Source organism: Chlorocebus sabaeus, chromosome X (assembly GCF_047675955.1).
Source record: "Chlorocebus sabaeus isolate Y175 chromosome X, mChlSab1.0.hap1, whole genome shotgun sequence".
NCBI lineage: Eukaryota > Metazoa > Chordata > Mammalia > Primates > Cercopithecidae > Chlorocebus > Chlorocebus sabaeus.
This window is the reverse complement of record NC_132933.1, coordinates 52,158,243-52,293,486: the sequence shown is the minus strand read 5'-3', so window position 1 is coordinate 52,293,486 and position 135,244 is coordinate 52,158,243. Positions and strand designations below refer to the sequence as shown.

At 43.0% G+C, this 135,244-nt stretch overlaps 2 protein-coding genes and 2 pseudogenes across 3 annotated transcripts; 2 read left to right on the top strand and 2 right to left on the bottom strand.

Annotated features, from left to right (window-relative positions):
- Positions 1-28,272: 28,272 nt before the first annotated feature.
- On the top strand, positions 28,273-28,929 carry LOC103232875 (chondroitin sulfate N-acetylgalactosaminyltransferase 2 pseudogene; annotated as a pseudogene).
- Positions 28,930-39,520: 10,591 nt separating this feature from the next.
- Positions 39,521-83,869, bottom strand: LOC119620917 (phosducin-like protein 3 pseudogene; annotated as a pseudogene).
- On the top strand, positions 44,286-59,931 carry ARL13A (ARF like GTPase 13A). Its single transcript, XM_007992264.3, has 7 exons — positions 44,286-44,954; positions 45,331-45,401; positions 57,094-57,343; positions 58,230-58,335; positions 58,810-58,976; positions 59,609-59,699; positions 59,799-59,931. Exons 1-7 carry the CDS (start codon positions 44,896-44,898, stop codon positions 59,925-59,927), a joined length of 873 nt encoding a protein of 290 aa, XP_007990455.3. The 5' UTR covers positions 44,286-44,895; the 3' UTR covers positions 59,928-59,931.
- TRMT2B (tRNA methyltransferase 2 homolog B) lies at positions 82,503-121,243 on the bottom strand. Of its 2 annotated transcripts, XM_007992262.3 has the most exons (13): positions 120,916-121,243; positions 112,435-112,705; positions 111,710-111,764; positions 107,951-108,085; positions 107,024-107,123; positions 105,645-105,715; positions 91,064-91,210; positions 89,579-89,673; positions 88,706-88,920; positions 88,097-88,198; positions 86,899-87,018; positions 86,586-86,685; positions 82,503-83,869 (listed from the first exon to the last, which is right to left on the bottom strand). In XM_007992262.3, exons 2-13 carry the CDS (start codon positions 112,680-112,682, stop codon positions 83,743-83,745), a joined length of 1,515 nt encoding a protein of 504 aa, XP_007990453.1. In that variant the 5' UTR covers positions 112,683-112,705; positions 120,916-121,243; the 3' UTR covers positions 82,503-83,742. The 2 variants fall into 2 exon arrangements, with proteins under 2 accessions (XP_007990453.1, XP_037844870.1); XM_037988942.2 differs by lacking the exon at positions 107,951-108,085 and having other exon boundaries at positions 83,421-83,869; positions 120,916-121,236.
- Positions 121,244-135,244: the final 14,001 nt, after the last annotated feature.

Sequence of the window (135,244 nt, the reverse complement as noted above, 5' to 3'; positions counted from 1 at the left end):
GACTCCGCATCTTGGTCTGCACCTATGCCAGCATCTAGGCTAGGAGGCTGCTCCTTTCTCCTTTCCATTTCATGAAGGAGGTCAACACTATTGAGAACAACTTCAGAGAGTGTTCTTTATCTTATTAGTTGGGACATTCCAACTGGGACAAGGTTCTCCAGCACCAGTATATGGTGCAGAACCTCTTGGGGCTGCTCTAGTTACCTGTTCACAAGGTGAATCTCAGGCAAGGTGACCAATTAATCCCATTTCACTGGGATAGGGGGAGTTGGTCCCCCTAACATGGGAGAGTCAGCTGGGCGCGGTGGCTCACACCTGTAATCCCAGCATTTTGGGAAGCCAAGGCGGGTGAATCGCCTGAGGTCAGGAGTTTGAGACCAGCCTGACCAACATGGTGAAATCCCGTCTCTACTAAAAATTCAAAAGTAGCTGGGCATGGTGGTGGGCATCTGTAATCCCAGCTACTCGGGAGGCTGAGGCAGGAGAACCCCTTGAACCCAGGAGGCAGAGGTTGCAGTGAGCTAAGATAGCACCACTGCACTCCAGCCTGGGTGACAAGAGTGAAAACTCCATCTCAAAAAAATAAAAATTTAAAATTAAAAAAAAAAAAAAAACAAACAAAACATGGGAGAGTAAAGCTACGAAGAAGAATGTAGAATCCCAACATTTACCTTTTAGCCTTTCCTCCTTCTTCTCCATGCCCTCTGTCTCCCCAAATACAAAAATTTACAATGCCTTCCTACTTTGTTCCAAAATGACTCCTTCTGTCTGTCATTCAAGGCTCTGTATAATCATCACACTACTTCCCTCTCGGATTTTATTGCCCACCCTACCCCTACCACAAGGCCAGCTGGTTTTCTCACTACTCCTATTTGCCTTGCTCACTCCCACCTCTCTGCCTTGTTGATGTGATTTACAACCCCCTTCACCCTTTTCTCCATTAGTCCAAACCATAACTTTCTTTCAAGGGTCAGCCCAAGTGCTCCCTCCTCCAAGAAGCCTTCTGTCACCTCCCCAACTCTTACTTTTCTCTATCTTTGTGCTACTAGCACATGCTCTTTCGTACTAGTCCTTCAACTCTTTCTGTGTTTGTCCTGCCTCCCCCCAAAAAGTGTAAAGTTAGTGAGGGAAGGATGCTCAATGACTTTATTGTGGCACTTGTTGATGACAATGGTGACTGACAAATGGTGTTGATGATGAAGCTTCCTCCCCCATACTTCCTCCATGAAACCATGCAAGACTCAGACACACTCATCTCTAAAAGCTGTGGCCACTGTAGCTGGGGCATAAACTCCTCTGGCTGAATGAGCATTGTCTCATTCAGCCATCAGACAGAGGTTCCCAGACCACATGATCTGTCCCTTCTCAAGAATTTCTACAGCATTCTTTTGTTTATACCAGAGTGTAGCACCAAAATTATTTCAAGTGTATTAATTTTTATTCCCCAACTAAATTATCACAGGCTCCTTGAGGGCAGAGCCCCATTACGGTACTTTTGTTAGACTCCCCCATGACTGGTATAGACCTGTAAAGTTCCTGTCATCTGATTCCCCTCACCCACCGACTTCTCTATTTTCAGCCCTAGGACTCTCTGGCACTTTAGGTCACTAAATCCTCTGGTCTCTTATTTCCCTGTTCCTTTGCCTTGCTGGGAGTAGCTAAGTGAGAATTTGCCATTTCTATCCAAACATTCCTTGCTCTCTCAGGCCATCTCTAGATTCAAGCTCTTTACTCTTCTTGGGACTAAAGATGCTGGAAATGTTGGCAGTCATAAGGCTGCTGAGGCTCTAGGAACCCCTGTCCCATTAAGAGCACTGATCTCCCACAGACTAGTCATCTGGGATGACACCTAGGCTGCCCCCGAATGCCAGGTAGTGTTCAAGCATAAATTTCTCCTCCTGAGAAGCACTAGAATTCTGCAAGAAAGGGGAAGACCAAGATCTGACTCCTTACTACTCTACTTCCAACCACTGACTCAATGGGAACAAAGAGTGCATCTAAAAGCCACGTGGTCTAAAAGTTCTTGGCATCTTTATCAGCATTCAGAATCCCTCTGTAAGGCTCAGGGATGGGGTTGAGCTTTCCAAGCCTCTGCAGCCTGAAGACTGCTCAAAAGTCTCCAAGGAATTGATCTTGAAGTCCATGGCATCCATGAGAAAAGAGGAGAGGAAGGACAGAGATCTGCAGCAAATGACTGACAGTCCAGTCACAGAACACTCATTGGTGGGAGGTGATGGGCAAAGCCCAGAGAATCAATAGCCAGAATGGAAGATGGCTTCCTTCTACAGAATGCTCAGTTTGGGCTGTTAGAATGCTTAAAAGGTATCTAGAGGCCAGGCATGGTGGCTCACATCTGTAATCCCAGCGCTTTGGGAGGCCGAGGTGGGAGGATTGCTTGAGCCCAGGAGTTTGAGACCAGCCTGAGAAACAAAGTGAGACCCTGTCTCTACAAAAAAAATAAAAACAAAATTAGCTGGGCATGGTGACACACACCTGTAGTCCTAGCTACTCTAGAGGCTGAAGTGGGGAGGATCACTTGAGCCCGGGAAGTTGAAGCTGCAGTGGGTTGTGATTGCGCCGCTGCACTCCAACCTGGGCGACAGAGCGACTCTGTCTCAAAATAAAAAAAGAAAGAAAACAAAAAAAGCCAGGTGCAGTGGTTCACACCTGTTAATCCCAGCACTTTAGGAGGCCGAGATAGGTAGATCACCTGAGGTCAGGAGTTTAAGACCAGATTGGGCAACATCGTGAAACCCCATTTCTACTAAAAATACAAAAATTAGCCAGGAGTGGTGGCACACATCTGTAATCCCAGCAACTCGGGAGGCTGAGGCATGAGAATCGCTTGAACCCAGGAGGTGGAGGTTGCAGTGAGCCGAGACTGTGCCATTGCACTCCAGCCTGGGTGACACTGAGACTCCGTCTAAAAGAAAACAAAAAACAAAAAACAAACAAAAAAAAATGAATGCAAAATCAGTCATATCATCTAGGTCTTATTTGTCTTTTCGCTATAAACTCCCTGAGAACAAAGACCTTTGCCTGTTAGTTCTGAGCTACTCCCTCATCAGTATCATCCATAGCTGTGATTTGGGCCTGGAGTTAAAACAGAAGTAACTTCCCTGCAGCCCTCACCCCTAGCATTTTTCTTCAACAAATCTGGTTAGAAATGACATCTAAATTAGTCTTGAAGGGAAAGAAGTGCTGCCACATAATGCAGCATGGCATTTGGGATGTTGGGTGTTGCCAGGCAGCTGGTGAGCTCTATTTACGTTGCCTGGTGGAAGAGAAGGGTCAGAGAGGGGAATATAATGATATTATTTATTTTTAAAATAATACCCTTTATTTAGAAATAACTCATATGCCATACAATTCACCCATTTAAAGTGTACAATTTAGTAGTTTTAGTACAAAGTCTGCAGCCATTACCACGACCTAGTGCCGGAACATTTCATCACCCCAAGAAACCCATGCCCATTAAGCACTCAGTCCCCATTCCCCACTCCCCGCAGCACTAGGCAACCACGAATCCACTTTCCATCTCAATAGATTTGTCTATTCTGGATGGAATCATACCATATATGATCACATATGACCTTTTGTATCTGGCTTCTTTCACTTAGTATGATGTTTTCAAGGTTCATCCATGTTGTGGCATGTATCAGTACTTCATTTCTTTTTATGGTAATAGTACACTGTATGGATCTATCACAGAGAAACAGAACCAATTGGCACAAGGGGATAGCTGGAGATATATTTTAAGAAATTAGCATATGCAATTTGGGGGACTGGCAGGTCTGAAATTTGGGGCAGACTGGCAGGCTGGAAATTCAGAAAAGAGCTGGTGTTGGGCCGGGCGCGGTGGCTCAAGCCTGTAATCCCAGCACTTTGGGAGGCCGAGATGGGCGGATCACGAGGTCAGGAGATTGAGACCATCCTGGCTAACACGAAGAAACCCTGTCTCTACTAAAAAAAAATACAAAAAAACTAGCCAGGCGAGGTGGCAGGCGCCTGTAGTCCCAGCTACTCGGGAGGCTGAGGCAGGAGAATGGCATAAACCCGGGAGGCAGAGCTTGCAGTGAGCTGAGATCCGGCCACTGCACTCCAGCCTGGGCGACAGAGCGAGACTTCGTCTCAAAAAAAAAAAAAAAAAAAAAAAAAAAAAAAGAGATGGTGTTGCAGTCTTGGATCCAAAGGCTTGAAATGCAGGCAGAATTTCTGTATTGCAGCCTGGAGGCAGAATTCCTTCTTCTTCAGGAGACCTCGGCCTTTGCTCTTATTGCCTTCAACTGATTGGATGAAGCTCACTGACATTATGGAGGGTAATCTGTCTATTGATTTTGTTAATCCCCTCTGAAAAATACCTTCACTACAATATCTAGACTGGTGTGTGACCAAACAACTGGGCACAATAGCCTAGCTAGTTGACACATAATATTAACCACAACAGGATTGTTGACACTTTTTGGCTCTTATGTGGATGATTTGAATACAAGTTTTTGCATGAATATGTGTTTTCAGTTCACTTGGGTACATACTTAGGAGTAAAATGCTAGATCATATGGTAACTATGTTTTGAGGGTTGCCAGACTCTTCTAAAGTGGCTGCACCATTTTACATTTCCATCAGCAGTGTATGATGGTTCCAATTTCTCCGCATACTTGACAACAATTTTTATATGTCTTTTTAAGTATAGTCATCCTAGTGGATTTGGTTTGCATTTCCCTGAGAGCTAAATTGATTGACTGAGAGAGAGTGTGTGTGAGAGAGACAGAGAGAGAGAGAGAGAGAGAGAGAGTATGTAAGGGCATTTGAACACCAGCTGGTTACATTCATTCAGTTATTTCACTTTTCTTCTTTTTTTCTTAGTCAGATATAGCATTGTGGGGCACTCAGTTACTTCAATAAACATTCATTTGTAAATATTTATAATTGCAATCAGCAAGACAAAGATCTCTGCTCTTAAGGAGGTCACACAGTATAGTGGACATTTGTCCTTTGTAGGGGTTGCTGTCCAGCATATGAACCCCTTTATTTGGGAGAGAGGGCTTAGGAATCTTGGTGGGAAGTAGGTCCCCCTTGCAGTCAGAACACAGGCACATGACCTTGGCTCACCCAATCCAAAGATCCATCCCTTGGACTGGGAGCCAGCGACCCAAAGCAGTGGAAAATCTCTGATTGAGACAGCTATGAAAATGTGCCTTTCAGTTCTCCCAGCATGGGGAATGTAAATGACCTTGGCCCTAGCTGCTAGGTTCTAAATTCACCCCAATATTTGCAGCTTTTCTTTGAGGCCACATTGCTTCCAGCCAATGACTGAGCACAGCAGTGATACTAAGTCCATTTCTGGAAGACAGAACTATTCCAATAGGCAGCTTTGGCTACAGGACTCCCATCAGCTAGGGCAAATTTTATTAGAACTGCTCTTCAGGCCAAGACTCTTCCTTCCCAACCTTCTTCTTGCCTTCTCTTATCCATAAAGGTCAGATTTACATTGCAGTCTGACAGCTTTTCCAGCCTCTTCCAGTTCTTGCCCTTTCTGTCATGGGCATTTCTCCCAATCAATCTCTTGCATATCTAATTCCATCTTAGTATCTGCTCCTTGGAGAATCTGAGCTAACCCTGATGGCAGTTAGAGTGGTGGTGGTAGGCACTCACTAGTGCTAGGGAGGTTATCTGGTAATGGCCCAAGATTCATGATCTTTCCTGTTGCTTTCTATTCTTAGCTTGTCCATTGAGTCATCATGTAGTCTAGGGAGAGTCCCTTTCTCCTCTTGGTGGTAGTAGCAGTGGCAGCTGTGATGTTGGCTATATAGGCCTGAGTCTAGTTCTCCAGTCCAGCTGGTGATTTTGTGAGCTATTCAATATGCTTTCAATATATACGTTTTCTGCCTAAATTAGCCAGTCAATTTCTGTTGCTCACAACTGAAAACCCTCTGGATTATACAGGAAAGTGACAAAAACATTCAATCACAATACAGCATGATAAAGGTTGTGTATTAGTTCATTCTCACACTGCTATAAAGAAATACCCATGGCCAGGCATGGTGGCTCACACCTGTAATCCCAGCACTTTGGGAGGCTGAGGTGGGCGGATCACTTGAGGCCAGGAGTATGAGACTAGCCTGGCCAAAATGGTGAAACCCCATCTCTACTAAAAATACAAAAATTAGCCAGGCATGGTGGCACGCACCTGTGGTCCCAGCTACTTGGGAGGCTGAGGCAGGAGAATCAGTTGAACCCAGGAGGCAGAGGCTGCAGTGAACCGAGATCACACCACTGCACTCCAGCCTGGGCAACAGTGTGAGACTCTGTCTCAAAAAAAAAAAAAAAAAAAAAGAAAAAGAAAAAGAAGGAAGGAAGGAAGGAAGGCCCAAGACTGAGTGATTTATAAAGGAAAGAGGTTTAATCGACTCACAGTTCCACACGGCTGGGGAGGCCTCAGGAAACTTACAATCATGGCAGAAGGGGAAGCAGGCACCTTCATCACGAGGCAGCAGGAAAGAGTGAGTGCAGGAATGAGGAAGTGCCACACTTTAAAACCATCAGCTCTTATGAGAACTCACGATCACAAGAACAGCATGGGGAACTCACTATCACAAGAACACCCCCATGAACACCCCCATGATCCAATTCCCTCTCACCTGGTGCCCCCACCCCCCCCAACACGTGGAAATTACAATTCAAGATAAGATTTGGGTGGAGACAAAGAGCCAAACCATGTCAGGTTGTAACAGAAGCACAGGGTCTGTAGGAGCACATGGGGCACCTAACACAGCCTTTTCCTTTTTTTTTTTTTTTTTTTTTTTTTGAGACAGGGTCTCACTCTCTTGCCCAGAATGGAGTGCAGTGGCGAGATCTCTGCTCACCGCAGCCTCTGCCTTCCAGGGTCAAGCGATTCTCTGCCTCAGCCTCCTGAGCAGCTGGGATTACGGGCACGTGTCACCATGTCCAGCTAATTTTCGTATTTTTAGTAGAGATGGGGTTTCACCATGTTGGCCAGGCTGGTCTTGAACTCCTGACCTCAAATGATCCACCAGCCTTGGCCTCCCGAAGTTCTGGGATTACAGGCATAAGCCACCGCACCCAGCCACCTAACATAGTATTTACATCTCCCCAAATGACATTAACTGTACACAACCTGGAGTTGCTAGTCACCTCTTATCACTAATTTTATAAGCTGCTTCAAATTGAAAGACTCATCACCATCTCCCCAGTTTACCATTTCTTAGGCAGTAGTTTTCATAGTTCAGTTCATTTAAGAATCACTGGAGGGCAGAGAAGGGCTACTTGCAGACTCCAGGGTGCCAACTTTTGAACAATGCAGGTGGTCAGAGAACTGACTATACTTCGAGAAAAACTGTCCTAGGGATAGCTCTACAGTCTATTCCTAGTACAGTTTCATCCATTATACTAGTATTGATTTCAAAAAGGTTTGTAGCAGTTTACACCTCTGTGGCATGGGCCAGAGTTAAGCTTAACTTCAGAGTCATTTGCACACAAGGATCTGTCTGTGACACCAAGGCTCTTGATTTCCTTGGGCTGCAAACAAAGAATATTACTTCCCTAATATAATTCAGTAATAATGGAACTATGTGCACACATTTTCATATTCTTCCTTATTGGGTACATTAAGCACTTGTTGGACCTTAAGGTGCTCAATCTTATGGTCAAGAAGAGGAGATACTCCAGCAGTGCCAAGAGGAGAAAAGGATTCTCCCTAGACTACATCATGATGACTCAATGGACGAGTTAAGAGTAGAAAGCAATGGGAAAGATCATGAATCTGGGCCATTACCAGATCACCTCCCTAGCACTCCTGCCTCACTGATTTGCCTTTAACTACTAAAGAAAGGATCTCGAAACCATAAAGGAGTTTGGTTTTAATTTTAAAAGAAAAAAGTAGTTATTATTAGAGCAGTTATTAGTAGTGTCCAGAGCAGCAGAGAAAGTAGGGAAAGTCAGGCTGACAGAGTCAGACCCTAGAAAGAGAAATCAGGTAGACCAGAAAGTGACATCGCAGTGGGCCGGAAAATGCACAGTCCTGCTTGTTGGGACAGAAATCAGGCCATGCCCTATCTCTCTCACAAACAGCAGTGTGGTATAATACAAAGAGCTACATTATGGACTGGAGTAAAACACTGTGGGATTGGCCGGGCGCGGTGGCTCATGCCTGTAATCCCAGCACTTTGGGAGGCTGAGGCGGGCGGATCACCTGAGGTCAGGAGTTGAGACCAGCCTGGCCAACATGGTGAAATCCCGTCTCTACTAAAAATGTAAAAATTAGCTGGGCGTGGTGGCATGCTCCTGCAATCCCAGTTACTCAGGAGGCCGAGGCAGGAGAATCGCTTGAACCCAGGAGGCAGAGGTTGCAGTGAGCTGAGATCATGCCACTGCACTCCAACCTGGGCAACAGAGCAAGACTCTGTCTCAAAAAGAAAAAAAGCAAACAAACTGTGGGATTTAGTCTTGAATCTGCCTTTAACTCTTCATGTAATCTTGGGTTTCTCTGGAATCTCTAAGATCTCTTCTAGCTCTAACATCCTGTGACTCCCTATTTAAGCATGGCAAATTGATTCTACACACAGCACTGTGGTTATACAGCCACTTGAACAGGTCAATCGCCAAAGTGTCCTAACCAATTTCTCGTAAAGATATACTCTCACATGTGAAATATGTATACTCATGTTGATAATCACCAAAGTTGAGATGCAATGCAAATACCCATCAATAAAGAACTGCTAAAACACATTCTGGTACATCTGCAGTAATTATGAAATACTTAGATTCCACACAGTGCTGCCCTACAGCCATAAAGAAGCTCTGTATGTGCTGATATGAAATGGTCTCCAGTATGTATTAAAGGAAAAAAGCAAGGTGCAGGATATCATTTATGGTATGCTACTATTTGTATAAAACTTAAGGATATAAAGAAAAAAATATCAGGTTATACATATACATACATGTACAGAAGATCTCTGAAAGGATACACAAGAAACTGGTAACTGATTGCCTCCAGGGAAGGGAAATGGACAAGTAGGGAGATGGCAGGGAATATATGTATTAATCTTGTCAAAATATTAAAATAAGAATCTTAACCAACTGTGTCACAGACCTCTCTTTTTCAACTATCTAACAGAACTTAAGAGATCAAAGTTAGGAGTGACTTTGTTTCTGAAAACAGAAAGATTTTGAGGCAACGTGTTGGCTCAGCCTGGCTCAGAAGTGTGTAGATAGCTATCATGGGTCTTAGCTGTTTCCTTCCCTCCCCGCCCTTGACTTGCAGGTGCATCTTGAGAGTTGCTTCAGGCAGCTGACAATACAAAGGAAACTGGAGAGGCTAGAAGCCTCTGTGTCAGTGAGGCCTGGAAGAAGAGTGAAGCAGCAACCAGAAGTTCACATATTTCCAAGTAAGGCACCTGAAAAGACTTTCTCACTCCTTCAGAAACCTGTTGCCGCACCTCCAGGGTAAGTCACGGGATCAGCTGACACCAAGCCACATGCCCAGATAACAAATCAAATTTTATTTCCACTATCAGTCCCCCTGAAGAGCAAAAGAGTGTCTGTTCTTTTCTTCAGAAATAAATATGACAAATAGCATCCACTGAAAGCTAGTAGCAATCTAAAAAGGACAAAGTTTAAAAAGATATATCATTCATAGCCAAGCACTAATCACAGATTAACACAATTAGTGGGAAAAACAATTCATCCTGTTTAGACTTATTTTATGAAGGATAATCATATATAAAATTAACTGAAGCATTATGCTTTGAAATACAACTCATTCAGCAAAAAGTCTAGAACTCAGTTTTAACATACCAAATGGACACATTTAACATATTTTTGTGTGTGTGAAAGGTAATTGACTGGTTTTAACTATTATACAAACTGTAATGAACTAAAGGGCTCTTTAGTTTAAATAATATTAATACCAACATTTATTGAGTGCTTACTATGTGCCAAGTACTGTTGTGAGCCCTTTATGATCTAATTTAACACCTGCAATGCCCTTATGAGATAGGAGCTATAATCATCTCCAGTTTATAGAAAAGGAAGTTGAAACACAGAAAAGTTATGAAAACTTGTCTAAGCTAAAGTCACTTAAGTAGTAGAGCTTGGATTTGAACCAAGGAAGTCAGGCTTTGGACCCTGGGCCCTAGTCATTTAAAACAGCAAACAAATTATGTTGAAAATTAAAATATGGCCTGCAGGGAAATTTTAGGGAGTCAGTTTGACAATTCCAGGGGTACCAGCCAGAAAGAAAATCTGAATTTGTGAAGTTCATATCTGAACTACTTTAACAGTCACCTAACTGGTTTCCTTACTCTAGATTCTATGTCCTACACTGTCCCACCCTATTGAGCTTCCTAAGATACCGCTATTATCACATCACTCCCTTCACTTACTTAATAAGACTCTCTTCATCAAAAGCTCCCATGGGCTCCTTTCTGTTTATCTAATAGATCTCAAACTTGAATGTGCATCATCAACATCTGGGGAGCTTGCTCAAAATACTTATTTCTTAGGCTCCAACCCAAAAAAATTTGATGTAGTAGGTCAAGGTGGGGACTGAGAATCTATGTTTTAAGCAAGCCTGGAAAAACATTGGCCTATGTAGACAGCCCAGACTCTGTGTGCTAGCATTCAAGACTGTCCATGACCTGGCCCAAACACGACTAACTCCCAATATGAGTGCTCTATTTTAGAATAGTCATTGTCCTCAAACTTCTCATGTAGGAGATATTTTTTAACTGCAAACATTTGCCCATACCCTCCAACCCATCAGAATAATCTCTTGCCTTCTTTCCTCCTAGCCACTGTACATCCTTCTAGCTTAAGCCCAAGTTTCACTTACTTTATAAGACTCTCTTTAAATTTTCTGGCCCAGTGGATATCATTTGTTTTCTGAATAATTAAGTCTCTACTGTCTGACCCTAATTATTTTGGTATTTAACTGGTCTCATGAGTATATGCCTTGCTCCCCTAATAACAATGATGGTTTTTTCAGGGCAGCTAGAGCTATCCATTAGGGTAGCCACAAGCTACATATGGCTGTTTAAACTTAAGCTAATTAAGATTAAATACAATTAAAATTTCAGGCCTGGCGTGGTGGCTCACGCCTGTAATCCTAACACTTTGGGAAGCCAAGGCGGGTGATCACCTGAGGTCAAGAGTTCGAGACCAGCCTGGCCAACATATAGTGAAACCCCATCTCTACTAAAAATACAAAAATTAGCTAGGCATGATGGTGCACGCCTATAATCCCAGCTACTTGGGAGGCTGAGGCAGCAGAATTGCTTGAACCCAGGAGGCAGAGGTTGCAGTGAGCCGAGATTGCGCCATTGCACTCTAGCCTGGGCAACAGAGCCAGACTCTGTCTCAAAAAAAAAAAAAAAAAATTAAAATTTCATTTCCTCAGTCACACTAGAGCACTAGCATATTTCAAGTGCTCAATAGCCACACGTGTATGGATAGCACAGATATAGAAGATGTCCACATCACAGAAAGTTTTAATGGACAAGCATAAAGAGTCTGTTGTGGCTGTTACAGCTGCAGCTACCTTCTTACATATTCTCCCAATAAACATTGCTTCCTGTGAACTTAACTAAATATGTATCCTGAGAACAAAAAGTGATGGGATTTCTTTTTAAACTCTGATTCCCATTTCCAGTAAAAAATAAGGAGCTCAGAAGATATGTTTCAAATGTAAATATCATTCATCATTTCTTTTCTTTCTTTCTTTTTTTTTTTTTGAGACGTGGTCTTGGCTCACTGCAACCTCCGCCTCCTGGGTTCAAGCGATTCTCCTGCCTCAGCCTCCCGAGTAGCTGGGATTACAGGCACATGCCACCATGCCTGGCAAATTTTTGTATTTTTAGTAGAGACGGGGTTTCACTATGTTGGCCAGGCTGTTCTTGAACTTCTGACCTCAGGTGATCTACCCACCTCGGCCTCCCAAAGTGCTGGGATTGCAGGCATTAGTCACTGCACCCGGCCTATCACTCAGCATTTCTAATCAAGCCTCAGAACCCTCGCCTTCTCTCAATTCTCATCCTTCTGGACGTCTCTGCTGCATTTGGCATTCTGTAGATCAGACTTCCCTCTCCTGCTCAAAATGCTCTCCTGCTTTGCTTCTCTGATACTGTAACAACAAGAAGAAAGATCATCACTAATTTATTAATTATTTACTTACCTTGTGCCAGGCACCATGCCAAGCACTTTACATACCTTAACAACCATATTAGGTAAATACTATTATTATCTCCATTTTACAGATGAGGTATATGAAGTTCAAAGAGGTTAATTGATCTGCTCAAGGTCACTGCAATAGAGGTATTAGGACTAGAACCCAAACATCTTCCGAGGCTCTCCTCATGAGTCATTACTAGATCAAATGCATTAAAAAAAAAGCAGGTCAGATCATCAAAGAACAGAAACAATCCATTCAAGAGAGTCTCTTCTTTTATTTTCCCCTTTTTGTCTGCCCTTCTAAAACTCTCTTTCTTACTCTATCTCACATACCCCTCTGGTAGATTTTTGAGGTCTTAACAGCCTGGGGAATTTAAAGGCAATTATTAGATAACTGACAAAAAAGTAACCACAGTCGATCCGGGACAGCAGGGGCCATATACTGCCTTTCATTTTCCAGAATTTTGTCTTATCCTATACCCTGTAGACCCTGTACATGAAAACCTATGTTGTTCAGAAGTTAGAATTTTGATCCAACTACCATGCCAATAGTCCATTTTAATCACACTGGAGGCCATTTATAGCTTTTTGGTTCTCTGGGTTTGCCTCTGTGTCCAGCAGCTTCTGCCAGAGCTAGTCAAACACGACTGAGAAGTGCTAGAGGAGTTCAGCTTTAGGCTGGAACAGTCACCAGCTTACTAGTGTTTCACATTACCTTGTTTACTGATACCCTTAATCAGGTCAAATTCAGCATTCCTGGCCAATAGACAGGGGTTGAGAATGTGGGGGAAAAAAAAAGTTTATAGCAACCTTGCCCCCTGCCTTCATGTAAAAGAGATACTAACTCCACTCCCCCAAAACTCGCCAGGCTCCCATAACATGTTCTGAGCTATACAAAGCCTAGCTACAGGAGACAAGAAGCCAAGTTAATGACCATGCAGACCATTTAGATTTTGAAGCCTCTATTACTTAGGCTAAGGAAGAATAAGCAAAACTGGCTTCTCATCCTAGTTATGCAACTAACTGACTGTGTGTGTGTGTGTGTGTGTGTGTATTTAGTGAGAGCTCTTTTCCTTTTACTCTCTATGCACATACCATAAACACTAAATCTATACATGTACTAGAAACATAAATATTTTTCTTAACTTTCCCTTTACTATATATTCATGTACCACAAATAATATAACCTATAACACAATAGGATATTGTTTTATGTTTTTATACTTTACATTAATACTATTACACAGAATTTTCTATAACTTTTTAACCTTTTTTCCTCAACTGTATGTTTCTGTGTCTTTGTGTGTTTTGTTTTGTTTTGTTTGTTTTGTTTTGTTTGAGATGGAGTTTTGCTCTTGTCTCCCAGGCTAGAGTGCAATGGCACAATCTCGGCTCACTACAACCTCCGCCTCCTGGGTTCAAGCGATTCCCCTGCCTCAGCCACCTGAGTAGCTGGGATTACAGGTGCCTGCCACCATGCCCAGCTAATTTTTGTATTTTTAGTAGAGACAGGGTTTCACCATGTTGGCCAGGCTGGTCTTGAACTCCTGACCTCAGGTGATCCTCCCACCTTGGCCTCCCAAAGTGCTGGGATTACAAGCGTGAGCCACTGCGCCTGGCCAACAGTATGGTTTTCATATATTTTGCTGTAGCTCTGTGTTGCTACATATAGTTATAATTCATTCATTTTAACTGCTGTATGGAATCCCATCAGATGAATATATCATAGTTGATGTGTTCCTTCTGTTGATGATCATTTAGGTTGCTTTTCATTTCTTACTGTCTCAAACAAAATATTTCAATGGACATCTACATATATATGTGTATCCTTATGTACATGTGGGAGATTTTCTCTTGGTTAAATATCTAGGAGTGGTATTACTTGGCCATTGGGGTATGCCTAAGTTCAGCTTTGGTAGACACTGCCAAATAGCCTTTCAGAGTAGTTGTACCAATTTATATAATCACCAATAGTGTACAAAAGTTCCAATAAATCCTCATCTTCGCCAATACATGGTAATGTCAGTCTTTTTTCATTTGAGCTCTTCTGATAGGTGTGCAGTAGTAACTCATTGTGGTTTTAGTTTGAATTTCCCTCATTAATAGTGAGATAGAGCACTTTTCATAGATTTACCACCTGATATGCTTTCTTAAAGCAGATATCAACAGAAACAAGAAAAGGGTGGCATGATGGACATGGAGGAGAGGTAGTGACTATGAAATGAGGGTGGGAAGTGAACACTATAGAGAGTCTAAGGACACTAAATCAAACTTTTTGTTTTGTTTTGTTTTTTGAGACTGAGTTTCACTCTTGTCACCCAGGCTGGAGTACAATGGCGCAATCTCAGCTCACCGCAACCTCTGCCTCCTGGGTTCAAGCGATTCTCCTGCCTCAGCCTCCCAAGTGGCTGGAATTACAGACACCTGCCACTACACCCAGCTAATAATTGTATTTTTAGTCGAGATGGGGTTTCACCATGTTGGCCAGGCTGGTCTCGAACTCCTGACCTCAGGTGATCCACCTACCTCAGCCTCCCAAAGTGCTGGGATTACAGGTGTGAGCCTCCATGCCCAGCCAAATCAAACTTTTTGAATGCACCAGTTTTTCTGAGAACTAGCCAAGTATACACGAATTTGGGAGTTTCTAAGCACAGTAGTTAATGGTGCATCCTTGAACTCCAACCACGAAAAATTCCTGGCAGTGACCTGAGGCCAAGTTCTCCTTTCCACAACAGCAGCAGTTCATGCTGTTTCCTGGCGTCTCTCACCAAGTTATTTTCCCGACTGAATCTCAATGTCCTTGTCTCAAAAATGGCAGCATTGGCTTGTCAGATTCCAGCTAGAAGGCTATATGACAACAGTGTTAAAGAGCACAGAAGGTTAAATGCTCTTTGTACCCCACATCAATCAAACAGAACTTTCTATAGCAGTCTGTAATAGGCAGACTGTAATAGCAACATGGTTTATAGTATTGCTTCCCAAATTTTCTTTTGTTTTTCTTTCTTTTTTTTTTTTTTTAAGACAAGGTCTTGCTCTGTCACCTAGACTGGAGTGCAGTGGTGTGAATTGGGCTCACTGCAGCCTCGACCTTCCTGGGCTCAGGTGATCCTCCTGCCTCAGCCTCCCGAGTAGCTAGGACTGCAGGTTATGCACCACCACGCCTGGGTGATAAATATATATATATATTTGTAGAGACAGGGTTTTGTCATTTTGCCCAGGCTGGTCTCAAACTCCCGAACTCAAGTGATCTGCCTGCCTTGGCCTCCCCAAGTGCTGGGATTACAGGCATGAGCTACCGTGCCCAGCCCTGCTTCTCAAACTTTAATATGAATGTGAATCACCTGGGATCTTTCTAAAATGCAGATTCTAATTTAGTAGGTATGAGGTAAAGCCTGAGAGTTTACATTTCTAAGAAGCTCTCCAATGCTGCTAATCTGAAGACGACATATTTATCTTAGAACATGAGCTATGGAGTCAGGCAGACCTGAATTTCAATCCCAGTTCCACTATTTTTAGCTATGAAATCTCGGTAGGCTATTTAATCTCTCTGAGCCTTAGTTTCCTCGCCCATGAAAAGGAGATAAACTGGGAGGCTGAGGCAGGAGAATTGCTTGAACCCAGGAGGCAGAGGTTGCAGTGAGCCAAGATCGGGCCACTGCACTCCAGCCTGGCAACAGAGCGAGATTCTGTCTCAAAAAGAGAGAGAGGTTGTTTGTTTTTTTCTTGTAAATTTGTTTGAGTTCTTTGTAGGTTCTGGATATTAGCCCTTTGTCAGATGAGTAGATTGCAAAAATTTTCTCCCATTCTGTAGGTTGCCTGTTCACTCTGATGGTAGTTTCTTTTGCTGTGCAGAAGCTCTTTAGTTTAATTAGATCCCATTTGTCAATTTTGGCTTTTGCTGCCGTTGCTTTTGGTGTTTTAGACATGAAGTCTTTGCCCATGCCTATGTCCTGAATGGTACTACCTAGGTTTTCCTCTAGGGTTTTTATGGTATTAGGTCTAACATTTAAGTCTCTAATCCATCTTGAATTAATTTTCGTATAAGGAGTACAAGAAAAAAACAAACAACCCCATCAAAAAGTGGGCAAAGTATATGAACAGACATTTCTCAAAAGAAGACATTCATACAGCCAACAGACACATGAAAAAATGCTCATCATCACTGGCCATCAGAGAAATGCAAATCAAAACCACAATGAGATACCATCTCACACCAGTTAGAATGGCGATCATTAAAAAGTCAGGAAACAACAGGTGCTGGAGAGGATGTGGAGAAATAGGAACACTTTTACACTGTTGGTGGGATTGTAAACTAGTTCAACCACCATGGAAAACAGTATGGCGACTCCTCAAGGATCTAGAAGTAGATGTACCATATGACCCAGCCATCCCATTACTGGGTATATACCCAAAGGATTATAAATCATGCTGCTATAAAGACACATGCACACGTATGTTTATTGCGGCACTATTCACAATAGCAAAGACTTGGAATCAACCCAAATGTCCATCAGTGACAGACTGGATTAAGAAAATGTGGCACATATACACCATGGAATACTATGCAGCCATAAAAAAGGATGAGTTTGTGTCCTTTGTAGGGACATGGATGCAGCTGGAAACCATCATTCTTAGCAAACTATCACAAGAACAGAAAACCAAACACTGCATGTTCTCACTCATAGGTGGGAACTGAACAATGAGATCACTTGGACTTGGGAAGGGGGACATCACACACCGGGGCCTATCATGGGGAGGGGTGGGGAGGGATTGCATTGGGAGTTATACCTGATGTAAATGACGAGTTGATGGGTGCTGACGAGTTGATGGGTGCAGCACACCAACATGGCACAAGTATACATATGTAACAAACCTGCACGTTATGCACGTGTACCCTAGAACTTAAAGTATAATAATAATAATAAATAAATAAATAAATAAATAAATAAATAAATAAATAAAAGAGAGAGAGAGAGAAACAAAATTACCTACTTCTAGGGTTGCTGTGGAGATTAAGTGAAACGATGCACATAGAAACATGCCTAGCAGCCAGGCACAGTGGCTCACACCTGTAATCCCAGCACTTTGGGAGGCCGAGGCAGATGAATCACCTGAAGTCAGGAGTTCAAGACCAGCCTGGCCAACATGGTGAAACCCTGTCTCTACTAAAAATATGAAAAATTAGCTGGGCATGGTGGCGGGCGCCTATAATCCCAGCTACTCGAGAGGCTGAGGCAGGAGAATTGCTTGAACCCGGGAGACAGAGGTTGCAGTGAGCCGAGTTGGCGCCATGCACTCCAGCCCGGGCGACAGTGTGAGACTCCGTCTAAAAAGAAAAAAAAAAAAGAAAAGCCTAGCATGGTGCATGGAAAGAGTAAGTAATTAATAAATGCCAGTTATTATTAATATTCCATGAACTGTCACTCTCAACACATCTATACGCTAAAGATTGCAGTTCAGAATAATTATCTGAAATCTCTGCAAGAGCCTACATTAATCAGAGAGAGAGACAGATTGAACATATTTAGTCATATTTTGTTAGGCTTATTTCATTGGATTCTAATTCTTTGACAATTAAGACCTCATCTGTATCAGTTAGGGTCCTAGCAGGAAACAGATGGCACATTCAAATTAGCATAATTGGTGGAAAGTTTAACAAAAAGACTATCTACAAAGGTGTGGGCAGGGTATAGGAAAACCAACAGGGGGAGAGAATGCATAACTTGGGGCCATTACTACCCTATGCACAAGAGGATGAGGGAAGAAACACATAGAAGAAAAAAGAAGAATGTGATACAGAGAGTCCCCATGAGAGAGCAGTGACCTTTAGTTAAGGGACAGTAGCTAGCCTGAGGCAATCTTCCAAGGAGGAAGCCAGAAATACACACCCTGACCTCAATTTCTTCCCTTCCTGTGATGTCCTGCCAGGGATCTCCACTGCTCAAACCCTACCAGAAACCAAAATGGGAAAGGAACTCACTGATGTAATCCACATAGTTTGTCCTCCGGGAGCACAGAGCAGGGTATAAAAGGGTGAAGAGCAGATCAGGAGGGTTAAGTAGAAGATACCTGGTACACCACCTGTGACACATATATTCAACTAAAATACATCCAAACCAGAACACTATATTCCTCTGACCAAGCCAAGAGAGAACAGACTACTGTTTCGGACAAGGTTAAGTTCAACTAATTTATCAAGAAATGGGGATCAATAATTTCCAGAGTATCTCCCCATTACATGTCCTATATCATCTAAAACCCAACACAGCTAAAACTGAATTCATCTTCCACTACCAACCTAATTTAGCTTTCCCATTTCCCTACCATGGTAGCCTTTGGATACACCAGTTTCTCAGCCAGCAACATCCTTTCATTTCCTCTGTGCATATTTACATCTTACTTACCCTTTAAGGTCCAACTCAAATACTTCTCCCTCCTCCAACAGGTCTTTCCCCCAATTACTTTAGCCGCCACTGATTTTCCTTGTGTATGAACTCCCGTGGTAATTTAGTCACTATTGTCAAGTACTGCTATTTAACTGCTTTGTGTATACATATCATCATGCTAATTAAATATTACACTTCTGAAGGGCAGGAACTATGTATTAACTTTCTTTTTCTCCTCATCAAAGGAAAGCAACTTAGACTTATTGCATATAATGAGTATACAATAAACACCTGAAGAATAAAGACAGGGAAAAAAAATAGCAGGGAACCAAATTTCCAATTTCGTTTTTACATGACAGCTTTTCAGAAAAACCCTAGCTCTCTGAGGGCCTGCCTGGCCTTATGTGGAAATCTACAGGCACAAAGGGCAGCTCTGCTTATCATCTATCCACTTGGCATTTTAAAAACAGTCTTCTAAATAACCCTTGAGTTAAACAGAGAATCAAAACAGAAATTACAAACTGTAAAAATAATCAGCAGGAAAATCAGAACCCATCAAAACCTATACTATGCAGCTAAAGTAGTACTCATAAGAAAGTTGCAGCATTACAATCACTTATTTATTCCAATATATTCAAATGTATTTCAACTGATAATACATGAATTTTTTTTTTTTTTTTTGAGACAGGGTCTGGCTCTGTTGCCCAGGCTGGAGTGCAGTGGCATGATCTTGGCTCAATGCAACCTCCACCTCCCGGGCTCAATCCATCCTCTTACCTCAGCCTCCCAAGTAGCTGGGACTACAAGCACAAGCCACCACGCCCAGCTAATTTTTATATTTTTTTTGGAGGGACAGGGTTTCACCATGTTGCCCAGGCTGGTCTTCAACTCCTGAACTCAAGTGATCCACCCGCCTCAGCCTACCAAAGTGATGGGATTACAGACGTGAGCGACCATGACCGGCCAATACATGAATTATTTTGATGGACAATAAATGTACTAAACAGTCACCTCAAGAATACAGATAAGTAACAAAATAGCATACCCAAAGAAAGTAGAAAGAAAGAATTAAGTATTTTTTTAAAAAAATCAATGACCCATTTCTCACTACTCCTCCCTCTTACAATAAAACAGAGAACCTTGATGTAAAAACAATCAAGCATGGGAAGACTTTGAAAGGTGGAAAGGACAAGGTGGATTGCCTAGAGACCTTAGGACCTAAAGAACACTACAGTAGTGAGCTGTCTTCCATAAATCCCAGATGGGGCACTGGAGAAGCCTGCAACCTGAAACTGCCAATAGGCCTAGACCCAAAAAAGAGCCCCTAGAAAAGACTGTTCCCTTTAGTTAAATGACTAGGAAAAGGGTGGCCTAGCAGAAGAGAAAATCTTTTTGATAATATCCACTCTACAATAATCAAACATCAAAGGAAAATTTCCCCCTTCCCTGTGGTGTCAGCTGTGCCAAACAGAGATACCCATGTCTGCCTCCATATGGCAGCAGTTAGGCAGGGCAACTAGGCCCTGTGCCTCCCCCACAAGGGTGGTATCAGCAGGACCAAACAGGAGTGAACTTCCACCCTATCTCCCCAGTAGCAAAGAGGTGGAACCCAGGCTATGAGAAGTGGTGCTAGATGGCCCTCCACTTTCCCCACTGGGGTAGTATCAGTGGGGCCATCCCTACCTGACAGCAATAAGTTGGTGCGAGTCATCCCTCCATTCCCCATTCCCCCACCTGGAAGGGGCCCAAAAGTGAGCTGAACTTCCACCCTTCCCCACAGTGCCAACAAGGTAGAACAAAACAGTGTGGCAGTATTCTGCTTCTCCCTAATCCCTGTGTCAACAAGGCCCGACAGGGAGCAGAACTTACAGTCTCACCCAGCAGCAACAAAGTGATGTGAGTCAGTTCTATGCTTTTGCCAGGGAGGTATCTGCAAGGCTGACTGGGGAACTAAACTTTCACTTCCTTCCATTGGCAACAAGATGCGGCGAGGTGCCTCACTTTTGCCAGCGTCATTGGGGTCCAGCAGAGAGTTGTATAGCCACTCCAACACAGACCTGTACACCACATTTAACCCAGGGTGACTGCCTGCAAAAAAGGAAAAAGAAACAGGATGTTTTTGTTTTTGTTTTGTTTGTTTGTTTGTTTTTTGTTTTGTTTTGTTTTAGAGACGGAGTCTCGCTCTGTCACCCAGGCTGGAGTAGAGTGGTGCGATCTCAGCTCACTGCAACCTCTGCCTCCCTGGTTCAAGTGATTCTCCTGCCTCAGTTTCCCAAGTAGCCGGGACTATAAGGCGTGTGCCACCACGTCCAACTAATTTTTGTATTTTTAGTAGAGACGGGGTTTCACTATATGTTGGCTAGGCTGGTCTCAAACTCCTGACCTCAGGTGATCCGCCCACCTCGGCCTCCCTAAGTGCTGGGATTACAGACGTGAGCCACCACGCCCAGCCAGAAATAGGATGTTTAGTCTCACAACATAATACCTAAAATGTCAAAAATACAATAGAAAATCACTTATACCAAGAATCAGGAAAATCTCAACATGAATGACAAAATAAAATCCACAGACTCCAGTGCTGAGCTGACACAGATGTTGGAATTATCTGAAAAGGATTTTAAAGGAATCATTATAAAAATGCTTCAACAAGCAATTTAAAGTATGCTTGAAACAAATGAAAAGAAGTCTTAGCAAAGAAACAGAACATATAAAAAAGAACCAAATGAAAATTTTAGAATTAAAAAATAAAACAATAAAAATTTTAACACTCACTGGATGGGCTATAGCCAAATGAATATGACAGAAGAAAAAATCAGTGAACTTGAATATGGAACAACAAAAATTACCCAATCTGAACAAGAGAGAAAATGGACTAATGAACAGAGCCTCAGGGTCCTAAAGGACAATGAAGAAAAACAGAACATCCATATCACTGGAGTTCCAGCAGAAAAAAGACTAGGGGGCTGAAAAAGTTCTGAAAAAATAATAGCTGAAAACTTTTCAAAGGTTAAAATGTTGACACTAGAAGACTGTGGTAAATTACTTATGTATAATGCAATAATTAGAATAACCACTTAAATATTCATATAAAATATATATTCATAACCTATATAAATAAATGAAAATGGAATTATATGCACCAAACAACAGAGCTGCAAAATACATGAAGCAAAAACTAATAGGAAAGTGCAAATACCTAAGTCCACAATTGTACTTAAAACTTGTAACATTTCTCTCTCAATAAATAATGGATCAAAATCAAAAAGGAGACAGAAGGACTGAACACCACCATCAACCATCAAGGTCTAATTGACATTTACAGAATATTTCACCCACCAACAGCAGAGCAGACATTCTTTTAAAGAGCACATGGAATCTTCACCAAAACAGATCATATCCTGCGTCATAAAATAAGCCTAAACAAAAGGACTGAAACCATGTTAAAAAAACTGAAACCACAGAGTATATTTTCTGAGCACAAGTTAAACTAGAAATTAATAACTAAAAGACAATGGGAAAATCTCCAAACATTTGAAAATTAAGCAACACACATAAATATACCATAGGTCAAAGAAGTCTTAAGGGAAATTTTAAAAGTTTCATTTATAAAACTGAATGAAAATAAAAATACAATATATCAAAATGTATGGAATGCAGCTAAAGCAGTGGTGACAACAAAATTTATAGGACTAAACACATGAGAAAAAAGAGGACAGGGCTGAGTGAGGGGGCTCACGCCTGTAATCCCACCACTTTGGGAGGCCGAGGCGGGCAGATCACCTGAGGTCAGGAGTTCGAGAGCAGCCTGACCAACATAGTGAAACCCCATCTCTACTAAATATACAAAAAATTAGCCAGGCGTGGTGGCGGGTGCCTGTAATCCCAGCTATTAGGGAGGCTAGGGCAGGAGAATCGCTTGAACTCTGGAGGTGGAGGTTGCAGTGAGCCAAGATCGCATCATTGCACTCCAGCTTGGGTGACAAGAGCGAGACTCCGTCTCAAAAAAAAAAAAAAAAAAAGAAAAGAAAAAAAAAGAAAGAGAAAAGGAGAACAGAGGGAGGGAGGGGGACAAAGGTTGAAAAACTACCTGTTAGGTACTACATTTGCCACTTGGGCAACAGAATCATTAGAAGCCCAAACCTCAGCATCATGCAATATACCTATGTGACAAACCTGTACATGAACCCCCGATTCTAAAATAAAAAATTAAATTAAATTAAAGAGAATCCCCCAGGGGAAAAAAAAGAAAAACAAAAGAAGGAAAACACTCAAACAAATAATCTAAGTACCCATCCCACCTGAAGAAACTAGAACAACAATAGCAAGGCAAATAGAAGAAAGGAAGTAACAATGTTAAGAGCATAAATCAAGGAAGTTGAAAACAGAAAAATCATACAGATGATGACTGAAACTAACAGGTGATTCTTTGAGGAAAAAAATCAATGAAATTGATAAACCTCTAGAAAGACTGACAAAAAATAGAGAAGACACAATTCACCAATATCAGGAATAAAAGAGGATAATAAGAGAATACTATGAACAACTCTGCATGGATAGATTTGATAACTTAGATTAAATAGACCAATTTCTCAAAAAGCACAAACTACCACAACTCATCCAATGCAAAATAGATAATTTGTGAATAGCTTTATAACCATTAAAGAAGTTAAACTTAGAGTTTAAAAATTCTTAAAAGAAAAATATCCAGGCCCAGATGGTTTCACTAAGAATTATAGCAAACATTTAAAGAATTAACACAAATTCTTCACAATTTTTGCCAGAAAAAGGGAGTGAATTCCAACTGATTTTATGAGGCCAGTATTACCCTGAGACCAAAATCAGACAAAGACAGTACAAATAATAATAATTAAAATTATACCTCACAACTAATTGTGGTTTATTCTAGGTATACAAGTCTGGTTCAATATTTGAAAATCAATGTAATCCACCTATCAACAGGCTTAAAAATAAAAACCACATGATCATATCAAACAATGTAGAAAAAGCATTTGACTAAATTCAACATCCATTCATGATAAAAGCTCTTAGCAAACTAGGAATACAAGGTAACTTCATTAACCTAGTAAAGAATATCCACCGAAAAACTAGAGCTAACATCATACTTAAGGTTAGGGGTGGCAGTGGCAGTGGCATGGGGGCCGCTGTCCTCCACTAAAAAAAAAAAAAAAAAAAAAAAAAAAAAAAAAAAAAAAAGTTGAAGGACAATGCTTTCTCCTTAAGATCAGAAAAAAGGCAAGGGTGTGTGCTTCTCACCACTGTGATTCAACATAGTACTGGAAGTTCTAACTTGCTCAATAAGGCAAGAAAAATGACATAAAGGAATAAATATTGGAAAGGAAGAAATAAAATCGTCCCTATCCTCAGACGACATGACTGTTTATGTAGAAACTCTCAACGAATCAACACACATTAAAAAACAAAACAAAAAAAACCCCTACTGATACACAGAACAAACTAGACGGATCTAAAGGGAATTATGTTGAGTGGAAAAGCCAATCTCAAAATACTCCATTTATATAACATCCTTAATGATGAAATTACAGAGATGGAGAACAGATTAATGGTTGCCAAGTTTAGGGACATGGGAGGAGAAGAGGTGAGTGTGACTACAGAGGTAGGAGGATCTTTGTGGTTACAAAAAGTCCTATATCTTTATTTTGTTGGTGGTTACACAAATCTATGCACATGTTAAAATTGCACAGAATTTTGGGACAACTGGATATCCACCTACAAAAGAATTAAGTTGGACTCCTACTTCACATCACATACAAAAATTAATTGAAAATGGATGACAGGGCTGGGCACGGAGTCTCACACCTGTAATCTCAGCACTTTGGGAGGCCAAGGGGAGGATCACTTGAGGCCAGCTGGGCAACATCGTGAGATCCTGTCTCTACAAAGAGTGTTTTAAAAAGCAGCCGGGTATAGTGGCACATGCTTGTAGTCCCGTTACTCTGGAGGCTGAGGTCAGGGGATCACTTGAGCCCAGGAGTTCAAGGCTGCAGTGAGCTATGAGTGCACGCACTCCAGCCTGTGCGACAAAGTGGGACACTATCTAAAAAAACAAAAACAAAACAAAACAAACAAACAAAAAACACTAAACTAAACTAAAATGGATAAAACACTCAAGTGTAAGAGATAAAATTTTAAGACTCTAAGAAGAAACAGGCATAACTCTTCATGAACTTGAATTAAGCAGTGGTTCCTTAGGTATGAGACCAAAGACAAGCAAAGAAAAAAAAAAAAAAGATAAATTGGACTTAATCAAAATCAAAAACTTTTGTGCTGCAAATAATACTATCAAGAAAGTGAAAATACAACCCACATAATGGGAGAAAAGTTTTGCAAATCATATATCTGATAAGGGACTTGAATAGAGAATAAATAAATACTTCTTAAGGCCAGGCGTGGTGGCTTATGCCTGTAATCCCAGCACTTTGGGAGGCTGAGGCAGGTGGATCACCTGAGGTCAGGAGTTCAAGAACAGTCTGGCCAACATGGCAAAGCCCTGTCTCACTAAAAATAGAAAAATTAGCTAGGCATGGTGGCATGCACCTGTAATCCCAGCTACTTGGGAGGCTGAGGCAGGAGAATCACTTGAACCCGGGAGGCAGAGGTTGCAGTGAGCCAAGATCGTGCCACTGCACTCCAGCCTGGGCAACAGAGTAAGACTCTATCTTTAAAAAAAAAAAAAAAAAAAAAAAAAAAAAAACCTCTTAAAATTCAAAAATAAAAAGACAAATTACCAAATTTCAAATGAACAAAAGGCTGAAATAGATATTTCTCCAAAGAAGATATACAAATGGCCAATAAACACATGAAAAGATGTATAATATCATATTAAACATCAGAAACATGCAAATCAAAACCACAGTTAGATGTCACTTCATACCCATTAGGAGTGCTAAAATCAAAATGACAGATAGCTAGGTGCAGTGGCTCATGCCTGTAATCCCAGCACTTTGGGAAGTCAAGGTGGGTGGACCACCTGAGGTCAGGAGTTTGAGACCAGCCTGGCCAACATGGTGAAACCCCATCTCTACTAAAATTACAAAAATTAGCCAGGCGTGGTGGCAGGCGCCTGTAATCCCAGCTACTTGGGAGTCTGAGGCAGGAGAATCACTTGAACCTGGGAGGCAGAGGTTGCAGTGAGCCAAGATTGTGCACTGCACTCCAGCCTGGGCAACAGAGTGAGACTCTGCCTCAAAAAAAAAAAAAAAAAAAAAAAATCAAAGATGTGGCAAAATTGGAACCTACATACATTGCTGGTGGGATTGTAAAATAATACAGCTGCTTTGAAACTGATCTGGCAGTTCCTCAAAAGGTTAAGTATGGAGTTAACATATGACCTAGCAATTCCACTCCTAGGTATATAATAAAGAGAAATGAAAATATATGCCCACAAAAAACTTGTACATGGATATTTATCACAGCATTATTCATAATAGCCAAAAAATGGAAGCAGCCCAAATGTCCATCAACTAATAAATGAATAAACATAATGTGGTATATCTATACAATGGAACATTATTCAGCAGTAAAAAATAAATTACTGAAACATGCCACAACATGGATGGATTTTCAAAACAGTTAAGTGAAAGGTGCCTGTCACAAAAGATTACATATTGTATGATTCCACTTATATGATATGTCCAAAATAGGCAATCCATTGAAACAGAAAGTAGATTAGTGTTGTCTATGGCGAGGGTAGGGAAAAAAGGCTAGTGGCTGTTAAGTGATACAGAGTTTGTGGCAGTGGGGGAGTGATAAAATGTTTTTAAATTAATGGCAGCGATAGAGGCAAAACTCTTTAATATACTAAAGAACACTGAACTGCACATTTTAAATGGGAGAATCATATGATATGTGAATTATGTCTCAATAAAACTGTCATTTTAAAAAATGTGGCCTGTGTCCTGGCTACTGGTGCGGGCATGGACAGGAAAAGAAAAAAATTGTTTTAAAATATGCATAGGCCTATAGACACACAAATGAGTACATGTAAAACTGGTGAAATCTGAATACAGTTTGTACATTTTATCAATGCCAATTTCATAGTTCTGATATCATACTATAGTTACACAAGTGATTACCATTAGCTAAAACTGGGTGAAAGGTACATAGGACTTCCTTGTACTATTTTTACAACTTTCTGTGAATCTATAATTATTTGAAAATAAAGAGTGGCCGGGTTCAGTGGCTCATGCCTGTACTCCCAGCACTTTGGGAGGCTGAGGCAGGCGGATCATCTAAGGCCAGGAGTTCAAGACCATCCTGGCCAACATGATGAAACCCTGTCTCTACTAAAAATATAAAAATTAGCCAGGCACGGTGGTGGGCACCTATAATCCCAGCTACTTAGAAGGCTGAGGCAGGAGAATAGCTTGAACCTGGGAGGCAGAGGTTGCAGGGAGCTGAGATCATGCCACTGCACACCAGCCTGGGTGACAGAGCAAGACTCTGTCTCAAAAATTAATAAATAAAGAGTTTTTTTAAAAAAAGCAAAAACAAAAATCCTCGATATGAATGTTTATAGCAGCTCTATTTATAATTGCCGAACATTGGAAACAATCCAAATGCCCTTCAAAGAACAGAATAAACTGTGGGTATATCCATACAATGGAATACAGTTCAGCAATAAAAACAAACCAACTATTTACACACACAATAGCTTGGATGAATTTCAAAGGCATTATGATGAATGAAAAAAAGCCAGCTTCAAAAGTGATTGCACCAAGTCATGGAATCAACCTAACTGCCCATCAATAATAGACTAGACAAAGAAAATGTGGTACATATACACCATGGAATACCATGCAGCCATAAAAAGGAATGAGATCATGTCCTTTGCAAGGACATGGATGGAGTTGGAAGGCATTATTCTCAGCAAACTAATGTAGGAACAGAAAACCAAATACCACATGTTCTCACTTATAAATGGGAACTAAATGATGAGAGATGGACTCATGGTAAGAACAACATACACTGGGCACATGTTGGAGGAGGTGTGGGGAGGAGTTGCATCAGGAAGAATAGCTAATGCATGCTGGGCTTAATACCTAGGTGATGGGATGATCTGTGCAGCAAATCACCACAGCACATGTTTACCTATATAACAAATCTGCACATCCTGCATGTATACCCCTGTACTTAACATAAAAGTTTTAGAAATTTGTAAAAAAATTTTTTTAAGTTATTGCACTACTACACTCCAGCCTGTGCAACAGAGTGAGACCCTGTCTCTAAAGCAAAAACCAAACCAAACCAAAACTAAACTAAAATGGATATTTCCATTTATATGACAGTCTTGAAATGACAATACTGTCATTAGAGAACAGATTATTGGTTGTCAGAAGTTAGAGGTGAGGGAAGTGGATAAGAGGGTTAGACTGGAGATAAGGGCATGCAGTATGAACTCTTTTTTAAGAAAGCAGACCTTATGGAATATAGACATGTGACCCTCTTCCACCCTTTTGGACCTCTCATGAAAGTGAAGAGCGAGATTATTGACATCATTAGATCAGTTATTAATATCATTACACCACTTGCTGAAAGAACTGAAGCATTTGTACAGTTTTTGCAGAATTTCAGGGAGGTTTGTATTCATCAAGACAAGATTCATCTCACAGTGGTGTATTTTGGTAATGAAGGACTGTCTAAAGTCAGGTCTAGCCTAGAATCTGTCACAAGTGAGTCTAATTTTCACAATTACACCTTGATCTCATTGAATGAAGAATTTAATCGTGGATGAGGAGTAAATGTGGGTGCCCGAGCTTGGGACAAGGGAGAGGTCTTGATGTTTTTCTGTGATGTTGATATCTATTTCTCAGCCGAATTCCTTAACAGCTGCCAGTTAAATGCTGAGTCAGGTAAGAAGGTGTTTTACCCTGTGGTGTTCAGTCTTTACAATCCTGCCATTGTTTATGTCAAACAGGAAGTGCCACCATCTGTGGAGCAGCAGCTGGTTCACAAAAAGGATTCTGGCTTTTGGAGAGATTGGCTTTGGAATGACTTGTCAGTATCGATCAGATTTCCCGACCATTGGTGGATTTGACATGGAAGTGAAAGGTTGGGGTGGAGAAGATGTTCATCTTTATAAAAAATTCTTATATGGTGACCTCATTGTGATTTGGACTCCATTTCCTGGTCTTTCCCACCTGTGGCATGAAAAGCGCTGTGCTGATGGGCTGACCCCTGAGTAGTACCACATGTGCATCCAGTCTAAAGCCATGAATGAGGCCTCTCACTCCCACATGGGAATGCCAGTCTTCGGGGGGAAACAGAGACGCAGTTTCATAAACAGGCGTACAGGATAAACAGCAAAGCTGTTGGTTGAAATCATAATGCGTTACTGTGTGAACTGCAAACTAGCACTATTTATTTAGCCTTAATTCCACTTCCGGATGCAGTGCTTCTTTTGGAGAAGACATGTTTATTTTTCATGTTCTTTCTGACATTACTTTAGCAGTTCAACTTGATGTGAGAAGAAAAAACAAATGTTTCAACATAAAGTCTCTGTTTTGTGAGAATACTGCACTATGGAATAATTGACAAATTGAAATCTGGTATTTGTCCCAAAAGTTGTTTTGAGTTAGTTCTACCTGGTACCCATGTTCTGATTGCGTGTGGGATTGCATGGTGTCCTGATTGTATCTGGGTGAAGAGGATGGCATGTGCTGGGTTGCTGGTGGGTGGAGAGCAGCACATTCTTACAGAGGAGATGGGGTGTTATGGGCACAGTGTGTGGACAGGTATCTTCACCTGCCCACCCCTGAGTCAGCCTGCTTGATTTGATAGCTTGAAGAATCCTTTTCCACTGAAGTAGAGGATGATTATTTGACACATCTGAAATCCTCAATCAATCAATCAAGAGAAAGGCAGGAATAAAAACTCCTTAACTTACTGATGCTTAGCCTCCTGAAAGTCTATTTTTAAGCAAATGGGTAATAGTAGAAAATAGGTTAGAATCTATGGCTTGATTAAAAACATAATGTTATGGCCGGGCGCGGTGGCTCACGCTTGTAATCCCAGCACTTTGGGAGGCCGAGGCTGGCGGATCACGAGGTCAGGAGATCGACATCATCCTGGCTAACACGGTGAAACCCCGTCTCTACCAAAAACACAAAAGATTAGCTGGGCGTGGTGGCGGGCGCCTGTAGTCCCAGCTACTCCGGAGGCTGAGGCAGGAGAATGGCTGAACCCGGGAGGCAGAGCTTGCAGTGAGCCGAGATTGCATCACTGCACTCCAGCCTGGGCGACAGAGCGAGACTCCGTCTCAAAAAACAAAACAAAACAAAAAAAAGTGTGTGTATATATATATATATATATATAATGTTATTACATTATCATCATGTTCAGGATTAGTAGTCAGAGTTGCTGTAGACTATTTTGCACAAACAGAAAAGAACACAGAAACCTTTTTAACAGAGCATTTAGTTATGTTGGAGTACAGGATCCTAGCTGTGTCTGGGAACATTAGTTTATGTGCGCCAGCTACTTCAGGGTCTTCCCATGGTGGTTCAGAATAAATGAGCATAGCATGATTTTGTTTTTGCTTTCGATTTTCTCATTTGGCATGGACCCATATGTATTAGCTATCCTTTTTTCTCATATATTAATAAATGCTACATTTGTATTTGCATTACTATAATACTTTGAGTTGAAAAAGAGTTTCATTGTGGGGAGAAAAAGCAAATGGTATACCGCAAGATCACTCTGATTTGAGAAAAGGAAGGAGGAGAGGAAGATAGTCTAAATGGAAATCTGAAATATGGAATGTTTTAGAGAAATATATTACTTGCATATAGAATGTTTTAATTGAGGTATAAATTAGTGAGACAAAGTGAAGAAGAAGTTATATTCAGATAGGACTGCACCACATTATTTGTCACTCATGGATCTGTTACCATCAGGTCAATTCCTAGCATGCATAAATTTTTTAACCTTCGGCTTTTAAAATAGATCTATGTTGAATTTTATCAGTACCTAAACCCCTGAAAATTGACTGAAGAAAAATCATTACTCTTTTTCTCAGTAAATCATATCATCTGAAATATTACAAATTTCAAATTTCTAGGTGCTATATTAATTCAATATTATAATAACTCTTACCTAATTATTCTTACAAGTTTTAAGTTGTGGTAGTGTTTAGGGATTTTTTTTAAAGATGTGTGAAATGTTCTCTGCAAAATCAGGCCACTTTCTCCTTTTATATATTAATACAATTATGTATTATGAAGACCAGTGAATTATAGTATTTAAAGTGAGATAACATAAGTATTTGCAAAGGTAAGTTACAGCTTGTTTTTTGAGAGAATCAAATGAGTTTACTTTTCCTCCTGTTGTTTTTAAACTAGCTTTTAAAGATGGAACCTAACCAATGGAAATGTTACTATGTTTCTGACATTTATTAAACAGTACCAATAAAGTATTTTATTACCAGAAAAAATAAATTTTTAAAAAATGGTATAGATGTGTTTTTAAAAAGTCAATTTTAATATGTGATAATTTTTACAGAGAAAGAAAAAAGAGACAGAGAGGAAACCAGATTAAGAGAGAGATTGAAATATCAAATTTTTTTAAAATGAGCAATACTATAATATATAGGGGAATGATATCAGCAAAATGGTAGATTAGGTAGCTCTAAACTCCTATTCCTCCACAGAAACATAGAAAAACAAACAGAAACCGTCAAAGCCAACTTTTTCAGGACTTTGAAAAACAGTCAAAGGTTTACAGCAACCAAGTGAACACTGAAACAACAACAAAAAAAGAAACTAAAATGGCAGGAGAGCTTTGTGGCATTTTTACTCATCCTTGCCCCACTCCTCTGGCTTGGTGGTGGTTTAGAAGATGGCAGCCTGCATTCCCAGTTTAAGACCCTGTTCTCTGGTTCCAGAGACAACAGAGCAAATCTTATTCACAAATTATTGTGTAGGTCTGTGTATTAGTCCATTCTCACACTGCTATTAATATAAAGAAATGACTGAGACTTGGTAATTTATAAAGAAAAGAGGTTTTTAGGCCAGGCACGGTGGCTCATGCCTGTAATCCCAGCACTTTGGGAGGCTGAGGCGGGCAGATCTCTTGAGGTCAGGAGTTCAAGACCAGCCTGGCCAATATGGTGAAACTCCAGCTCTACGAAAAACACAAAAATTAGCCAGGCATAGTGGCACAGGCCTATAATCCCAGCTACCTGAGAGGCTGAGGCAGGAGAATCACTTGAACCTGGGAGGCAGAGGTTGCAGTGAGCCAAGATCGTGCCAGTGCACTCCAGCCTGGGCGACACAGCAAGACTCCGTCTCAAAAAAATAAATAAATAAAAATAAAATAAGAATAAAAATAAAATAAACTGCTTCAAAAGAGGCTGAGCATAGTGGTGGTCACCTGTAATCCCAGGCTGAGGTGGGTGGATTGCTTGAGCTCAGGAGTTCAAAACCAGCCTGGGCAACATGGCAAAACCCTGTCTCTATTAAAAAATAAATACTAAAGTGATGAAAGAAAACAAAATATCAACAAAAGATTCTATATCCAACAAAACTGCCCTTCAAAAATGGAGTAATAAAACATTCCCAGGCAAACAAAAGTTAGGGGAGGTTGTTACCAGTAGACCTGCCCTGTGAGAAATGCTAAAGGGTAGCCTTCAAATTGAAACAAAAGGACACTAGACAGTAATTTGAAGCCATATGAAGAAATGAAGATCTCCGGTAAAAGTAACTGCGTACAAATAAAAGCCAGTAATACTGCAAGTCTGGTTTGTAACTCCATTTTATTTCCCACATGATTCAAAGAGCAAATGTGTAAAAATAATTTTAAATTTATATTACTGGGCATACAATGTACAAAAATGTAAACTGTGACAACAAAGTGGGGTGGAGCTACAAAGGAACAGAATTTTTATATGCTATTAAAACTATGCTGGTATCAATTTAAACTAGAGGGTTATAAATTCAAGATGTTGACTGTAGTCCCCATAGTAACCACTAAGAAAATACATTTTTAAAAATCCTATACCGTCTAGAAATGCATACATAGATGATAAAAACCATAAATAAACACAAGGAAATAATTAGAAAAAAAAAAAAAGTCAGAATCATGGCTACTTTTGCAGGGAAGGAGGGAGCTGTGATTTGAATGTGGCGAATGGAAGAGCCTCTGGGATGGCTCACAACATTCTATTTCTTGACCTGAGTGGTGGTTACAAGGGTGTTCACTTTAAAATAACTCCTTAACCTTTGTTTTGTGTAGTTTTCTCTAACTGTGCTTTATTTTATATTTAAAAACTTGTTAAAAATAGCAGAGATAAAAAGGGGAGATGGAAACAAGATGAGTCAGGGAAGGCTTTTTTGAGGAAGTAACATTTAAGCACTGAAAGATAAGAAAGGGCTACTAAAGTAAAGGGTGGGGCCAGGCACAGTGGCTCACACCTGTAATCCCAGCACTTTAGGAGGCTGAGGCAGGTGGATCACCTGAGGTCAGGAGTTCAAGACCAGCCTGGCCAACATGGTAAAGCCTTGTCTCTACTAATAATAAAAAAATTAGCTGGGCATGGTGGCGCACGCCTATAATCCCAGCTACTCTGGAGGCTGAGGCAGGAGAATCCCTTGAACCCTGGAGATGGAGGTTGCAGTGAACCAAGATCGTGCCATGGCACTCTAGCCTGGGCAATAAGAGTGAAACTCCGTCTCAAAAAAAAAATTTTTTTTAAATAAAGGGTGGGAAGATAGTATCTGAGGCAGAGAACAGGTGGCAGAATATAAGGGGTAGGATATAAGGAGGCCCTGAGGCAAGATTATGTAGTTGTTCCTACTCCAGTAGCTAACAGTTGGGGCTGGAGTCCAGTGGGCATGGGGAAAGCTGGAACAAAGAGGAGGAATTTCAGAGGTGGGTAGGTGTAGATTGCTCAGGGCATTTTAGCATGAGAAAGGAAGTTTGAAATGTATTCAAAGTATAAGGAAAGGCATTGAAGGTATTTATTTATTTATTTATTTGAGACAGAGTCTCACTCAGTCACCCATCCTGGAGTGCAGTGGCAGAATCTCAGCTCACTGCAACCTCCACCTCCTGGGTTCAAGCAAGCACGTCCAGCTAATTTTTGTATTTTTAGTAGAGACAGGGTTTCACCATGTTGGCCAGACTGGTCTCAAACTCCTGACCTCAAATGATCCACCTACTTCGGCCTCCCAAAGTGCTGGGATTACGGGCATGAGCCACCATATCCAGCCACTGAAGGTTTTTAACCAAGAGAGTGCCATGTTCTCATTTAGGTTTCCAAAGAATTATCTTGCCTATTAGATGGGAAGCTACTTGGAAAAGGGCAAAAATAGAAATGCAATGAGGCTATCGCAGAAGTGCAGGGAAGAGGTGATAGGAACTTGCAGGCAGATGTGAGTCATAGATCTGAGAGATATGGGTAGTTTCTAAATTCTCTTTTTTATAATATTACACAACAATCCACAGTTATCAACTCTTCAAAATAACCATTAGAACAAAACAAAGAAAATAATAATAATCTTCCTCACTATTCCACTTTGCTTTCCCACCTCTGCCCCTCCAAGGTAACAAATGTTGTTCTGATGTTGTTAAATCATTTCTCCACACTCATACAGATACAAACAAATCTATATACATGTTCATAGATTGGAAGGGTTAATTATGTGTTTTGCAGAAATGTAACTATCCTATAAAAATAAAATAGCCAAGCGTGGTGGTGCATGCCTGTAGTCGCAGCTACTCAGGAGGCTGAGGTGGAAGGATCACTTTGAGCCCAGGAGTATGAGGCCAACCAGTGCAACATAGCAAGACCCCATTTCTAAATAAATAAATAAAAGAATATTACAAAAACAAAATAAATTATGAAATAGAAAATAAATTATCAAAAAATCCCAGCAGAATTGATCAATAAAACTAAAAGACCAATAAATCAGAGACCTAGAGATACTGTGACAGGTAGTGCTACTAGGTTGGTGGTAAATATAAGACAATAAAATAAAAACATTTGAAAAAAGTACAAAAGAAAAATAGCTGGGCTGGGTGCGGTGGCTCACGCCTGTAATCCCAGCACTTTGGGAGGCGGAGGCAGGCGGATCACGAGGTCAAGAGATGGAGACCATCCTGGCTAACACGGTGAAACCCTGTCTCTACTAATAATACAAACAAACAAAAAAAATTAGCCAGGCGTGGTGGTGGGCACCTGTAGTCCCAGCTACTCGGGAGGCTGAGGCAGGAGAATGGCATGAATTCATGGGACGGAGCTTGCAGTGAGCTGAGATAGCGCCACTGCACTCCAGCCTGGGTGACAGAGTAAGATTCTGTCTCAAAAAAAAAAAAAAAAAAAAGGAAAAGAAAAAAAAAATAGCTTTGTTTTCCGAGTCATGAAAGAGCCCTAATAGGCAACTCAGGTTGGGTTGAAAGGGAAGTGTCATACCAGGGTCACATCAGTAGAATCCCACAACCAACAAAACTATACCCACTAGGGGAACTGCCAATGACATTTACTTATGCCCCTCTAATATTTCAGTTTAAAAGCTATAATTTATTCCTGATGACACATAACACTAGGCAATTCTGTTCACTCTTCACTGATTCTATCTCTACTAATTGTCAAGATAATATTAAATAATACCATATATGCTGGTCTTCTTAGATCCAATCTCATCATAAGCCTGCTCTTCACCAATCCTCATGCTAACCGATCTAATGTTAGTCAATTAGTAACAAGAAAATGATCCTGATCCTAGTTATTACTAATATTTTACCTTGCATGAGGTCTCATATGGTTTGGAAGTTATCCCCTCTAAATCGCATGTTGACATATAATCGCCAATGTTGAAGGTGGGGCCTGGCATGAGGTGTTTGGGTCATAGGGGTGGATCCCTCATGGTTTGGTGCTGTCCTTGCAACACTGAGTGAGTTCTCGTGAGATATGGTTGTTTAAAAGTGTGTGGCATCTCCCTCCCTACTCTGTTTCTCACTCTCACCATGTGATGTGCAAGCTCCCATGAGCAAAAGCTCCCGGAGGCCTCTCCCAGAGCCAAACAGATGTTGGTGTCATGCCTCCTGTACAGCTGGTAGAACCGTGAGCCAATTAAAACTCTTCTTTATACATTACCCAGTCTTGAGTATTCCTTTATAGCAACACGAGAATGGCCTAACACAAAAAATTGGTACCAGATGTGGGGCATTGCTATAAAGAAAACGTGGAAACAACTTTGAAACTGGGTAATGGGTAGAGTTTGGAAGAGTTCAGAGGGCTCAGAAAAAGACAGGAAAATGAAGGAAAGTTTGGAACTTCTTAGAGACCAGTTAAATTCTTGTGACTAAATTGTTGATAGTGATACGGACAGTGAAGTACAGGCTGCCAAGATTTCAGATGGAAATGAAGAACTTGTTGGGAACTGGACAAAGGTCACCCTTGTTATGCCTTAGCAAAGAACTTGGCTGTATTGTGTTCATGCCCTAGGGATCTGTTTCGGAAGTTTGAACTTAAGAGTGATGACTTAGGGTATTTGGCAGAAGAAATTTTTCTAAGCAGCAAAGCATTTAAGATGTGATCTGGCTGTTTCTAATAACTTACGCTCAGAGGCAGGAGCAAATAAATAACTTACAGTTGGAATTTATAATTAAAAGGGAAGCAGAGTGTAAACATTTGGAAAATTTGCAGCCTGGCCACCTGCAAAGAAAGAAAAAGCTTTTTCTGAGGAAGGATCCAAGCAGGTGGCAGAGCAACCACTTGTTACAGAGCTCTGCATGACTAAAAATGAGCCAGGTACTGATAGCCAAGACAATGGGAAAAAGACTTTGAAGGCATTTCAGAAATATTTGAGGCAGCCCTTCCCATCACAGGCCCAGAGGCCTAAGAGAAAATAATGGTTCCCTGGGCCAGCCCAGGGCCCTGCTGCCCTGCACAGTCTCGGGACACTGCTCCCTGCATCCAGGCTGCTCCAGCTCCAGCCTTGACTCAAAGGGCCCCAGATACAGTGTGAGCCACCACTCTGGAAGGTGCAAGCCATAAGCCTTGGTGGCTTCCATATGGTGTTAAGCCTGTGGGCATATAGAATGCAAGAGATTTCAGAAGATATATGAGAAAGCCTGGGTGCCTAAGTAGAAGCCTGCTGCAGGGGTAGAGCCCTCAGACAACCTGTACTAGGGCAGTGCAGAGCGGAAATGTGGGGTGGGAGGGCCCATACAGAGTCCCCAGTGGGGTACTGCCTAGTGGAACTTTGGGAAGGTGGTCACCATCCTCCAGATCCTGGCATGGTAGATCCATCAGCAACTTGGACCCTGAGCCTGGAAAAGCTACAGGTACTCAACTTCAACCTGTGAGAGCAGCCACAGAGGCTGTCCATGGGTATGGATTGCCCAAGGCCTTGGGAGCCCACTCTTCATACCAGTGTGCCCTGGATGTGGGCCATGGAGTCAAAGGAGACTATTTTGGAGCTTTAATATTTAATGACTACCCTGCTGGGTTTTGGACTTGCTTAGGGCCTGTAGCCCCTTTCTTTTGGCTGATTTCTTCCTTTTGGAACAGGAATGTTTAGCCAATGCCTGTACCTCCACTGTATCTTGGAAGTAAATAACTGGTTTTAATTTTATAGGCTCATTGGTGGAAGAAACTTATCTCCAGATGAGGCTTTGGACTTGAAATTGAGACTTTTGAGTTAATACTGGGATGAGTTAAGACTTTGCAGGAATACTGAGTAGGAATGGCTGTATTTTGAAATGGGAGAAGAACATAAGAATTGAGGGGGCAGGGCAGAATTATATGGTTTGGATATTCATACCCTCAAATCTCATGTTGAAATGTAATCCCTGGCTGGGCGCGGTGGCTCATGCCTGTAATCCCAGCACTTTAGGAGGCCAAGGCGGGTGGATCACCTAAGGTCAGGAGTTTGAGACCAGCCTGGCCAACATGGTGAAACCCCGTCTCTACTAAAAATACAAAAATTAGCTGGGCATGGTGGTGGGTGCCTGTAATCCCAGCTACTTGGGAGGCTGAGGAGGGAGAATTGCTTGAACCCAGGAGGTCGAGGTTTCAGTGAGCTAAGATTACGCCACTGCATTCCAGCCTGGGTGACAAGAGTGAAGCTCCTTCTCAAAAAAAAAAAAAAAGAAAGAAAAAAAAAAGAAATGTAATCCCTAATGTTGGAGGTGGGCCTGGTGGGAGGCGTCTGGGTCATGGGGGTGGATCCCTCATGGTTTGTCCTCATGATAGTGAGTGAATTCTCCTAAGATCTGGTTGTTTAAAATTGTGTGGCACCTCCCCCCAACTCTCTTGCTCTTGCTTTCACCATGTGATGTGCCTGCTCCAGCTTCATCTTCTGCCACGAGTAAAAGCTCCCTGAGGCCTCCCCAAAAGCTGGGCAGATGTTGTTGCCATGCTTCCTGTACAGCCACTAGAACTGACAGCCAATTAAAACTCTTTTCAGGTCTCAGGTATTCCTTTATAGCAGTGTGAGAATGGCCTAATACAAGGTCTAATCAGAATTCAGCTTGTCTCAGTCATGTTTCCTGTCTCAGTCACATTTCCATTCACCTTCTTCAGTCAAAACTTTTCCTCCATACTTCTAAGCAAGTACCAAAGAAAATAACATGAATTCACAGTCATCTATAAAATAAGAAAACAACTAAATCAAGATGGGAGAAAGGTACAGTAAATTATTTCTCTACCTAACACATTTCCGGGCATGATGGAAAAACAATGGTATCAAGTGGGTTACTTCCCTTGAGGGTTAGCACAAGATCTCAGCTATAGACAGCTCCCCTTGGATGGCAAGTATGGAGAAAAGAAGGGGAAAATGCAACCTCCAGTTGGCCAAAAATCAATCTACATATTTAGAAAAGCCTTCGGCTGAGAACTTTCAAAGGGCTGTAAAGTGCCTCATTCAGATAAAGATAAGTGTTCATACAGAATATCATCCAAGCCTGGACACTTTTGTGAATGAAAGGAGGCACTATTAGTAATGATTCTGGGATGGAAGTTGACAAATTTTTCCTAAAAATGGCCAGATAGTAAATATTTTAGGTTTTAGAGGCCACAAACAGTCTCTGTCATATATTCTTTTTCTTTTTAACGTTTTAAGAATGTAAAAACCATTCTTAGCCCAGACACCATAAGAAAACAGGCCAGGAGGCCGGGCGCAGTGGCTCACGCCTGTAATCTCAGTACTTCGGGAGGCCAAGGGGGGAGCAGATCACCTGAGGTCAGGAGTTCAAGATCAGCCTGGTCAACATGGCGAAACCCCATTTCTACTAAAAATACAAAAAAAAAAAAAAAAAAAAAAATTAGCCAGGCGTGGTGGCACATGCCTGTAATCCCAGCTACTCAGAAGGCTGAAGCAGGAGAATCGCTTGAACCTGGGAGGCAGAGGTTGCAGCGAGCCGAGATCGCACCGTTGCACTTCAGCCTGGGTGACAAGAGCAAAACTTGATCTTAAAAAAAAAAAAGCAAGCAAGAAAGAAAACAGGTTAGGATACAAGTTTGGCCATGGGCTTGGGGGAAAACACACGTCAAGTCTGTTCTGGTCAAATAGGTACATAAGTCATCCTAGCTGAAGGCCTGGTCTGTGATCCAATTCAAAATTTAGAATTAAGAGTAAGTATGTGGGTTGGGTGCGGTGGCTAACACCTGTAATCTGAGCACTTTGGGAGGCCAAGGCGGGTGGATCACCTGAGGTCAGGAGTTCGAGACCAGCCTGGCCATCACGGTGAAACCCTATCTCTACTAAAAATACAATAATTAGCCAGGCATGGTGGTGTGTGCCTGTAGTCCCAGCTACTCGGGAGGCTGAGACAGTAGAATTACCTGAACCCGGGAGGCGGAGGTTGCAGTGGTCTGAGATCGCGCCACTGCACTCCAGCCTGGGCGACAGAGCAAGACTCCGTCTCAAAAAAAATAATAAAAATTTTAAAAAACCTACAATGATGAAAGTATGTCAGAGGGAGGAATCAACTGAAAGAGCTCCCCAGGCCAAAGTTGGAACAATTTGAACAAGAAAATAAAGTGGTATGGATTATAATCAGAGTATAAAATAAATATATGTGAGCCCATACTGTACAAACAAATGATTTAATAAACAAATGCATAAGAATAGACAGACCCCCTCCCCCATACAGAAGAATTCCAAGCAACTTTTGTAGATACTCCACCTCAAGGAGGTGGAGGATAAATCCCCATTCTATAAGTGTGGCTAATGCATACTGATTTCCTTCTAAAGAGTACAGGATAGAAAGTAGGGGGAGTATCTTTATAGTGGAGAAATCCGACAAACACTGCCTCGGCCAGGTAATCAAGGTTAACATCATCAGTGATAAGTCATGTTGACAGCATGTATCCTTGATATGATGTGATGAGGATGGCATGTTACCTCTGTGACCTTCCTCCCAAGAACGCGTAACTTCAGTCTAATCATGAGAAAAACATCAGATAAACACTAAGTTAGGGGTATTCTACAAAACACCTGATGAACACTCCTGTCAAGGTCATCAAAGACAAATATAGTGGCTGGATGTGGTATCTCATGCCTATAATTCCACCCCCTTGGGAGGCCACGGTGGGAGGATCACTTGAGGCCAGGAGTTTGAGACCAGCCTGGGCAATACAGCAAGACCCTTCTCTAAAAAGAACAAAAAATAAATTAGCCAAGCATGGTGGTGTATGCCTGCAGTCCTAGGTACTTGGGCAGCTGAAGCAGGAGGATTGCTTGAGTCCAGGAGTTTGAGGCTGCAGTTAGCTATGATCACACTACTGCACTCTAGCCTGGGCCACAGAGCCAGACCTTGTCTCTAAAAAACAAAACAAAACAAAATCTGAGAAGCTTAAGTTAAAAACTAAGGCAATCTGAATAAAGTATGGACTTTAGTCAATAACAATGTATTAATACTGGCTCATTAATTATAACAAATGCAGTATCATAAGATGTTAACAATGAGGGAAACTGGGTGTTGGGGATGGTTACTCACTGTACTGTCTTAGCAATTTTTCTGTATGCCTAAAACCATTCTGAAAAATAAAGTGTTTTTTTTGTTTGTTTGTTTGATTGAGATACAGTTTATTTGTATATACTTATATATTTCCAAAAATTAATTCAATGTCCTCTTACAAATCAAAATTAGTTAACAGGGCAGGCACGGTGGTTCACACCTGTAATCCCAACACTTTGGGAAGCCGAGTTTGGCGTTAGGAGTTTGAGAACAGCCCGGCCAACATGATGAAACTCTACTGAAAGTACAAAATCAGCCAGGCATGGTGGTGCACGTCTGTAATCCCAGCTCCTCAGTAGGCTGAGGCAGGAAAATTGCTTGAATCCAGGAGGCGCAGGTTGCAGTGAGCTGAGATTGTGCCACTGCACTCCAGCCTCAGCAACACAGCAAAGCTCTATCTCAAAAAAAAATTAGTTAACAGTCTGAGATGAACTATTTTAGCAAGGAAACACATTTAACCAAATATGGCAGTAAACTGGAACTTTTCAGTTATTGCTTCGATACAGGAATGTTTCACAAAAATTGTCTGTTTCTTCAATAAATACTAAGATTCTTTTGTCCTAGAGAGCATTCCTGTATTCTGAGTTAATAATCTCATTGCTCTCTTTATAAAATAAAAATAAACAATGTATCTATAAGGCTTAGTTTGCAATTTTCCACTGCATAATTTATTCACATTTAAAACTATATTTTTTATAGTTATATGTCAAAAAATAGTGACTAGGTTTTATGGCTTAAAATATAAATGAGGAAAACAGACATTTGCCATACAAATGGCTTGTTTTAATTTTTTTAGAGGAAATACTCTAATTAAAAAAAAAGAGCTCCAAAATATTTAACAGCAATGATTTAACAGCAATCCAGCAATGATTATTTCTAAAATGTAAAGATTTGAAACATAATTTATACAAAACTAAAAAACAGAAGGATTCATTCTTGCTTTTTCCTTTTTTAAAAAATTCAGACAATTTGTCACAAGAAAGTTCGGCATGTTGATAGCAGCTGTAGCCTCAGTCACCCTCGGAACTGCTGCCCCTCCTCATGAAGACAGAGCGCCGCACTGAGGACAGCAACACGTCTTCAATCGGCTTCCTGGGGTTTTCCTCCAGGTCCGTCATAATTGCTCCAGATTCAGACAGTTTCCATTCCAATTCATATCTTGTCAGGTTCATGCCGCCAAACACCAGAGGACCAATAAACTGAGCCTTGATATCTCCTTCCAGGTAAACAAATATCGTGGGCAGATTCCTATCCGGATAATTGGGTATGCAGGTTGTTGAAATGGCTTTGATAAATTTGACATCAGGAAACTTCCTGGCAAGTCCACTGAGGTGCTGATTTATTAGGGCACACAGGGGAATTCCTTGTTTGTAAAGGTGCAAGACGACCCACATGCCCTCGCCAGCTTTGGTAACTTCTGGAACATAATCCTTCCCTGAGATCTCTAAAACTTCCCCAAATTTATTCTTCAGTTTAGTTGCTTTCCACTCAGCCAGTCTCTGCCATCTGTACATTTCAATAGCACGTTCATCCTCCTCATTAAACTCATCTTCATGATCCTCCAGCTCTTCCAAAGTCATATCTTCATATGTTTTCACCACTGACTGCTGGAGGATGTGCTGCTCCTCATCTGACTCCTCTTCCAGTTCTTTCAGACTTTTCTTGGGGGGTAAGATACCCTTTTTGCGTAAGATGTCATTCCACTCAGTGTCTGCGTTGGGGTCCTGCATCTTGTTTCCAGGTGCTCAAGCCAGCTGTGCCCAAAATAAAGTGTTTTATAAAAAGTTCACTAAGTATGATACAGTTTGGCTAGAAGAGATACCCAGAGCAGAGGCAGTTTCTCTGGTACCTGAGGTCTGCAAGACCTTTGACCTAATACCACTCTGAAGCCAGAATGCCTAGGTTTGAATTCTGGCTTTACCATTTATTAGCTAGGTAACCTTTGGCAAGTTATGTAGCCCCTTTGTGAACAACTTCATCTCCGAAAAGTAGGAATGATAGCCCCTACTTTGTCATGTTGCAGTAAGGATTAAATGAATTAATGTGTATAAAGTGCTTTAATGAGCCCTGGCACACAGTAAATTCTATATAAATATTTTGTAAAATGAATAAAAACTATGATGACTAAAAGTTCCTTTAGTAATTATCTAAAATCATACAAGGTAAGGAGATATAAGTTTGGTTGCTATGAACCAGGTAGTTGTTGCCATAGACATGTCAGTACCTTGACAACCATTATTAGGACATTGCCATAGCTTTTATAAGTGGACAACCTGAGCTGTGTTAATCTGACAAGAAGGCTAGAAAGCTCAATGCATCTTCCTATTACTCTGCATATCTTATGTCTTCCATCCAAAAAGAATCAACTTATCAGATAAATAACCACCTCATGGTAAGCAAAATATGTCACTATCTTCATTTTACAGATAAGAAAAGAAATTCGGAAATGATAGGTTTAGTTGAGATGATTTCACTTCAGGTTACCCAGAAGAGGCACTAGAAATAAAGGATCAGACCAGTCATCCCTAATTCAATCATTTTCCCAGTTGGGTTATCCTACCTACCCTTCCTTATAAAGGAAGAACTTGTGTGATGCCAATTTGACACTTCTTGGTGGCACTGACAAACACAGAGAGCCTGACATCAAGTTAGAAGGCTCTGCCAATTATTAGGAAACAGACATGAAGCAGTTACTGGCCTCTTCTCCAAGGGAGATGGCTATCATGGAACCCAGACAATTAGGCTCTGATGTTTCAGGCTCCTGGTCATATCAGCTTCATGTGCAAAACTGGAGTAAGGCTGGTTTTGATCACAGGCCATATATAAGGTTTCTCTTTTGTCTGGCATAAGCCAGAGCCATTATCCAGGACGTCTTTATGGGAAACCTAATGATCTCCTAGGGCGTGAGCTGTGCTATAAGAAATGCTATGAAATGTGAGTATTTTGGAATGGCAACTCTCCAGACCAGTAAATGACTGGATGACTCTGCAGAACCCTGATAAATTATCCCTTAATAAGCTAGCACATAAACTGTGCTCATCAGATAGCTAAGCAAGGCCCATCTAAGCATCAATTGAAGTACTTTGCTAACCCAGCCAGGGCTTCCTCCAATTCTGGGCTTCAACATATAGTTGTCTCTCAGTAAACTTGGGGGAAATGGGCTCCTGGACCCCCTCATATACCAAAATCTGTGCATTCTCAAATCCTGCAGTTGGCACTATGAAACCCATATATATGAAAAGTTAGCCCTGCATATACATGGTTTCACATTCACAAATATCCTCATTCGGTTGAAAAAAAAAAAAAAGCCTGGTATAAGTAGACCCATGCAGTTCAAACCCATGTTGTTCAACTGTCAACTGTAATTAGTCACTAGGGAAATATAAATAAAAACCTACCTCACACCCACTAGGATAGCTGTAAACAAAAACAAGCATTACTGGTGGGAATGTAAGATGTTGTAGCCATTTTGCAAAACAGTCTGGCAGTTCCTCAAGAGGTTAAATATAGATTTATTACATAACCCAGCAGTAATATTCCTAGGTATATACCCAAGAGAAAACATATCCATACAAAACCTTATATACAAATGTTTATAGCAGCATTATTCATAAGAGCCAAAAAGTGGAAACAATCCGCTTTCCATGGATGAACCTTGAAGTGATTGCCTAAATTATCCTTTTTACTTAGGCATTCACTTCTAAATCCAGCTGTGCATTGACATCACCTGGGATGCTTATGCAGCTCCCTGGCAATCTTTGAGGATGGGACACCTGGATTAATGTTTGAAATCCATTAGAATAGATTATCTCTAAGGTCCCTGATAGCTCCAAAAATTGTAAAAAAAATCTCTAATAGTGGGTCACCAATGCCCACATCTTTGAAGAAGAGACATTATTGGTACTTGGAACAGGTCTCCCAATAGTTCCTTCTGGAAGCCTAAGTTGGTTCTTCTCTTAGGCATCATCCCAACCTCCACAAGGTTGAATAAAGATATTCTTAACAAGGATGAACGATGGCTGAAGGGATAGGCCACATCTGATTATGTCTGTGTAGGCTGCTATACTAAGAAATCACCCCATTTTGAAGAAAGCTACTCATTAGCACAGAACTTGTCACTGCAGTTGAGAATAACCAGTCCCTCCTTCTATGACATTTATAGACACAGTTGGATAGAATAAAGTAATAGACTTCTAACAATCCCAGGCTTTCTGTTTATCAGCACCTGTTTAGTCATAAGCTGACTAAAGGCTCAGTGTTTATAATGGAACTTATTTCTTATTTTCTTTCTTCTCTTAATATTTAAGAACTAAGATGAATCATGTTCCGGCTTTTGACCTCCTGCTGCTCTTGGCTAAAGACAACAGAAGAGACACGAAGGTAATATTACAATTATTTCCCTAGGCCTATTCCACTATTTCCTCCCACAAATCTGCCCATAGTCCCTCAAGGTACAAATCTTCATAATATATATTGTTAGTTGAAGTGATTAGGCAGTTGTTTGTAAGATTGGGAGCAGGGTTGAGGAGGGATGGCCAATTGTACAAGGTTAAGCGAATCAGGGAAGAAAAGCATCCTTGGGGGCTTTGGTGAGGGACTCCCATACCACCTTCTACTGCTTTGGCTGGGCCTTTTATGGTACATGCATTGAGATTACTGCAGGCAGAATCCCAAACACTAAGGAAGAGTATAACTCTGTTTAGCCTAAAACCTAACTCTTTTAAGACTTTGGCTCATTTTTCTTTTTCATTTCTAGGAATGTGACCATCCCTATCATTGGCTTGAACAACTCAGACAAAACTGTTCTTGTGGAGGCATTCCAACAATGTAAGGAACTGAGAGCATTAGATACTGGTGTGGGTCTCCCATGGACCCCAGAATCCAGTGAAATAATCATTCCTTCCTAGCATTACTTCATGGCCCTCAGTTTCCCTTTTTTATTTGCGCATAAACACCTTCCAACACACACTGTCTCTCTCCCTCCCTCCCTCCCTTCCCCACATTACATAAACAGCCTGTTTATGTAATGTCTGTCACCTGCTCCCTTTACAAGCTATCCTAATTGAAAGTCCTTTCATAGGGTCAGTATGCATAAGTTCAAACTATGTAAATCATTGCAGTTAATTATGAAGGATAGCATGTTTGAAATGATGTCTAGTTTCAGGGCTCAATTAAAGTGGAATTTGGTCTAGATAAGAGAGACAAGTGTGGGATGATAAAGAAGTTTAATAACATGAAATTCTGTGACAGCTAATATAGAGAGTTGGAGCTTGAGAAATGTTGTCAGTTCCGATATGTGCAAGTTTAATACCAGGTCTCTAGTTCAGTATCTTGACATTTCAAGAAGCAGTTACACAGAATTTCAGAAAGGTACTATACTACTTATTAAGGACCAATCAAAGAAGCCAGCACTGTCTGTCACAGGATGCCCTCCATCCATGTTTACTGAATAAATGAAGTAGTATGATGACGTGGTTGAGTTTTATCTAACCTGGCATCCCTGATGCCAAAAAAGGCTAACCTGACTCCTCTGCCACTGACCTACCTGAAGTGCTCATCAATTTCCTTGAACTACAGCAGGAGCCTTCTGGCTGATCTTGTCATCTCCAGTTGTTCTCCCAGTATTCAATCCACATAGCTACCAGAAGGACTTAATACAAAAGTCTGATCATGGCACTTCCCTGCTCAAAACTGTTCAATGCCATTATCTTCAAGATAAAACTCAAGTTTCTTAGCAGCACACAAAGCCTTCTATGAGTTGGTCCCTGAGTCCTCCTCCAACTTCATTTCCCATGCTCTCTGCACATGCCCTCTGATACAGCCACAACAAATGACTTGCCATCCCCCTTTTCTAGTTCTGTACATGTTATCCCACTACCTAGCATTTTACCTCTGCCATTATCTACCTGCTAAATCAAAAGCCTCAAGTCACAGCCCAGCTTGACCTCAGGAAAGCCTTCCCTATCAGTGCCCTCCTGCCTCAGCTCCCACTCTTCCATGCATCGCTCTGGCATGCACTTATTACATCACCAGGCAATTGTAAGTCCATCCCCTAAATTGTGAGCCTCTTGAGAGAAATAATGGATTTTTTCCTATCTGTATCTTTAGCCTGTGGTCTTTTAGCATTTTCAGGTAGGTATTCAATAAATATTCATGGAATGGATGTTCTCCCCCCTTCCACCATTCACCTAAGACAACATGTTGCCATTTTCTTTGTTTTTTTTTTTTTTCTCCGAGACGGAGTCTCACTCTGTCGCCCAGGCTGGAGCGCAGTGGTGCAATCTCAGTTCACTGCAACCTCCGCCTCCCAGGTTCAAGCGATTCACATGCCTCAACCTCCCGAGTAGCTGGGATTACAGGTATGCACCACCACACCTGGCTAATTTTTTTTTGGATTTTAGTAGAGATGGGGTTTCACCATGTTGGCCAGGCTGGTCTGGAACTCCTGGCCTCAAGCAATCCTCCTGCCTCAGCCTCCCGAAGTGCTGGAATTATAGGTGTGAGCCACTGTGCCCGATGACATGTTGCCATTTTCTGTAACAACTTCCTCTGTCCCATTAGCAGCTCCAAGCCTCACATTTTAGCCAATGGGTTCAGCTTTGTATCCCCCCTTGTAGGAAACAAACTTAACTCCTTGCTTCTCCCAATTCTCTGATAGGCAGAAATGTTTAAGAAGGTAAATAGCAGCAGGAAAAATCCAGGAGCCAGCAAAAATCACAAGATTATTGAAAAAAGTGGGGATAATTTTCTAGAGCCCCAACTCAACCTCATCCCTGGATTCCCTTTTGTCTGGGTGGGCCCTAGGAATCCATATTTTAAGAACTCCTCAGGGGTTTCTGATGGCCAGCCAGCTTTTGGAAGCACTCACCTGCAATTACCGGTATGCTATTTTGCCTGTGAGAATACTGTCTGTTTCCCATTTTAATTCCTAAAGGACACTGCCTAAAATCTATTTTGTTACTGCATAACTTGCCTTGTTCTCAGTGAATACCTGGGGGATTATTCATAAAAGGTTGTGACTACCTTCACAGATAATTTTTTAATGGGCACTGATATCACATTCTGAAGAATGTCTCAGGCCACCTCTGTCTATGCAGGACCATCAGAATCAATCTAGTAGGTTACTCTGCGCCCAAAATTGAATAATTTACCTCCCTTTTCCCTGCAAATGTTTTGTTGTTGTTGTTGTTGTTGTTTGTTTTTTGAGACAGAGTTTCACTCTTGTTGCCCAGGCTGGAGTGCAATGGAGCAATCTCAGCTCACTGCAACCTCAGCCTCCTGGATTCAAACGATTCTCCTGCCTCAGCCTCCAAGTAGCTGGGATTACAGGCATGTGCCACCACGCCCAGCTAACTTTTTGTATTTAGTAGAGACAGGGTCTCACCCTGTTGGTCAGGCTGGTCTCAAACTCCTGACCTCAGGTGATCCACCCGCCTCGGCCTCCCAAAGTGGCGGGATTACAGGCTTAAACCACCGCGCCCAGCTGCTGCGAATGTTTTTAAGCTGATTGCCAAGAACAGATAATTGCCTAGGAAGGAAATGCTGGTCTGCAAGTAATACTGTGAACACTTGAAGACACCAGCTATAAAATATTTTGGCACACAAGACATTTTTTAAAATTTGTTAAATTTGTATGGGTACATTGTAGGTGTATATATTTATGAGATATGTGAGATACGTTGATATAGGCATACAATGTGTAATAATCAAATCAGGGTAAATGGGATATCCATCACCTCAAGCATTCACCATTTATTTGTGTTACAAACATTCCAGTTGTACTCCCTCAGTTATTCTAAATGTACAACAAATTATTGCTGACTATAGTCACTCTGTTGTGCTATCAAATACTAGATCTTAACTATATTTTTGTACCCATTAACCGTCCCATTCCCTCCCCTCACTACCCTTTCCACCCTCTAGTAACTATCCTACTCTCTCTCTCTTTTTTTTTTTTTTTTTTTTTTTTTTTGAGACAGAGTCTCGCTCTATTGCTCAGACTGGAGTGCAGTGGCACAATCTCAGCTCACTGCAACCTCCACCTCCTGAGTTCAAGCAATTCTCCTACCTCAGCCTCCCGAGTAGCCAGGGTTACAGGCATGTGCCACCACACCTGGCTTATTTTTGTATTTTTATTAGAGACGAGGTCTCACCATGTTGGCCAGGCTGGTCTGGAACTCCTGATCTCAGGTGATCTGCCTGCTTTGGCCTCCTGAAGTGCTAGGATTATAGGCATGAACCACCACACCCGGCTGTGTTCTTCTCTTTATCTCCATGAGTTCAATTATTTTACTCTAGGGCTTCCACAAATGAGTGAGAACATATGAAACTTATCTTTCTGTGCCTGGCTTATCATGTACTTGTTCTGTCCGTGTTGCTGCAAATGACAATATTTTATTCTTTTTTATGGCTGAATAGTACTCCATTGTGTATAAGTACCACATTTTCTTCATCCATTCATCTGTTGATGGACACTTAGGTTGCTTCCAAATCTGGGCTATTGTGAACAGTGCTGCAATAAACATGGGACACCAGATATCTCTTCGACATACTGATTTCCTTTCTTTTGGATATATACACAGCAGGTGGATTGCTGCATCACATGGTAGTTCTATGTTTAGTTTTTTGAGGAACTTTCATAGTGGAACATAATTTATGTTCTCACCAACAGTGTATGAGGGTCCCTCTTTCTCCACAGCCTTGCCAGAATGATCAATATGCTGAGGAGAAGAATGTATATCCTGCATTCATTGGATGAAATGTTCTGTAAATATCTATGAGGTCCATTTGCTCTATAGTGCAGATTAGGTACAGTGTTTCATTGTTGATCTGGATAATCTGTCCAATGCTGAAAGTGGGGTGCTGAAATCTCCAATTATTACTGTATTGGGGTCTATCTCTCTCTCTTTAGCTCTAATAATACTTGCTTTGTATATCTGGGTGCTCCAGTGTTCAGTGCACATATAATTGTTATATACACTTGCTGAATTGACCCCCTTATCATTATATGACATATTTGGCCTCTTTTTATAACTTTTGTCTTGAAATCCGTTTTGTCTGAAGTATAGCTACTCCCGCTCTTTTGGGTTTCTATTTGTATAGAATATAATTTTTTATCCCTTTTAGTCTATATGTGTCTTTATAGATGAAGTGTGTTTCTTGTAGGAAACAGATCATGTTTTTTTTGTTTTTTTTTTTTCATCCACTCAGCCACCCTATGTCTTTTGATTGGAGAGTTTAGTCCATTTATATTCAATGTTATTATTAATAAGGACTTACTACTGACACTTTGTTATTTGCTTTCTGGTTATTTTGAGGTCTTTTCCTTCCTTCCTTCCTGTCTTCCTTTTTGTGAAAGTGATTTTCTCTCGTAGTATGTTTTGATGTATTGCTTTATATTTTTTGTCTATCTGTTGTAGGTTTTTTGATTTGAAATTACCATGGGGCTTGCAAATAACATCTTTTTTTTTTTTTTTGAGATGCTCACTGCAAGCTCCGCCTCCCGGGTTTATGCCATTCTCCTGCCTCAGCCTCCCGAGTAGCTGGGACTACAGGCACCCGCCACCTCGCCCGGCTAGTTTTTTTTTTTTTTGTATTTTTTAGTAGAGACAGGGTTTCACCATGTTAGCCAGAATGGTCTCGATCTCCTGACCTCGTGATCCGCCCGTCTTGGCCTCCCAAAATGCTGGGATTACAGGCTTGAGCCACCGCGCTCGGCCGCAAATAACATCTTATAACCCATTTTTTAAAATATTCACCCACTGCCCCCTGGAGACCCCATTATTTTAAACTGATAAAAAATGTGATTGCAAAAACAAGCAAAGAGAAAACTAATATTAATTGTACACTTTAACTTCATCCCCTCTGCTTTGTAACTTTTTGTTGTTTCTATTTATATCTTATTATACTGTCTTTAAAAGTTGCTGTAGTTGTTACTTTTGATTGGTTCATCTTTTATTCTTTGTAGTGAAGCTATGAGTAGTTTACACACCACAATTACAGTATTATAACAATACTCTGTATTTGTCTGTGTGAGTTGCTGTTACCAGTGGGTTTTATACCTTCAGGTGATTTCTTATTGCTCATTAACATCCTTTTCTTTCAGGTTGAAGTACTCCCTTTAGCATTTCTTGGAGGAGAGGTCTGGTGTTGACAAAAATCCCTCAGCTTTTGTTTGTCTGGGAAATACTTTATTTCTACTTCATGTTTGAAGGATAATTTTGCTGAATATAATATTCTAGGATAAAAGTTTTTTTCCTTGATATACTTTAAGTATATCATGCCACTCTCCCTTATTTCAATCTTTGTTAAACTTATCCGATAGATTCTGAATTCCTTCTTTGTGTTATCTTGGATTTCATTGATCTTCCTCAAAACTATTTTGAATTATCTGTCTGAAAGGTCATTTATCTCTGTCACTCCATAATATGTTACTGGTGCCTTATTTAGCTCTTTTGGTGAGGTCATTTTTCCTGGATGGTCTTGATGTTTATTGATGTTCATCAAAGTCTGGGCATTGAAAAGTTAGGTATTTAATCTATGCAGACTGGGGTTGTTTTTACCCATCCTTCTTGAGAAGGACTCAAAGGGAATTGAGTGTTGTGATCAAATCTTTGGTCACTGAAGCTGTATATGCATTAGAGGACACCCTAAGCCTAGTAATGCTGTGACTCTTGTAAAGCTGTAGAGGTACCATTTTGGTGGTCTTGGGTAAGATCTGAGAGAATTCCCTGGTTTACCAGGCAAAGTCTCTTGTTCTTTTCCCTTACCTTCTCCCAAGCAAATGGAGTCTCTCTCTCTCTGTGCTGAGCTGCCAGGAGTTGGGGAAGGGGTGATACAAACACTCCTGGGGCCACCACCACTGAGACTGTGCTGAGTCACACATGAAGCCAACAGTACTGGGTCTCACCCAAGGCCTGTGGCAACTATTTCCTGGTTATCCCTGATATTTATTCAAGGTCCAAGGGCACTTCAGTCAGTAGCTGATGAATCCTGCCAGGAGTATTTCCCTTCAGTGCAGCAGGTTCCTTTCTGGCCCAGGGTGGGTCTAGAAATGCCACCAGGAGCTAAGGCCTGGGGTCAGGGGCTTTAGAAATCTGCTTGGTGCTTTATTTGACTGGGGCTGAGCAAGTACCCAGGTTGCAAGACAAAGTCCTCTCTATATTCCTCTCTCCTTTCCTCAAGCAGAATTGGCCATCACAGCCCCAAGCCCATAGTGACTATAGCCTGGCTACCACCAATGTTTATTCAAGTCCTGAGCTCTTCAGTCAGCAGGCAGTGAGTCCTGCCAGGCCTGGGTCTCTCTCTTCAGGGCAGCGTTTTCCTTTCTGGCCCAAGGTGAGTCTAGAAATGCCCTCCAGGAGCTAAGGCCTGGAATCAGGGACTTTAGGAGTCTGCTTGGTGCTGTATTTCACTGTGGCTGAGTTAGTACTGAAGTTGCAAGACAAAGTCCTTTTTACTCTTCTCTCTCCTTTCCTCAAGCAGGAGTCTCTCCTGATGGCCACCACCACTGAAAATGTGCTGGGTCACACCTGAAGCCAGCACAATACCAGGTCTTGCCCAAGGCCCATGGTGACTGCTGCCTGGCACTTGCTTGGGATGTTTACTCAGGCCTAAGGGCTCTTTAGTCAGGTGGTGGTGAATCCTGTCAAGACTGGGTCCTTCCCTTCTGGACACTGGGTTCCCTTCTGGCCCAGGATGGGTCTAGAACTGTCATCGGGGAGCCATGGCCTGAAATGGGGGCCTCAGGACTCTGCTTGGTACTTTATTTTCCTGTGGCTGAGCTGGTATTCAAGTTGTAAGACAATGTTCTCTTTACTCTTCCCTCTCCTCCTGGAGCTGCGAGTTGTGCTGCCTGGCACTAGGGGGAGGGGTGACACAAGCACTTCCCTTGGTCACTCTGGCTGGTGACTCACTAGGTTGCATGCCCCCTAAGTCCTTGGCTCCAAGCCCATCACAGTACCGGGACTTGCCCAGGAACTGCAGTCCTTGTGGCCTGGACTGCCTTTCAAATTTATTTAGCACCCCAGAGCACTTCAGGCCATGGTGGCAGGGCTTGCTGGAACTCAGGTTCCAACTGTTGGAATGGGCAATTTCCCTCTGGCTAGGGCTGGTCTAAATGCTTCCTCCATAAGTGCTAGGCAAATTCTGCCCTATGTAGTTTTCTGCTGTGACAGGGCAGCACTGAGTTCCAATCCAAAGTCCTACAATCACTGCACTCTCTCTTCCAAGCACAGATTCTCTCTCTGTGCCATGTGGTGCTGCCAGGGGATGAGGAAAGGGTGGTACTGGTGATTCAAGACTGTCTTTCCTACCCTCTTCAGTGCCTCTTTCCTTGACATGATGTTATAACCAAGGTGGGGTGCGAGGGCTCATGCCTGTAATCCCAGCACTTTGGAAGGCCAGGGCAGGCAGATCGCTTGAGCCCAGGAGTTCAAGACCAGCCTGGGCAACATGCTAAAACTGTCTACAAAAAAAAAAAATACAAAAATTAGCCAGGTATGGTGACACATGCCTGTAATCCCAGTGACTCAGGAGGCTAAGGTGGGAGGATCACTTGAGTCTAGGATGTCAAGGCTGCAGTGAGCTGAGACTGAGCCACTGCACTCCAGCACGGGCGACAGAGTGAGACCCTGTCTCAAAAAAAGAAAAAAATACAGATGTTATAACCAGGTACTATGATCACTCACCTGATTTTTGGTTCTTATGAAGGTGCTTTCATGTGGATAGTTGTTCAATTTGGTGTTCCTGCAGGGGTGACCATCACTGAAGTATTCTATTTGGCCATCTTATGCCACCTCCTCCAAGTCATTATTATTGACACCATTCACTAAAACTCTTTTGTCTGGCATGGTCATGTAAGGCAAGAAGAAACCCAACCACTGGCACAAGCAGGTGCCCTAAATGAGGACATTTAGACTAGTGCCTTTCAAACCTGGCTATATATTTGAATCACCTGGGGAGCTTTTTAAAAAAGTCACGATGCTTCAGCCCCACCCCAGATCTATGGACTCAAACCCTAAGAGAACGAGGCCTGGGGGTGGCTGGGTGTGGTGGCTCACGCCTGTAATCCCAGCACTTTGGGAGGCCGAAGTGGGCGGATCACCCAAGGTCAGGAGTTTGAGACCAGCCTGGCCAACATGGTGAAACCTCGTCTCTACTAAAAATACAAAAATTGGCTGGGTGTGGTGGCAGGGGGCTGTAATCTCAGCTACACAGGAGGCTGAGGTAAGAGAATTGCTTGAACCTGGGAGGCAAAGGGTGTAGTGAGCCGAGATGGTGCCACTGCACTCCAGGCTTAAAAATAAATAAATAAATAAATAAATAAATAAATACAATGCTCTACAGGTGATCATGGAGAACAGCGAATACTGAGAACCAGTAACCGTAACCAGAGTCACCTAGAGAGCTTTCGACCCTACTGACAGGGGACCTGGAGATTCAAAAACTTTGGTCTGGGAAGGGCCTATGGAATCTACAGTTTCCATTTTTTTTTCTTTTTTTTTTTTTTTGAGAGAGTCTCACTCTGTCACCCAGACTGGGGTGCAGTGGTACAGTGGTGTGATCATGGCTCACTACAGCCTTGATTGCCCAGGCTCAAGCGATCCTCCCACCTCAGTCTTCCAAGTAGCTGGGATTACAGGTGTGTAGCATGGAATCTGTATCTTAACAAGCTCATCAGATGATGCTGAGACACAATCAGGCATGAGTTTCATGGCTCTCTAGGGTAGTGGTACTCAAGCTTTAAAGTGCAGAAGAATCACCTCAGGATTTTGTTAACCATAGGGAGTTCATTAAATATGCAAATACTTGTGTTCCAAGCCTAGAGGTTTTGATTCATTTGGTCTGGACTAGGCTTTAACAATCACCCCTGCATAATTCTCAATTATATGGTGCCCGGACCATGCTTTCTGAAACACTTCACTAGGGATACCGAGATGAATCAGACTCAGTACCTGTCCTTAGAGTGTTTATACTTTAATAGAGGAAATAAGATAAATGTAAATTGTCAGGGAACAACTGCTCACAGCATCTAGGGTTCACCAACAATAGAATGCACTAACTGAAGGAACTGGTAAGGTTTCAAGTAAAAAGAAAAAGAAAACTAAGGAAAAAAAATTTTTTCTCTGGCAGGGTAAAAAAATATATAAAGCTTTTCTCGATGAAGGAAACTCTAATATTACCTTTAGAGTTTTAACCTAGTCACTTTTTTTTTTTTTTATTTGAGACAGACATCTTGCTCTGTCGCCCAGGCTGAAGTGCAATGGTGAGATCTCAGCTCACTGCAACCTCTGCCTCCTGGGTTCAAGTGATTCTCCTGCTTCAGCCTCCCGAGTAGCTGGGATTACAGGTGCCCGCCACCACACCTGGCTAATTTTTGTATTTTTAGTGGAGACAAGGTTTCACCATGTTGGCCAGGCTGGTCTTGAACTCCTGACCTCAGGTGATCCGCCTGCCTCGGCCTCCCAAAGTGCTGGGATTACAGGTGTGAGCCACCGTCCCTGGCCCACTTATTATTTTTGAGTAGTCTAATACAGATATAGCAAATATTACATCAAAGTTGTGGCTGAAAATTATTTTACCTGAAAGCTATAATTTAAAAGTTCATTGCCTAACATGAAATCAGAAGAGATGTTATGAAAATCACATTTAAACATAATAATAATATATACATACACATACATATATATGTATTCTCATTTCCAAAGACCCAAAAGCATATTACTAACTTTTCACATTAATGACTCATTTTGGCAGTCCTATGGAAAATGTCACATGCAGATCTAAGACTACAAATAAGAAGTTATGAATTCTAGTCTTAATGCTCCCAGGTATGGGTATAGAGAATATATAAAGTCATTTTGCTACTAATGTGGGAAGAGAGCTAGGCTAGAATGGTCAGTTCAACAGACTGGAATGCATATAAATGCTGCCGTTTTCCATTTTCATTCTTTTTGTTTGTTTGTGTTTGTTTGTTTGTTTATTTTTTTGAGATGGAGTTTCACTCTTGTCTCCCATGCTGGAGTGCAGTGGCGTGATCTCAGCTCACTGCAACCTCTTTCTTCAGGGCTCAAGCGATTCTCCTGCCTCAGCCTCCCAAGTAGCTGGGATTACAGGTGTGTGCCACCACACCTGGCTGGGTTTTTTTTTTTTTTTTTTTTTTTTGTATTTTAATAGACATGTGGTTTTGCCAGGGTGGCCAGGCTGGTCTTGAACTCCTAACCTCAGGTGATCCACCCACCTCAGCCTCCCAAAGTGCTGGGATTACAGGCGCGAGCCACCGTGCCCAGCCAAGACTGCCGTTTTCAACTCCATTTCTATGGGAGCTGAATGAGGTATGGAATTCCCTGTGAGATTTTATGTTCTGGCTATAGCTTTTCAAAGGAAAATGTGTCTAAGTCTAGCATGGTTTCTTGGAAGAGATATGTGGAAGACAACTTCATACCTTCATCTACAGTAACAACCACCATAAACATTTATTGAACACTTACTGTGTGTATGGTAATACAAACATCCTCCCTCATATAGCTTATGTTTTAGTTGGAGAGACAAAGTAAGCACAAAAAGAGGTGAAGGACCAGCTCAACAGACCATGTGCTCAACAAGAGAGAGAGAAGTGCGAAGTGGACAGGCCAGAGAAGTCTTCCTAAACAGTACTTGAGCTGGGTATTGAAGGGTGGGAGAGAAGGACCTCCTGTTCATTCATTCATTTATCAGATTAATTCAATAATGAATGTGCTTGGCATCATGGACATAATGGTGAATAAATTTCAATAAAATTGAAAGGGTTCCCATCCTGTTGCAGTTTATAACCCAGATAAATAAACCATAGAATTTACAACACTGTAATATGTGCTATGACAATGGTAAACTCAGAAGAAAGGTACCTTATCCAGATGGCTGGTGGTGTGTGGGAAAACTCTAGAATAAACAAGATCAAAATTGACATTTTAAAAAATAGGCATTAACTAAGCAAAGAGTAGAAGTGTTCTAAGCAGAGACAATGACATCTTGTAAAATCCCAGGGCAAGAGAAAGCATGACATTGATGTAGAGTGGGAGAAGTAGGGGCAAAGGAGCCAAGGGAAGAACAGATTTGGTATGTACCAGGGACAGTGTGGACACTCATCAGGTTATAGCACTAGGAGATAGGTCTGGCAGGTTAGGAGGTGAAGGAGTCTGTATTATATCTGGAAGCAGTGGACACTCACTAAAGGTTACTGAGCCAGGAGAGGATAGTATGGGTAAAGCGATGATTTAGGAAGATAGTACCCAAGTATGGGCAGGGTGGCAGGATGCTTCAGTGGGATTTCTCAGAGCAGGCTCTAGTCAGGGTTCAACAAATTATTTGATCTAACTATATTTCCCTACTTTGTGATTGCTTTTCCTCTCTTCCCCTCTGCATAGTACTTCCCAGTAGGATAGACAACTGTATGAAATCGGAACTGATTCTACTCCTGTTAGATGAGTATGGAGTTTCCATCTAAGTGATTGCTTCTCCTCTTTTCCCCTATGCATAGTACTTCCCAGTAAGACAGACCATTGTATGAAATCGGAACTGACTACACTTTTGTTAGATGAGTATGAACTTTCCATCTACGACCTGAACGGAGATCTGAAGGGCCGGGAAGCATGGCCAAACTACTATGCACGGGCCCATGGGCTTGTTTTCGTCCTGGATTCCAGTGACATAAGACGCATGCAGGAAGTGAAGATCATCTTAACACATCTGCTGTCTGACAAAAGAGTGGCAGGGAAACCCATCTTACTGTAAGATTCTGCCTTTATGTCCTATTTCCACTTCCCAATTTGTACCCTTAAAAGTATAGAAATGAAGGGTTGGGTGGTCCCTTTGTCACACCCAGCTAGGCCTTCTGTTCCCTTAGGCTCAGGGAGGTAAAGCGGCCCATTTCTCTGGGGTCTGTTCTCAAGAGCTACTTTCTACCACACACTGCCATGGGGGACATGTTACCTAACTGTACAAAGGTAATTTTGAAGGGAAGCATCAAAAGGAAATGAAAAGCGGTATCCACCACCTCCACCCCTTGACTCTTCCTGAAGACTACTTTCCTGGATTTGCTTATTATATTTTCTGGTTTCGGTCTCTGATCCTGAAACCTCATGATAGCAGAGAACCCCTATCTTGTATAATCGATGCCAATGACCTCCTCTCTGATCAGATTGCTCAAAAGTTACATAACTAGCACTTATTCCAGGGTGACAATGCAGGTGGCCAGTCAATTCTCATCCCCGCCCCCAACTCCCTTTATGCCTCTTTCATTCCTCATTAGCAACCCCAACTAGAGCATGAACAGAGTTTGGGAAAGGATGTAAAAACTCCAAATCTGTTCATAGCCCAGTTAGCAATTCTAATTAAAGCTTGATAGCATAATGTAGGGGAAGTGAGAAATGAGCCCTGGTGGGACTATCGTGGATTCAAATGATTTGTGCTATACTTTCCTTCATTGGGAGTTGGCTAGAAAAATGTCTAGCTCATCTCATTAGGTATGTCTTTAAACCTAATTCCTGGATATGTAGCAGTTATAGTAGAATTTGTTCTCCTCCTCTTTCCCTTCTTTTCTCGCCTTTTGCTTCTATTTTGGTTTCTTCACTCTTCCACTCTTTTTTCCTCCCTCTCTCATATTCTCTGTTTTAGCTTAGCAAACAAACAAGACAAGAAGAAAGCCCTCATGCCTTGTGATATTACTGACTATCTACTTCTAAAGAAGCTAGTGAAAGAGAATAAGTGCCCATGCCGAGTGGTAAGTGTCAACCCCTTCCTTCCCTCTTCCTCTGGAGCCCAGCAGATGCAGCCCTTGACCCATTCTATAATCAGCCCCATATGTTGGGTTTGCAGCAAAGTCTCTCCCTGTCAGGCAACACCCATAGTGATTCCTGACTTGATGGTGGTAACAAATATTGCATTCTGCCTTCAAAATAGTTCTGTAAAGTGGACACATGAATATCCCCATTTTATGGATAAAAAAGCCAAGGCTCAGAGACTCTATGTGACTTGCTCAAGGTCACACACCCAAGACACCACAACCACTTTATTAAAGGACCTCAGCTTTATTATGCTTTCTGAGATGTGAATGCTGAGTGTCTCCTAGAAGTCTCAGAGCCTCTCTAGGCATAGCAGAGCTTATGTGTTCCTCCACTGTTTGAATGAGAGTGACTGGTTCTGTGGGCCCCAGGGGTCCCAGGCTCCAGGTCTGCATCCTTCTCTTCTGTCACAGGAGCCATGTTCAGCCATCAGAAACCTTGAAAGAAGAAACCATCAGCCCATAGTTGAAGGACTGCACTGGCTATTAACTGTCATTAATACCTGCCAACTACCACCTACCTCGAGCATCTCAATCTCCAAGAATAACACAGGCTCTGGAGAAAGATGCTCATCACACAGGTACTGAGATGCCTCCATGAGATTTACTGATAAGAAAAGCAACAGGGATCAGTCTTTCTCACAAGCGAGGAGTTCTGGGAGGTGCTTGGATTCTGGGTGGCATTGAGCAAGTCTCTTGATATCATTGGCTCAAATGGGGCTAGGGCAGTGCCCACCAACACTCCAACATTGTTAGGTACACCCCACCCCTGGCATAACTTGAGTGGTCATGTGAGGGGAATGATTTTCATAAAGGTAAGCCAACCTATCAGCATTACAGCCTCCCCAAAACAGGGTTTCTAATCTCTGATTTGCCATGTGGAAGAGAAAATGAACATAAGCCCCTTAAAGAGCCTACTGGCATTATTCTACGGATGAATGCCATGAACCTACTCCAGATTCTCAGTGTCTAGTTCTACAATCCTCCCAATAATGAGGAATGATGGGAGAGGACAGAAATGTTGAAAAGAGGAAAAAGAAGAAGAAAATAGGAGGTGATCAGAGTTTTGAGGAGCAAAAGGCCTAAACATCCTCCTGCTCTGTTGTCACATTGCCCAAAGGCATATGGCAGGGATGGGGTAGTAGCTGCACTAGATAAAGAAGCTTGAAGTGTGTCTGTTTCTACTACTCTTATCCTTTCTATCTTCCCCCAGCTTATCCACCAGAACAGGAATGTCAAAGGAGAAAAGACAGCATCTAGAACAACGCTCAACAGAAGCTAAGCCTCTAAAGTCAATCCTACAGGTAAATGGCCCTTTAAATGTTAATACTCAGTGACCAATCCCTGAACACGTGGACACCAACTAACTTCCCCATCCCCTCCCCCATCTTCTTGCTGTACAGAAAGAAGGTACAAGATTACGGCCTAAAAAGAATATGTCAGTAACATTTGCTTTAGATGAACCCATGAAAGAAGGTGAATGTTCTAGGAGAACTAGAGTTCAGAACACTACGAAGTTTCACTACAATTGAAGGAGTGACTTATAGACTCCAGCTCCATACGCTGATGACAATATTTTTGAAGGTAATGCTGGATCAGTGGTTAGAGAAGAAAATTTACATAGGCCTTCCCTAACAATTTCTACAATAGTATTCCAATTTTGAGCCTGAAATTCTTTCCTCACTCTATGGTTGGTGATTAGGAGAAGAGAAATAGAAGAAGTACAGGAAGGGTGCTTGGGTACCATCTTCTGGTAGTCCAGCATGATGCCCCAGCACTGGTTGACACAAGATCTTTAGATGGCTATAGGGTTATCTTAAAGTTTATGATTCCAGTGGTAGAAGTACAAGAACTTTATATATATATGATATATATATCTCAAGAACTTTAAAAACATGAATACACTATGAACTAGTAATCTCAATTCTTGAGCTGTCTCCAAGGATAATTACACAAGTACCCAAAAAACGACCCTCAAGGATGTTTAATCACAGCACTGTGTACAATAACTAAAAGTGGGAAACAGCCTATATGTCCAACAATGGAGAATGGCTAAATAAATTAGGATGCATCTATGCTGTGGAATACTATGCATACATTAAAAAGGCTAATGTGGACTTCTATTTATTGACATGGAAAGTTTTCCACAACCTGGCATTTTTGTTAGGGAAAATAGCAAGTTAGAGTATAGCACGTATAGCAGGATACATATACAGATATAGAAATACCTGGAGGAATATCACCGAAAGATACTAGGTGATTGTGAGATGTAAAAGGCCTAAATGCCTTTCCTTTGGATTTTTTATTATAAATTTTCTTTTTTTGGCCGGGCATAGTGGCTCATGCCTGTAATCCCAGCACTTTGGGAGGCTGAGGCGGGCAGATCACGAGGTCAAGAGATCAAGACCATCCTGGCCAACATGGTGAAACCCCGTCTCTACTAAAAAATACAAAAATTAGCCGGGCGTGGTGGCAGGCACCTGTAGTCCCAGCTACTGGGGAGGCTGAGGCAGAAAAATCACTTGAACCTGGGAGGCAGAGTTTACAGTGAGCTGAGATAGTGCCACTGCACTCCAACCTGGCGACAGAGCGGGACTCCGTCTCAAAAAAAAAAAAAAAAAAAAGAAATTTTCTTTTTTTATAATAAGCAGATATCATTTCTCCCAATACAAAAAAAAAAGCTATGAGGGCTTAAAGGCTGTAGTTACTGGCCACTCATTCTCAGTATTCCTTAGGACCCCAGTCTCCAAGATTGTTAACTGTCAATATTATAATGTCATCTCAGCTCTGAAAGGGACATGACCTTTTATATCCCTGGCTACCTTGGAGCTTTGGGTTGTTACACCTACATGGAGGGGCTTGGACTTGGCCTGGGCCACTAACAAGGAGACAGACACTGCTCTGGGGACAAGGGGTGAGGATGAGAGTAGAGAGTAGAGTGGAAGGAAGTAGTAGAAGAGGAAGTGTTTTTTTTTAGATATCAGTAACTACCCCTAAATCTTTGTTGAAAATTTAAATCCATTTTCCTTTCTATAACTCCAGAACTTAGGGCAAAAAAAAAAAAAAAAAAAAAAGAATGGATACCTGGGACACAGAAAAGATGTTACTGGAAAATTCCTGTGAAGAAGCCTTGGTTCTTATAGTTAATACTACTTAAATGAAGGGCAGAGGGGAGAGAGCAAGAGTGAGAGAAAGTACGACGCCAGGGCAGAGGATGGGCGCCTCGTGGGGTGCAGTTTATACCCTGTTGGAAACTGGCCAATACCCTCCTACCCTGAAATGGTCTGGGAAGGACAAGAAACCTGGCACTTGGCTTCACTTACAATAACTGACCTTTTTCTCTTTTTACTTTCAACAGACTACTAAAGAGAAAAACAGGGAAACCAAAAGAAACAGCTGATATCCCTCCCTCAGCAAACAGGTTCATCTCCAGAACTATCAGGACTACCCGGTTTTTAAATTTCCATTTGATAATATCTCTACACTCCCCATACAACTCCACCTACCCTAATATCACATCCCTGAGAACCCGTTGTTCCTGTATATCTATATTCTAGCCATCAAACCAGTCCTATACTCACTGAGAGGCTCAAGAAGAGTGAGATGGCATCCACTGAGAATGAAGACCACCTTGGTAAAAAAGAACAGACTTTACATCTTTGTACCCAGATGCTGCTGACAAAGCTTGTGGACAATAAATCATGGGTGATCAACCAAAATTGAGCCTTAGAAATACAGGGTTATTTAGAAATACATATTTTTTTCTTTAAGGTTCTTGGGCAGAAAAGGATTGGCAAAAATAAACAGAACTCCTTTGCTGAGAATTATGCGCTACTGAATCATTTTCAGTCATACCTCCATAAACAACTTTGTTTTAAAGCCCCAGACATTGTCTGTGAAGCCCAGAACAATTGCCTTGCTGTCCCTTCAGGAACAGCAACTGCTGCCTCTACCAACACTTTGGTTAGCTATGCAAAAAAATGTAGGCACTTGAATGCATTGATCCCTCTATCCCAAGAGTAGCAGTGGTAGTGGTGGTAGTTATTTACCATTACTACTACTATAGGTTGAGTATCCCTTATCTGAAATGCTTCGGACCAGAAGCATTTCAGATTTCAGATTTATTTTAATTTGGGAATATTATATGTACTTACTGGTTGAGCATCCCTAATCCAAAAATCTGAAACATTCCAATGAGCATGTCCTTTGAGTGTCATGTCAGGACTCCAAAAGTTTCTAATTTTAGAAGATTTTGGATTTTGGATTTTCAGATTAGGGATGCTCAATCTATATTACCTTCACCATGAGCAGCACAGCCACCATTTATTGAGTGCCTTCTGGATGCCAGGCACAGTGCTAAGTTCTTTATTTCCATTATCTTATTCACAACAACTCTTGGGGGTAAGCACTATACCTGACTGCATTTCACAGATGAGGAAACTAAGGGGCAGAAAAGTCAAATAAACTTGCCCAAGATCCCACACCCTACAAAAAGCAGAGCAGGATGTTCTCACTCATATGTGGGAGCTTAAAAAAAAAAAAAGTGGATCTCATGAAGATAGAGAATAGATTGGCAGTTTCCAGAGGACAGGAAAGTGCGGGGTGGTGGGGGATGCGGCGGGAGATGAAGAGAGGTTGATTAATGGATACATAGAAACAGTTTGACAGATTGGTAGGGTGATTATAGTTTATAATCATCTATTGTATATTTCAAAATAGCTAGAAGAGAGTAACTCAAATGTTCTAGCATAAAGACAAATATTAAAGGTGATGGATATCCCAATTACACTGACTTGATCTTCATAAATTATATGTATTAAATTATCATATGTACCCACGAAATGTGTACATCTATTATATATCAATTTAGAAATTAAATTGAATTTGAAAATTTGGGGTTGAGGAAAATAAAAAGCAGGGCAGAGAATTCAATCCCGATCTTTCTGACTCTAGAGCTACTTAAAGCCAGAAAGAAAGAGAAAGCTTTATCTAAGAAAAAATGCTGGCCGGGTGCGGTGGCTCATGTCTAGCACCTTGGAAGGCCGAGGCAGGTGGATCACTTGAGGTCAGGAGTTCAAGACTAGCCTGGCCAATATGGTGAAATCCCACCTTTACTAAAAATACAAAAATTAGCCAGGCATGGTGGCACAAGCCTGTAATACCAGCTACTCGGGAAGCTGGGGCCAGAGAGTCACTTGAACCCCAGAGATGGAGGTTGCAGTGAGCTGAGATCGCGCCACTGCACTCCAGCCTGGGCAACAGAGTAAGATTCTGTCCGAAAAAAAAAGAAAAAAAGAAAAAATGCTGAAGTATATCCATGCCCATGTCAGGAGAATTATGTTAATATCAATAAGCACACCAATAGTGGTAGCACACATTGTTGATCCAGCACTTCCATTTTGCCAGTTGCTGGGCTAAGTGCTTTATATATATAACTGCCTTTCATCTTCCAAAGCCTCTGAAGTTGATTCTACCACCACCATCTTACAGAGGCAGAAGATGATGTTCAGAGAGGTTAAATAATTTTTCCCTGGGGACCCTGGGACAGGAGGTGGCAGAAATGGTTTTCAAACTAAGGTCCTACTCCACAACCCTTGCTCTTAGCTGTCTACCCTATACCATCTCACCAAGTAGTATAAATGAGCTAACTCATAACTGCTTCTCAGGGATAGAAACTTTGTACAGAAGGATCCCCTTACAACCCTATCTGGAAGGTCTGACACTGTAGATGGCTGCATCATTTGCTCTTATCTTCAAGGGAACCATCCCAAGCACCTTATAGGTCTTTGACAGGATTCTGACTGAGGCACACCTTAGAATTATGAAGCTGAAAGGAACCTTACAGAGCCTCTGGTCCAACCCCTGTTGTTATAAAAATGAGGGACTTGAGGTACAGAGAGGTTAAGTGGCTTGCCCAAGATGGTACAGCTGATGGCTGGCAGAGCTGCTCCTCAAAATCCAGATCTTGTGTGCCCAAGCCAGTGCCTTACTCTGTTCAAAAATACTGCATCCTCCCTGGGTCTTCTTTGGCCTCTCAGCCCATCTACCTTCCTGCAATTTGCCTGATAAATATCGATGGAGAATTCTGTTGACAATCATTCTCACCTGGGGATGCAACAAATATCTCTACTGAATAAGAGTTTTATCAGGCAGGAGACTACGATTCAACAAACTGTAAGAAAATTGGATCATGCACATTTCTCTTTATAACGTGTGTTTATGAGGCAGGCATACTTTCTCAGTCAATAGAGAAGGGGAAGTGGATGGGAAAAAGGGATGGGATTATACCCTATGAAGGTGAGCTAGGTGAAGAATCTAAGTTGAACAACATCTAACACAACTGAATTTCAGTATATTGGCACACTTCCTTTTGAGCAATGTAGGTGTTCCTGGGTGTCAACCAAATTTTCCTACATAGAATCTATCAATCACAAAAAGTTATTTAAATAACCTCCTCCCAATACCAATCAGTGTACCCTTAATCATTTAAGAAAAAAAAATCTCTTTTTGAGTGAATCTTAATTGTGTTGCTACAGGCTGTTAATATACTTTCCAAACCCCTTATCAAGCTGAGTGACCAGGCAATTTCCCCCAGTGAAGGCATGAATAACAGTGCCTACCTCAAAGGCCTGCTGTAAAGTTTAAAAGGGATAATACATACAAAAATGTTTAGAATAGTGCCTGGCACATCCTAAGTAGGATATTAAATGTTAGCTACTATTATGTTGATTGATTGATTGATTGATTTAGAGACGGAGTCTCGCTCCATCGCCCAGGCTGGAGTGCAGTGGCGCGATCTCAGCTCACTGCAAGCTCCGCCTCCCAGGTTCACGCCATTCTCCTGCCTCAGCCTCCGGAGTAGCTGGGACTACAGGCGCCCGCCACTGCGCCCGACTAATTTTTTGTATTTTTAGTAGAGATAGGGTTTCACCGTGTTAGCCAGAATGGTCTCGATCTCCTGACCTCGTGATCCGCTCGTCTCGGCCTCCCAAAGTGCTGGGATTACAGGCCTGAGCCACCGTGCCCGGCCTTATGTTGATTTAGGGAAGGAGCTCGGTGAGATCATTAGAAAGCTATAGTCCCCCTTCTGGGATAGGCATCCACTTTTCTGTAGAGAACAGCCCAAAGAGAGATGTCTTAGACTCTCAAGTACAAAGTGCATAGAGAATCTAGGGTAATTACAACCAATGCCTCCCATGTTTTTGTCTTCGAGAATCCTAAAACTGCCAAAGAGGTTTTACAAATCTCTTTCTCAGTGGGGCAGCCCAGGGACCAAGAAATGGATACTCTCTTGAACCTGGAGGGTAAATTTTCTTAAAGGCAAGTGATTGCCTTGGGGTTTTGTTTTTGTTGTTTTTTTTTTTTTCTGTTACACCATCGTATTTTACTCTTTCAAATGATGTATCACGAATATACATGATATGATCTGACTGTGTTCCCATCCAAATCTTATCCTGAATCGTAGCTCCCATAATCCTCATGTCGCGGGAGGGACCTGGTGGGAGGTAATTGAATCATGGGGTGGGTTTTTCCCATGCTGTTCTCATGATAGAAAATAAGTCTCAAAAGATCTGATGGTTTTATAAAGGGCAGTTCCGCAGCACACACTCTCTTGCCTGCAGTCATGTAAGATGTGCCTTTGCTCCTCCTTCACCTTCTGCCATGATTGTGAAGCCTCCCCAGACATGTGGAACTGTGAGTCCATTAAACCTTTTTTTTTTTTTTGAGATGGAGTCTCATTCTGTCACCCAGGCTGGAGTACAGTGGCACGATCACAGCTCACTGCAACCTCTGCCTCCCGGGTTCAAGTGATTCTCCTGCCTCAGCCTCCCAAGTAGCTGGGACTACAAGTGTGTGCCACTACACCTGGCTAATTTTTGTATTTTTAGTAGAGACATGGTTTCACCATGTTGGTCAGGCTGGTCTTGAACTCCTGACCTCAGGTGATCCATCTGCCTCGGCCTCCCAAAGTGCTGGGATTACAGGTGTGAGCCACCGCACCCGGCCCTAAACCTCTTTTTCTTTTTAAGTTACCCAGTGTTGGGTATTTCTTCATAGCAGTATGAAAATGGACTAATATAATACATTTACTCATAGGAGTCTTAGGAGCACATTTGGCTTTTTTTCCCTTAAAATTGTTATAAATGAATTGTTCTCAGTATCTAAAATATTAAATGCTGCTTTTAAAAAATTGTATAAGTTTATTGCTGTCTCTTAACTCGTCACAGAAAAAAGATAGTTTATAGAGATAAGCTCTTTCGTAATTAAAAAAAGGACAATAATGGAAGGTAGTAGAATAAAAACTAAAATAGATACAAAATTCCATTTTTAAAATTGAAATGGAATAAGTTTATAAGGAAATATATTGTTATTAGCCTTTCAGCAAAATGGGCTAATGGAAAATAATTTTTCATTTTTGTCAGGATGAATTATTATATCGTTTTGACCTGTCAGTTCAAGTAAGGCTGCATTTTAGAGCTAGCATTTGGTTTATGAAGGTTCAAGTCTTCTGGGTTGCCTGATTAAAAGTTTCAGGAGAATAGATGTCACAGAAATAGACTTCTCAATGTTCAACATATAAAAAAGGTGATCTTTTCCTCTTTGTTTTATGGATGAGTAAACTAACATCCCCTCCCATTTCTTCCTCTCCCTCTTAATGGCTCAGACTGAATTCAATTTCTTTCGTTGTTTTTTTTTTTTTTTAATTAAGCAAAATGAAATGCATACAGGGAGTTATAATGCAATAACATGGCCATTACCAAGCTTTGTAAAATGTTAACATTTTGATGTAATTTCTTTTTCTTATTTCTTTTTATTTTTATTTATGTATTTTTTATTATACTTTAAATTCTAGGGTACATGTGTACAACGTGCAGGTTTGTTACATATGTATACATGTGCCATGTTGGTGTGCTGCACCCATTAACTCGTCATTTACATTAGGTATATCTCCTAATGCTATCCCTACCCGCTCCTCCCTCCCCACAATAGGCCCCGGTGTGTGATGTTCCCCTTTCTGTGTCCAAGTGATCTCATTGTTCAATTCCCACCTATGAGTGGGGTTTCTTTTCTTTAGTTGTCAATGTATTGGTCGCTCTCCAGGACGTTTAGAATGTAGCTACCATCAGAGGCACTTGCAGCTTATGAATGACCCTGGCCTATCACTCACTCATATGGCTCTGGGTATGTTTCTATCTTATCTTTCAGGGACAGACCTGGGCTTTCTGACTAGAGAATTCACTATGGATAAGTAGACAGGTCCTTCTGCTCTGAATGGTTTTCAACTCCTGCACTCTAGTCCTCACTCGTCATTCATGTGTTGTCTACCTGTCAGTAGCGCTCTGTCAGCAGGGTTGTTAAGCAATCTATTACCTCTGTAGGAAATGGGTTATATAGTTAGCACGCAGCAAAGGTTAAGAAAGAACAGTGGTAATTCAGGGTTGGAGCATGGAAACCAGTAGTAGCTAAATTAGTTATAAATCCCCCAGAGATTCAAGTGTTGGGTGTTTGGGCCATACCAGTTGTGTTTTTATTTTTGTTTTAGTGGCAGGGTCTTGCTCTGTCACCCAGACTGTAGCGCAGTGCCACAATCATAGCTCGCTGCAACCTCGAACTCCTGGGCTTAAGCAATCCTCCGACCCTGGCATCCCAAAGTATTGAGATTACAGGTGTGAGCCACCGTGCCCAGCCCCAGCTGTGTTTTGAATATTGCTCTTCCCTCTCAATAATGTCTTCAAATCACTCATTTTCAAGGCAGTTGCTACTGGCAAGATGTAATAAGTGCACTTAACACAAGATCACTCTTCTCAGGAGAATTCTGCCAACTAGTATTCTTAACCATCAGATGGCCATGGCTGAGTTACGGGTCAAGCCTGGACTCACTGCTTTGTTACTCAACCCTGTAAACCCTTTATTGGAAGACCAAACCTTAAATTTCTGACACGAAGGAGTACAGAGAATGAGAACTGTCACCCAACTTTCTAAGACTGAAACCATCCCCTCATCACACTGTATTTTCATAGCTGCAACTAAAAGAACTATAGCCATGGCACCCCGGATCTGTGCCTTACTCCTTCAGCTGTAATAAAACATTCTCCCACTCCCCTTGCCTTTTTTCTCATGTCAAACTCTAGGGGAAACAAGGTGGCATTATTACCCCAGGCAGGAGAAGGTGGCAGATGCTTTCTGCTATTGGCACATAGATAATATCAGCTCAGGAGGAGTGTACTTCCACCCCTGTGCCCAGTAAGTGCCAGGCTCCGGTCCAGGGAGCTGAGGTGGCTCTGCTGTTGGGTGGTGGGAAAGCAATGTTAACAAAGCACTCAGGCTGTGCTGTGCACTGATGACTCAGGAATCCCACGCGATCCCACGCTCATGCTAGTCGCCACATCCAGGAACTAAAATAGACCTCTGGTGCTATGAGACAGCAGGCCTTTAGATCTGCTCAGAAAAATAAGCCCAGTCCTAACAACTGGCATGCTATTCAATACAATGGAATGTTACACAGTCATTAAAGATGGCAATTATGTGCACTGTGCGGGTGGAAACCAGAATGTGAAATAATGTTAAGTGAAAACAGCAGAATAGGAAAGAGCAGATACACATGCTGATCCTAACTATGTAAAGCATACATATAAGAACACTTCTCTAAAGAACTTAAAATAATGAAGAGTTCCACAGTTCTTTTACATTCCACAGCCCCTACTCCAACACATTCTTAATATACATTTTTTTTAAAGAAAATTGTCATGCTGATTACACTAGGTTACAAAGACACCTGCCTTCTAGCTAACACAGGAGTTAGCTCCACTGATAATGTGGTTCAGGGACTAAAGGAGAACTGAATACTAAGGGGGCTGGTGCCCTGTCATTTGGAGCAATGTGGATGGAACTAGAGGCCATTATGTTAAATGAAATAAGCCAGGCACACAAAGACAAATATCATATGTTCTCACTCACATGTGGGCGCTAACAAAGTTATCTCACAGAGTTAGAGAATAGAATGATAAATGCCAGAGGCTGGGAAGGGTGGAGGGGAGAGCGGAGAAAGAGAGGTTGGTTAATCAATACAAACATACAGTTATAATAGAAGGAATAAGTTCTAATGTCCAATAGCACAGTAGGGTGACTACAGTTAACAATAACTTATTGTATATTTAAAAACAGCTAGAAGAGTTTAAATATTCCCAACAAAGAAAAAATATTTGAGGCAACAAATATCTCAGTTACCCTGATCTGATCATTACACATTGTATGCATATATTGAAACATCATATGTATCCAAAAAAATATGTTCAACTATTATGTATCAACAAAAATGGCCTGGATTGTTCCTCTTCCTCCCCTCGCCCCCTTATGTTCAGGGAACTCGCTCAAACACAATTACCATTTCAGGTTTGGAACTACAGTGAGAAATTCCTTCCTAACTCCAAGCCGACCAAATAAGTCTAAGATGGGAGATTAAGAAAATTTACTTTTCCAGCCTGGGCAACATAGTGAGACCTCATCTCTACTAAAAATCAAAAATTAGCCAGGCATATTGACACGTGCCTGTAGTCCCAGCTACTCAGGAGGCTGAAACAAAAGGGTCACTTGAGCCCAGGAGGCTGAGGCTGCAGTGAGCTATAATCACAATGCTGCACCCAGCCTGGGCAACAGAGTGAGATGCTACTCAAAAAACAAACAAACAAAAAACCAAAAAATAACTTATATTTGAACCTCTTTTAGTTGGGCCACTGTGTTTTGAACTAGCCTTGCTTATATGGAAAGAAAGGAACTAGATTTTTTTTTTTTTTTTGATAGGCTTCTAGAAGTTCCATATTTGTAAAAGAATTGTTACACGCTACCCCTCTTGTCACCTTGGCAGGGGTGGTACTTACAGTCAGTCAAAAATCTAGCACATATCTGGGTATCTGAATGAGTAACATTCTCTCCCTCGAGATGTAATCTTAATACCTGCCCAGACCTGGTTTTTCTAGAATTAGCTCTCAATCAGTATATTTAGTTTTCCAAAGACTATAGTTAGTTTCTTTTAACTTTGCATTTTGAAATAATTTTAGATTTACTCACGAGTTATAACCATAGTTCAGAAAGTTCATGTACACCCTTCACCCGGCTTCCCCTAATGGTAGCATCTCATCTTCCGGTACACTGATCAAAACTATCACACTAACATTAACATTAGCATCATACTAGTTACTAGACAATAGACTTTATTTAGACTTCAGTTTTTTTCACTAATGTTCTTTTTGTTGTTGTTCAAGATTTAATTCAGGATCCCATACAACATTTATAGATTGGTTAGTTTTTAAAAAAAAAAAAAATCCTACAAACAGGTTTCCTCTTAAGGAGCTGAAAGGGCAAGCTACTAGGTGTTCCAAACAATTTATGATCTTGAGCCACTCCACCCAGAAGGGAACTCCATCACTTCTGTACCAAAGTCCTTAATCCATGACACCTCATCACAGTTATTTTCAGAAAACATGTCTTACATTAGCACTTCTCACAGTAGTACAAAACGATTTGACAAGTAGGTTATTTTTAGCAACCAACATTATGAAGGTGACAAAATGAGAGATAGCCTTCCTAGTCTGCTTTCTACGCTTCATTTTTCTTCAAATCGTATATAAACTTTTCACTAGAAGCTGTAATATTTGACTAAAACATAAATGCTGAGAAACACCCACACCAACAGGGAAGGGACTCTGCAACGTGTTTGGTTTGATTTGCCTAAATTAATTATTGAAAACACAGAAAATTGGCCTGGTGCAGTGGCTCACACCTGTAGTCCCAGCACTGTGGGAAGCTGAAGCGGGGGGGATCACTTGAGGTCAGGAGTTTGAGATCAGTCAGCCAACATGGTGAAACCCCATCTCTACTAAAAATACAAAAATTAGCCGGGCGTGGTGGTGCATGCCTGTAATCCCAGCTACTGAGGAGACTGAGGCAGGAGAATCACTTGAACCCGGGAGGCGGAGATTGCAGTGAGCCAGATCATGCAACTGCACTCCAGCCTGGGTGACAGAGTGAGACTCCATCTCAAAAAAAAAAAGAAAAGAAAACTTACAGGAAACAAATTATTTTTGCCAGTTAATCTCAGTAATGGGAAGGGAAAGCAGGCCATGACATCCATGTATTTGTCAACAAATAATTGGATGATTAAGAATGACACCCATGACAAAATTAGCCAGGTGTGGTGGCACATGCCTGTAATCCCAGCTACTCGGGAAGCTAAGGCAGGAGAATTGCTTGAACCCAGGAGGCGGAGGTTGCAGTGAGCCGAGATGGTGCCACCGCACTCCAGCCTGGGTGACAGAGCGAGATTCCATCTCAAAAAGAAAAGAAAAAAGAATGACACCCATTTCACACATGCTATGTGCCAAGCAATTTGCAAAGTGTTTTATATATACATAGATTGTTTCACTAAATTGGTCACAGCAATATCCATGAGATAAGTGCTATTATTATCCTTATTTTACATGGAGAGGGGCGTAAAAAGAGCGTTTGAGAGGTCAAGTAACTTGTTCTAGATCACAGAGCATGTAAGTGATAGAGTCAGGATTCAGGCCAGGTCAGCCTGACTCCAAAACTGCTGTGCTTGGCCAGAATGCTATATCGCCTATCTAAGCACCTGCCATATTTCAGACACTGTGCTAGGTGTTACATATACAACAGTGACCAAGATATAGCACTTGTCCTCTTAAACCTTACAGTCTAGTTGGAGGAGACAGACTACTAAACAGCTTAGTATAGCCTTCTCTTCTTTGATATTCCTTGGCTTGGTTATGTATAAAGGTAATCAGTAAAGGCAAATGGTAAATACCAATATCCTGAAATACTTCAATTCCTTTTGTAGGTCCTCAGAGCAAAGGCCTCTCCCCTCCATGTATCATGAATGTCCCTAACAGTTACAAATGGACATGAGTATATTTACATGTTCCTTCATTGTGTGGCTCTGGGTCACATGTGGGCACTGACACCCTGCTTAGTCTCCTTTGAAGAGAGACAATGAGAAACATTATGTGGAAATACACGTATTAATGAAATAGAATCATCTGATGGAAAATTTTTAAGTGTCAGACATAATAGCTGTATTTCATTTCAATTGTCCTTTTGCACTTACATTAACTGGCAAGTACTAAGGGAGCTTCATGACTGCACTTCATGGGCATGCCATTTTGAAATATATTCCTTACGAAAGTGACAATGATTCCCTTGTAAGCTATAAATTTCCAATATGATTGTGAAGATAAAGGGTTGGAAGACTTACATCTCAACAAATGACAATCATTTTCTCCCTTCCAGCCCAAAAACAATCAAAGGGCATTATCTAATACCATCATATTGTGCTACTCAATGCTGGCTGCATATGGGAATCACCGGGGAAATTTTACTATTACCAACGCCTGTGTCCCACCTCCAGCAATTGTGATGATTCAGTTGGTCTGGGCATGGTCTGCACTTGGAAGTTTGGAAAGATCCCTGGGAGATTTTAATACACATACAAGTTTGGGAACCACAGCCCTAATCAGAGGATCATAACCCTGATTGACTGCAAATTAGAATCAGCTTGGGGATCTTTTAAAAATTCAGATCCTTCGGCCACACCCCAGACCAATTAAATCAGAATCTCTGGAGGATCAAACCCCAGGAACTAGGAAGTGTTTTAAAAAGCTCCCTCAGGTGATTCCAATGATGTGCAGCCAAGGCTGGAAACCACCATAGTAGGTGAAACTCCAAATCTGAAAGGGCAATGACAAAATTTGCACTCATTGGTTCAGCAACTCTAAGATGAGCCTAACGAAAAGAAGCCCATTCTAGAAGGGGAGTGGGAAGCAGACTGAGGATAACTGTCCTACTTTAATATTAAAATGAGTTCACTTTTCTCTCACATGTATGAGAGTTAATTTTTTTTTTTTTTAAGACGAAGTTTCGCTCTTGTTGCCCAGGCTAGAGTGCAATAGCACGATCTCGGCTCACTGCAACCTCCACCTCCTGGGTTCAAGTGATTCTCCTGCATCAGCCTCCTGAGTAGCTGGGATTACAGGTGCCCACCACCGTGCCCAGCTAATTTTTTGTATTTTTAGTAGAAATGGGGTTTCACCATATTGGCCAGGCTGGTCTGGAACTTCTGACCTCAGGTGATCCACCTGCCTTGGCCTCCCAAAGTGCTGGGATTATAGGCGTGAGCCACCGCACCCAGTCTGAGAGTTAATTTTATTAACTTAGGCTAGGAATTATAATCTTTCGCTAGGATTACTAGTAACTGATGATACCTAAGCCCTACTTTCTACCATACCCCCCAAAATAATGGCAGAAGGAATGAGAAAGGAGTGCTTTAAAGAAATAAAAGCCTTTGCAAAGGACTGCAAACCAGTGCTCAGAATAGCTGGGTAGGTCTGGAAGAGTAGCAAGCAGAAAGACAAGCTATCTGGCCTATGTATTACCCAACTACTGTAGTTACATTTTATCTGCAACCTGGTGTGCACTTTTACTCATCACACCAAACACTGGACTTAGAGACCAAAAATTCAAAGTGATTCTCATCCTTGGCGACACACGAGTCATCTGGAGAGCTTTTAAAATAACGATGCTAGGGCTACTCCCAAAATGAATTAAATCAGAATGTGAAGGGATGACACCCAGGAACTTGTTTTTGAAGGTCTCCAGGTAATATGCAACCAAGGCTGAGAATAGTTGCTCTGGGTCAGTCGTTCCTAAACTTGAATGCACACCAGAATCACCTGAAATACATATTAAATTTGATTGCCCTAGCCCCAGCGTTTCTGATTCAGTTGGTGGAGAGCCCAAATGTGTGCATTTCTAACAAGTTTCCAGGTGATGCCAAAGCTGCCGGTCCAGGGATCACACTTTGACAGGTAAAACTCGACTACTGGTTCACAACCTTGACTGCATACTAGAATCACCGGGCAGGGTGGACAGTAATTTTTAAAAGACTTATGACTAAGACCCTCCCCAAACCAATTAAATTGGAATCTCTGGGGTCCAGTCATCAATATTTTTTATATATTTTTGAGACTGGGCCACACACTATTACCTAGGATGGAGTGCAGTGGTACAATCGTGGCTTACTGGAGCCCCGACCTCCCAGGCCCAAGTAATCCTCCCGCCTCAGCCTCCTGAGTAGCTGGGACTACAGGCACACACCACCACACCCGGAATTTTGTTTTTGTAGAGATGGAGGTCTCACTATGTTGCCCAGGCTGGTCTCAAACTCTTGAATGCAAGCAGTCCTCCCACCTCAGCCTCCCAAAGTGCTGGGATTACAGGTGTGAGTCACTGTACCCAGCCCAGATCTTGGTTTCTAAACACCATTCTACACTGAAAGGAACCAGGGCTCATTGGAAATGGCTGGTTCCAGGACTGGGGCAAGGAAAATGTAAAGTGACCCTGGGAATCTTGTGCCAGAATCTAAGGAAGTGCTCAAATACTAATGGAGGCATGTTAAGTGACATGAGAGCCAGCTGAAGGGACTCCCACTGGCCAAACTGTAGAAAATTTGAGCATCAAAAGGAAGATAATTGAAGTGAACTTAAAACATGGAATTCAAATAAGAAAATCACTGAATCAAGTGATGTTAACATAAAAAAAAAGGGGGGGGGAAACAACTTTGCCACTATTGTGCCGGACCACTGTCAACTCCAATTTGGACAGAAGTGGGTTCAAGAGGCCGAAGAACAGATCCAGAGACAGCAAACAAGACATGGTGCTTTTTTGTTTGTTTGTTTTTGTTTTAACTGGGGACTTACATTCAGGGAAGAGTCCAGTGGTGATGGGCTGGACGGAACTGCAACCATGTGCAAAAGCATGGGGTTTATATAGCATTTTCACTTAACCCTCTCCCTAACAACCTGCACCTGGCAACCTTCATTTAAACCAAAACAAAGGGCCTCAATTCCTCGTATGGCCTGCATTTCATGGGACAGGCCAGGACCTCAGATGTTCCTCACAGATAAGAAATGGATCTCTGGGTTCCCTAGCTGGAAACTCCCTATCGCATTCAAGTGCATCTGCCATACAGGGCCATTCTCAGGATATGCTTCAGTTATTGCTATCAGGTGCATTTACCATATAGTCACCATAGTAATTATTAGGAAGCAATTATTATACTAATTTCTTGCTCTAAAAATTGGTATTAAAGGGGAAAGACTTAGGTCTTTACCTGGCTTTTTTGGAGGAACTCTAGTTCATACCCTTGAGATAGGGAAAAGCTCATTTTTATAAAAGAGTGACAGCTGGCTGGGTGCAGTGGCTCACGCCTGTAATCCCAGAAATTTGGGAGGCCGAGGGAGGTGGATAACCTGTGGTCAGGAGTTCAAAACCAGCCTGGCCAACATGGTGAAATCCCGTCTCTACTAAAAATACAAAATTAGCTAGGCCTGGTGGCAGGTGCATGTAATCTCAGCTACTTGGGAGGCTGAGGCAGAAGAATTGCTTGAACCCAAGAGGCAGAGGTTGCGGTGAGCCGAGATCGCGCCACTGCACTCCAGCCTGGGCAATAAGAGCAAAACTCCGTCTCCAAAAAAAAAAAAGTAACAGTTAATAAACACAGATTGATTGACAGAATTAGGAAATCATGGCTTTTCAATCCCCAATTAAACTATTAATTTACCATCAGTGGGTACACAAAAATAAAATAAAATAAAGAGAAAGTAATTATGTTGTTGAGACAGGGTCTTGCTCTGCCACCCAGGCTGGAGTGTAGTGACACAATCTGATCATGGCTTACTGCAGCCTCTACCTCTCAGGCTCAAGCTAATCTCCTACCTCAGACCCCCACGTAGCTAAAAATACAAGTGTATGCCACTGTGCCAAGTTTTCTTTTTTTTTTTTTGGTAGAGACCTGGTCTCACCATATTCCCCGGGCTGTTCTCAAACTCCTATACTCAAGAAATCCTCCCGCTTCAGCCTCCCAAAGTGCTGGGATTACACAGGTGTGAGCTACCACATCTGACCAAAATAAATTAAAAAATTAAAAAATATTAAATGACTGAGTCAGGAAACAATAATCAATGGATGCTAAAATCTTTAGGGAAGAGGTTGTTGGGAAACAGGATAGTCACATGGCATTAGAGTGACATCCAATAGCTTTTTTTTTTTTGAAATGGAGTTTCGCTCTTGTTGCCCAGGCTGGAGTGCAATGGCACAATCTCAGCTCACTGCAACTGCCACCTCCTGGGTTCAAGCGATTCTCCTGCCTCAGCCTGCCGAGTAGCTGGGATTACAGGCGTGCACCACCACACCCAGCTAATTTTTGTATTTTTAGTAGAGATGAGGTTTCACCGTGTTGGCCAGGCTGGTCTTGAACTTCTGACATCAGGTGATCCACCTGCCTCAGCCTCCCAGAGTGCTGGGATTACAGGCGTGAGCCACTGCACCTGGCCAACATCCCACAGATTTCTTATTAATTACAAAGAAGAAAATTACATGGAGAGTCCTGAGGGCCATCAACCTAACCATCACCTTTACTACAAGTGAGCAACTGAAATAATGTACCTCCTAATGGGATGCAACATGATGTACATACCAACACTTTAAGTTTTTGGGTTTTTTTTTTTTTTTTTTGAGACAGGATCTTGCTGTGTCACCCAGGCTGGAGTGCAGTGGCACCATCATGGTTCACTGCAGCCTCAACCTCCTGGGCTCAAGCAATCCTCCCACCTCAGCCTCCTAAATACCTGGGGCTACAGACATGCACCAGCACGTCCAGCTAGCTGTTAAATTTTGGATTTTTTTGAGACAGGGTCTTGCTCTGTCATGCAGGCTGGAGTACAGTGGTAAAACCATGGCTCACTGCAGCCTCCACCTCCTAGGCTCAAGCAATCCTCCTGCCTCAACCTCCAAAAGTAGCTGGAACTACATGTGTGCACCACTGTGCCTGGCTAATTTTTTTTTGTTTTTTGTGGAGATAGGGTTTTGCCATATTGCCTAGGTTGGAGAAAAAGATTTTAAAACTTTCCTTCATGACACTGTTTCTGAAAAAAAAAAAGAAAAGAAAAACTTTAAAAACTGATATAAAACCCTTTCACACAGAAAAAAACATATTTTGGTTCTCAAGATTTGGTTCTCTATGTTACTAAGGCTGAGGATGGTCTTGAATTCCTGGGCCTAAGTGATCCTCCTGCCTCCACCTGAGCCACTGCCCACAGATCACTTAAGTATTCTTGTCAAAAATGTGTTTTTGTTTCTTTGTTTTTTTGAGACAGAGTTTCGCTCTTGTTGCCCAGGCTAGAGTGCAATGGCACAACCTCCGCCTCCCGGGTTCAAGTGATTCTCCTGCCTCAGCCTCCCGAATAGCTGGGATTACAGGCATGTGCTACCATGCCCAGCTAATTTTGTATTTTTAGTAGAGATGGGGTTTCTCCATGTTGGTCAGGCTGATCTCAAACTCCTGATCTCAGGTGATCCACCTGCCTCAGCCTCCCAAAGTGCTGGGATTACAGACGTGAGCCACCATGCCCGGCCATCAAAAATGTTTTAATGTGAGTCTAATCAAGCCACTAGACCTAACTTCAAGTTTATAAGAAATTTAGGTCAAGAAAAAGTTAAACATGAACACAAGTAAACAAAACATCCTGGTTTACCCAAGACTGAGGAGTTTCTCAGGATGTAAGGTCAGTGTTTGACCTAGGAAAGTCCTAGACAAACCAGGACAGTTGGTCACCTTAAAATCAGACAAATCCATAATGTGGAACAGACCTGGTCTCTAAAAAGTCAGTGCCTTGGGTAAAAAAAAAAAAAAAGTGAGGAGATCATTCTACATTAAGGGAGACTAAAGAGGCCAGACATGGAGGCTCATGCCTGTAATCCCAGTACTCTGGGAGGCCGAGGTAGGTGTATCACTTGAGGTCACGAGTTCAAGGCCAGCCTAGCCAACATGGTGAAACCCCATCTCTACTAAAAATACAAAAATTAGCCGGGTGTGGTGGCACATACCTGTAATCCCAGCTACTCGGAAGGCTGAGGCAGGAGAATCACTTGAACTCAGGAGGTAGAGGTTGCAGGGAGCTGAGATTGGGCCACTGCACTCCAGCCTGGGCTATGACAGAGCAAGACCATCTCCCAAAAAAAAGAAAGATACTAAAGAGACACAGACACAACCACCAAATGTAACATGTGAATTGGCCATAAAAAACATTTTGGGGACAGTTGGGGCAATTGAATGTAAAGCAGTTGTACCTTGCCAGTCCACAGATGTAAATGAACAATGCCACTAAGTCAATACACTGTTTAATTCAGGTGCCTTTTTTTTTTTTTTTAAGACTTTTTTGATAAAGAATGTGATACTCTGGCACTTTGGGAGGCCGAGACAGGCAGATAACTTTAGGTCAGTAGTTTAAGACCAGCCTGGCCAACATGGTGAAACCCCATCTCTACTAAAAATACAAAAAAAAATTAGCCAGGCATGATGGCGCATGCCTATAATCCCAGCTACATGGGAGGCTGAGGCATGAGAATTTCTTGAGCCCAGGAGGCAGAGGTTGCAGTGAACCAAGATTGCACCACTGCACTCCAGCCTGGGTGACAGAGCAAGACTCTCACTCAAAAAAAAAAGAAAGAAAAGAAAAAGAAAAAAAGAAAAAGAAAAAGAAGAAAGAAAGAAAGGAAGGAAAGGAAAGGAAAAAGGAAAAGGAAAAGGAAAAGGAAAAGGAAAGAAAAAGAAAAAGAATGCAGGCCAGGTGCAGTGGCTCACGCCTGTAATCCCAGCACTTTAGGAGGCCGAGGTGGGTGGATCACCTGAGGTCAAGAGTTCAAGACCAGCCTGGCCAACATGGTGAAACCCCATCTCTATTAAAAATACAAAAATCAGCCCGGTGTGGTAGCATGCACCTGTAATCCCAGCTTCTCAGGAGGCTGAGGCAGGAAAAACGACTTGAACCCAGGAGGCGGAGGTTGCAGTGAGCTGAGATCGTGCTGCTGCACTCCAGCCTGGGTGACAGAGTAAGACTCCATCTCAAAAAAAAGAAAAAAAAGAAAAAGAAAAAGAATGTGGTACTATGATATATACTTTGGTATAAACTCCTCATCTCCCTGTGAAACATCAGGCAGTCTCCAGATCACACCTCAAGAAGCACTGGACTACATTAGATGACATTAGTGAAGATTAGTGAGGTACTGCTAATTTTCTTAGTTGAACTCATAATATTATGGTTATGTTGAAAAATGTCCTTATGCTTAGAAGATAGATGTATAAGGTATACATGTATCTGTATACCTTATACAGATAGATGAGGTATCTTCATCTAAAGATGAAGAGTTGGCCGGGCGTGGTGGCTCATGCCTGTAATCCCAGCACTTTGGGAGGCCAGGCTGGGAGGATTGCTTGAGCCCAAGAGTTTCAGACCAGCCGGAGCAAGACGGTGAGATCTCATCACTATAGAAAAATGTAAAAATAGCCAGGCATGGTGGCAAACACGTGTAGTCTCAGCTACTTGGGAGGCTGAGATAGGAGGATCCCTTGAGCCCAGGAGTTCAAGGTGGCAGTGAGCCATGATAGTGCTACTGCACTACAGCCTGGGTAACAAAGCAAAACCCCGTCTTAACAAAAAAAAAAATATGACTCACTGAAGACTCAGATGATTTTTAGCATTTTTAAAGCAATAAAGTACATTTTAATTGAGGTACACACACTGGTTTTTTAGATGTAATGATATTGTACACTTAATAGACTATAGTATAAGCAATGTTTATATGCACTGGGAAACCATAAAATTCATGTTACTTGCTTTATTGAGATATTCACTATGTTGTGGCAATCTGGAACCAAACCCGCAATATCTCTGAGGGTATAACCATAAACAAGTAACAAAATTATGAGGAAGTTGATTTTCCATAGCCAATCCTATATTTATTCATTAAATATTCCTTCAGGGAGGAATATTTAAGTTAAAAACAGAAAGGTGAGTAGAGTTAAGTCAGAAGAGTTAGGGAAAAGAATACTCCAAGCTGAGGAAACAGAATGTGAAAAGGACCAGAATGAAAGAACTTTCTACTTTTCAGGGAAAGGAATCCAATATATCTAGAGAAATGGAGTTCTTCGGATTATGAAGTGGCCTTTGAGCTTCATCAATAATGTTGGACTTTATTTTAAAAGCAATAGGAAGTTGGCTGGGTGCAGTGGCTCACGCCTGTAATCCCAGCATTTTGGGAGGCCGAGGCGGGTGGATCATTTGAGGTCAGCAGTTCGAGACCAGCCTGGTCAACAAGGTGAAACCCTGTCTCTACTAAAAATACAAAAAAAAAAAAAAAAAAAAGAGCCAGGCATGATGGCACACACCTGTTATCCCAGCTACTTGGGAGGCTGAGGCACGAGAATCGCTTGAACCCAGGAGGCGGAGGTTGCAGTGAGCTGAGATTGCACCACTGCACTCTAGCCTGGGTGACAGACTGAGACCCTGTCTCAAAATAACTAACTAAATAAAATAAAAGCAACAGGAAGCCAACGACAGATTTTAAGTAATGGAGAAACATGAGATTTGCATTTTTTCTTAAGAGATAGGATCTTGCTATATTGTCCAGGCTGGTCTTGAACTCCTGGGTTCAAGAAATCCTCCAGCCTCAGCCTCCACAGTAGCTGGTATTTCAGGTGTGTGCCATGGTGCTAGAATGAACTGGGGCAAGAGTGAATACAAGCAGCAACAGTTGGGAAGATGACTATTGCAGCAATAATCTGGAGAGAGATGATGGAAGCCTGCAGGGATGGTGACTTTGTGAAAAATTGGATGGGTCCAATAGTACAGGAGAAGGACTCAGAAGTCATTCCCAGGCTCTGGCTTGGGTGACTGAGTAAATTGTTATATTCATAAAGACTGAGAATAGAGGAGGAAGAACATGTTTAGGGGAAAGATGGAAAGTATTCAACATTAGATTATTGAGTTTGAAGAATCTAGAAGATATCCAAGAGGAAGTTACCTTATAGGTAGTTGGATACAGGAATGAAAAGGAACTCTGTTTTCTGGCTTAAGTGATTGATAGAGATGGTATTGCCATTTGCTGATATAGGGAATAAATGGGAAAAAATGCTTTTTTGAAAATTTCAGTTATAAAAATAATATAACTCATTGCATAAAATTAAAAAATAAGGAAATGAAAAAATTTATGCGACTACCATAAACCAACACTTTGGGAGGCCGAGGCAGGTGGATCACCTGAGGTCAAGAGTTCGAGACCAGTCTGACCAACATGGTGAAACCCCGTCTCTACTAAAAATACAAAAATTAGCTGGGCATGGCGGCAGGCACCTGTAATCCCAGCTACTCAGGAGGCTGAGTCAGGGGAATCGCTTGAACTGGGAGGCGGAGGTTGCAGTGAGCTGAGATCACGCCACTGCACTCCATCCTGTGTGACAGAGTGAGGCTCCATCTCAAAAAATAAAAATAAAATAAATCTTTCTGGCTGCTCCTCCTTGGGCTAGATAATTCTTAGAGATAGCAAGGGTTCAGCTGGAAGATTTCTTTGATATACAAACTAACCAATTCAGAGCTATATTGCCCCTATCTGGCACGGACACCCCAAGAGACAACATTCCAGTGTCCTAATCACCCCATGGCCAGGTACCAGACAACTAGGGAGCCACCCCTATACCTTATTCAAAGTAGCCAATCCTAAACTGTTCACTCTGCCCTGCATTGCCTTTCCCAAGGAAACTCAAGTAACAGCAGTGGCCTAAACCTTCCCCTCTTCTGTCTTCTGCCTCCTGCCTACTCTGGTGTCTTTCCCATGTAGCCCTATGTGGCATAATATGTCTCCTGTCTCTAGGACCTGTGAGCATAATAGACTTTGTTTTCCTGAGCCTCTCCTGTGTCTCCTCTTCTGGCTATACCTGACCCACCATCTAAAAAAAGAATAGAAAACATTATATAGTAGGTTTAACAGCCATATTTTTCTAAGAAGGAGGCTTCTCTAGAATGTTTGATTGAGAAGAATTAAAAATACCAGTTAACCAGATATCACTTTGTGAATCAGACAACGCTTACTAAGTTACACATCCTTAGGCCTTTAGATTACCAAAACATAATCTAAATTGTTGGGCAAGTACCTAAGAACAATTCCAGAGTTGATGAAATCATGGACTAGAGAATGTTAAATATAGTCAGTTTTCAATATCCAGTTTATTATGCTGTATTAGATTTTGGAGCTTTTGCCTCCACACTACACAGCACAGTTATAGGTATTCAGTCTCTTTGAAAATCTCCTTTCCCTTAGGGTCTCTCCAATAACCAATTCTTCCTCCATTGGTGAGAGTTCATTGGTGCTATTGTTCCTAGGGACAACTACATTTTCTTTTCTTTTTTTTGAGATGGTGTCTTGCTCTGTCACCCAGGCTGGAGTGCAGTGGCGTGATTTCGGCTCGCTGCAACCTCCACCTCCCAGGTTCAAGCAATTATCCTGCCTCAGCCTCCCAAATAGCTGGGATTACAGGTGCCCACCACCAGTGATAACTACATTTTCAAGGGGCATTCGAGATGCCTTAAAACCAAGAAAACCCGAAAGAATTAATCTCATCTAATGATCAGTCACCTGGTATTCACTTCATGGCTTACTCTGCTTTAAAAAACCTCGACTGTGTCTGGTTTTAATCCTTAACTACCTCATGAATCCAGAAGTCTTAGAAATATCTAAAAATTGTAGCATCTCTGAGCAAATGCACAGGCTCCAGTCAATGTAAAATTATTACCAGCTGCTAAAAAAAAGGTCATTTGTCCACACCATAAGCAGAATCAAATGGAGGAGACAAGACTATAAACTAAAACCAAGGCTGACAGCAATAGGAAGAAACAGTACAGAACCAGGAGTGGGGGGTGGTCAAACCCAAGCAAACGGGCATGATTGAAAGGGAATCTGAAAACTAAGGTTAAGTCTGCCTTGAGAGGGTGCGGTGGCTCACACTTATAATCCCAGTACTTTGGGAGGCCAAGGCAGGTGGATCACTTGAGGTCAGGAGTTTGGGACCAGCCTGGCCAACACGGCGAAACCCCGTCTCTACTAAAAATACAAAAATTAGCCAGGCATGGTGGCACGCACCTGTAATCCTAGCTACTGGGGAAGCTGAGGCACGAGAATCACTTGAACCCGGGAGGCGGAGGTTGCAGTGAGCCAAGATCATGCCACGACACTCAGCCTGGGCAAGAATGAGACTCCATCTCAAAAAAAAAAAAAAAAAAAGTCTGCCTCAGACCAGAGGCCTACTACATTCTTCCTATTCACAAACCAAAGGTTGGTTTCCACTGTAGTGCTCCCAGGGTCTGCAATGTAGCAATATGCCAAACCTGAAAGTTTCTGAAACTTCAGCCTTAACAAATAGCCTGCAGTCTTCTAGGAGGCTGCTTATCGAGTGAAGAGGAGTACCAGCTCACAGTGTGGGGTGTGGGGGAACAAATCCACAGGGACAGCTTGCTGCAGGACAAAGGGCTCGCTTAAGAGCTTCTTAGCAGGGTCTGGAGGACAGCACAGCCTGTAGAAACAGAACATAGCATCAGTTCCCAGGAATAAAAGGAAGAACCCACAGGAATACAATTGCTTAAAATAGAGGCCCTTCTACTGTGTTCCCACAGGCCCCCTGTGTTTCTCTTATACAGCATTTATCTTATTTAATATAACTGTTTTTCTTCACCATCTTCCTTACTGAAGTATAATCTTTTTAAGGATAGAAATGAAGTAAACACTGCTTAATATTCATTTCTGTGTTCCCAGTATGTGACACAGAATAAGGGTTCAATACATATTTGGTTGGAGCTGAAGAGCCTGCATGTTTATAAGGCCTTAAGATACATAATCACCAAACTCTTCTAAAAAGGGTTGTACCACTTTACATCCAAACCAGCAAAGTAGAAGAGTATTTGTTTGCCTGGATAACATTCAATACAGTCATGCATCACTTAACAATGGGGGTACATTCTGAAAATTGCATTGTTAGGCAATTTCTTCATTGTGTGAACATAATAGAGCATACTTACACATACCTAGATGACAGAGCCTACTACACATCTAGGCTATACGCTATAGCCTATTTCTCCTCAGCTACAAATCTGTACAGCATGTTACTGTACTGAACACTGTAGACAACTGTAACACAGTGGTAAGTATTTATGTATCTAAACATTAAAAAGTACTGTAAAAATATAGTAGAAAAACTGGTCAACCTGGACAGCATTGTAAGACTCCATCTCTACAAAATTTTAATTTTAACTGATTTTAAAATTAGTTGGGTGTGGTAGTACATGCCTGTATTTCTAGCTACTCTGGGGGCTGAGGCCGGAGATCACTTGAAACCAGGAATTCAATACCAGCCTGGGCAGTATAGCGAGACTCTGTCTTTACCAAAAAATAAAAAATAAATAAACTAAGGTCCAGACATGCTGGCTCATGCCTGAAATCCCAGCACTTTGGAAGGCTGAGATGAGAGGACTGCTTGAGCTCAGGAGTTCGAGACCAGCTGGGGCCACATGACAAAACCCTGTCTCTACAAAAAACACAAAAACTAGCTGGGCATGGTGGCTCACACCTGTAGTGCCAGCTACTCAGGAGGCTGAGGCAGGAGGATGGCTTAAGCCCAGGAGATAGAGGTTGCAGTGAGCTGAGATCACACCACTGTACTCTAGCCTGGGACAGGATCATCAATATCACTGTTTTGTACCTCCACATCTCGTCCCACTAGAAGGTCTTCAGGGGCAATAACATACATGGAGCTGTTATCTCCTGTGATAACAATGCCTTCTTCTGGAATACGTCCTGAAGGATCTGCCTGAGGCTGTTTTACAGTTAACTTTAAAAAAATAAGTAGAAGGACTATCTGCTAAAATAACAAAAGTACAGTATAGTAAGTATATAAACCAGTAACACAGTCATTTATTATCAAGTATTATGTACTATAGATAACTACACGTACTTAATTTTATAAGTGGTGATGCTGGTGTAAACAAACCTACTGACAGCACAATAAATTTGTTTACACCAGCATGACCACAAACATGTAAGTAACCCATGTGATAAAACGTTACAACAGCTATGATGTCACTAGGCCATAGGAATTTTTCAGCTCCATTATAATTTTTTTTTTTTTTTTTTGAGACGGAGTCTTGCTCTATCACCCAGGCTGGAGTGCAGTGGCACAATCTTGTCTCATTGCAACCTCCACCTCCTGGATTCAAGCGATTCTCCTGCCTCAGTCTCCCAAATAGCTGGGATTACAGGCACGCATGACCACCACACCCGGCTAATTTTTGTATTTTAGTAGGGATGGGGTTTCACTATGTTGGCCAGGCTGGTCTTAAACTCCTGACCTCAAGTGACCCTCCCGCCTCAGCCTTCTGAAGTGCTGGGATTACAGGCATGAGCCATCGTGCCTGGTCAGCTCCATTATAATCTTATGGGACCAACATCATATATGCAGTCCATTGTTGACTGAAATGTTATTATGTGACACAAGACTGTAGTTTAGATAGCATTGTCCATTATAATCAAAAACACAACAAAAATATTCCCTATCACATCTACAATGGAACATTTTCTTATCCAATATAATAAGCAAAAGGAAATGAGTATTAGAAGGAGAGGGACAGAATTATTTTTATACATGGTGATCATATGGTCAGCTGCCACAACAATGTGAGAACCAACTAAAAAATGAATAAAACTAATAATAGAGTAAGGTAGCTGTACACCAGATTGGCAATAACTAATTGGAAAATGTCATGAAGGCTGAGCATGGTGGCTCACACCTGTAATCCTAACACTCCCAGGTTCAAGTGATTCTCCTGTCTCAACCTCCCAAGTAGCTGGGATTACAGGCGCACAAACCATGCCTGGCTAATTTTCTGTATTTTTATAGTAGACATGGGGTTTCACTGCGTTGCCCAGGCTAGTCTTGAACTCCTGAGCTCAGGCAATCCACCCATCTCGGCCTCCCAAAGTGCTAGGATTACAGGCGTGAGCCACCACACCCGGCTGACACATTCTTAAATTTTGCACCCAAACTAAGTACTTGACTTGCCTCATTCCTGACCCAGCCCTGTAATTGAGTCTTGAAGGTGGTATTTTTTTTTTTTGTTTCTGTTTCTTTACACTTCTCATGACTTGAAAGCTCAAATCACTTTCCAACTGTGTGCACGATAAGCATGAATGACTTTGATAATCAGAACAAAAAATTTTAAACAGAAGTCAAGACTTACTCAATGACATTCCTAGTAGATTCACCATGGAGCTTGCAGGAAACAAAAACTAGCGTGCGGATGGCCCTGCAGTTTCGAATGGCTTGAATCACCTTGTAATCTGAAGGAAGAAATACCTTGCTATTAGTATAATTAACTACTATGGTCTCTGTTATCACAAACCTCCAACTGACCAGAACTCAGGATTGATTAGAAATAGAGGGGAAACAGGTTCAGAGCCAGCCCACTGGGAGTACCCATAGCATGGTGTGGAAAAGAAGAACCAAAGTTGGTGGATAATACTGGGAACATCAAAATAGCTGTTCATCCTTACGCAGTCCGGCACGGGCTGGGTTCACCACAGCAACAATTGACTGTCCATCTTCCTTTGACTTTAGTAGCCCTGGCAAAATCTTCTCTGCTCGACCAGTGTGAAATTCAGAGTTGGTGATGCCTATGGAAGACAGGCCCACATGACATAACTCAAGCCCAGCAGTGGGGGAAAGCTTCAGCTTCACAGAAATGCACAGGAGCCAAGGGCTCTGCCATCTTCCCTTTGGATCTAGCATCACTCCAAGTAACAAGGAAAGAAGTGCTTTTGGACAGACCCGCTTCATTTTTTCCAAAGTACTTTCCCTTGGAATAGCTCAGTAAGTCTTTCAGCTTGAGCAACTAGTATTTACACTTTTTTTTTTCTCTTGCGATGGAGTCTCGCTCTGTTGCCCAGACCGGAGTGCAGTGGTGCCATCTCAGCACACTACAACCTCCACCTCCCGGGTTCAAGCAATTCTCTGCCTCACCCTCCCGAGTAGCTTGGATTATAGGCGCCTGCCACCACGACCGGCTAATTTTTGTATTTTTAGTAGAGATGGGGTTTTACCATCTTGGCTAGGCTGGTCTTGAACTCCTGACCTTGTGATCCACCCGCCTCAGCCTCCCAAAGTGCTGGAATTACAGGTGTGAGCCACCATGCCTGCTATTTTACAACTTTACAACTCACATAGCATGCAAGGACTTATACCAAGACGAGAATCTTGACTTTTGCTCAAGTGCTCTTCCTGCTATATCAGACATTTTCACCAAATGCCTCAGGAGCATTCTGGAGGTGAAGTAGTGGGAGCAAGATGATCTATTTTCTATATTGCAGTTTGACAGAAGACTGTGTTTGAAGAAAAGGTTTTGTTGCTGAAAATATAGGTTTGAAACCTACTGTATTATGCTATAAGGCCTCATGAGTCTAATGTCAAGGAGATTCTTCTATTCTGTCCAAAGTTTTGCAACTTTTCTTCCTATCAGCTAGACATGTACCTTCCCTTAGGTTCCTCTTTTGGATAGGAAAAACGTTATATATTAGTACCTATTCCAGAAAACCATGAGGATCTATTCCAGAAAACCATTCTGACCACTCCAGATTTCCCTCCCTTCCTCCCTGTGGGTCAGGGATACAGTAGTCGTCCTTTCCCACACAATTCTTTCCATAGCACGGAAACAACTGCATCTCTTAATTTCTACACAGACTGTAAACTGTGTACCATTGAAGGCTGCAGTCCATCTTGCATCCTCCACTGCCTGCTCCACCAATTCAATCCCGAGGACCTGAGATGTATGCTGAGCCAGAGAGAGGCCAATCACACCTGAAGAAGTAAAAGAGAAGAAGAAGGAGGCAGCATTTTAGGGTTTGGGTGTGGTAGTTTGTTTGTTTTTTGTTTTGTCTTTTTTTGTTTGTTTGTTTTAAACAGGGTCTCACTCTGTAGCCAAGGCTGGAGTGCAATGGCACACAGTTCACTGCAGCCTCGACTTCCCGGGCTGAAGCAATCCTCCTGTCTCAGCCCCCCGAGTAGCTAAGACTACAGGCTCATGCCACTATGCCCAGCTAATTTTTAATTTTTTTGTAGAGATGGGGTCTCACTATGTTGCCCAGGCTGGTCTCTAACTCCTGGGCTCAACCAATCCTCCTGCCTTGCCTCACAAAGTGCTGGGATAACAGGCATGAGCAACCACACTTGGCTGCAATTTTAGGGTTTTAGACCAATAAGATTACGCCTGCACCACTACCACTACCTCTCCCCGACCACCTCTGCAAGCTACAAGGGCCCTGGGAGCTGAGCAGCATGCAGATTCTGCCCTGGGCTTCCACTTGCCAGTTCCACAGCAGATGTCAAGAAGGATGGTGTCAGAGTTCACTCCAGTCAGCTCCCCCACAGTCCGATACAGCATCTCTGCACCAGCAGTGTTAATCTGGAAAAAGGCATCTGGAGAGATGCGGATCTTCAAACTCAGAAGTTCTTCAAAGATGTAGGGTTCCCCAAACAGAAGCTGATAGGGAGACTGCTGATGGCTACAACGGGTCATGGTACTGGAAAAGAATAAAAGAAGAAAGCATCTTGAGCTGGGCATGGTGGCTCACATCTGTAATCCCAGCACTTTGGGAGGCTGAGGCGGGGGGACCACCTAAGGTCAGAAGTTTGAGACCAGCCTGGCCAACATGGTGAAACCCCGTCTCTACTGAAAATCTAAAAATTAGCCAGGTGTGGTGGTACATGCCTGTAATCCCAGCTACTCAGGAGGCTGCAGTAGAAGAATCACTTGAACTTGGGAGGTGGAGGTTGCAGTGAGCCAAGACTGCACTACTGTCCTCCAGCCTGGTAACAGAGTGAGACTCAGTCTCAGAGGAAAAAAAAAAAAAAAAGAAAGAAAAAAAGAAAGCATCTTGAAATGGCAGACCATCACATCCCTAGTGGTTGAGTAGACAGGGAGGCCCCAGCATCTCAGCTAGGAGACACAGTCCCTGCCATGGTCCTGAGAGCTCTGCAAGGGTTTCCCCGTCAGGGGATGAAAGTCCATGTGGACACTCTCACATCTACATTCTGGCCTGTGTTCCCAGACCCGGCTGGTGTACAAGGGCCAGAACCATTTAGCCAATATCCTCCACCATCAATCAGCAACTCTGCATCAGCAATCCATAAACCAAGAGTCTGGCAAGCCATCAGCCTATTTGGCTGTCCCAGGTTTACCTTTCCTGGAAGTAAAGTGAGGTCAAGTCACAGGCTGCTCCAGGACCTCTGATGAAAAATTCCTTTACAGTCTCCTTCTGAACATGGAGCTCCTCCTGCCCAGACCACAAAATTGGTAGTTAAGCAAAGACTCATCTCTAACAAATTTTCTCTCTAAGCTCTATAGTAATCAGCCCTGCAGTAATCAGACACGAAGACATTTCACAAATCTTATTATAAATAACACTTAACATAAAGCAGGTCAGACATGATGGTTCATGCCTATAATCCCAGCACTTTGAGAGGCTGAGGTAGGAGGACTGCTTGAGCCCAGGAGTGTAAGACAAGCGTAGGTAACATAGCAAGATCCTGTCTCTACAAGCAATCAAAAAGGCTAGGAGTGGTGGTTCACACCTGTAATCCCAGCACTTTGGAAGGCCAAGGCAGGCAGATCAGTTGAGGTCAGGAGTTCGAGACTAGCCTGGCCAACATGGTGAAACTCCATCTCTACTAAAAATACAAAAATTAGCCAGGTGTGCTGGCACGTGCCTGTAATCCCAGCTACTTGGGAGGCTGAGTCAGGAGAACTGCTTGAACCAGGGAGGCGGAGGTTGCAGTGAACTGAGATCATGCCATTGCACTCCAACCTGGGCGAAGAAGCGAGAGTGTCTCAAAAAAATAAATAAATAAAATTAGCCAGGTATGGTGACGTATGCCTGTAGTCCCAGTTACTTAAGAGGCTGAGGTAGCAAGATTGCTTGAGCCCACAAGTTTGAGGCCACAGTGAGCTATGATTGCACCACTGCACTCCAATCTGGGCAACAGAGCAAGACATTGTCTCAAAAAATAAAAATAAAAAATAAAATTCTTACATAACTACAGAGAGCCTAAGTATTAGCTTGATACTAGGATATACTGCCAATAAACCGTGTAGGAACAATAGGGTTAAAAACGCCAGGCATCAAAGGACCTGGGTTCAAATCCTAGCTTTGCTATTTACTGATTCTTTAACCTTGGGTATTTCTATGCCTCCATTTCCTCAGGTGTAAAATGAGGGTGACAATATCTCTCCTCCTGCCTACCTTACAAGTTTGTTGAGATGATCATATAAGTATAGGAATGTCTTAACACAGGTATGTTTGAAAGCACCAAGTGCATGACAAATGTAAAGTACTATTTGGGTTATGAAATTCTCTGACATTGCAGTCTATATTGTGAACTGGCATTTGGATTTGGAAGAGCAACTACTACCATGGGCAAAGTTCTTGTGAAATTACTTGGGAGTTCTCACGTAGCCTAGCTACAGTCTCTGTGGTTTGATTATGCGAGCAGTATGGTTAAATAGTATCCTTGCCATCTTCTCCTCATCTCTAACTCCTCTCCCCAATCAACACAAATACTCTGTGGATGTACAGTTTCTGCTATATGCCCTGAAACTTCAAAAAAAACAATTACAGTAATAGTAGTAGTAAAAGTGATGGTTGCTTAACATCTTGTGAGGCTCACCTGACTTAATTTCTGGGGATGGAAAGTGATGATAGCCATTGTGTGCCCTTGGCTATTGGTGCGGACTACGAGCTCACGCCAGTATCCACCTTCATGAAATACAAGGCAGGGCTCCAATGGAGACTGTCGAAGGAATACTTCATAGTACTAGGAAGAGAACCGAATTATTACACAAGCAAAACTAGCAAGTTTCACAGCTGATTACTCATGCTAGGTGATGGTTTGCGGCTACACTGTGTCCCCTAAAAACTCCTTAACCACCAGTTGAAGTGTTGAAGCCTTAACCACCAGTACTCAAAATGTGTCTATATTTTGAGACAGGGCCTTTAAAGAGGTGATTTAGTTAAAATGAGGCAGTTAAGGCAGACCTTAATCCAATCTCACTGATGTCTTTTTTTTTTTTTTTTTGAGACGGAGTCTCACTCTGTTGCTCAGACTGGAGTGCAGTCGCATGGTCTCGGCTCACTGCAACCTCCGCCTCCCGGGTTCAAGCAATTCTCCTGCCTCAGCCTCCTGAGTAGCTGGGATCACAGATGCCCATCACCTAGCCTTGCTAATTCTTGTATTTTTAGTAGACACAAGGTTTCACCATGTTGGCCAGGCTGGTCGCGAACTCCTGACTTCAGGTGATCCTCCCGCCTCGGCCTCCCAAAGTGCTGGGATTACAGGTGTGAGCCACCACACCATGCCTGCTGTCTTTGTAAGAGAAAATGTGGACACACAGAGACACCAAGGTTGGGTACACAAAGAAAAAGACCATGTGACACAGCAAGAAGGTGTCTATACAAGCCGAGGAGAGAGGCCTCAGCAGAAACCAAACCAGCAGAGACTCTGATCTTAGACTTTTAGCTTCCAGACAAGGAGGAAATAAATTTCTTTAAGCCACTCAGTCTGCCGTATTTTGTAATGGCAGCCCTTGCAGACAAATACAGTGATATAAGAAACATGATTAGGCCGGGCGCGGTGGCTCAAGCCTGTAATCCCAGCACTTTGGGAGGCCGAGAGGGGCAGATCACGAGGTCAGGAGATCGAGACCAACCTGGCTAACACGGTGAAACCCCATCTCTACTAAAATACAAAAAAAAATTAGCCGGGCGTGGTGGCGGGCGCCTGTAGTCCCAGCTACTCGGGAGGCTGAGGCAGGAGAATGGCGTGAACCCGGGAGGCGGAGCTTGCAGTGAGCTGAGATCCAGCCACTGCACTCCAGCCTGGGTGACAGAGCGAGACTCCGTCTCAAAAAAAAAAAAAAAAAAAAAAAAAAAAAAGAAACATGACTGACCGGGCACAGTGGCTCAAACCTGTAATCCTAGCACTTTGAGAGGCCAACGTGGGAGGACTGCTTATGTCCAGGAGTTCAAGACCACCTGGACAACATGGCCTGTCTACAAAAAATTAAAAAATTAGGCTGGGTGCAGTGGCTCAAGCCTATAATCCCAGCACTTTGGGAGTCCAAGGCGGGTGGATCACTTTGAGGTCAGGAGTTGAGACCAACTGGGCCAACATGGCAAAACCCCGTCTCTACTAAAAATACAAAATTTAGCCAGGCATCAGGGTGGGCGCCTGTAATCTCAGCTACTCGGAAGGCTGAGGCAGGAGAACTGCTTGAACCCAGGAGGTGGGTTGCAGTAGGCCGAGATCATGCCACTGCACTCCAGCCTAGGCAACAGAGACTCCATCTCAAAACAACAACAACAACAACAACAACAACAACAATTAGCCAGGCATGGTGACACACGCCTGTAGCCCCAGCTACTCGGGAAGCTGGGGTGGGAGGACGGCCTGAGCCCGGGTGGTCAAGGCTGCAGTGAGCCGAGATCTTACCACTGCACTCCAACCTGGGCAACAAAGTGAGACTCTGTCTCAGAAAAACAAAAAAGAAAGAATCATGATTCCTGCCCTGTGACTTTACAGAAGATGCTATCAATTACATTCCAAACTGTAAGCTCCACGAAGCGAGTTGTTTCCTTAGTCTGACATATGTGTTCAATAAATATTATTGAAAAATTGTATGAATGACTGAACAGGAAAGGTATTATTACTTAGAACTCCAATTTATTTATGGAAAATAATCTTCCCTTTCTGTGAATTCCTAATGTATTACTAAGCTGCTATGATTCCACTCTTACTTAATGTCCTGATATAAGCACATCATTTCTATATTTCTTCATATAACCGAGTACCAATTATATTATAGCTTAGTCAGATCCTCCATTTCCTCCTGGTATATACAAGTCAAATGCAATCCTGATTTAGTTGTTATGATCTCAAAAATCCTAAAAGCCAATTGCTGCCATAACAGGAAACACCATCTGATTTACTAGGTCCTTTTGTTCTCATAATGCATGTGTTCTGGGTCCACTGTATTTACAAACAAACCACAAATTATGTAGTAAAGGGGGAATTATACCACAAAACAGTGCTACCTGAGAGGTAAGATCAATTAAGGTTGTACCTGATCACTTTTGCTATAATTTCACATAAGATATCCTTGATTTTTACTCAACATAGTTTTCAAATTTTAAGGTTGGTGATTTAAAGAAAGCCTAGTTCCACTGGGCGTGATGCCTCCTGCCTGTAATCCCAGCACTTTGAGAGGCCGAGGTGGGCAGATCATTTGAGGTCAGGGGTTCAAGACCAGCCTGACCAACATGGCAAAACCCCGTCTCTACTAAAAATACAAAATTTAGCCAGGTGTGGTGGTGGGCACCTGTAATCCCAGCTACTTGGGAGGCTGAGGAGGAAGAATCGCTTGAACCTGGGAGGTGGAGGTTGCAGTGAGCTGAGATTGTGCCACTGCACTCCAGCCTAGGCAAGAGTGAGACTCAATCAAAAGAAAAAGAAAAGAAAAGAGGAGAGGAGAGGAGAAGAGAGGAAAGGAGGAGGAAGAAAGGGAGGGAGGGAAAGAAAGAGAGACAGAGAGAGAGAGAGAGAGAAGAAAGGGAGGGAGGAAAGCAAGGAAAGAAAGAAGAGATGGAGAGGAAAGAAGAAAGACAGACTAGTTCAACTGTTGTTTACTGGCTGGTTAGAAAGGAATGCTTTTTGGAAGCAAAAAATATCATATAAAGCCTGGTGCAGTGGCTTTCGCCTATAATCCCAGCATTCTGGGAGGCCAAGGTGGGTGGGTGGATCACTTGAGGTCAGGAGTTCGAGACCAGCCTGGGCAACATGGTAAAACTCCTTCTTTACTAAAAATACAAAAATCAGCCAGGCATGGTGCCGCACACCTGTAATCTCAGCTACTCAGGAGGCTGAGCAGGAGAATCGCTGGAACCCAGGAGGTGAAAGTTGCAACGAGCCGAGATCACACCACAGCACTCCAGCCTGGGTGATAGAACAAAACTCTGTCTCAAAAAAATTCATATAGGCTCTGGAAGGATGGCAATTGAAAAACTGAGCTTGACCTAAAGGATAATGGGTAAATATGAAGTACAGCTTCTCCCCTGTATGACCTAGGGCCTTGGTTTCTTCATTGCAAGATGGAAACTGAAACTCCTATTCTTATATGGGAATGCTTAAGTAAGTATTAAGATTAAAGGGAACTTCTGATTAAAATAACAGAATATTCCACCTAAAACTCCTACTAAATGAAAGTCCTACTAAATCCTACTAAAATGAAACAAAGGGATTAAAAAGGCATAAGCTTATTTAGGTTCATTGTTTCCAACAATTCTCCCTTCTCTCTCCTGCACCATCATTGCCTTCGCTCCGTACTGGATCATTCCCATCAATATACTATCAGATTGCTTTTACTCTCCCATTTTAAGCAGAAAAAAAGAGGAATCTTCTTGACCCTATATTCCCCAACTCTGCTCCTCTTTGTCATAAAACTCATCACAAGAACTGAGCCTATTTACTGCCTCCCATTCTTCTACTCACTCAGCTGAATCAGGTCACTACTACTCTGCGAAAACAGTTCACATTAACCTGGTCACATAACATGACCTCCTTGTTATGAAGTCCAATGGTTAACTTTAAGTCCTCACTTCCTTGACCTATCACCTATTGGGCACAGGTGAAAAGCCACTCCTTCTCTGTTTACTTTCTTCCTCTGGCTCCCAGGGAAACCTTACTCCTGTTTCTTTCTTTTTTTTTTTTTTTTTTTTTTTTTGAGACGGAGTCTCACTCTGTTGCCAGGCTGCAGTGCAGTGGTGCAATCTCGGCTCACTGCAACCTCTGCCTCCCAGGTTCAAGCGATTCTCCCACCTCAACCTCCTGAGTAGCTGGTACTACAGGCACGCGCAAACAAGCCCAGCTAATTTTCGTGCTTTTTTTTGTTTTTTGTTTTTTTTTAGTAGAGACAGGGTTTAACCATATTGGTCAGGCTGGTCTTGATCTTCTGACCTTGTGATCGGCCCACCTTGGCCTCCCAAAGTGCTGGGATTACAGGCGTGAGCCACCGACTCCTGTTTCTTACAACCTCACTGACTGTCCCTTCTCAGTCTCCTTTACTGGTTCTTCCTCTTCTTCCAAACCTCTTAAAATGGGAGTGCCCCAGGGATTGGTCCCTGTTCCTCTTCACTTTTCTATCTATTTTCACTCCCTTGGTGATCTCTTGCCAGCCTCATAATTTTAAATGACATCTACATGCTAACAATTCCTGGATTTCTCTCTCTTGAACTTCAGTCTAATATAGCCAACTAACTACTTAACATATCCATTCAGATGTTTAATAGGCACCTCAAATACAACATGACCAAAACTGAACTACTCATCTCCTCCAACCCAAATCTGCTTTACCAGTCTTTCCAGTCTCAGTTGACAGTAATTTCATTCTTCCACTTGCTCTACACAAAACACCAGGCGCCATTTTTTTCATTTTTTTATATTAAGGTATAATTGATACATAAAATTTGCACCTGTTTTTATGTATATATTTTGATGAGCCTGGACATATACATATACTTGGGCATATATATATACCAACCCCCACCAGCCAAGGTACTAAACACATTCATTATCTCTAAAAAAATGTCCTTGTTGGAGCCATTTTTTACTTCTCTTTATTTTTTTGAGACAGAGTCTTGCTCTTGTCACCCAGGCTGGAGTACAATGGCATGGTCTAGGCTCACTGCAACCTCCGCCTCCTGGATTCAAGCGATTCTCCTGCCTCAGCCTCCCCAATAGCTGGGATTACAGGTGCCCACCACCACATCCAGCTAATTTTTGTATTTTTAGTAGAGATGGGGCTTCACTATGTTACTATGTTGGCCAGGCTGGTCTCCAACTCCTGACCTCAGGTGATCTGCCCAACTCAGCCTCCCAAAGTGCTGGGATTACAGGTGTGAGCCACCACACCCAGTCACTTCTCTCTGTCTCTTATACCTCTCATTCAATCCATCAGGAAATCCTGTTGTTCTAGCCTCAATGTATATCCATCTCCACTGTTACTACTGATTGATCTACATCATCTCTCACCTGGATTACTGCTGCACAGCTTCCCTCAATTGGTCTCCCTGCTTCTATCCAACCATGCCCCCACCAATAATCCATTCCCTACACAACAACCAGAGTGATCATTAAACCATATCATGGCATTCCTCCTTCACCCCATCAAAATCTCTGACGGTTCTCCATTTCATTCAGAATGATGTGGTTTGGCTCTATGTCCTCACCCAAATCTTATCTCGAACTGTAATCCCCACATGTTGAGGGAGTGGCCTGGTGGAAGGTGATTGAGTTATGGGGGCGGACTTCCCCTTGCTGTTCTGGTGATGGAGTTCTCACAGGATATGGTTGTTTGTTAAGTGTGTGGCACTTCCCCCTTCTTCTGTCTCCTGCTTCACCATAGTAAAATGTGCTTGCTTCCCCCTCCACCATGATAGTGTGTTCTGAGGCTTCCCCAGGCATGTGGAATTGTGGGTCAATTAAACCTCTTTTCTTCATAAATTACCCAGTCTCAGGAAGTTCTTTACACCAATGTGAGAACAGACTAATACACAGAATAAAAGCCAAAGTCACTACCATTAACTCTCACCTCATCTTCTACTATTCTTCCTCTCATTTGCCTGGGTCTACTGTCAGTTCCTCCAAAAGCCAGCCACACTCTCGTCTTGAGGTCTTTGCAATAGCTCTTTCTTTTGCCTAAAATGCTTTTCCCTCAGACCTTTGCATGGCTAACACCCTCACTTCCTTTAAGTCCTTATTCCAGGGTTTCTCAACATCAGCACTACTGACATTTGGGGGCAGAAAATGCTTTATTGGCCAGGTGCAGTGGTTCGTGCCTATAATCCCAGCACTTTGGGAGGCTGAGGTGGGCAGATCACATGGTCAGGAAATCAAGACCATCCTGGTTAACACGGTGAAACCCTGTCTCTACTAAAAATACAAAAAATTAGCTGGGCATGGTGGCGGGCGCCTGTAGTCCCAGCTACTCAGGAGGCTGAGGCAGGAGAATGGCGTGAACCTGGAAGGCAGAGCCTGCAGTGAGCCGAGATCGCACCACTGCACTCCAGCCTGGGCGACAGAGCAAGACTCCATCTCAAAAAAAAAAAAAAAAAAAAAAAAGAAAAGAAAAGAAAAGAAGGCCGGGCGCGGTGGCTCAAGCCTGTAATCCCAGCACTTTGGGAGGCCGAGACGGGCGGATCACGAGGTCAGGAGATCGAGACCAGCCTGACTAACACGGTGAAACCCCGTCTCTACTAAAAAAATACAAAAAACTAGCCGGGCGAGGTGGTGGGCGCCTGTAGTCCCAGTTACTCAGGAGGCTGAGGCAGGAGAATGGCGTAGACCCGGGAAGCGGAGCTTGCAGTGAGCTGAGATCCGGCCACTGCACTCCAGCCTGGGTGACAGAGCAAAGACTCCGTCTCAAAAAAAAAAAAAAAAAGAAAAAAAAAGAAAAGAAAAGAAAATGCTTTATTGTAGGGGGCTGATCCATACACTGTAGGATCTTTCATTTTTTAGAGACAGAGGTCTTGCTATGTTGCCTAGGCTGGAGTACGGTGGCTATTCACAGGTACAATCATAGTGTACTACATCCTCAAATTCCTGGGCTCAAGCGATCCTCTACCACCTCAGCCTTGTGAGTAGCTGGAACTACATGTGCGTGCCACTGTGTCCAGCCATTGTAGGATGTTCAACAGCATTGCTAGCCCCTACCCAGTAGATGTAAACACCACCGCCCAGCCATGCCCCAGTGATGACAACCAAATATGTCTCCAGACATCACTGCCAAATGTTTCCTGCAGGACAAAACTGCCCTCGGTTGAGAATCATTGCTTTATTCAGATATCATTTTCTCAATGGGGCCTACCTTGACCCTATTTAAAATTACAATCCAGGCCGGGTGTGGTGGCTCATGCCTGTAAACCCAACACTTGAGGAGACAGAGGTGGGTGGATCACGTGAGGTCAGCAGCTCGAGACCAACCTGGCCAACATAATGAAACCCCCGTCTCTATCAGAAATATAAAAAATTAGCTGGTCACACCTGTAATCCCAGCCCTTTGGGAGGCCGAGGCAGGCAGATCACAAGGTCAGGAGATCGAGACCATCCCGGCTAACATAGTGAAACCCCGTCTCTACTAAAAATACAAAAAAATTAGCCAGGTGCAGTGGCACACACCTGTAGTCCCAGCTACTCTGGAGGCTGAGGCAGGAGAATTGTTTAAACTCGGGAGGCAGAGGTTGTAGTGAGCCAAGATCATGCCACTGCATTCCAGCCTAGGTGACAGAGTGAGACCCCATTTCAAAAAAAAAAAAATTAGCAGATGTGGTGACATGCGCCTGTAATCTCAGTTATTTGGGAGGCTGAGGCAGGAGGATCACTTGAACCCGGGAGGCAGAGGTTGCAGTGAGCCAAGATTATGCCACTGCACTTCAGCCTGGGCAACAGAGCGAGACTCCATCTGAAAATAAATAAACAAATAAGGGCCAGGTGCAGTGGCTCACGCCTGTAATCCCAGCACTCTGGGAGGCCGAGGCAGGCAGATCACAAGGTTAAGAAAGAGATCGAGACCATCCTGGCTAACATGATGAAACCTCATAACTACAAAAAATACAAAAATTAGCTGGGTATGGTGGCACGCGCCTGTAGTCCCAGTTACTCGGGAAGCTGTGGCAGGAGAACCACTTGAACCTGGGAGGCGGAGGTTGCAGTGAGCTGAGATCATGCCACTGCACTCCAGCCTGCCGACAGGGCAAGATTCTTTCTAATAAATAAATAAATAAATAAATAAAATTATAACCCATACTTCCTCCAGCCCCCAAAACTTCTTATCCTCCTTACTCTATTTTTTCCCATGGCACTTATCAACTTTCAACATATCATACGATTTACTGTTTTTTAAAAAAATCTGTCTCCCCCACAACTAAAATTTAAATTACACAAGGGAGGGGAACTTATTTTCTTCATTACTGTATCCTAAGCATCTAGAATAGTGCCTTGCACTTATAGGGGTGCAAAACTACTTGTTGAATAAATAAATGAAAGAACAAAGATAATGGGAGAGAAGACAACAGAAAAGCAAACTCAGTAAAATCTCAGAAGATGGACAGCAGAGTGAAGTGACAAGTGACTTAGCAAGGTGAAGGAAGCTATATCTGGAGTGACCACAGAGGTGGATCTGGTAAGTCAAAAGGCTTATCTGCTCTACACAATCCTGGTAAGGCTCACACTTAAAGGTGCAAAATACTGCAGGAAGCTGAGATGGGGTAAGATGCATGACTAAACTCAGGGTTTGGCTAAAAAGTCTGGACACAAAACTGGGAAATGTTGGCCAGATGCAGTGGCTCACACCAGTAATCCCATCACTCTGGGAGGCTGAGGCTGGTGGATCATTTGAGGTCAGGAGTTTGAGACCATCCTGGCCAACTGGTCAGGTCAGACCAGCCTGGCCAACTAGGGATGGTGAAACCCCGTCCCAACTAAAAATACAAAAGTTAACTGGGCATAGTGGCACGTGCCTATAGTCCCAGCTACTTGGGAGGCTGAGGCACGAGAACCGCTTGAACCCAGGAAGTGGAGGTTGCGGTAAGCCAAGATCACACCACTACACTCCATCCAGCCTGGGCGACAGATTGAGACTCTGTCTCAAACAAACAAAAACTGGCAAATGTCTTCATCCTACCAAAAACTTCCATCTTCCTCTACCAGGAGACTGAAGATGTTTTTCTCAGGAGAAACTGAACCCATCAAAGTTCAGAACTTGGAGATACCAGGCACACTGATGGTGGTAGAGAGATGGAAGCAGGAAAAGTCTATATGAATCTGCATTTTTTTTTTTTTGAGATGGAGTCTCGCTCTGTTGCCCAGGCTGGAGTGCAGTGGCGTGAACTCGGCTCACTGCAACCTCCGCCTCCTGGGTTCAAGCGATTCTCCTGCCTCAGCCTCCTGAGAATCTGGAACTACAGGCACCTGCCTCTGCGCCTGGCTAATTTTTGTGGTTTTAGTAGAGATAGGGTTTCACCATGTTGGTCAGGCTAGTCTCAAACTCCTGACCTTGTGATCCGCCCGCCTCAGCCCACCAAAGTGCTGAGATTATAGGTGTGAGCCACAGTGCCCAGCATAAATCTGCATTCTTAATGGTGTGAGATCTGGGCCCCTTTCTATACCTTATTCCAGAAGGCCAGTAGCCACGCAGATTTGAATATAATTTTTTGTAGGGACTGAATAACCCCAGAGAAAATAACTCAAGAGACAGAGACATGGAAGACTTGTCCACAATTACCAGCAGTAAATCCAAGAATCAGTAAACCCACTCAAGATGAACTATTAACTGGTCAAAGCCTCACTATTTTTTTTTTTTTTTTTTTTGACACAGGGTCTTGCTCTATCGCCCAGTTTGGAGTGCAGTGGCACCATCTCAGCTCACTGCAGCCTCAACCTGCTGGGTTCAAGCAATCCCCCTGTCTCAGCCCTGCAAGGAGCTGGGACTACAGGTGAGTGCCACCACCCCCATCTAATTTTTTTGTATTTTTAGTAAAGACAGAGTTTTGCCACGTTGCCCAGGCTGGTCTTGAACTCTTAAACTCAAGTGATCCACCCACCTCACACTCCCAAACTGCTAGGATCACAGGCATGAGCCACCACACTGGTCCTAAGGCCTCACTCTTAAATATGAACAGCCAGCCAAGTATTACCAGCTATTTGGTTAACACCTCCATTATAAAAGACAATGCCCAAAGCAAATACACAGGAAAAAAATCCAGGAGAGAACAGACACTTCTAACAGGAAAAAAAGCAAACAGAGGCCAGGCACGGTGGCTTACGCCTATAATGCTAGCACTTTGGGAGGCCAAGGTGGGCAGATAACCTGAGGTCGGCAGTTCAAGACCAGCCTGGCCAACATGGCAAAACCCTATCTCTATTAAAAACACAAAAATTAGCCGGGCGTGGTGGCATATGCCTGTAATGTCAGCTACTTGGGAGGCTGAGGCAGTAGAATTGCTTGAACTCAGGAGGCGGAAGTTGCAGTGAGCCAAGATCGCGCCATTGCACTCCAGCCTGGGCAACAGGAGCAAAACTGTCACAGAAAAAAAAAAAAAAAAAAAGGCAAATAGAAAGATACGTTAATGTTACATTACTAAAAAAGAACAGAATGCTATACGAAAGGAGCAATTAGAGAACAAGGAAAACCTTTTGAAAATTAAAGACACAATGATAGAGACAAATTCAATAAAGCTGTTGGTACGTAGGTCAATAAAATTTTACAGAAAGAACAAAAAGGCGAAGAGATGAAAAACAGGAGAGAGAAATGAGCAGATGATGACAGAAGCAATCCATAAGTTCCCCAAATCTAATAGGAAGAATAGTGAGCACATAGAAAATGAAGGAGAGGGGGCTGGGGGCACCTATAATCCCAGCACTTTGGGAGGCCAAGGTAGGTAGATCGTTTGAGGTTAGGAGTTCGAGACCAGTCATGCCAACCTGGTGAAACCCCATCTCTACTAAAAATACAAAAATTAGCCAGGTGTGGTGGCAGGTGCCTGTAATCTGAGCTACTCGGGAGGCTGAGGCAGGAGAATCACTTGAACACAGGAGGCAGAGGTTGCAGTGAGCTGAGATCACACCATTGCACTCCAGCCTGGGCAACAGAGTGAGACCCCTCTCAAAAAAAAAAAAAAAATCAGGGAGAGGGGCTGGGTGCAGTGGTTCACACCTGTAATCCCAGCATTTTGGGAGGCCAAGGTGGGTGGATCACGAGGTCGGGAGATCGAGACCATCCTGGCTAACACGGTGAAACCCCTCTACCAAAAATACAAAAAATCAGCTGGGCGTGGTGGCACATGCCTGTAATTCCAGCTACTCAGGAGGCTGAGGCAGGAGAATTGCTTGAGCCCGGGAGGTAGAGATAGTAGTGAGCCGAGATTGCACCACTGCACTCCAGCCTGGGCAACAGAGCGAGACTCCATCTCAAAAAAATAAATAAATAAAATAAATAAAATTCTTTTTGTGAAAAAAAATTAGCTGGGCGTCGTGGCTGGTGCCTGTAATCCCAGCTACTCAAGAGGCTGAGGCAGGAGAATCGCTTGAACCCGGGAGGTGGAGGTTGCAGTGAGCCAAGATCGCACCATTACACTCCAGTTTGGGCAAAAAGACTGAAACTCCGTCTTGAAAAAAAAAAAAAAAAAAAGACTAGAGACTAGCAAAAGAAGCCCCAGGATAACAGCCATGCAGAAGACAGGTTGAGCCTAGGATGGCAGACTTCAGGAAAAAGGTCTTCAAGGAAAAACTTCAATTGAAGCTTTTGAGCATATGGAAAATATTGATGAATATCTGACAGATCTTATAAAGCATTTGGAAAGAAATTGGAGGCCAGGCACGGTGGCTCACACCTATAATCCCAACACTTTGGGAGGACGAGGTGGATGAATCATCTGAGGTCAGTAGTTCAAGACCAGCTGGTCAACATGGTGAAACCCCATCTCTACTAAAATTATAAAAATTAGCTGGGAGTGGTGGTGGGCCCCTATAATCCCAGCTACTTGGGAGGCTGAGGCAGGAGAATTACTTGAACCCAGGAGGCAGAGATTGCAGTGAGCCAAGGCCACACCACTGTAATCCAGCCTGGGCAACAAGAGCAAAACTCCATCTCAAAAAAAAAAAAGAAAGAAATTAGCAATTGGCTTATAGAAAATGAAGCAGGCTGGGTGCGGTGGCTCATACCTGTAATCCCAGCACTTTGGGAGGGCGAGGCGGGTGGATCACCTGAGGTCAGAAGTTCGAGACCAGCCTGGCTAACATGGTGAAACCTCGTCTCTACTAAAAATACAAAAATGGGCCGGGCATGATGGCATGTGCCTGTAATCCCAGCTACCCAGGAGGCTGAGGCAGGAGAATCACTGGAAGCTGGGAGGTGGAGGCTGCAGTGCTCCAAGATCTCGCTACTGCACTACAGCCGGGGAAACAGAGCGAGACAAGAAAAGGAAAGAAAGAAAAGAGAAAGAAAGAAAGAAAAGAGAAGAGAAGAGAAGAGAAGAGAAGAGAAGAGAAGAGAAGAGAAGAGAGAAGAGAAAAGAAAGGAAGGAAGAAAGGAAGGAAGAAAGGAAGAAAGGAAGAAAGAAAGGAAGAAAGAAAGGAAGAAAGAAAAAAAGAGAAAGAAAGAAAGAAAGAGAAGAAATAAAACAAAGCAAATGGAAAAATGAGGTAATTATTCATGCCAATAAAACAAAAAGATATAAAATGGACTATGCAACTATAAAAAAGTCAAGTATATTATTCTGTGAAAAAAAATAAGATACAGAACAATGTCTATAGTAAGCTGCCTTTTAACTATGAAAGGGGGAAGATACAAGTATCTATTAACATTTTCTTTTTTTTTTTTTTTTTTTTTGAGACAGTTTCACTCTTGTTGCCCAGGCTGGAGTACAACAGCATGATCTTGGCTCACCACAACCTCTGCCTCCCGGGTTCAAGCAATTCTCCTGCCTCAAGCTCCCAAGTAGCTGGGATTACAGGCATGCACCACCACGTCCGGCTAATTTTGTATTTTTAGTAGAGACAGGATTTCTCCATGTTGGTCAGGTTGGTCTCAAACTCCCGACCTCAGGTGATCTGCCCGCCTCAGTCTCCCAAAGTGCTGAGATTAAAGGCGTGAGCCACCGTGTCTGGCCTACATTTCTTTTTCTTTCTTTCTTTTTTTGAGACATGGTCTCGCTCTGTCACCCAGGCTGGAGTACAGTGGTGCGATCTTGGCTCACTACAATCTCTGCCTCCCAGGTTCAAGCGATTCTCATACCTCAGCCTCCTGAGTAGCTAGGACTATAGGCTAGTCTAAATTACGCTCGGCTAATTTTTGTACTTTTAGTAGAGATGGGGTTTAGCCATGTTGGTCAGGCTGGTCTCGAACTCCTGACCTCAAGTGATTCACCTGCCTTAACCTCCCAAAATGCTGGGATTACAGGCATGAGCCACCATGCCTGGCCTACATTTTCTGAAATCAGCAAAAATAAAAAAAAAAATTGTTACCCATGGGAGGGAGGGAACTGGGTAGAGGGGTCAGAGGTGAAAGCTAGACCTCTCTGAATATACTTTTATTTTGTAGACTTGAGTTTGGAACCATGTAAATATTTTTTTAAAGTATAAAACAAAATTTAAATGTAAAAAGATCTGTAAAATTTGAAAGCAAAATGGAAAAAAAAGAACCTGTGTATCAAGCATCCAGTTAGTGGCTTAACTACAAAGAGTGGAATTATTTCAAGGGACACAGTAATTTGACATAAAGAACTAGAAAAAAGCCAGGCATGGTGGCTCACACCTGTAATCCCAGCACTTTGGGAGGCCGAGGCGGGTGGATTACTTGAGGTCAGGAGTTCAAGACCAGACTGGCCAACATGGTAAAAACCCATCTCTTCTAAAAATACAAAAATTAGCTGGGTGTGGTGGCATGGGCCTGTAGTCCCAGCTACTTGGGAGGCTGAGGCATGAGAATTGCTTGAACCCGGGAGGTAGAGGTTGCAGTGAGCCGAGATCATGCCTCTGCACTCCAGCCTGGGCGACAGAATGAGACTGCCTCAAAAAAAAAAAAAAAGTGTCTCAGAGGTCAGGCACAGTAGCTCATGCCTATAATCCCAGTACACTCTGGGATACAGAAGGTGGCAGAATTGCTTGAGGCCAGGAGTTCGAGACCAGCCTGCACAACATGGCAAGACCTCATCTAAGAACGAAAGAAAGAACAAACAAAAGAACGAACAAAAGAACGAATGAAAGAAAGAAAAAACAAATGAAAGAAAGATGTAAAGAAATGTCTCAGAGGCCAAGCTCATGATGTACTAGCTTATCACCACTTCACCTCATATTCCTCAATTCTGTTCTGCTGAAAACACTAGCCTTCCAAATACTTCAGACACCTGACACTTGCTATAGTGCCCTCATCAGCACTTCTTCCTAATACATCCCTACTATGAAAATGTCCTTGGATGCCTGACATTTACAATAATGGACACAGTTCTCTCTTCCCCTCTCCACTCTCCCTGAAATGGAAACCTAGCAATGTTCTCTCCACAGTTACAAGGTATGCTTTCAGTACAGAGCCCCTCCTTCCCTCTAGCACTAGAATTGGCTCTATTATCAAAATGTCAAGGATGTTGCTGTTGTAGACCACAACACCCCAGGCCATCCTCAACCAGCTCTTGTTCCATTTCACCTGTGCCACTTGACTGTGTTTCTCAGGGACGTTTTTCAGATTATTAGACCGCACGCAGACAATGTTCCCATCTATGGAAAGAAAAAGAATTTACATGGTTTTATTCTCAAAGATTATTTAAAAGAAAATGCCTGGCAACTCAAATTTCCATCGTCAAAGTGGCATATGTAGATATGAAAAAGCAAATACAATCTCATTGCCACTTTTCAGAGAAAACCTAATTATTTCCTGGTCTAGCCATTAAGCAGCTAATTCTTTATGAAGCTACTTCTCAATATTTTCTCTCACACCACACATGCGCTATATGACAACGTCTGTTTTCTGTTCAGATTTTAAGAGGGAAATGTAATGGGTTTCATTTTTCTATTACTGAATAATAGAACACTGACATCACATAGTCATGTAATTCAGCACACAGGACGGAAAAAAGTCAAGTCCATGCCCTAACGAACAGCAGTTTAAGACATATGGATATTAAACAGTGTGACTAACATCAAATGATGGTATTTCAAGTGGATTTATTGAAAATGGGCAAACAGAAAGCTCGGGAATGGGCCAAGCATAGTGGCTCATGCCTGTAATCCCAGCACTTGAGGAGGTTGAGGCAGGTGGATCACCTGAGGTCAGGAGTTCGAGACCAGCCTGGCCAACATAGCAAAACTAAACCGTCTCTACTAAAAATATAAAAATTAGCTGGATGTGGTGGTGCATGCCTGTAATCCCAGCTACTTGGAGGCTGAGACAGGAGAATCACTTGAACCTGGGAGGTGGAGGTTGCAGTGAGCCGAGATCACGCCACTGCACTCCAGCCTGGGTGACAGTGCGAGACTCCATCTCAAAAAAAAAAAAAGAAAGAAAAGAAAAGAAAAGAAAGTTCAGGAATGGAATCTGGGAATGGATAACTGAAATTAAGTATCGGAAATATGCCACTGTGATTCCCCTCACCGACACACAGCTTCCCTACCAATTCTTTTAAGGTAGATTTATCACAGAAATAATTTTCAGAGATATGGGGATGTGAAATAGGAAGACAACTCTAACAAAGAGATTGCTCCCACTGCAGAAAGCAGCATAAAATGATGATGACAACAATGATGATGAGACAGCAGCAGCAACAATGCCAGCATTTACTAAGTGTTTACTAGGTATCAGGCATATGGCTTTTAGAGGAAGAAAGGGCGAGGGTTGTGTTTTCTATCACTGTGTTACAATGACTACCCATCAGAAGTATCCACAATCAACCTCATGATCACGTTCTGCATCAAAGACTTCCAATTTAATCTTCTTCTTTAAGGCCACCGTATTTTCCACTTCTACTGACACTTCTCTGCGCCCTTTCATTCCTCTTCAGTCTTTGGTTTGTACAACCTTCAACTGACCTCTCCAAGTTCCCAGGTAGTACCCCACAGTCTTTGGATTGCCATCTGGACCTCGGTTCACAGAGAAGGTGGACTTATTTCGGTAACCATTGATGACAGGCTGGAGAGGAGGGTGACAAGAGGTCAAATGAAACCAAGGAGGATAACAATAAAGGGAAAGCAGGAATGTTCTCTGGATGAGGACAAATAAAGTTTGCTTGGAAGGTATGGCATATGTGAAAGTCTGTGGCTAAGAAGATCAAGACAGTCAAGAAGGGGAGTTTCAATCTTGCCAAAAAGCAGGAGTCAACAAACTACTTATGTCAAGAGCCAAAGAGTAAATAATCTAGGCTTTGCAGGCCATATGGTCCCTGTTGCAACTACTCAACTCTGCCATCACAGTGCAAAAACAGCCATAGACAATACATAAACAAGTGAGCTTGGCTGTGTTCCAATAAAACTTTATTTACAAAATCAGGCAGCAAGACAAAATTGGCCTAAGAGCTGTAGTCTGCTAACCCCTGCCATAAATGAAATTCCACTCCTCTGAGGCCACATTAGAAAGGTTTCCAATGTTACATGGGCAAATTGCGTGGGGGTGGCAGGAAGAAAGGTTTCCAAAGTTTGGAACCTTTCTAGGGAGGTAATAGTGGAGTGGTTGATACAATGGGCTCTCTATCAGATAGACCTCAGTGTGAATCTCAGCTCTGGCCCTTTCTAGATGTGTGTCCTGGGCAAATTACTCAATCTCTCTGGGCCTCAAGGTCTTCATCTATAAAATGGTAGTATCTATCCCTCCAGGTTATTATAAACAGTAAAATGTGACAGTGATACATGATAATCATTTAGCATAGGGCCTGGTCCCCAGCAAGTACCCAGTAAATATTAGCTGATGTTATTAGCATTAAGGGGATTTAATAGATAAGGAATAGGGAGGTGGGGGCTTACAGAGGGTATAATAGGATGGAGAAGACAAGGGAGGCTCTCAGATTTGGGTACAGCCGTTGTCACATTGACTCCATTGAGCATTTGGATGTAAGACTCTAGTCTTTGTAAAATTTTCTTCTGAGCTTCAAATTTCACCTGCAAAAGAATATAAGCAATGAAACGAAATATTGGCTGGGCATGGTGGCTCACGCCTGTAATCCTAGCACTTTGGATGGCTGAGGCGGGCGGATCACCTGAGGTTAGGAGTTCGAGACCAGCCTGACCAACATAGAGAAACCCCGTCTCTACTAAAAATACAAAAATTAGAGGGGCATGGTGGCACATGCCTGTAATCCCAGCTACTTGGGAGGCTGAGGCAGGAGATTCGCTTGAACCTGAGAGGCAGAGGTTGTGGTGAGCCGAGATCGCACCATTGCACTGCTCCAGCCTGGCCAACAAGAGCGAAACTCCATCTCAAAAAAAAAAAAGAAAGAAAGAAAGAAATGAAATACTTTTGTGGCTTCACTGCAAAGAATGGAAAACAAACAGTACAAAAGAAGAGTGTTCCACAGATTCTTGACTCATGGTCTCAACAGATGAGGAATCCAGAATGAAGGAACAAAAACAGACCTAAAAAGATAATGAGGAAAGGTCAAGAATGAGCTCTTGTGTAAGCTCATCAATTTATCTGCCCTTTCAGACTGAACACTCAAGGTATATGTCAGTTCTGTCCAGTAGAGCTTTCCACAGTGGAAATGTTCTGTTTGCACTGTGTTCTACATATACAGTAGCCACTAGCCATATGTGGTTATTGAACACTTGAAATGTGGTCAGTAGCAATGAAGAACTAAATTTTTTTTAATTTTTTTTTTAGAGAGAGGATCTCACTCCCATCACCCAATCTGGAGTGCAGTAATGAGATCTTGGCTCACTGCAGCCTTGATTTCCCAAGCTCAGGTGATCCTCCCACTTCAGCCTCCCAAGTAGCTGAGACTACAGGCACACGTCACCATACCTGACTAATTTTTTGTATTTTTAGTAGAGATGGGGTTTCGTTATGTTGCCCAGGCTGGTCTCAAACTCCTGGGCTTAAGTGATCTGCCTGCCTCAGCCCCCCAAAGTGCTAGGATTACAGGGGTGAGCCACCATGCCCAGCCTAAATTTTCTTTTCTTTTTTTTTTTTTTTTACTGTGAGATGGAGTCTCACTCTGTCGCCCAGGCTGGAGTGCAGTGGTGTGATCTCCGCTCACCTGCAACCTCTGCCTCCCGGGTTCAAGTGATTCTCCTGCCTCAGCCCCCTGAGTATCTGGGATTACAGGAGTGTGCCACCACGCCTGGCTAATTTTTCTTGTATTTTTAGTAGAGACGGGTTTCACCGTGTTAGCCAGGATGGTCTCAGATCTCCTGACCTGGTGATCTGTCCGCCTCAGCCTTCCAAAGTGCTGGGATTACAGGCACAAGCCACTCTACCTGGACCTAAATTTTTAATCTTAATTTTAATTAACTTAAGAGTCAGCCCTGCTATAATATGACATAAGTGTTCCTATACCACACTATGCAAAATCACTCACAAAAAGATCTCAAGGCTCATGGGAAAAACAGGATTAGGCATACAACATTCCAAAACTTTATCAGTAACACCCACAGAAAAGATTAAGAACCTAATAAAAACAGCAACACTGTTTTGTACATGGCAAGTGGTTAAGAAATATGAATAGTCGGCCGGGCGCAGTGGCTCAAGCCTATAATCCCTGCACTTTGGGAGGGCGAGACGGGCGGATCACGAGGTCAGGAGATCGAGACCATCCTGGCTAACATGGTGAAACCCCGTCTCTACTAAAAAATACAAAAAACTAGCCAGGCGCGGTGGCGGGCGCCTGTAGTCCCGGCTACTCGGCTACTCGGGAGGCTGAGGCAGGAGAATGGTATAAACCTGGGAGGCGGAGCTTGCAGCGAGCTGAGATCTGGCCACTGCACTCCAGCCTGGGTGACAGAGCGAGACTCCGTCTCAAAAAAAAGAAAAAAAAGAAAAGAAATATGAATAGTAACCTAGGCACGGTGGCTCATGCCTATAATCCCAACATTTTGGGAGTCTGAAGCAGGTGGATCGCTTGCATCCGGGAGTTCGAGACCAGCCTGTGCAGCATGGTAAAACCCCGTCTCTACAAAAAATACAAAAAATTAACCAGGTATGGTGGTACACGCCTACAGTCCCAGCTACTAGGGAGGCTGAGGTGAGAGGATCCCTTGAGCCCTGGAGGCAGAGGTTGCAGTGAGCTGTAATCACACCTCTGCATTCCAGCCAGGCAACAGAGTGAGACACTATCTCAAAAAAAAAAAAAAAAAAAAAAAAAAAGAAAGAAAAAAAAAAAAACATGAATACTACAATAAGGATAACACTTTACCCTGACAATGACCAAGTTTGCTTATGGAAGTGGGTATCAGAAGAACTGCAGCTTGGGCCAGGCGCAGTGACTTACGACTGTAATCCCAGCACTTGGGGAGGCCGAGGCAGACAGATCACCTGAGGTCGGGAGTTCAAGACCATCCTGACCAACATGGTGAAACCTTGTCTCTACTAAAAATATAAAAATTAGCCTGGCATGGTGGCATGTGCCTGTAGTCCCAGCTACTGGGGAGGCTGAGGCAGGAGAATCACTTGAACCCGGGAGGCAGAGGTTGCAGTGAGCTGAGATCACGCCACTGTACTCCAGCCTGGGCAACAGGGCCAGACTCTACCTCAAAAAAAAAAAAAAAAAAAAAAAAGAATTGCAACTTGGAGTTATCACGAAGTCATAAAAAGAGGGCTATGTGAGTCAGATGGAAAGTTCTAACACCGGATGTGGATGGGTATGGCTTATAACAAACACACTGGGGGAACTGAGGGAGCCGGTAGATGTTTGAGGTATGTGCATGCATTCATTTTATATGTTCTTAAATAGCTCGGTTCAGCTGAGTATGGTCTCCTTTCATCTAGCGTTTCTTATGGACAAAATTACTTCTAAGTAAACATGAAATTTGCATTATTCTCAAATTTTCCCTAATATGTCAATTAGTTAGAATAAATTTCTCTTTTCTAAATAAGCAGTAGAGCTTATTTAGAATTAAGCAGTAGAACTGACTGTATTCAAATTTAAATTGCCACATATGGCTACTGGCTACCATGTTGGAAAGCACAGCTACATGTGAAACAGCAAGAGCACTACTACTCACATACACAGAGCTATAAGTATAACAAAAACGCAAGAAAGAGAGGAAACACACATTTGGATCTATGGGTCTAGAGTGAGGAAGATATAATTGGCCTAAAGTTCCAATTTTGGAGTCAATAGCATAATGAGTTTAAGGAGCTGCCTGGGCTTCTGCATAGAACTGCCCAGTCAAGGCCCGGCGCGGTGGCTCACGCCTATAATCCCAGCACTTTGGGAGGCTGAGGCAGGCAGATCACCTGAGGTCAGGAATTCAAGACCAGCCTGGCCAACATGGTGAAACTCCATCTCTACTAAAAATACAGAAATTAGCTGGGCATGGTGGCACATGCTTGTAATCTCAGCTACTCAGAAGGCCGAGGCAGGAGAATTGCTTGAACCTGGGGGAGTGGAGGTTGTAGTGAGCCGAGATTGCACCACTGAACTCCAGCCTGGGTGACAGCGCGAGGCTCCATCTCAAAAAAACTTAAAATTAAAAATAAATAAATAAATAACTGCCCAGTCAAGCCTCCTACGAGTCTGGCACCATTCTCCTGGAAAGGAGGGGTAAAGACTTAGGCTGGTCACCTACCTTGAGCTGTTCTTCATAGCTCAACCTCCAGAGTGGTGTAACAACATCAGCCAGCCTGGAATAAAATAATTCAGGCAATTCTTTAATTATATAAATATGTACTGAGCACCTACTATTCCTAAGTACTTTCAGAAGACCTAACTCTCATGCTCTCTAGGGAGATGGAGTCTGGGAGAACAGCCCATTTTGATGTTGTCTACTTAACAAAGCAGAACAGATGGAGCAAACCTAATATAAGAAAAATCCAGATTTATCAGGAGGTAATTAATCATATTACAAAAGGCTTCTCTGTTGGGTTTCTTTAAATAGCTTATCTTCCTAATGCTTTTAAAATATAATTTGATTTAGAAAATACATTTGTTGCATAAATGAGGTATATTTGTGCTTATATGGCTGCAATGGGACTACTCAACTCTAATCCATCTAATGTCATTCTGGGTTCCTGGTTTTCAGCAAACCTGTCCTGGACTTATTAAAGACAAGGTCCCAGATTAGTATCTTCTTTCTGATAAAAACACACTCAAAGACAAAGAGAATGGTTTCTGCAACCCCAAAGCATTTCCACCAATATTCTTCAGACGTCCTCAAATTTGCCCTGGGTATCCTACCTCAGGTGGCCCCACAAATTCTTGTAATGCTACATTAGTTACATTAGGAATACAGAATTTCAGTAGATGCACAGATTGAGACTTGCTAAGGAGAGAGGACATCAGCCTGGCCTTTACCTTTCCTGCCAGGAACCATCTAGTGGTCCAAGATGACTTGGTTTCTTCTGACTTTTTTGTCCTTTCTGACACTTCGTGGCTATCACATGGGTGAAATCTCCCTTACATACTGTGCCCAGAAAGAGCTGTGACCATCCTGGTGGATTTCTGGCATACCAGGGAAGCAGTCCTGATTTGGAGAAGAGACCCACCATGGAGATGAAGTATCTGAGGCTGTGCATTGGGACTCTTCTCTTAAGGCCTGCCATCCAAAGAACACACTGAAATCCACCTGCATGAAAGGTACACATACAGAGGTTGGGAAATGGAACCACAACTACCAAACCCATTCATCCATTTATAAACCCTTATGGATCTCAAGCGCCTAGCAGAATGCTGGCACACAATAGACAGTAAAAGCAAGCCTGTTGAGCAGAACTGAATTACTGCATGCAAGGTATGTTTTGGTTCCCAAAATAAAGAGATGGGAAAAATATAGTCTCTGTCCTCCAGGAAAGAGTTCAAATCTCTGGATATATTTCTATGACAAATCTCTTTCCCTATTCCAACTTCCTAACCAACAGCCAATCAAGCAGCTAATATTTAGTAAGTGCTTACTATGTGCAAGACATCATGCCACACTAGACACCAGAGGGGTTACAAAGGTTACAATCTAATTAAGGAGATTAAATGCTGACACAGGAAAAGACATTAGGAAATAACACAGTATGCTTGGTTCCTGATGAGTGCTCAGAAAAGGCTTCCCAAAGCAGGGAGGCATGGTGCTGAGTCTTTTTTTTTTTTTTTTTTTTGTTAAGACAGTCTCATTCTGTCGCCCAGGCTGGGGTGCAGTGGCATGATCATGGCTCACTGCAGCCTTGACTTTCTAGGCCTAAGCAATCCTTCCACCTGAGCCACGCAAGTAGCTGAGACTACAGGTGTGCACTACCACACCATTCTTTTAATTTATAGTAGAGACAGCCAGGAGCAGTGGCTCATGCCTGTAATCCCAGCAGTTAGGGCGGCCAAGGCAGGTGGATCACCTGAGGTCAGAAGTTCAAGACGAGCCTGGCTAACATGGCAAAACCCTGTCTCCACTAAAAATACAAAATTAGCTGGGTGTGGTGGTGCATGCCTGTGATCCTAGCTACTTGGGAGGCTGAGGCAGAAGAACTGCCTGAACCTGGGAGGCAGAGGATGCAGTGAGCCAAGATTGCACCATTGCACTCCAGCCTGGGCAACAAAAGCAGAAACTCTGTCTCAAAAAAATAAATAAATAAGGCTGGGCACAGTGGCTCACTCCTGTAATCCCAACACTTTGGGAGGCCAGGGCGGGCAGATCACTAGTTCAGGAGTTCGAGACCAGCCTGGCCAACATGGTAAAACCCCGCCTCTACTAAAAATACAAACATTAGCCGGGAATGGTGGCACACACCTGTAGTCCCAGGTACTCAGGAGGCTGAGACAGGAGAATCACTTGAACCCGGGAGGCAGAGGTTGCAGTGAGCCAAAATCATGCCACTGCACTCCAGCCTGGGCGTCAGAGTGAAACTCCGCCTCAAATAAATAACAAACAAACAACAAACAAACAAACATAGTAGAGACAAGGTCTTGCTATGTTGCCCAGACTGGCCTCAAACTCCTGGGCTTAAGTGATCCTCCCACCTAGGCCTCCTAAAGTGCTGGGATTGCAGGTGTGAGCTGCCACGTCCAGCCAGAAACTGAGTCTTATAGGATGGCAGAGAGATGAATTACATGTTTGAAGGACAGCAGGGAGACCAGTCTGACTAAAATAGTAGTTCATTTTAAGGAATAGAGGCAACAGGCTGAAAAGTTAAGTCAAAGTGAGATTTGAAAGAATGTTCATGCCTGAATAAAACATCGACTTTATTGTGAAGGTAATAGTGAGATGATGGAGGCCTTGTGTAGAGAATTAAAGATGAAATAAGGAGGCTAATAAAAAGCAAGTTCGGCCGGGTGCAGTAGCTCACGCCTGTAATCCCAACACTTTGGGAGGCCGAGACGGGCACATCACAAAGTCAGGAGTTCGAGACCAGCCTGGCCAATATGGTGAAACCCTGTCTCTACTAAAAATACAATAATTAGCCGGGCATGGAAGCAGGCACCTATTGTCCCATCTACTCAGGAGGCTGAGGCAGGAGAGTCGCTTGAACCTAGGAGGCAGAGGTTCCAGTGAGCCAAGATCGTGCCACTGCACTCCAGCCTGGGTGACAGAGCGAGACTCCATCTCAAAAACAAAAACAAAAACCAAAAAAAAAGGAAATTCACGTTTGAGACATATTGTGTTTAGAATGGTAGGGAAATATCCAAATGGAAATGTCTAACAAGTAAGTAGAGAAGCAGTAGGACAAGTAGAGAGATCGAGAGAGATGGCAAGGCTACAGATTTCATTGAGTGTCTATAATACAAGCTGTAAGATGAAAAAGGGCTTTGAGGCCAAACACAGTGGCTCATGCCTATAATCCCAACACTTTGGGAGGCCAGGACGGGCAGATCACAAGGTCAGGAGTTCCAGACCAGCCTAGCCAACATGGTAAAACTCCATCTCCACTAAAAATACAAAAATTAGGACTGGGTGCAGTGGCTCATGCCTGTAATCCCAACACTTTGGGAGGCCAAGGCAGGTGGATCACGAGGTCAGGAGTTTGAGGCCAGCCTGGCCAATACGGTGAAACCCCGTCTCCACCAAAAATACAAAAATTAGCTGGGCATGGTGGCGTGTACCTGTAGTCCCAGCTACTCGGGAGGCTGAGGCACAAGAATCACTTCAACCCAGGAGGCGGAGGTTGCAGTGAGCTGAGATCATACCACTGCACTCCAGCCTAGGCAATATAGAGAGACTCAGTCTCAAAAAAATAAATAAATAAATAAATAAATAAATAAATAAACCAAAATAAATTTTTTTTTAAAAAGTGCTTTGTGTAAAGGCAAGAGCAAAAGGCCAATGACTATATCTGGGAGAAAGGTAATATTTGGAGAGCAAGAAGAGATGCTGGTGTCAGAATGAGAGTCAAGAGAGCCTGGAGGCCTGGAGGCCTGGAGGCCAAGGCAGATACCTCTGAGGAAGGCAGTATCACATCCATTATGTCTGGGACAAAAGAAAGAAGGGAAAGAAGGCAATGGGAAGTGGCAGGCAGTGGGCACAAATGAAGGCTTTGACATTTTAGGAGTGCAGATCCTAGAGTCAGACAGCGAGACCTGTCCTGGGTGGTCCACTGGCCCCACCACTCACTACCTAGGTGGCGGTTGCCAAGTTAATCATTCTCTCTGACATTCCTTTTTTTCACTTGTAAAATGGAGACAATGGTATCTACCTTATATAGTGGTTGTAGGAGTTACAAGAAGATAATTAATAAAAAGTACCTAGGCTGCTGGGCACAGTGGCTCACACCTATAATCCCAGCACTTTGGGAGGCCAAGGCAGGTGGATCACCTGAGGTCAGGAGTTCGAGACCAGCCTGACCAACATGGAGAAACCCTGTCTCTACTAAATATTCAAAATTAGCCAGATGTGGTGGCGCCTGCCTGTAATCCCACCTACTCAGGAGGCTGAGGCAGGAGAATCGCTTGAACCCGGGAGGCAGAGGTTGCAGTGAGCCAAGATCAAGCCACTGCACTCCAGCCTGGGCAACAAGAGTGAAACTCCATCTCAAAAAAAAAAAAAAAAGTACTTAGGCCAGGTACAGTGTTGCTCACGCCTATAATCCCAGCACTTTGGGAGGCCAAGACAAGAGGACTACTTGAGCCCAGGAGTTTGAGACCAGCCTGGACAACACAGGGAGACCCCATCTCTACAAAAATTAAAATATTAGCCAGGCATGGTGGCATGCGCCTGTAGTCCCAGCTACTCGGGAGGCTGAGGTGGTAGGACCACTTGTGCCCAGGCAGCCATGATCATGCATGCTCCAGCCTGGGCGACAAAGCAAGACCCTGTCTCGGGAAAAAAAAAAAGTACTTAGCAGAAGATCAGATAGGTATGTTTGTGAAACTCTGAGCAGAGTCCAACACCTGGCAAAATCTCTTCAGTAAGCATTAATAGTAACTGTCATGATGTCTTTAAAGACAGTATTTAACTGAGTAGAGGTGGCAACACTGAAAGAGGGGAGTGGGAGAAGGAACAATGGGAGTAACTATGAGACAAAAGCTGGGAGAGTTAACATGGGTGACACTGAGAACACAAGTAGGGGGCTTCCCTTTTCAGCACAGGACTCTACGGTATATCTGCATTGCTGTGAAAGCACCTGGTTTTTGTTTGTTTTAAAAATGAGATGGGGTTGGCCGGGCATGGTGGCTCACACCTGTAATCCCAGCACTTTGGGAGGCCAAGGTAGGCGGATCACCTGAGGTCAGGAGTTCGAGACCAGACTAGCCAACATGGCGAAACCCCATCTCTACTAAAAATACTAAAATTAGCCAGGCGTGGTAGCAGGCACCTGTAATCCCAGCTACTCAGGAGGCTGAGGCAAGAGAATTGCTTGAACCTGGGAGGCAGAGATTGCAATGGGCCAAGACTGCAACAGAGCAAAACTGGGTGACAGAGCGAGACTCCATCTTAAAAAAAAAAATGAGATGGGGTCTCGCTATGTTTTCCAGGCTGGTCTCAAACTCCTGGACTCAACCAATCCTCCTGTCTCGGCCTCCCAAAGTACTGGAATTATAGGCGTGAGCCACCATGCCCAGCCATAAACACCTATTTTAAGTACTTAGGACACTTGAATGGACTTAGCCTGACATCCTATTAACCTGCTGTGAAATTTGTATTTTGCCCTTAAGCTCTACCTTGGATTTCATCCCAATGTTAAGTCATAGCCTAATTCAGAATTTTATATTTATACATACATGCATACACACACACACACACACAAATTATTGCTAAATTAACATTCCATGATCAGTAAGTAACCTAGAGGATGATGACATAGGTGCTGCAATATTTAGCCCATACACCATTTTGTATGATTACAAAGTACTAAAGAAAGTGACTGTCATAGCATGTGACATTTGGGGAGATTTCAAACTTTTTACAGAATATATTTAAGCTGGCCCAGAGTTCAGGTGTTAATGATAGCACCCTCCACTCAACACCCCCCCATCAAGAGGCAACAAGACAGTACAGTTAAGAAAACGGGCTTTGGAGCCATGTTCTTTGTTTCAAAAAAAAAAAAAAAAAAGGAAGAGTCTTACTTTGTCGCCCAGGCTGGAGTGCAGTGGCACATTCTTGGCTCACTGCAACCTCCACTTCCTGTGTCAAGCCATTCTCCTGCCTCAGCCTCCCAAGCAGCTGGGATTATAGGCACCCCCCACTGCACCCAGCTAATTTTTGTATTTAGTACAGACAGGATTTCATCATGTTGACCACCCTGGTCTCAAACTCCTGACCTCAAGTGATCCATCTGCCTCGGCCTCCCAAAGTGCTGGCATTACAGGCATGAGCCACCGCATTCAGCTGGAGCCACGTTCCAATCCCAGCTCCACTTCTCACTGGCTACGTGGTTTTACGCAAGATATTACTACTTAAGCACTATGAATCTCAGTGTCACTATCTATACAAATAGGACTAAGAACACCTATCTTTATGGTTTTGGTGAGAATTAAAAGCGTTCATATATATGACATGTTCAGGACTGTGCTTAAGACAGCCAGTGCTCAACATGTGTCACTGTCCTTCCTTAGGCTGATTCAAAGCATACCACTTGGTTTCTTCCTGCCTCAACATCTCCAACCTGCAAAACTGACAAGATGTAATAATGCATGCAAGTGCTGTGAGGATGAGTACAGTTATGTGGGAAATTTAAAAAACACCACACACACATACACATAAGTTTTCTGACCCTCTACATGAGTGCCTGCTGGAGTGTAGTGAGGTTATGGCCTATGCTGGACTACCTGTTAATACAATCAAAAGTGTGTGGCAGCCGGGCGCAGTGGCTTACAACCAGAACTCCCAGTACTTTGGGAGACCAAGGCAGGAGGATTGCTTAAGGCCAGGAGTTTGAGATCAGTCTGGGCAACACAGCGAGATCCGGTCTCTACAGAAAAATTTAAAAATTAGCCAGGTGTGGTGGCACACACCTGTGGTCCTAGCTACTTAGGAGGCTGAGGCAGAAGGATCACTTAAGTCCAGCAGTTTAAAGCTGCAGTGAGCTATGACTGTGCCACTGCATTCCAGCCTGGGAGGGAGACCTTGTCTAAAAAAAAAAGCCAGGGTGGCTCACGCCTGTAATCCCAGCACTTTGGGAGGCCGAGACGGGCAGATCACTTGAGATTAAGAGTTTGAGACCAGCCTGGCCAACATGGTGAAACCTCGTCTCCACCAAAAATATACAAAATTAGCCGAGTGTGGTGGCACATACCTGTAATCCGAGCTACTCAGATGGCTGAGGCAGGAGAATTGCTTGAACCTGGGAGGCAGAGGTTAAAGTGAACCAAGATCATGCCACTGCACTCCAGCCTGAGCAACAGAGACTCCTCCTCAAAAAAAAAAAAAGTGTGTGGCCTATAAGAGAATGTACATGTTTGAAATGGAGAATGGCAAAAGCCAGACAAAGGAAATGAATGAAGAGGCAAGAGACATAAAGAATGACTTGGTGGGTCTGAGGAGGCCAGGGTCCTTGAAGACCAGACTACAAGGGAAGGGAGTAGAGCTGATCCAGGAGAGGGGTCCTGTCCCTCCAGTCAGCAGGAAAGTCAGGAGGAAGGAAACTGCAGGCCCATTTGAGGATTTGCAGAGAAGGGACAAGGGAGCTGAGGAATTTGAAGACAGTTATTCCCACCCCAACGACATTTAGACTTTTTTGTGAATGTGTGGGTCCTCTGACTGGTGACTCCGCCATGACTGTAGTTCATTTGCTCTATACCCCAGCAGGAGGGTCCTTGTCCATCTAGGTATATTCCAAATTATCAAGTATGGTCTAAAACAGGACCTTATTATTTCAAGGTGCCAACTAGCCATCATTCTAGGTAAAAGCCTGTCATATTTAGTAACTTCTGTGGTGAAATTTCTTTTTCAAGGCAGCACACTCATACCAGTAAAGGTGAGTTCTGTTTCTTTGTTTCTTAATGTCAGGCGAGGCATTTGTTCACAGAAGACACTATTTCCTTTTTATATCTTGTCCTGTTTTAAATAAATGCTTGGGGCCGGGTGCGGTAGCTCACGCTTGTAGTCCCAGCACTTTGGGAGGCCGAGGAGGACGGATCACCTGAGCTCAGGAGTTCGAGACCAGACTGACCAACGTGGAGAAACCCTGTCTCTACTAAAAATACAAAATTAGCCAGGTGTGGTGGCGCATGCCTGTAATCCCAGCTACTCGGGAGGCTGAGGCAGGAGAATTGCTTGAACCTGGGAGGCAGAGGTTGCAGTGAGGCGAGATCCCACCATTGCACTCCAGCCTGGGCAACAAGAGTGAAACTCCATCTCAAAAAAATAAAAAATACAATAAATAAACGCTTGGGGGCCAGGTGCAGTGGCTCAGGCTTGTAATCCCAGCATTTTGGGAGGCCGAGGCAGTGGATCACGAGGTCAGGAGTTCGAGACCAGCCTGACCAACACAGTGAAACCCAGTCTCTACTAAAAATACAAAAATTAGCTGGGCGTGGTGGCGGGCGCCGTAATCCCAGCAACTCCGGAGGCTGAGGCAGGAGAATCATTTGAACCTGGGAGGCGGAGGTTGCAGTGAGCTGAGATCGCGCCACTGCACTCCAGCCTGGGCGACAGAGCTAGACTCCGTCTCAAAAAAAATAAAAAATAAAAACAATAAATAAATGCTTGGGCATTTTTTCCTTAGCAAAAGAAAAAAAAAGGTGTGTGAGCGGTTGTGCTCGACTGTTCTATACCTGCCTCAGGAATTGATCAGGAAGAGCCATGGAGTCCAGAGTAGCCCAGATAGGAAGGCAGGCTAACTCACCTGTGCTCAGAGAGGTTCAAATCAAAGAGACTATGTGGTAGGTCTGACCCGCGCAGGGCCAAGGATCCCTTTTGGAGCAAAATGTTCACCCACCGACAAGGGTCCTGCTTGCACACTCTCTGCTCACCCTTCCTTCAGTTGGACCGGCCCCAAACACTATTCCTTGCTAAACCAAACGAGCAAATGGGTTCTCTGCTGTAACCCGACTGCAGTCCACAGGCAGTTAGGTCCTTCTCTCCCCAACAAGACTCCACTAGCCCTTCCATTCCTTTCTTCTTTAGGCAAGTTCTGCCCACTGTGTCTGTAGGAAGGGTTAACAAAGAGGAGACGCTAGGAAAGGATACCACTAAATTTGGCCGGACTGCAGGGCCCCGGAAGGACGGAAAGTAAGGGAGTGGGAGGAGTTAGGGCACAGGCCCACGCTAGGCTGGACACGACCTTGCGCAGCACCGTCGGGTCCCGTCCCCAGCCCCGCCTGCCGCCTCCATTACCCGCCCCGCGGACAGTTTGGCATAGTAGGGAGTTTTCTGTAACGCAAGGGTTAAATCAGGTTTTCCGGGCTATTTATCCACCTTACCTTTCTTCGTAACCAATAAATCCTCTTACAAACCCAAGGCGGCAAACTAAAAGGGCAGCGGATGGCCTGGTTTGCTGCGGCGGGGAAACAGTCACTTCCTGGTGCGCAACGCGCCTCTACTCCCGCCGCAAGCGCAGCCAACCCTTGGCAAGCGCGGCGGGACGCGGGGCTCCTCCCAGCGTCGGCGAGGCAGCAGGCCCCGGCACCTCGACTCCTCTCGGGGAGTGCCCCTCCCTACTTTGCTGGGGGAACCTTCCATGGAGACCTTCCTTAAAAGCACTCATAGCCCTGATACCCGCCGCCTTCCTTCTCTAAGTTCTCCTCTCCTCCCCTCCCCGCGGCCCCGCCCACCACCTGCTCTTTTCTCACCGTCCCATTGGTGGATCTACATAAGAGACTCACGAAGAAACTCAGACTACACTGTTAACTGCGTTACCCATCCCAGGGGTGCTTGCAGTTTAAGTCTTTCAACTCAAGGAATAGTTTTCTGGTAGAGTTGCAGACATCAGATCCATAATAGGTTGGAAGACTGGGAAATGAGGAGCAGGGTGGTTTCCTGAAATGGCATCCTTTGGTAAAAGTCAGACCTATTCTGAGCCGTGGGGTTTTTCAGGCATTCATTCTCTATTTTACACTGCATCAGAAAAATACTTTATAGTTTCTTCACTGGATCCCACTCAAGACTATTAAATCCTAAGCCCTCAGAAATAATTTTTTTCTTCAACTACAGAACTCAAAAAGAAGACAGATGTCTCTTTTTGGTTGATTCACTACCTCCTGGACTACATTCAGTAGCCCAGCCACATAAGTAAGAAAACTTGAGGTATACACACATCTGTGTGCTGTAAAATATTGTTGCTTTAACAGAGTAAAATTTACAGCAAAGTGGACCTACCAGGCTGGGCATAGTGGCTCACACCTGTAATCCCAGCACTTTGGGAGGCTGAGGAGGAAGGATCAGCTGAGGTCAGGAGTTCGAGACCAGCCTGACGAACATGGTGAAACCCCGTCTCTACTAAAAATACAAAAATTAGCTGGGCATGGTGGCGCACACCTGTAATCCCAGCTACTTGGGAGGCTGAGACAGGAGAGTCACTTGAACCCAGGAGGTGGAGGTTGCAGTGAGCGATCACACCACTGCACTCCAGCCTGGGCAAAAAGAGTGAAACTCCGTTTCAAAAAAAAAAAAAAGTGAACGTACATTTAATGATACTTTATGCTTAATAATAATTGTGCTTAAGTGGAAAACACTTTGTAGTCAACATTTCATTTATTAATATTTATTCGAAGCATAACATGCCTATTATGTGTAAGGCAATGCGTTAGCCTTAGTGAGTACAGTAGTAAATTAAACAAGGCCCAATACTTCAAATAGTAGCAAACATTGAGTCAGTCAGAATAGAATTAAAAGCCCAGATCTGCCACTTATTTTTTATTTTTCTGTTTTTTTTGAGATGGAGCTTTGCTCTTGTTGCCAAGGCTAGAGTGCAATGGTGCGATATCGGCTCACCGCAACCTCCATCTCCCGGGTTCAAGCGATTCTCCTGCCTCAGCCTCCCAAGTAGCTGGGATTACAGGAGTGTACCACCAAGCCCAGCTAATTTTTGTATTTTTAGTAGAAACGGGGTTTCACCATGTTGGTCAGGCTGGTCTCGATCTCCTGACCTCAGGTGATCCGCCTGCCTCAGCCTCCCAAAGTGCTAGGATTACAGGCATAAGCCACTGTCCCCAGCAGCTCTGCCACTTATAAGCTGTGTCCACTTGAGCAAGTTATTTAATTGCTCAGTGCCTCAGTTTCATCATCTGAAAAAAATGTCCAAATAATTGTACCTATCTCATAGGGTTGTGACAACAATTAAATTAGTTAATACACACAAAGTGCTTAGAATACAGTAAGTACACAAAAAAGTTAGCTATTATCATTCAAAATAAGTTGATACACTGTGTGTTCATACATTCTGAAGGAAATCAAAATATTTTACCCCAAAATAAATGTATTTGCCATATTTTTGAAATGGCTGCCTCAGGACCAGAGGACTGAGATGGGGGAAATTTGCGTCTGTAGAGAACCTCCTTGAATGCAGCCAAGTTTCCCATTTCTATGCCTTACCTGGATCCAGGAGAGATTGAGTCTGACATCTTTAAAAGTTTGGAAAGAAGCATTTACCACCTATTCTTTCTGAAGGAGGCTTCCTCTACATAACAAGGCCACCTTCACAAACCAAGTCTCTTCCTTTCTTCCATAACCTATCTTGCTACTAAAACCTGTTTTTGTATATACTCTGAGTCCATCCACATTCTTTCTGTAATTTCTTACTTTTTTATTTTTTATTTTTTATTTTTTTGAGACGGAGTCTAGCTCTGTCCCCCAGGCTGGAGTGCAGTGGCATGATCTCAGCCCACTGCAACCTCTGCCTCCCAGGTTCAAGCAATTCTCCTGCCTCAGCCTCCCTACTAGCTGTACTACAGGCATGCACCACCACACCCAGCTAATTTTTGTATTTTTAGTAGAGATGGGGTTTCACCATGTTGGCCAGGATGGTCTCGATCTCTTGACCTCGTGATCTGCCCGCCTCGGCCTCCCAAAGTGCTGGGATTACAGGCATGAGCAACCGCCCAGCCTCTTTCTGTAATTTCAAGATGATATATAAGCTTCTGTTAATTATTGGGAAGTTGAGTCTCCATGATGAAGGCTCCCATGTGTACATGTTAAATGAATTTGTATGCCTTTTCTCCTATGAATCAACCTCGTATCAGTGATATTTTGGTGAACCTTCAGGGGGCCAATGGCTGTGGCCCCCACAACACACACACATGCCCGCGCACGTATATATTTCTTGTTTTTTAAAGAGAGATTTCACTTCCATCCTAAACCCTTGAGGATGTAAATGTTTGACTCAAATTGCTACTATCCTAACTGCTCTCATGGCTCATAAACAAAATTTGAGCTCAAACCACTGCTTCAGCTTTCTAGGCCCATACAGGGCTACAAAGTGAGACCAGGCCAGAGAATTTACCTTTGGCTCTATTTTCCCTTTCTCATCTATTATCCCCTCTTATATGGATAGACAGCTCTACACCTTTTATCACCTCCTCTTCCCCTTTCTTTGCCTTCCCAAGCCCTTCTGCTCCTTTATCACTTCTCATTTTGGCCTTCTGTGTTGTGCCTAGCACAGAGTCAGGTGTCCAATATGAGCTCAATAAATATTAATATTTGATTAATTAAACTGAATTCCATCTTGTCTGCTGAAAGAGAGAAGGCATTTCCTCCCTCACCCCCACCTATTTTGAGCATCCAGGCAAATTCATTTAAAGCAGGCCTGTCATTCAAGGAGGCAAAACCCTGATGGGTAGAGAGAGAAAAGAGATTAAAGAAGCTAAAATGTAATTATTTAGCCATTAACCCCTTTATATTTATTTAATCTGGCAAAGCGTGTTCTTCTATAAAAGTGAAATCATTGCATTTGTAAGAGGGGAAATAAATACCCCATATTATAGGAAAGGTTAGACCCTTCAACCAGAAAGTCAGTAAGTGGATATGTCATAGATGATAAGGAATATTGTTAACTCAAATAAGAGCTGGAACCAAGATAACCTTTTACTTAATTTTGTTATTAGCCAACCAAATCACAGCAAAGTGAAATCCCTAGGAATTTGTCAAACATTCTCATTTTGGTGCAAGGAAAAGATAGCTGAGAGGTTACAGCATTCGCTCTCAGAAATAACATGTATTAAAATTGACCGAGCAGGAGCATCACCCTCTTGGACAAGCACTGCCATTCTAAAGTTCCCCTTGATCAAAAACTTCCTGAGGCTGGGCGAGGTGGCTCACGCCTGTAATCCCAGCACTTTGGGAGGCCGAGGCGGGTGGATCACCTGAGGTCAGGAGTTCAAGACTAAACTGGCTAACATGGGGAAACCCCATCTCTACTAAAAATACAAAAATTAAGTGGGTATAGTGGCAGGTGCCTGTAATCCCAGCTGCTTGGGAGGCTGAGGCAGGAGAATCACTTGAATCCAGCAAGCAGAGGTTGCAGTGAGCCAAGATCACGCCACTGTACTCCAGTCTGGGTGACAGAGCAAAACTCCATTTCAAATTTAAAAAAAAAAAAAAGTTTAATTGATGAGAGCTCAGCCACAACATGTGGGAGATGGAGTTATTACTCACATCAATCTCCCTGAAAATTTGGAGGCTAGAATTTTTCAAAGATAGTTTGGTAGGCAGTTATAGTTATATGTATAGACAGCTCTATACCTTTCATCACCTCCTCTTCCCCTTTGGTTGGGGATGCAATCATAGGGGTATGGAAAATGGTCCTCTTGGACTGAGTCTGCTCCTGGGTCGGAACCACAGTAGGTGTGGGGTGGGACAATTCAGTAAGTGTGGAGTGGGGCTCAGAATCCATATGTGTTACAATCATCCAAGCGGATTATGTTGCAGATGTGCCCCTGACCATATTTTGAGAAACATTTGCAGTATGCAGTATAGCTTGCCTTAGCACAGAACCTTATGACCTCCCATCTGAATGTATGCAGCAATCTCCCTCAGCTTCCAGGTCACTGAAGCTGCCTTTGCAAAATGATGACATTAAGAGAAATCTGACATTGTTGACTCCATCTTGCCTTTAACTTCCAAGCTGTCCTTGGCCGTTCATGGGCATGGGCCATGCTAACTTTGGGAGAAAGTTAGTTTATAGTTTAAATAACAGCCTTTCCCAAAAACTAAACCACCCTTGTAAAACTAATGAAAGGGCACCAACCAGATTAGGAGGATGAGAGGGGCCTGCATTCTACTAAGATGTAGGCATAGTTAAATGATTGCCAGCCACTATTCCAGAGGTCACAAAATATGCAACTATTCCAATTACTCCTGCAGGTAACATGACTATTGTAGAACCTAAGATTGGCCTTTTGAGATGTCTCCAGGTCTTTTGGGTGTCTGACACCCATGGCTCCACCTGTACCCACCAACCACTCCTGTGGTCCCACCCAGAAGTGACTCAGTGCAAGAGGCGAGCTTCCAATCCCTATGATTTCGTTTTCAACCCAAGCAATCAGCACCCATTGCTTAGCCACCCCTGTCCCTTCCCCTAAACTACCTTCGAAAAACCCCTAACCTTTGATACTTTGATACTTTGAGGAGATGGTTTGGCCGGCCTTGTGTCAATTAAACTCTTTCTCTACTGCAATGCCATGGTCTATTTTGTTTGTGCAGTGGGCAGGAAGAACCCCTGGGGCAGTTATAGGGCTCAGGAATATCTAGGTTTGTAACAAGCATACCAGGTGATGTCCATTAAAATCTGAGCTCCGACTACCACACACCAACTGAAATTTCAGATGGATTAGTTGGAGATCAAAAAAATCAAACCATAGGCCAGGTGCAATGGCTCACGCCTGTAATCCCAGCACTCTGGGAGGCCGAGGCAGGCAGATCATCTGAGGTCAGGAGTTCAAGACCAGCCAGGAGTGGTGGCACGTGCCTGTAATCCCAGCTACTCAGGAGGTTGAGGCACGAGAATCGCTTAAACCTAGGAGGCAGAGGTTGCAGTGAGCCGAGATGGCACCACTGCGCTCCAGCCTGGGCAACCATCAAATCAAACCCTAAAAGCCCTAGAATAAGACGCAGATGATTATGCATCTGAACTGTGGATGGGAGAGGACATCATAAACTTAAAAGCAGCAGAAAAAAAAAACACTAAGTAGGTAGATTTTACTACTTAACCTTAAGAACTTGACATGACAAAAATATAATTAACAAAATGAAATCATAAAAAAAGCAGAAAAATATATACAAGTATAGCAAAGAGTCATTATCTTTCTTGATAAAAAGCTTACATAAACTTACAAGAAGAACACGATGTCCTCAATAAAGACTTTGACAAAGGCATGGAGAGAGAATTTCCAGGAAAAGAAATCTGATTGCTCAGTAGGGTGTTTTGTTCTAACTCGCTAGTAATCACAGAACATGAAAAGTATACAAACTAGATAATACTATTTTACCTGTGAAGTTAATGAAGATTTACAAAGAACTGTGCCAGGCACAAGGGCTCACGCCTGTAATCCCAGCACTTTGGGAGGCCGAGGCAAGAGGATCACTTGAGCCCAGGAGTTTGAGACCAGCTCAGGCAATATCAAGAGACCACAACTCTACAAAAAGTTAAAAAATTAGCCAGGCATGGTGGTGTACGCATGTGGTCCCAGCTAGCAGGAGACTGAGGTGGGAGGATTGCTTGAGCCCAGGAGGTCAAGGCTACAGTGAGCCGTGACAGTGCTAGTGCACTCTAGCCTGGGTGACAGACAGCGACACTCTGTCGCAAAAAAAAAAAAAGGAACACATATTTCTCAAAGTAGACCATGAGCAGTGAGGCAGAAACCTTCATACACTGCCAGTGGGATTGTAAATTGATGCTTCCTAGAAAGCAAATAGAATCATGAGTCTTAAAAAATTTCATAGCATTTGCCCCCAAAATTCTCCCTCTAGGAATCTGTTCTACGAAAATAGAGATATGGGCCAGGTACAGTGGCTCACGCCTGTAATCCTTACACTTTGGGAGGCTGAGGAGGGTGGATCACTCAAGGTCAGTAGTTCCACACCAGCTTGGCCAACATGGTGAAATCTCTTCTCTACTAAAAATGTTTTTAAAAATTAGCCGGGGGTGATGGCACACACCTGTAATCCCAGCTACTCGGGAGACTGAGGTGGGAGAATTGCTTGAACCCCGGAAGTGGAGGTTACAATGAGCCGAGATCACACCACTGCACTCCAGCCTGGGTGACAGAGTGACTCCATCTGAATAAAAAAAATAATAATAAAAGGCCCAGGCACAGTGGCTCACGCCTATAATCCCAGCACTTTGGGAGGCCAAGGCAGGTGGATCACCTGAAGTTGGGAGTTCAAGACCAGCCTGACCAACATGGTGAAACCCTGTCTCTACCAAAAATACAAAGTTAGCTGGGCTTGGTGGTGCATGCCTGTAATCCCAGCTACTCGGGAGGCTGAGACAGAAGAATCAGTTGAACCCAGGAGGCAGAGGTTGTGGTGAGCCGAGATAGCGCCATTGCACTCCAGCCTGGGCAACAAGAGTGAAACTCTGTCTCAAAATAATAATAATAATAATAATAATAATAAGATATTGGCTTACAAGTCAAATAAATGCCAGTGACAAATATAGTTTCCAGTGACAGGAATTGTCTTCTCTATTATTTAGGGTCATACCTACCAGCTATTAATATACCTGAGAAACCAAACTAGTAATCAGATGGTCACTTGTAACTTGAACAAATGGAGCTGAAGTTTTTTTTTTTTTTTTTTTGGTTTCACTCTTGTTGCCTAGGCTATAGTGCAATGGTGCAATCTAGTCTCACTGCAACCTCCACCTCCTGGGTTTGGGTTCAAGCGAGTCTCCTGCCTCAGCCTCCCAAGTAGCTGGGATTACAGGCATGTGCCACCATGCCTGGCTAATTTTTGTATTATTAGTAGAGATGGGGTTTTGCCATGTTGGCCAAGCTGGCCTCTAACTCCTGACCTCATGTAATCCACCCATCTCCGCCTCCCAAAGTGCTGGGATTATAGGCGTGAGCCACGGTGCCTGGCCGGCCGAATGGTTTTAAGGGAGGTCTTTGACTGGGTTATTTATAACATGTGTACCAGACCAGTGTTCCTGTCACTTGAATAGTAGTGCATAAACACTTACTCTCCAATGTTCTTTATTTCACCATCTGTAATTAGTTATCAGAATCTTTTGTCATTACAATATTACCTGCCTCCTGTTCTCATTACATGTCACAGTTTCCAAGGTAACAGCTGTCTTACATGAATTACACTCTAGGTTGGTAGCTCCCAGGTGAGATATTGGAAAGCATCTTAATCTTATTTGCATATATCTACAAATTGTATTTACCAGAAGTCGCTTCTGGGAAGAGTCACAACTGGCTAGTTTCATCCACTGTGAGCCTTTTTTTTCTTTTTTAATTTTTTCAGTTGAAGAGTTTATCATTTCCCAAATTATGTGTCTGATTTTTCTCTAAACTGTGTCTCTTAAGTTTGGAGATACACATTACTTTGGGGTCCCTTCAGTTCACTGATAAACATCTAGGGTTTCTGACAACAGTATTTAGAAGAATGGCACTGCCACTAACAAAAACAGGGAAATCAGAGAGGGAGTCTTTTGGGAGAGGGAGGAAATAGTGGAATTGAGTGAAGGTCCAGTGGGCATGCAGAGAAAAAGTTAACATAACAGGAAAGCTCTTATGTTGTATGTGGCAGGAATTACCCTGGAAACTGTCACCAAACTACCTAGCTACCTTTATACTTCTGGTTTCTAGGGTAACACGGATATTTACTACCTTACATTTAAATGGCTGGTGCATTTTCTCACTTTTTACAGTCCCAACCCTTTGATTTTTATAGTGTTGAAATTTGCAATTCAATGTTAATAACATTCCAGTACTGGTGGCTTATTCCTCAAAGCTAGATGTAGGGAACTATCCTGGGTCCCGCTCCACACTGGAATGTCATCAGTACATGAACCTGGGTTTCATGCCTGGGACTCAACACCAAGGGCACAAATTCTACAACTACCCAGAGGCTATAATTTCCATCCTCTCCAAATCATCATCAGTAAACTCTTAATAAAGACACTACTTTCTACTTTTCTTCCTTGTTTCCTCCCTCCTTAGACAAGTCAAGCGAAGCAGTGGGAGTAGAGAAGTATACTTACTGTCTTTTTTTTGAAACAGGATCTCCTTCTGTCACCCAGGCTGGAGTGCAGTGGTGTGATCACAGTTCATTGTAGCCTCGACCTCATGAACTCAAGTGGTCCTCTCACCTCAGCCTCCCAAGTAGCTGGGACCACAGGCACATACCACCACACCCAGCTAATTTTTTTTTTTTTTTTTTTTTTTTTTTTGAGACGGAGTCTCTCTCTGTCACCTAGGCTGGAGTACAGTGGCATGATCTCGGCTCACTGCAACCTCCATCTCCAAGGATCAAGCAATTCTCCCTGGCTCAGCCTCCCGAGTAGCTGGGTTTATAGGCATGCACCACCATGCCTGGCTAATTTTTGTATTTTTAGTAGAGGTGGGGTTTCACCATGTTGGCCAAGCTGGTCTTGAACTCCTGATCTCAGGTGATCCACCCACCTCGGCCCCACAAAGTGCTGGTATTACAGGCGTGAGCCACTGCACCCGGCCCCAGCTAATTTTTTAAAAAATTTTGGTAGAGACACCAAATTTGCCATGTTGCCCAGACTGGTCTCAAACTCCAGGGCTCCAGCGGTTCTCCCAGCTCGGCCTCCCAAAGTACTGGGATTACAGGCATGAACCACTTCACCTGGCCTTTTTACATTTTTTTTTAACATTTATTTTAGGTTCAGGGGTACATGTGCAGGTTTGTTATATAGATAAATTGCATGTCTCAGGGGTTTGGCGTACAGATTATTTCATCACCCAGGTAGTAAGCATAGTCCCTGATAGGTAGTTTTCCTTTTTTCTTTTCTTTTTTTTTTGAGACGGAGTCTCGCTATGTTGTCCAGGCTGGAATGCAGTGGCCGGATCTCAGTTCACTGCAAGCTCCGCCTCCCGGGTTTATGCCATTCTCCTGCCTCAGCCTTCTGAGTAGCTGGGACTACAGACGCTTGCCACCTCGCCTGGCTAGTTTTTTGTATTTTTTAGTAGAGACGGGGTTTCACCGTGTTAGCCAGGATGGTCTCGATCTCCTGACCTCGTGATCCGCCCGTCTCGGCCTCCCAAAGTGCTGGGATTACAGGCTTGAGCCACCGCGCCCGGCCCTCTTTTTTCTTTTTTTAAATAGGATCTCCCTCTGTTGCCCAAACTGGAGTGCAATCACACAATCTCGGCTCACTACAGCCTCTGCCTCCCAAGTTCAAGAGATTCTCCTGCCTCAGCCTCCTGAGTAGCTGGGACTACAGGCACATGCTACCACGCCCAGATAATTTTTCTATTTTTGGTGGAGATGGGGTTTTACTATGTTGGCCAGGCTGGTCTCAAACTCCTGACCTCAAGTGATCTGCCTGCCTCAGCCTCCCAGAGTGCTGGGATTACAGGCATGAGCCATCGCACCCAGCCTCACTAGGTAGTTTTTCAATCCTCCTCCCACCCTCCACCCTCTACCACCAGACCCTGGTGTTTATTGTTCCCCTCTTTGTGTCCATGTGTACTCAATGTTTAGCTCCCACTTGTAAGTAAGAACATGTGGTATTTGGTTTCCTGCATTAATTCGCTTAGGACATGATCTTGTTCTTTTTTATGGCTGCATAGAATATCATGGTGTATATGTACCACATTTTCTTGATCCAGTCTATCGTTGATGGGTATTTAGGTTTACTCTATATCTTTGCTATTATCCTCACTTTTATGTTCCATGATTCTGTAAAGAAACTGGTAGATGAGGCCGGGCTCAATGGCTCACGCTTGTAATCCCAACACTTTGGGAGGCCGAGGTGGACGGTTCACCTGAGGTCGGGAGTTCTAGATCAGCCTGACCAACATGGAGAAATCCCGTCTCTACTAAAAATACAAAATTACCTGGGCGTGGTGGCACATGCCTGTAATCCCAGCTATTCAGGAGGCTGAGGCAGGAGAATTGCTTGAACCCAGGAGGTGGCCGTTGCGGTGAGCCGAGACCGTGCCATTGCACTCCAGCCTGGGCAACAAGAGCGAAACTCCGTCTGAAAAAAAAAGAAAAAAAAAAAAAGGAAAGAAAGAAAGAAGGAAACTGGTAGATGAAATACTTTCTGCCCCATCCCCATTGCATTATTAAGATGTGTTATTTGGTTTCTGAACTTTTTTTTTTCTTTGATACAGAGTCTCATTGTGTTGCCAGGCTGGAGTGCAGTGGTGTGATCTCAGCTCACTGCAACCTCCAACTCCTGAGTTCAAGCGATTCTCCTGCCTCAGCCTCCCGAGTAGCTGAGATTACAGGCATGTGCTAGCATGCCCAGCTAATTTTTCTGTTTTTAGAAGAGCCAGGGTTTTGCCATGTTGGCCCGGCTGGTCTTGAACCCCTGACCTCAAGTGACCCACCCTTCTCGACCTCCTAAAGTGCTAGATTACAGGCGTGAGCCACTGCGTCTGGCTGGTTTCTGAACTTATCATTAGGACATTTGCCAAAGAAAAACAATTATGTTGGAAATGAAAATGATTATCCAGAACTACACTTGTAATAATAACGAATATTCAATATGTATTGAATCCTTACTCTGTGCCTCACACCGTGCTAAGTGCAAAACGTGCATTATCTCATGTGGGTCCTTATTTTACATGTGAGAAAAGTTTTACCTGTATTTTACAGAGGAGGTAGCTGAGACTTAGAGAGGGATAACTAACTTGTTCAAGGCCACACAGTAAGTGGTGGAACCAAAATTTGAATTCAGCTATCTGATGTCCATATCTCCACTTCTTTTTTTTTTTTTCCTTCAAGACAGAGTATTGCTCTGTCGCCCGGGCTGGAGTGCAGTGGTACAATCTCAGCTCACTGCAACCTCCACCTCCCAGGTTCAAGTGATTCTCCTGCCTCAGCCTCCCGAGTAGCTGGGATTACAGGCACACACCACCAGGCCTGGCTAATTTTTGTATTCTTGGTAGAGATGGGGTTTCACCATGTTAGCCAAGCTGGTCTCGAACACTTGACCTTGTGATCCGCCTGCCTTGGCCTCCCAAAGTGCTGGGATTACAGGTGTGAGCCACCATGCTCAGCCCCATGTCTCCACTTTTTATCTTTCAACTTTTAACCAGTGATTCTCAAGCATTAACGTGCATCAGAATTCTCTGGAGGGATTGTTAAAACACATATTGCTGGGTCCCATCTCCAGAGTTTCCTGATTCAGTAGACCTGAGAATATGCATTTCTAAAAAATTCCCAAGTGATGCTGATATTGCTGCACTGGAGAGTACACTCAGAGGACCTCTGCTTTGTACTCCAGTGCCTCCCATCACGGACAGAAGAGCCTACCACTGTAATGAAGCTAAGAAGGAACTTGTGCGCAATAGGGAACTTGCGCTTTTCTTAGGGCTCCATGTTCAGGGATCCTGGGGGATGTTCAGGTCTGTCTCTATCTCTCCAAGAAGACCAGACAATAGGCGAGAGATTCCACTCTGGAGGATAACACAGTACAAAGGCTGTGCTCACAGAACACAGTATTTCTGCAAAAAGCTGAGCATATCCCGGGTTCGGCTCAGTTTCTTAGTCTTGACTGCTACCAAAAGCTGATGCATGTACAATGTGATCTTAGTTCTCTTTTGGAAGAAACTCAAAGAGTTAAAATCGAAGAGCAGTATTTGCCAAGTATAGCTACCTGTCAGTTGAGGTTTTTGATATATCTGACACATTCAGCCTGATCCTGTGGAGGGTCTCGATTAGCACTATCTTGTGAAGCTGAGGAAAGAGCCATTACCGTGCAAGCTCTCCTGTGAGCTGCTGTTCACACCTACCTTATAAAGAACGTATATTGCCTACAGTAGACAGAGAGAGGCACATGTTGATGATAATACTCACACTACCATAACCTTGTTTCTCTTTTTATTTCAATTTTTCCACCTTATGCCTTGTATTTCCCTGAGGTACAGTTAAGGTCACTGACTTTTTAGGCAACGAAGCAAAGATCAGTGTTCATTAGGGTGACTGCACATCAGGTCATTGGGAAGCTTTTTTTTTTTTTTTTTGAGACGGAGTTTCATTCTTGTTGCCCAGTATAGAGTGCAGTGGCACAATCTCAGCTCACTGCAACCTCTGCCTTCCGGGTTCAAGTGATTCTCCTACCTCAGGCCTCCCATGTAGTTGGGATTATAGGAACCTGCCACCACGCTGGGCTATTTTTTGTATTTTTAGAAGACATGGGGTTTCATCATGTTGGCCAGGTTGGTCTCAAACTCCTGACCTCAGGTGATCCACCCGCCTCAGCCTCCCAAAGTACAGGGATTATAGGTGTGAACCACCACGCCCAGCCGGGAAGCTTTTTCAAAATACCTGTACCAGGGACCCTACCTTAGACCAATTAAACACAAATATTTGTGGGCAGGCCTCAGATATATGCATTAAAAACAAATTTCCAGGTGATGCTAATGCCAGTAAAGGTTAAGAACCTATAGTGGTCAAGAAAATAGGCTCTGCTCCATAAAAAAGGATGAGTTCATGTCCTTTGCAGGGACATGGATGCAGCTGGAAACCATCATTTTCAGCAAATTATCACAAGGACAGAAAACCAAACACCGCATGTTCTGACTCATAGGTGGGAATTGAACAATGAGATCACTTGGACAAAGGGCAGGGAACATCACACACCGGGGCCTGTCGTGGGGTGGGGGGCAGGGGGAGGGATAGCATTAGGAGAAATACCTAATGTAAATGACGAGTTAATGGGTGCAGCAAACCACCATGGCACATGTATACCTATGTAACAAACCTCCACATTGTGCACACGTACCCTAGAATTTAAAGTGTAATTTTAAAAAAATAGGCTCTGCTGTTGTGCAGATTTCATTTCTAGCTCTGCTACTTATGAGAAGATGACCTTGGGCAAATGGTCAAATCACCCTGAGCCCCAATTTTCCCATCTATACAAATTGGCATACTAATAGAACCCACTGGGCTTTGTTTCATGGGCTATCATGAAGGATTGAATGTACTGGCATATGTAATGGACTGTAATTGTACAATGCCTAGCACAGAGTGATTACTCCCTAGATGATAGCTAGTGATAAAATTAAGGCATCCCGGCCAGGCACAGTGGCTCACACCTGTAATCCCAACACTTTGGGAGGCTGAGGCAGGTGGATCACCTGAGATCAGGAGTTCAAAACTACCCTGGGCAACATGGTGAAACCCCGTCTCTACTAAAAATACAAAAACTAAACAGGCATGGTGGCGTGCACCTGTAAACCCAGCTACTTGGGAGGCTGAGGCAGGAGAATTGCTTGAACACAGGAGGCAGAGGTTGCAGTGAGCTGAGAGAGACTCCACCTCAAAAAGGAAAAAAAAAAAAATCAAGGCATCCCCTTTCATCCTGCAGAGCAAGTCATGAAGTGACCCTATGGGAGATGTGGGTATGTTATTCTGCTATGGATCACATGGTCTTTCAATAGGGACCACCTGTGAGAAGGTAAAAGGCTATGCAGACCATCTACCTGGTACATGTCATAGGAAACCTATTTCATAACAAATGGGGAAGACTGGGCACGATGGCTCACGCCTGTAATCGCAGCACTTTGGGAGGCCAAGGTGGGCAGATCACCTGAGGTCGGGAGTTTGAGACCAGCTTGACAAACATGGAGAAACTCCATCTCTACTAAAAATACAAAATTAGCCGGGCAT

What these genes read in the sequence shown, in the direction of transcription:
- ARL13A (XM_007992264.3), top strand. Translation starts at nt 44,896, where the DNA reads ATGTTCCGGCTTTTGACCTCCTGCTGCTCTTGGCTAAAGACAACAGAA. An exon ending in TGTGGAGGCATTCCAACAAT is followed by an intron (nt 45,402 to 57,093) that starts GTAAGGAACTGA and finishes CCCTATGCATAG; the next exon opens with TACTTCCCAGTAAGACAGAC. An exon ending in GAAAGATGCTCATCACACAG is followed by an intron (nt 58,977 to 59,608) that starts GTACTGAGATGC and finishes ATCTTCCCCCAG; the next exon opens with CTTATCCACCAGAACAGGAA.
- TRMT2B (XM_007992262.3), bottom strand. Translation starts at nt 112,682, where the DNA reads ATGGCAGGCCTTAAGAGAAGAGTCCCAATGCACAGCCTCAGATACTTC. An exon ending in ATCCCCAGAAATTAAGTCAG is followed by an intron (nt 89,674 to 91,063) that starts GTGAGCCTCACA and finishes TGGTCTGGGCAG; the next exon opens with GAGGAGCTCCATGTTCAGAA. An exon ending in TGACATCTGCTGTGGAACTG is followed by an intron (nt 88,199 to 88,705) that starts GCAAGTGGAAGC and finishes TTACTTCTTCAG; the next exon opens with GTGTGATTGGCCTCTCTCTG.